The 129452-nt window shown below is 41.4% G+C and overlaps 6 protein-coding genes, 1 long non-coding RNA gene and 1 pseudogene across 13 annotated transcripts; 4 read left to right on the top strand and 4 right to left on the bottom strand.

The window, feature by feature from the left end:
• Positions 1–9688: 9688 nt before the first annotated feature.
• LOC115201161 (cholesterol 25-hydroxylase-like protein) lies at positions 9689–11063 on the bottom strand. Its single transcript, XM_029764511.1, has one exon. It carries the CDS (start codon positions 10974–10976, stop codon positions 10185–10187), a length of 792 nt encoding a protein of 263 aa, XP_029620371.1. The 5' UTR covers positions 10977–11063; the 3' UTR covers positions 9689–10184.
• A 21871-nt stretch (positions 11064–32934) lies between these two features.
• LOC115201160 (cholesterol 25-hydroxylase-like protein) lies at positions 32935–34298 on the bottom strand. Its single transcript, XM_029764510.1, has one exon. It carries the CDS (start codon positions 34216–34218, stop codon positions 33427–33429), a length of 792 nt encoding a protein of 263 aa, XP_029620370.1. The 5' UTR covers positions 34219–34298; the 3' UTR covers positions 32935–33426.
• A 13435-nt stretch (positions 34299–47733) lies between these two features.
• On the top strand, positions 47734–50458 carry LOC115201159 (interferon-induced protein with tetratricopeptide repeats 5). Its single transcript, XM_029764509.1, has 2 exons — positions 47734–48064; positions 48726–50458. Exons 1-2 carry the CDS (start codon positions 47868–47870, stop codon positions 50155–50157), a joined length of 1629 nt encoding a protein of 542 aa, XP_029620369.1. The 5' UTR covers positions 47734–47867; the 3' UTR covers positions 50158–50458.
• Positions 50459–57949: 7491 nt separating this feature from the next.
• Positions 57950–61437, top strand: LOC115200798 (interferon-induced protein with tetratricopeptide repeats 1-like; annotated as a pseudogene).
• A 1570-nt stretch (positions 61438–63007) lies between these two features.
• On the top strand, positions 63008–89530 carry LOC115201158 (uncharacterized). Of its 2 annotated transcripts, none has more exons than XR_003879695.1 (4): positions 63008–63214; positions 85759–85834; positions 86048–86113; positions 88052–89530. It is a non-coding gene; the product is annotated as an uncharacterized LOC115201158 (long non-coding RNA). The 2 variants fall into 2 exon arrangements; XR_003879694.1 differs by lacking the exon at positions 63008–63214 and adding an exon at positions 75915–76152.
• On the bottom strand, positions 67193–94763 carry LOC115201157 (monocarboxylate transporter 12-B). 6 transcript variants are annotated; one of them, XM_029764505.1, is made up of 8 exons: positions 94682–94763; positions 89921–90143; positions 84452–84505; positions 83011–83114; positions 71325–71468; positions 70544–71132; positions 69322–69581; positions 67193–68538 (listed from the first exon to the last, which is right to left on the bottom strand). In XM_029764505.1, the coding sequence occupies exons 2-8, from the start codon at positions 90046–90048 to the stop codon at positions 68294–68296; spliced, it is 1524 nt and encodes a 507-aa protein (XP_029620365.1). In that variant the 5' UTR covers positions 90049–90143; positions 94682–94763; the 3' UTR covers positions 67193–68293. The 6 variants fall into 6 exon arrangements, with proteins under 6 accessions (XP_029620365.1, XP_029620362.1, XP_029620361.1 ...); XM_029764502.1 differs by having other exon boundaries at positions 89921–90158; positions 94682–94762; XM_029764501.1 differs by lacking the exon at positions 94682–94763 and having other exon boundaries at positions 89921–90671.
• A 4704-nt stretch (positions 94764–99467) lies between these two features.
• On the bottom strand, positions 99468–110524 carry LOC115201156 (pantothenate kinase 3). The gene is made up of 7 exons (XM_029764500.1): positions 109830–110524; positions 106668–107020; positions 106090–106349; positions 105401–105577; positions 105161–105284; positions 102815–102940; positions 99468–102395 (listed from the first exon to the last, which is right to left on the bottom strand). Exons 1-7 carry the CDS (start codon positions 110116–110118, stop codon positions 102336–102338), a joined length of 1389 nt encoding a protein of 462 aa, XP_029620360.1. The 5' UTR covers positions 110119–110524; the 3' UTR covers positions 99468–102335.
• Positions 110525–112275: 1751 nt separating this feature from the next.
• On the top strand, positions 112276–116572 carry LOC115201155 (5-hydroxytryptamine receptor 7). Its single transcript, XM_029764499.1, has 3 exons — positions 112276–112455; positions 112604–113052; positions 113551–116572. Exons 1-3 carry the CDS (start codon positions 112402–112404, stop codon positions 114305–114307), a joined length of 1260 nt encoding a protein of 419 aa, XP_029620359.1. The 5' UTR covers positions 112276–112401; the 3' UTR covers positions 114308–116572.
• Positions 116573–129452: the final 12880 nt, after the last annotated feature.

Genomic DNA, 129452 nt, shown 5'->3' with positions numbered 1-129452 from the left:
CGTGTGTGCCTGACAGCCGATGCTGGGAGGAACATACAGAGGACCACACAGCCTACTCATCACGTGAGCGGGTTCACTGAGCCACCTGTCTTACATGTCACCCCCCTTTGACCATCTTCAAGAGACCCATCCTACACTCAGAAAATTAGGGATTCAGCAAGGGTTGTTCTAAGATTCTCAAAGATCTTTGAAGAACCTTAGGGTTCTTGGCACTGAAAATTGCCCCCAAAAGGTTCTTCCAAGAACCCCATAGGAGGTAGGGTTAATCAAGGAACCTCCTTAATTGGTGGGGGTTCATGGAGGAACCTAACTGCCCAACTGAAACATTTTGATTTGAATTTGAAAGGACAGCAGGTGCATGCACTTAACTGAAAAATGTAAAGATCTCCTCCATTTAAGGTAAGGTTTGTCACTTGTACAATCGAAATTGATACTGTTTTATAATGATACCACCTATTTATATATAGGTGGTATATTTGTACAAATTGTTGTGTTGTTTATACACTTTCTCCCTTTTAAAACTCGTTCTAAAACAGAACATGGACACAATTCAATGGATATCAGTCAACAAAGAGGTAAGAATATGTAGGATATAGGAATATGTTGAAGGCCAGCTGTATTGGGTGCTGATGACTGAACTGCTCACTTTTGTGTGTGTGTCTGCAGGTATAAAGATGAGGAGGCATACAAAGGTAAGTCAATTGGTATTGGTATGTTATGCAGATCACGTGTACCATCCTCCCCCCTTACCTCTTCATTTAAAATCCCAGAGGCCTCTACATTATGGATAAGGTATGTGTATGAAAACCATTATCAAAACAGTTTCTTTCATTCCCATTTACCACAAAAACCGAGGTATCGTCGTGTGAATGTTTTGTTAATCTGTATTACTACTATTTTTGGGATTCACAGACTTAACCCTCCCTACACCTCTGATGAATATAACAGGAAACCTGTTCGATCGCCATGCACAGCAAAATCATTCTGGCTATGGATACACAGAACATCAACACATTAACATCAACACGCCAGAGGATACAGAGAACATCAACACATTAACATCAACACGCCAGAGGATACAGAGAACATCAACACATTAACATCAACACCCAGAGGATACAGAGAACATCAACACATTAACATCAACACGCCAGAGGATACAGAGAACATCAACACATTAACATCACCACACCAGAGGATACAGAGAACATCAACACATTAACATCAACACGCCAGAGGATACAGAGAACATCAACACATTAACATCAACACGCCAGAGGATACAGAGAACATCAACACGTTAACATCAACACGCCAGAGGATACAGAGAACATCAACACATTAACATCACCACACCAGAGGATACAGAGAACATCAACACATTAACATCAACACGCCAGAGGATACACAGAACATCAACACATTAACATCAACACGCCAGAGGATACAGAGAACATCAACACATTAACATCAACACGCCAGAGGATATACTGTACCCATTGGACTTGGGGCTCTGCTGAGAGTTTACTTTAGATTTAGATTTTTTTATTCTGCTTTGCCACTAAAATCATAGTAAACAACTAAAATGTTATGTTATTGTTGTTATTGTTGTGTATATTCTTCTTCTTCTTATTAATAATAATAGGGAAGGGAGGTGATTCATAAATGAACCCCAAAAGGTTCTTCAAAAGGTTCTTTGACGATCCATTAAAAAGAGGTTATTTGAAGAACTTACAGGGGTTCCGCCACAGTTTCAATTTGAGGAACCCCTAACGGATACTCCACGAACATTATCTTTTTAGAGTGTAGTCCCAGGAACAAATGCTTAGGCTTTAACTCAGCAGGGTAACACGGTCTTAACACAGGCAGTCACGTTACCCTTTAATGAGTACCCTTGCTGGAGACTTGAAACTAGCACGTCGAACACAAACTAACCCATGTCAAACTAACACGTCTTCAGGTCTCAGGCAAGGTTGCTACATCACGTCAGCATGGATCACCAAACCATGCTCTTTTGGTGAGTAACCTTGCTGGATCTTGAAGACTTGTGTTAGTGTAGCAGATGGGGATCTGTGAAACTCACTCATCAGCCTGAAGTGTCACCCCTTGCATAATTGAAGAAGGCCTTTTTCAATAGTGCCACGGGTTGGAATGCTTCAGGAAAGAGGGTCCATGTGTTTGCGAGGCAGAGGTCCTGTGTTTTTGTCTCGTATGAGCTGAATCAGGGGGAAGCGATACTTGCTATGCATACGGGGAAATGTTGATGAATTTCTTGAACTAATTCTTATAGACTTTAGCTAAGTGGGCTAACACAGTCTTGTGACATGCAGGAGACCCGGTTCGAACCCAGTCAATCACAAGAACAATATTAAATATGCTGTAAACTCCAAGGAATGTTTAATTTAAATACTTCTAGTAAGTTGATCTCAAAGTCAATGAAAAGTCATTATTACTTCAAATGTTTTTGGTACTGACTCAAAACTAAATTAGTCACATCAACTGTATTTTTTAAAGTTAAGATAACAAATTAACATATGCTGTACTGCAGGTTTATTTTTGGGAATTGTTTTGAATATCTGTGTTTTTGTATGTACATTGAGTGATTGATTAATCACTACGTAAAAATAAATAACATACATTTTTCTCTACTAATCCCATCATTTAGCTACATTTTTTGCACCCGTTATGGAAATGGTTGTTCCAGTTGAAATGGCTTAGGTAGTCTCCTCGCAAAGTTCCTAACCCTGGCAGTCATTATGAATGCAGTTTGTGAGTGAATACAAATGTCAACCAATGGATGTCCTAACTCTGGCTTGATTGCAGTAGGAATTATATATCCCTTTGCAAGCCACCATAATGTGATTTGCAGGTAGGGTTGGAAAATTCTGGTTAATGTCCAAGGTTTTCCAGAAATCACAGTTGGAAGATTGAAAATCTGAACATTCTGGGAAAGTTACTGGAATTTTGCAACCCTACTTGCAAGCCTGATGTGGCTTGTAAACCACGAGTTTCAGGCCACTGTATTAGGGTAAAGCTAAGCCTCAAAATAAGGCCTTTTTTAATTAATTTATTTTTATTTCACCTTTATTTAACCAGGTAGGCAAGTTGAGAACAAGTTATCATTTACAACTGCGACCTGGCCAAGATAAAGCAAAGCAGTTCGACACATACAACAACACAGAGTTACACATGGAATAAAACAAACATAGTCAATAATACAGTAGAAAAATACGTCTATATACAATGTGAGCAAATGAGATGAGATAAGGGAGGTAAAGGCAATAAATAGGCCATGGTGGCGAAGTAAATACAATATAGCAAGTAAAACACTGGAATGGTAGATTTGCAGTGGGTGAATGTGCAAAGTAGAAATACTGGGGTGCAAAGGAGCAAAATAAATAAATACAGTAGGGGAAGAGGTAGTTGTTTGGGCTAATTATAGATGGGCTATGTACAGGTGCAGTAATCTGGGAGCTGCTCTGACAGCTGGTGCTTAAAGCTAGAGAGGCAGATAAGTGTTTCTAGTTTCAGAGATTTTTGTAGTTCGTTCCAATCATTGGCAGCAGAGAACTGGAAGGAGAGGCGGCCAAACGAGGAATTGGCTTTGGGGGTGACCAGTGAGATATACGTGCTGGAGCGCTTGCTACGGGTGGGTGCTGCTATGGTGACCAGCGAGCTGAGATAAGGAGGGACTTTACCTATCTGCCTTATCAGATATTAATGTATTGTCATAAAAAGTTGAATTATAAAGATATCATTCACCTAGGAATTAACTTGGTTAAAGCCACAGGACTGCAATATTCATTCGATTCAGTTCCATATCATGAAATATAATTTATATTTGTGAATTTAATGATTCAATGTATGTATGCATTACAAATGCATACATACAATTTCTCTTGGCACTGAAATCGCTCGATAGCTAGCTCATTCCCAGCTCTATCTGTAAGAAAGGGTTTTCACTAGTTAGCTAGCTAGCCGTTCACGTCTGTAGTTGTCTGTTTTCAAACCAGTACAGCTATAGCGCATTATGCACTATAGTCTTATAAGTCAAGTCATTATAGTTCATGATCTATAAAATATAATACAGAATTGTCTAAGTGCTTAGGAGTTACTATGGATGCTTATAGTCAGTGTTATAAGACATTGTAAAGGATGTTATAAAGCGTTATACAAATGTACTTCATAGAAAGTGTTACCGAGTGATCAAGCTTCAGTACTGTCAAGATAAATCATCAATGAAGCAAACTAGTTTCTCTGCTGTTGTTGATCAGATGGATCATAATGCACACATCAACATGCTTCTAAAAACCTTGTCTACCCAACAATTAAATAATCCTAACATTAAGGTTTCACTGTGTTGCATCATGTTATCATGGGAAGGAAGAGGACGAGGAGGGGTGGGTTGCACATAAATGTATGTTTTGCCAGGAGCAAACAATGTGGTGAGAGCTGATGGAGGTCTGACCCACTGACAGTCAGAGAGACTTTACCACTGTTACAACAGAGCTGTGACCTTCTGATGACTCAACCTGTGAAGCAGGATTCCTGTGAGAGCTGAGAACTATGCATTGTGACTATGCAAACAGTAGGTGGTGCTGTTGATTGCTTTCTATTTCCATCCTACTCGTTTGTCTTCTATTCACATTCCAACGTGTAACGAAATTAACTTTCCATTCATCAGTACTGGGCTGTCTCCTTGAACAGTGCAATGTAATATCCTGTAATGCAGTGTCAAACTGGCAGAATCCTTTTGTTCCTTTAACGAGTCTGAGGAGGCCGACGCGAACGACATACTGCTTTCTCGGTAATAGGCCCAGATCCCCGTGATTTGCATGAAGAGGAGGCGGAGAAAAAGGGTCCGGGGGGCGGGCTGCCTTCTGAGAATTCGTAAGGGATCGAATAAACCCCCACTTCCTTCCATTCTGCTAGCAAACGTGACATTTTTGTAAATAACAGCTGGTGCACGATATCTAAGGAAGTCTGGAGCTATTGCTCGCCTGAGGTAGAGTATCTCATGATAAACTGTAGACCACACTACCTACCTAGAGAGTTTTCATCTGTATTTTTCGTAGCTGTTTACATACCACCACAGTCAGAGGCTGGCACTAAGACAGCATTGAATGAGCTGTATTCCACCATAAGCAAACAAGAAAACTGTCTCCCAGAAGTGGCGCTCTTAGTAGCCGAGGACTTGAATGCAGGAAAACTTAAATGCTCAAAGCTCATCAATAAGCTAAGGACCCTGGGACTAAACACCTCCCTCTGCAACTGGATCCTGGACTTCCTGACGGGCCGCCCCCAGGTGGTAAGGGTATGTAACAACACATCCACCTCGCTGATCCTCAACACAGGGGCCCCTCAGGGGTGCATGCTCAGTCCCCTCCTGTACTCCCTGTTCACTCATGACTGCACAGCCAGGCACAACTCCAACACCGTCATTAACTTTGCCAATGACACAACAGTGGTAGGCCTGATCACCAACAACAACGAGACAGCCTATAGGGAGGAGATCAGAGACCTGGCCGTGTGGTACCAGGACAACAACCTCTCACTCAACATGATCAAGACAAAGGAGATGATTGTGGACTACGGGAAAAAGAGGACAGAACACGCCCCCATTCTCATCGACGGGGCTGCGGTGGAGCAGGTTGAGAGCTTCAAGTTCCTTGGTGTCCACCAGCAAACTAACATGGTCCAAGCACACCAAGGCAGTCGTGAAGAGGGCATGACAAAACCTATTCCCCCTCAGGAGACTGAAGAGATTTGGCGTGGGTCCTCAGATCCTCAAAAGATTCTACAGCTGAACCATCGAGAGCATCCTGACAGGTTGCATCACTGCCTGGTATGGCAACTGCAAGGCCTCCAACTGCAAGGAACCTCAGAGGGTAGTGTGAACAGCCCAGTACATAACAGGGGCCAAGCTTCCTGCCATCTAGGACCTCTATACCATGCGGTGTCAGAGGAAGGCCCTAAAAATTGTCAAAGACTTCAGCCACCCTAGTCATAAACTGTTCTCTCTGCTACCGCACTGCAAGCGGTACCGGAGCACCAAGTCTAGGTTCAAGAGGCTTCTAAACAGCTTCTACCCCCAAGCCATAATTCTCCTGAACACCTAATCAAATGGCTACCCAGACTATTTGCATTGTACACCCCCTCTCTTTTACACAGCTGCTACTCTCTGTTGTTATCATCTATGCATTGTCACTTTAATAACTCTACCTACATGTAGATACTACCTCGACTAACCGGTGCCCCCGTACATTGACTCTTTACTGGTACCCCCTGTATATAGTCTCCCTATTGTTATTTTACTGCTGCGTTTTAATTACCTGTTACTTTTACTTCTTATTCTTATCCGTATGTTTTTTTAAACTGCATTGTCGGTTAGGGGCTCGTAAGTAAGGATTTCACTGTAAGGTCTACACCTGCTGTATTCGGCGCATGTGACTAATAACATTTGATTTGAAACAAAAACAGAAAACTCTCATTCCTGATGGTGAGTGGTCGACTGCCTTGGTATTTCGAGTGAATAGCTGGATAATAGACCATGGCTCATATATGACCTACCAAGCCCTGCTCGTGATAAGCATCTGTTCACACTTGTTTTGACTAGTCTTTTGGAGTTAGGTTACAAATTACGATGCTCCCATAGCTGGAAATACTTTCCAAGCTTATCCCACACACAATGGTTTCATTTCACTGTAAGGTTGTATTCTGGTAAGGTCTACACCTGTTGTATTCAGCACATGTGACAAATAAAATGTGATTTCATTTGTAAGACTCATCTCAGCCTGAGTACTCACCATCATAGCAAAACCTAAACACCATCATTCTCACATATTATCCAATAACAATGTTGATCAAATTTGTTTTAGAAAGAGACAGAGGATCTTAGGATACATCGTACTTCTAGTTGTCTGTAAAAGTGAACCACGAATAGCAGACATGAAATAATATAATATTCTCAATCTGTGTGATATTGCTTCAAACAGTGGTTCCCCACTTTGTGTTCCCCTGTGACTCAGTGATTAAACAAAGCCAGTTCTTCTTCTAACATCAAAACAGGCTTGACCACAACCCATGGACCAGTGGCGACCCCCAGTGGGCTGCAAACCACTATCTTGAAAACACTGCTCTAAACGCTATCATAACATTCACAAAGAATCCTACATGTTCACAAAGATATAATCCTGAAAATATCATACAGTGTATTGCATCGGCCAGGAAATGAGTGTCTGATGGCTCTGTTTCGTCTGCAGAATTTTATTGTTCCTTCTCCTGTTCGGGAATTCTCCAATTTCTTCTGGGAAATTCTCAATTGTCAATCTCAGGAAGATGTCCTTTTCCCTTTTTAGATGAGGCTTTGGCGACTTCATATTTAGTTTTGAAGTGTGGATGGGGGCAAGGTTGATTACTGCACTTTTATAAATAGTGGACTTCTGTATTTCCCCTTGCGGGTTGAGGTCAGGAAATGTCTGCATCCTGTCACCAGTGGAGTTTGGCACAACTTTCATCTGATTCCAGTAATATTGGAAAGGGCCTAATTAACATGAATACTATTGTTCATATATAGTAATTAAGAAAGAAAACTGTTTGTTATAAATTCATAAAATGAGTACATGCTAATGTACAGTGAGGAAAAAAAGTATTTGATCCCCTGCTGATTTTGTACGTTTGCCCATTGACAAAGAAATGATCAGTCTATAATTTTAATGGTAGGTTTATTTGAACAGTGAGAGACAGAATAACAACAAAAAAATCCAGAAAAACGCATGTCAAAAATGTTATAAATTGATTTGCATTTTAATGAGGGAAATAAGTATTTGACCCCGTCTCAATCAGAAAGATTTCTGGCTCCCAGGTGTCTTTTATACAGGTAACGAGCTGAGATTAGGAGCACACTCTTAAAGGGAGTGCTCCTAATCTCAGTTTGTTACCTGTATAAAAGACACCTGTCCACAGACGCATTCAATCTATCAGATTCCAAACTCTCCACCATGGCCAAGACCAAAGAGCTCTCCAAGGATGTCAGGGACAAGATTGTAGACCTACACAAGGCTGGAATGGGCTACAAGACCATCGCCAAGCAGCTTGGTGAGAAGGTGACAACAGTTGGTGCGATTATTAGCAAATGGAAGAAACACAAAAGAACTGTCAATCTCCCTCGGCCTGGGGCTCCATGCAAGATCTCACCTCGTGGAGTTGCAATGATCATGAGAACGGTGAGGAATCAGCCCAGAACTACACGGGATGATCTTGTCAATGATCTCAAGGCAGCTGGGACCATAGTCAACAAGAAAAAAATTGGTAACACACTACGCCGTGAAGGACTGAAGTCCTGCAACGCCCGCAAGGTCCCCCTGCTCAAGAAAGCACATATACATGCCCGTCAGAAGATTGCCAATGAACATCTGAATGATTCAGAGGACAACTGGGTGAAAGTGTTGTGGTCAGATGAGACCAAAATGGAGCTCTTTGGCATCAACTCAACTCGCCGTGTTTCGAGGAGGAGGAATGCTGACTATGACCCCAAGAACACCATCCCTACCGTCAAATATGGAGGTGGAAACATTATGCTTTGGGGGTGTTTTTCTGCTAAGGGGACAGGACAGCTTCACCGCATCAAAGGGACAATGGACGGGGCCATGTACCGTCAAATCTTGGGTGAGAACCTCCTTCCCTCAGCCAGGGCATTGAAAATGGGTCGTGGATGGGTATTGCAGCATGACAATGACCCAAAACACATGGCGAAGGCAACAAAGGAGGGGCTCAAGAAGAAGCACATTAAGGTCCTGGAGTGGCCTAGCCAGTCTCCAGACCTTAATCCCATAGACAATCTATGGAGGGAGCTGAAGGTTCGAGTTGCCAAACGTCAGCCTCGAAACCTTAATGACTTGGAGAAGTTTTGCAAAGAGGAGTGGGATAAAATCCCTCCTGAGATGTGTGCAAACCTGCTGGCCAACTACAAGAAACGTCTGACCTCTGTGATTGCCAACAAGGGTTTTGCCACCAAGTACTAAGTCATGTTTTGCAGAGGGGTCAAATACTTGTTTCCCTCATTAAAATGCAAATCAATGTATAACATTTTTTACATGCATTTTTCTGGATTTTTTTGTTGTTATTCTGTCTCTCACTGTTCAAATAAACCTACCATTAAAATTATAGACTGATCATTTCTTTGTCAGTGGGCAAACGTACAAAATCAGCAGGGAATCAAATACTTTTTTCCCTCACTGTATAAACCTTTTGTTCCCGTTCAGGTCACATGGTCCAGAAAAAACTCCTCGATCTTTCAATGAGCACTGACCTCTGATCACAAGGTCACGATTAACAAAATAACACATTTGCGATGCAGCAAGACTTTCTTTTGAAAAATCCTTCCATTTAGACCACATGATTTATGAGTCATCTGCCTCTTAAAAGTGTCTCGAGCCCTAATGGACCACTAGTAGAAACATGCATCAATATAAATCTCTTTGGCGCATGGTGGCACACTCATGGGTTTCAGATTGCTGTGTACAAATTATGTTTATGTATGTATCCATCATATGAAACCATCATGGTTGTTTTGCATGAAGCATTGCTGTATCTGAAAATTGGCATCTCCATAAATCAAAAACATTGTATAAACAAATAGGCTTATGTACAGAAACATTTTGATTAATGAAAGCGAGCCACACAAATATTTAGGTTATAAGTTTTATTGCTCCTTGTTTTGTAACTAACATGCTGGGGGTTATCTCTTGTTAATACTGCATACAGCTTGAAACAGCTGAACATTTTGTTCTGTGATGCTCACCCAGTAGCACTGAGAAGTCAACACAAACATTCACAATAGTTTTCAGTCATTCAATCCCAGTCAAATTCATTCTGACAGTTCTGACTAAACTGGTTAATTTAACCCAGGTTTTAAATTTGACCTGAAAATGTTTGTACATTGTAGAGTCCATTGCATGAATCTTTAATATACAACAGTAATAGAACATCTGCACTCAAGCAACACCAATTATAAATAACACATTTAAATAAAAATACTTTTATTAAACACAGCTTTATCTTTACTATGCTAAATAACATCAGCATATAATACAATATATCACAAAGTGATGCACTCTGCATCCCATCCTTTTAACATAAAAGATATTCAAGATGTCCAATTGCACTTCCTTCTGTGAACAAATTCAGTCTGAATGCTTGTGCAATGTCCCAAAAACCCTGTCCCAGTGTGTGAAGTATGGAGCATAGTTGGACTTGAACTTCAGATGGTGCAGGTCGTGGTGTGGAGCTCCACCGTAGAGCCCAAAGGGCACCAGTCTATGCGTGGACCAGGGCAGGTCATAGCCAGAGTGGTCCTCCACAGAAAGCCAGATATTCAGAACATTGAAGAGCATCTCTGTCAGGGGGTGGCAGCCCAGCAGCAGAGGGTTGACCCCAGCGAAGAAGCCCAGAGACAGGGTCTCATAGGCCCCAGAGTACTCCGTGGTCAGTACGAAGGTGGATGTGTGCTTGTGGTGCACCTTGTGGAATGTCCGGTACAGCCAGGGCACCTTATGGTGCAGCAGATGCCAGATGAAATATTGAAAGTCGAACAGGAGTAGGCAGGCGACCACGTCCCAGATGAGACGCAGCGTTCCGGGGGCCTCGGCTATGAAGCTGGCTGGTCTCCAGAACCAGTGCAGCACAGTGAGAGGGAAGAGGAACACTACATGGTTGTAGAGGGAGAGAGCCAGGCAGCTCCACATCATGGTCCAGGAGACGTGGCTCTTCTGCTGGATCTTAAAGGTCCTGATCCAGGCCAGCCTGGGGGAGAGGAGGTCCAGAACCACGAAGGGCAGGCAGAAGGTGAGGTAGACACTGAGGGAGAAAAGCACAGGGAAGAAAGGTGATCTGAGCCACGCATTATATCCCAGTATGAAGTCCCATAGGCTCTGTAGAAGCATTGTGCTCAGTCTTGTTGTGTGTGAGCTTGACATTCGTGTTTAAACAACCTCCTGCAAAAGCTCTTCCCTTTAATGAGTTCTCTGTGAAAGGTGTCCGCCCACAGATGTCCTTATATAGCCTTACTAAACTTCCTGGGGACTTCTTACAGTGCGTTCAGAAAGTATTCATACCCCTTGACTTATTCCACACTTAGCTCAGTTATCTGATTCAGAGTATGATTGTTCTGTGTGCCTGCATTGAAAATCTCAATACATTCATAACCAGAAATGAGTGCTACTCTAAGCTAAGGTATATCAAAGTTTCCCTGTATTGCATCATGTTATCAAAGGGAAGAGGACAAGGAGGAGGGTTGGGTTGAACATTTTTCTTTTGCCAGTAGCAAACAATGTGGTGAGAGCTGATGGAGGTCTGACCCACTGACAGTCAGAGAGACTTTACCACTGTTACAACCGAGCTGTGACCTTCTGATGACTCAACCTGTGTAGCAGGATTCCTGTGAGAGCTGAGAACTAGGCATAGTGATGATGCAAACAGTAGGTGGTGCTGTTGATTGCTTTCTGTTTCCGTTCTACTCGTTTGCCTTCTATTCACATTCCAATGTGTGATGAAATAAACTTTCCATTCGTCAGTTCTAGGGATGTCTCCCTGAACAGGAAACCTCTCATTCCTGATGTTGAATGGTCGACTGCCTTGGTATTTAGAGTGAATAGCTGGATAATAGACCATTAGTCATTTATGATCTATCAAGCCCTACTCTTGATAAACATCTGTTAACAAAACCATAGTAATTACAACATTTTTGTAAGCACAATGAGGATGTTAATAGCACTTTCTGTAAACTGCATGTTGAAACCAGCTCGGGGTTAGTTAGGATCTAAAATCCATCCTCATCTCCACTTAAAAGTCTATCCATCTATCCTATGAATCACACTTTTAAACATATTTAAGCAGGTTACACAGGAACCCATCATATTAGAGGCATCGTTAATATTCACACACATGACAAGGAGAGAGCGGGAGTGAGTCAAGTGGTGACTCTCCCGTCTGAGTTAAGATAAGGTGAGTTCAGTTCACACTTGCCTTGACTGGTCCATTGGAGTCAGGTTACAATTTGAGATCCTCCCATTATGGAAAATCCAGTGTGTACTTTCCAAGTTTACCCCACGCACATTTCCATATCTCAATTCTGATCCTAGCTGTGGCAGTGCCGACTGGATCTGTGGGTATATTTTGGCTCCATCCTCTATCACACAATCTGCCTTCTACAACCAATGCCCTTAGTGAACCACTTTATATTGATCAAATCAAATCAAATGTTATTTGTCACACGCGCCGAATACAACAAGTGTAGACTTTACCGTGAAATGCTTACTTACAAGCCCTTAAACAACAGTGCAGTTCAAGAAGAAGAAAATATTTACCAAGTAGGCTAAAATAAAAAGTAATAATAAAAGTAACACAATAAGAATAACAATAACGAGGCTATATACAGGGAGCACCGGTACCGAGTCAGTGTGCGGGGGTACAGGTTAGTTGAGGTCATCTGTACATGAAGGTGGGGGCGAAGTGACTATGCATAGGTAACAAACAAACAGCGAGTGCTGATCTATACACAGCAAATTGGCCAGTGTTACCTAGTGTTGATTTTGCAGTGTAACATTTCTAGTGTTGATTCGGGTGTTACATGTACTCTGTAAGTGTAAGATTAACACCTATTGGTGTAAAAAAAACTGTGTTGGTGTTAAACCAAAACCACGCTCATCATTATCATATTTCCTACCATGCCCTATTGCAGGCAGATTTTTAGATACTACAGAAACTGTGTAGAAATGATAATGAATCTACATTTTTTTATAATTTAACTTATGAACTATTTGTCTTCAATCACAGTATATTTTCAATATAGAGTTATTAGCGCCGCTATTTAGCAGATTTGGTTGATTTTGTGGTCTCAAACCAGTGAGCTTAACATTCTTCATCAAGAATATAGGCAAAAATGAATTATTGACAATGAAAAAGGTGGGATTGTTGTTCCCTTGTCCAATAATTGGTACATTTACTATCAATATAGCATTAAAAATTGTTTTCCAGATTGCATTTTGGCAAAAAAAAAAATTATGTTGTGAATATTGGATAACGACTGAGGCAACCTGGTTCAATTCAGGTCTCGAGGTAAAACCTGTTGAGAACCACTAGTTTAGGTAGTCTAATATCTTAGTGTTCCCAACCAGGCAGTCAATCTGAATTCAGGTTGTGGGCGAATAAAAATTCAAAATGTTGATTATATTTCCTCACTCTGGCTGGATTCCAAAAGGATTTACTCATCACTTTGCAAGTGTCACGACTTCCACCGAAGGTGGCTCCTCTCCCTGTTCGGGCGGTGCTCGGCGGTCGTCGTCGCCGGCCTACTAGCTGCCACCGATCCCATTTTCCTTTTTCGTTTAGTACTGTCTGGTTTTACACACCTGTGTCTAGTTGTACTGATTTTGGTGGGTTTATATTTCCCCGCTGCAGGTTAGGTTGTGTGCGGGATTGTTACTGATTGGTACTGTAAAGGGGTGCGTGCCTGCACCACGGGATTTGTTTCATTTTGTGCGGTATGTGTTTTACCGTGGACATTTTTGCTTGATAGTTGACAGAGTCAAGGTTTCTCCTCTGTGTGCACCTAATTCCTTCCTTTGGGTGGATGCTCCATTTTGTGCGGTTTCCCTTTGTGTTTGTGCTGTGCCTTTGGGACCGCCTGTAATAAACATTTGATTTCCTGGAACCCATCTGCTCTCCTGCTCCAGATTCCACACACCCCCCTCTTGCCAGAGCCTTGTTACAGCAAGCCAGCATCATGTGACTTGCAGGCCTGATGTGACCTGAAAACCATGACTTTCAGGCCACTGTATTAAGGTAGAACTATGCCCATAAAATAAGGCTTTATGAAATATGTGTTTTATTGGGTAAAATCATATAATTTGAATGATAACATATTTGTTTAGGACTTCAGGACTGAAAATGCCCTTAGTGAACCACAGGACTGAAAATGGATGAATGCCACAACTATTTCTCTGTCACTAACAAATACAGTCATTGGTGGTACACTGCATTCGAAAGGATTCAGACCCCTTGACTTTTCAACATGTTGTTACGTTACAGCCTTATTATAAAATAGATTTTTTTTAAATCCTCATAAATCTACACACAATACCCAATAATGACAAAGCGAAAACAGGTATTTAGACATTTTTGCAAATACCTTATTTACATAAGTATTCAGACCCTTTGCTATGAGACTCTAAATTGAGCTCAAGTGCATCTGTTTCCATTTATCAACTTGATTGGACTCCACCTGTGGTAAATTCAATTGATTGGACATGATTTGGAAAGGAACACATCTGTCTACACAAGGTCCGACGGTTGACAGTGCATCTCAGAGCAAAAACCAAACCATGATGTCAAAGGAATTGTCCATAGAGCTCTGAGACAGGATTGTGTCAATGCACAGATCTGGGGAAGTGTACCAAAAATTGTCTGCAGCATTGAAGGTCCCTAAGAACACAGTGGCCTCCATCATTCTTAAATGGAAGAATTTTGGAACCACCAAGACTATTTCAATCGGGGGAGAAGGGCCTTGGTCAGGGAGGTGACCAAGAACCTGATGGTCACTCTAACAGAGCTCCAGAGTTAATCTGTGGAGATGGGAGAACCTTCCAGAAGGACAACCATCTCTGCAGCACTCCTCCTCCTCCTCAGGCCTCTATGGTAGAGTGGCCAGACGGAAGCCACAGTAAAAAGGCACATGAGAGTCTGCTTAGAGTTTGCCAAAAGGCACCTTAAGGACACTCAGACCATGAGAAACAAGATTATTTTGTCTGATGAGACCAATATTTAACTCTTTGGCCTGAATGACTAGCATCACATCTGGAGGAAACCTGGCACCATCCCTACAGTGAAGCGTGGTGGTGGCAGCATCATGGTGTGGGGATGTTTTTCAGCGGCAGGGACTGGGAGGCTAGTCAGGATTGAGGAAAAGATGAACAGAGCAAAGTACAGAGATCCTTGATTAAAACATCCTCTAGAGTGCTCAGGACCTCAGACTGGGGCGAAGGTTCATCTTCCAACAGGACAACAACCCTAAGCACACAGCCAAGACATCACAGGAGTGGCTTGGGGGACAAGTATCTGAATGTCCTTGAGTGGCCCAACCAGACCCCGGACTTGAACCTGATCGAAAATCTCTGGAGAGACCTGAAAATAGCTGTGCAGTGACGCTCCCCATCCAACCTTGAAGAGCTTGAGAGGTCCTGCAGAGAAGAATGGGAGAAACTCCCCAAATACAGGTGTCCCAATCTTGTAGCATCATACCCAAGAATACTCAAGGCTGTAATTGCTGCCATAGGTGCTTCAACAAAGTTAAGGGTCTGAATACTTATGTAAATGTGATATTTCAGTTATTATTATGAATGAAATGCTTGTCATTATGGGATATTGTGTGTAGATTGATGAGGGGGAAAATAAGAATTTAATACATTTTAGAATAAGGCTGTAATGTAACAAAATGTGGAAAAAGTCAAGGGGTCTGAATAATCTCTGAATGCACTGTAACTCTACAATTCACTTGAAAGGCAAGACACTCTGGGAAATAGGCAAATAAGGCTTTAGTTTAAACTAAGCAGTGTGTTAATTTAACGTTGAAAAGTGTGAACCCGTATAGACTTTGGACCAGAGTTAAATGTAACACTTTCTGTGTAGATTTAACACTGGAGAATTTAGTTTAAGAGGAGAGATTTATGTACAGTAAAATATCTCTAGCGAAGATTAACCACACACAATGCTCAAACTTTTGTTGTAGAAATAAGAATTCAAAAGGCAAGCCTGTAGCTTTATGCTTCTCATGGGTGTTTTCTCTTTTTCCAAATATCTGCAGGAAGATACAGTGCCTTGCAAAAGCACTCATCTCCCTTGGCGTTTTTCCTATTTTGTTGCGATACAACCTGTAATTTAAATGGATTTTTATTTGGATTTCATGTAATGGACATACACAAAATAGTCCAAATTGGTGAAGTGAAATGAAAAAAATAACTTGTTTCAAAAAATAAATTAAAAATTCTAAACAGAAAACTGGTGCGTGCATATATATTCACCCCCTTTGCTATGAAGCCCCTAAATAAGATCTGGTGCACCAATTACCTTCAAAAGTCACATAATTAGTTAAATAAAGTCCACCTGTATGCAATCTAAGTGTCACATGATCTCAGTATATATACACCTGTTCTGAAGGCCCCAGAGTTTGTAACACCACTAAGCCAGGGGCACCACCAAGCAAGTGGCACCATGAAGACCAAGGAGCTCTCCAAACAGGTCAGGGACAAAGTTGTGGAAACGTACAGATCAGGGTTGGGTTGTAAAAAAATATCCGAAACTTTGAACATCCCAAGGAGCACCATTAAATCCATTATTAAAAAATGAAAAGAATATGGCACCACAACAAACCTGCCAAGAGAGGGACGTCCACCAAAACTCACGGACCAGGCAAGGAGGGCATTAATCAGAGAGGCAACAAAGAGACCAAAGATAACCTTGAAGGAGCCGCAAAGCTCCACAGCGGAGATTGGAATAACTGTCCATAGGATCACATTAAGCTGTACACTCCACAAAGCTGGGCTTTACGGAAGAGTGGCCAGAAAAAAGCCATTGCTTAAAGAAAAAAATAAGCAAACACGTTTGGTGTTCGCCAGAAGGCTTGTGGGAGACTCCCCAAACATATGGAAGAAGGTACTCTGGTCAGATGAGACAAAAATGTTGCTTTTTGTCCATCAAGGAAAATGCAATGTCTGGTGCAAACCCAACACCTCCCATCACCCCGAGAACACCATCCCCACAGTGAAGCATGGTGGTGGCAGCATCATGCTGTGGGGATGTTTTTCATCGGCAGGGACTGGGAAACTGGTCAGAATTGAAGGAATGATGGATGGCGCTAAATACAGGGAAATTCTTGAGGGAAACCCGTTTCAGTCTTCCAGAGATTTGAGCCTGGGACAGAGGTTCACCTTCCAGCAGGACAATGACCCTAAGCATACTGCTAAAGCAATACTCGAGTGGTTTAAGGGGAAGCATTTAAATGTCTTTGAATGGCCTAGTCAAAGCCCAGACTTCAAACCAATTGAGAATCTGTGGTATGACTTAAAGATTGCTGTACACCAGCGGAACCCATCCAACTTGAAGGAGCTGGAGCAGTTTTGCCTTGAAGAATGGGCAAATATCCCAGTGGCTAGATGTGCCAACCTTATAGAGACATACCCTAAGAGACTTGCAGCTGTAATTGCTGCAAAAGGTAGCTCTACAAAGTTTTGACTTGGGGGGGTGAATAGTTATGCACGCTCAAGTTATTTCTTGTTTGTTTCACCCCCCAGTAAAATGTTGCATCTTCAAAGTGGTAGGCATGTTGTGTAAATCAAATGATACAAACTCCCCAAAAATCCATTTTAATTCCAGGTTGTAAGGCAACAAAGTAGGAAAAATGGGGGTGAATGGGGGGTGAATACTTTCGCAAGCCACTGTATGTCATCAAATATCTCAGAACACTTGAACTGGAGCTTATAACTATAAATAAACATCCTTACGCATCATGGTGTTGAAAAATTGAAATTATTTCAAGAAACATTAATACACAAGGTTCATTGAACTTGATTCAAGAGGAATCAATGTTTAGGCCACCACTGAACTTTTGTTTGCTTGTAAAACAATATTTTCTAGGAATGTGTTTAAAACAAGAGAAAGAGGTCATGATTATCAAAGGTTTACTGAGGAGCACTTATTGGTCTCTGGTGACCTCAGAAAGGATAAATAGCACACAGGCAGATTTACTATATATACACTAAAATGTACAGGACATATTTGACAGTGTACAGTAAAAACTGCTGACAGATAATGTTACAGTCTTGGAGTACATCAAGACCAGGCAAATTCAAATCTAAACCAATTCCTTAAACTGTGTGAAATGTGAAATACAAAGAGGTCTTTTCATTGAAGTATGACTCACACCAACCCACACAAGCTATGATGAATCAGAGCAGTAGTCAATCGTAATTCGCACCATTCGCTATCATTCATATCATCTGCCTAGTACTTTCACAACAATACCCTATGTTTTTGCAATGCTTATTACTTACAAAAATATTGTGTGGTAATGCATTTTCATGTAATGCTGTTGTTGTAATACTGAGAAACTCAAAAACCCAAATGACCCAAACCTTTTTCAAACCTTTTCAATTTCAAAGCTTTTCTATTTCAGTAGACACATTGTTTAATTGCATGCTTATATAATACTGTGTTTTTCCTCTACTCAGCATATATTCTTTGTGTTTTTTGTACATGAAGCCTGCCATTAGAAATTACATTATTTTAATGTAAATGATAAAGATAAGTGTTATTGCGCAATGGCAAGGTCGTCATGCAGAATTTCATTTCTGCACAGGGGTGGCGTCAGGGAGATGGATTTGGGCAAGATGATCAGTATTATTTTTTTGAAAGGCTTCAGGGAAAATAAAAAGAGGTTGATTGTAAACATCTTTTTTTTAGGTCAATGGGGCACACAGGAGCATCAGTGTGTGTCTGTGTGCGTGTGTATCTGTGCGCAATTAAACTACTGTATGATCTATATTTTTTTCATCTTTGAAATTGATGTTTTCAATTTTTCTGTTTGGAAGGATCAGTGACAGTATTTGATGTATCAACCAAGATAGAAGACATTACATTTCACCACACTGGAGATTATAAATGACCCTTTCCTCCACTTATTAACTCTCTACTAAAATGTGTGTTTCTGTTTGTAGTTTGACTGCTATTATGGCAGTGTGTTGAATCCAAAAACCTTTGTGGACATAAACTTGGCATTTAGGACTCGATTCAATCTGTAGTGCTGAAGAGCTGCGCTACAGCACTATACATTTAAAGGCAATGTTCCCGCGTTAAGCGGAGACTGCATTCACGGTAAAAGCTGCATACGTTGGCTCAATCGGAAATTACCTTTAAATGTAAACCTTGCTATAAAGCGGATCTTCAGCGCTACGGATTGAATTGAGCCCTCATTTCTGAGCTTTTTTCAGGACACAATGATCTTGTAAGTTCCAGGAGATGTTGCGTAACTATGGATGTCTTGAAGAGGAGCATCAGTTTCATTATTTTAAGCTTTTACAAAACTAAAGCAATGGCAGAAGTCTAGATTACCATCTGTGTCCTATTTTAGTGTTTAACTGAAGATATTATTGCAAGAGATAAAATTCACTTAGGGGAAAATCTAGAATCACTTTTTCTTATTCAAACGTGTGTTGACGTACAAAGTCATGTTTTCTGTCTTATGGTACAAGTGGATGAGTGTTTGTTGGATTGGCCGGAGGTGTCACATAGTATAAATGATTGGAGACAGGCGCAGGAATTCGAAATAGGGGGTTTTAATACTCCACCCAAAAATTCAACATGTCATGAAAGGCACGGGGACGAAGCACAAAACAAACACATATACAAAAACACAGAGTGAGATTAAACCTCTAATAAATACACGGGACGAGACCCGTAATAACAATACACGGGACGAGACCCGCAATAACGAGCACACAATACATGCAGCACGAAAGCTGAAACAACAAAGCACAGGTACTCACAAGACCAACGGACATGGGAACAATAACCGACAAGACAATGGTGAACAGAGGGCACATACATATTGTAACAAGGGTCGTCTAAAGGGGACCACGGCGCAGCGTGTAGAGTGCTCATATTTACTTTATTAATGAAACACTTAACAAAAACAATAAAACGACCACCAACAGTTCCGTCAGGTAACACATACAAAACGGAAAACAACTACCCACAAAATCCCATAGACAAACCCCAACTTAAATATGGTCTCCAATTAGAGACAACACGAACCAGCTGCCTCTAATTGGAGATCATCAAAACTCAACCTAGAACTACAAAACCAGAACAAAACATAGAAACAAAAAACATAGACTGCCCACCCATATCACACCCTGACCTAAATAAACAGAAAAACACAACTCTCCTAGGTCAGAGCGTGACAGTACCCCCCCCCAAAGGTGCGGACTCCCGGTCGCAAACCTGAACCTATTGGTGAGGGTCCGGGTGGGCATCCATACTTGGCGGCGGCTCTGGTTCCGGGCGTAGCCCCCACACCACTCGCTGATCCCCCTGCTTCTGTGTGTCCAGAGGAACCAGACCGTGGGTCATCGCCAGAGGCTCTGAACTGCCACCCGCCGCTGAAGACTCTGAGCTGAAGGCCGCCGCTGAAGGCTCTGGGCTGCAGCCCGCCGCTGAAGGCTCTGGACTGCAGGCCGTCACTGAAGGCTCTGGGCTGCAGGCCGTCTCAGGAGGTTCCGGGCTGCAGGCCTTCTCAGGAGGCTCCGTACTGGGGAGTGTCGCTGGAGGCTCCGGACTGGGGAGCGTCGCTGGAGTCTCTGGACTGGGGAGCGTCGCTGAAGGTTCCGGACTGGGGACCGTCGCTGCAGGCTCCGTGCCATGGATCATCACTACAGGTTCCACCCCATGGATCATCACTGGAGGCTTTGTGCCATGGATCATCACTGGAGGCTCCGGGCCATGGATCATCCCTACAGGCTTCTTGCCATGGATCATCCCTACAGGCTCCGGGCATTGGCTTATCACTGGAGGCTTCGTGCCATGGATCATCCCTACAGGCTCCGGACCATGGATCATCACTGGAGGCTTTGTGCCATGGATCATCACTGGAGGCTCCGGGCCATGGATCATCCCTACAGGCTTCTTGCCATGGATCATCCCTACAGGCTCCGGGCATTGGCTTATCACTGGAGGCTTCGTGCCATGGATCATCCCTACAGGCTCCGGGCCATGGATCATCACTGGAGGCTTCGTGCCATGGATTATCACTACAGGCTCCGGGCCATGGATCATCACTGGAGGCTTCGTGCCATGGATCATCACTGGAGGCTTCGGACCATAGATCATCACTGGAGGCTACCTACGTGGAGCTGGAACCGCTCTCACCGGACTGGGGAGACGCACAGGAGACTGGGTGCGCAGAGCAGGCACAGGGTATACTGGGCCGTGGAGGCGCACTGGAGGTCTGGAGCTTAGGGCTGGCACACCCCGTCCTGGCTGGATGGTTATTTTAGCCCAGCAAGGGCGGAGCGCTGGCACAGGACAAACTGTTTTGTGCTGGTGAACGGGGGGTACCGTGCGTAGAGCTGGCGCAGGATAACCTGGGCCTAAGAGATGCACTGGAGACCAAGAACGCTGAGTCGGCACACTTCTTGGCTGACGGCCAACTCTAGCACGGCAACTGTGAGGAGCCTGCACCGAGCGCACTGGGCTGTGAGTGCGCACTGGCGACACAGTGCGCATCACCGCATAACACGGTGCTTGCTCGGTCACTCGCTCCCCACGGTAAGCACGGGGAGTTGGCTCAGGTCTCAACTGCGACTTCGCCAATCTCCCCGTGTGCCCCCCCAAAAAATGTATGTCGCTGCCTCTTGGGCTTCCGTTGTTGCTTTGCTTGTTCCCTCCAGTATCGCCGTTCCGCTTTCGCTGCCTCTATCTCCTCTTGCGGACGGCAATACTCCCCAGGCCTTGTCCAGGGTCCTGCCCCATCCAGGATTTCCTCCCAGGTCCAGTCATCCTACCCACGCTGCTTGGTCCGTTGGTGGTGGGACCTTCTGTAACAGTTCTCCAAAGAAGTAGACCAAGGTGCAGCGTGGTAAGTGTTCATCTTGATATTTCTTTTTACTCAGAACACTTAAACAAAATAATAAACAATGGTAAACGACCGTCACTTCTTGCAGGCTTACCGAGCAGTACAAAAATAAGATCCCACAACTCAAGGAGGGAAAAAGGGCTGCCTAAGTATGTTTCCCAATCAGAGACAACGTTAGGCAGCTGCCTCTGATTGGACACCATACCTGGCCAAAACATAGAAATATAAACCATAGAATGCCCACCCCACACCCTGACCTAACAAAATAGATAAATAAACCATCTCTCTCAGGTCAGGGCGTGACAGATGTATCCAAATAAATGTGACCCGATTCAGGAAAGTAGGCGTATGTCGCAAGTCACGACTTCACAGGAGAGCTGTTTGAATGTAAAACTTTTTTTTTTAATCAAAATGTGTTTTTTGGGCAGAAATGCCTTCCCGAACATGTGAACTTTCATGTGCCTTAATATCAAACTTGTATGCCATCTGTAAATACGGATAAAAAATGTAAATTACAAGCCTAGTTGGTTTAGCCACGGAAAAAGCCAGCAACCTTCCCGCTAGCCATGATTGGCTGAGATAATGAGTGGGCTGGACATGCCGAGAGATGAGTTTGGATTGGTCTGCCATATAGCACACGTCTGTCTATTGGAGCTGGTCAGTATGTCTAGGTAATCATGTCAAACATTGCTTTTTTAAAAATGTGTCGCGTAGTAAAACTGTATGAACCTAGTTAAAGGGTACTGTTATCTAGCTGGCTCGCTAGCTAACGTTATGTGTATTCTCTTCACTTTCTGGAGGACCCAGTTTTGAAATCACTGGAATTCGAGTATGGTGCTGTAGCTAAGGAGATGGAGAAAACGCCAGTCTGGATTACGTCATCAAACTAAGGGCAGCCACCCATGGCATCAGACAGCAGACGTGTCCAACCATGATGTATACTGGTAAGATAGTCTAGCTAGCTACATTTTCAGATATTACACATTTCTAATTTTGACAGAAAGTGGTTTAATTTCAAGTGTACTGTTAGCTAGCTAATGTTAGCTGGCTGAGTCGCTAGCTAACGTTGTGTATGATCTTATTCTTCATATCTCAGAGACATTTGTTTGACTAGTTATAGCCATAGAAACTGGTTGGTTAGCTACCTGCAGATTCATGCATGGTAGTAACGTCACGAGTTGTGATTACGGTACATTGTTTATCTAGCTAGCTAGCTACCTGTCTTAACAAAAGACTCCACTCTAATTTTGACAAAGTATTTTCATTTCAAGTTAGTGTACTGTTAGCTAGCTAGCTAACGTTAGCTGGCTGGCTCGCTAACTAACGCTACATCATGCTTTGGGATGCATTGTTTACCTAGTTAGCTATCTAGCTACTTTACTTAACAAAATACTCTTGTTTTAGTGTGCCAGAGCGCAGAATAACTGATACATTTTTGAATGCTCAACACCCGTTGAATATGGCCGGTGTCAGTAAATGTCGGCAACAAAGCGTAATTCAGTTGTTGCCAGCAGCACAGTTACATTCACCAATGCTCTGGATAACATGAAAACTGCCTAACCAGCTCTGCTAGGGGGAGTAAAATGGTCAGTGAGGTGTTCTCTCATTATGTGTCTGGAAGTAGCTAGCCAATGTTAGCCAGTTAGCTTGGGTGCTTGACTGTCGTTGTGAGGTCAGAGCTTTCGGACCAACCCTACTTATTGGCCAGAGCCTCCAGTGTGAGCTCTGAATGCAAAACGCTCTGAATTTAGGAACGGACAATCTGACAGCACAGTTGCAGTCACCAACGCTCTGGATAACATAACAGCCTAACGAGCTCTCCAAGGGCGAATAATGTTCAGTGAGCTGTTCTCTCTCTCTATTAGATGTCTGGAAGTAGCTGGCAAGTTAGTACAGAACGCACGGATCAACCCTTAAAGAGATGGGTGGGGCTAAGGGTTAAGAGGTTGTGAACAATGCTGAATGGGTGTAGACAAAGGGCTCTCCAATAGTAGTACCAAAACATTCAAAGACGGTTTTCTCAAAAGTGAGTTTATAAATTGATCAACTTTCAAAGAAGAATTATGTTCCCATTGTTTCTTCAAATGGAATATATGAAATACAATTTTGTAGCTCTGAGTCTCTACTTTTATCCAATGTAAAAAAAACTGAAATTAAAATGTTACTACATAAGACCGAATCCAGGTGGTGAGTCACAAATGTGACTATTAAACAGCTTAAACAAATGCAAAAGCAGCTACTTTGCTGTTATTCTGGCTAAACTTCTTGACGTGACTGTAAGTTAGCCGTAGTTGGCTAGCTAGCAAGCAAGGGATAAGAACGTTGCCAGCCGTATATTTACAACGAACGACTGGGTCGCGTCCATATTTACAGAACAAAAAGACTGAACAACTGTGTCGCGTCTCTAGCAACCCTAGGTTTGTGTCTGGACTATATCTTGTGGATGGATGAAATAGTATGAATAAATTCATCAAAATAAAGTTTAAAAAAAAAATATGTCAATCATTATTTGAATATGTTGGTAACCTGTTGTATAAAAGTGATAATTCCCGAGAAGCCAGTGTCTGAAGGATATATTTGCACGGGTGTTGTTAGGCCCGTTACGAAGTCGAGTACTGCATTGTATAGGCCAGCAAATTTGTGTCTGATGACTGCGGAGTTGTATTGTTCCTTCTTCTGTTTGGGAATCCCCAATTACTTCTGGGAAATTGTCAATTTCAGGAAGTGGTTATTTTCCCTTATTCAAGGTTTTGGCAACTTCATGTTTTTTTTTAGGTTCCAAGGGTGGAAGTGTGGATGGGGGCGAGTCAGGGTTGATTACTGCAGTTTTATAAGTAGTGGGCTTTATTCTGTACTTCCTCTCATGGGGAAATCAGGAAACGTCTGCATCCTGTCACCAGGGTATTTTGGCACAACTTTCATCTAATTCCAGAAACATTGGAAAGGGCCTAATTAACATGGATACTATTGTCCATATCAGTTGCGACCCCTCATTCAGGGCAGGTGGGGCAGAGACGCCTATTTAGCAAAAAAAAATGTTTGGATATTTTACATTTTTTAATTCAATATCTTTGTTTTGCATGTTCATAGATTCATTAATCAATCTTATGCTACCCAAATATAAATAACATTTAAAAAAATGTACTAATCCAATCTGTTACTTGGGCTTGTTGCTCCCGTTACTGAAATGGTTGTTCCAATTTAGATGGTTTCGGTCAGCAATTCTCAACTGGTGTGTCGAGAGGTTTTGAATGGGTCGGGAGTGTCTAAGTAAAAATATATATTTTTTGTTTTTATTTTTTGGATATGATTGTCTTTTATGAAAAATTCTCCAGAAACTGTGTAGAAATTATAATGAATCTATATATTTTTTAAATCATTTTTACAAATAATTTTTAAATATTTTTTTATAATTTTTTTCAATCGCAGCAAATTTTCAATATAGAATTCTTAGAAGTGCTCTTTAGTGGATTTGGTTGATTTCATGGTCTCAAACCAGTGAGCTTAACATTCTTCACCAAGAATATGGGCAAAATTGAATTATTGACAATGAAAAAGGAGGGATTGCTGTTCCCTTGTCATATAGTTGGTACATTTACTATCACTCTTAGTCTTCCCAATCTGGAAGTCATTCTGAATTCAGGTTGCAGCTGAATAAAAATTCAAAATGTTGGATATCCCCACTCTGGCTGGATTCCAAAAGGAATTACACATTACTTTGCAAGCTAGCATAATGTGACTTGCAGGCCTGAAGTAGTCTGAAAAGCATGAGTTTCACTTAAAACTCTAAGTGTAAATTTAACACTGGATAATTTGCTGTGTAGTGAAAGAGGAAAGATTTATGTACAGTAAAATATCTCTAGCGAAGATTAACCACACACAACGCTCAAATTTTTCTTGTAGAATTTAAGAATTCAAAAGGCAAGCCTCTGGCTGTATGGTTCTCAAGGGTGTTTTCTCTTCTTCCAAATGTCTGCAGGAAGAAGTGTCATCAAATATCTCAGAACACTTGAACTTGAGTTTACAATTAAGTGATAATGCCCAAGAAGCCGATGTTTGGAGGATATATTGGCACGGGTGTTAGGCAAACCCTGCCAATATATCCTCCAAACACTGGATCCAAGGGCATTATCACTTTTATACAACAGGTTACCAACATATTCAAATAATGATTGACATATTTTAATTAAAAACATTATTTGATGAATTTTTTTATACTATTTAGTCCTTCCACAAGATATAGTCCAGACACAAATATTGGGCTGCTAGAGACGCGACCAGTCATTCGTTCTAAATGTTCCATTGCCATACTGGCTGGCAACGCTCCTATCCCTTGCTTGCTAGCTAGCAATTTTTTTTGTATATATCCATAAACATTATGCCAGCTGATTTACAATTTCGACTGGCTGAGGAATGCTGCCTGCCTACCTGCTTGTCTGTCTCGTCCCAACACGTTCATTACTATGGGACAGCTGGAGATCGAATTTGAATATGGAAACAATGTTGCAAATGTTGGAGAGACAGACAGCAATGTTTATACAAATCTCCGCTGTTGAAAATGAAATGTTAGTCTAAAATAAATGTGAGATAATGTCTAGATGCTTTTTTTATAGTGAGGCAGGTAGCCTAGTGGTTAGAGGGTTGGGCCAATAACAGAAAGGTTGCTTGATCGAATCCCTGAGCTGACAAGGTAAAAATCTGTCGTTCTGCCCCTGAACAAAGCAGTTAACCCACTGTTCCTTGGCCGTCATTATAAATAAAATGTGTAATTAACTGACTTGCCTGGTTAACTTTAAAATAAATAGTGGAGATTAAGTTTACACAGTTGAAGTCGGAAGTTTACATACCTAGGTTGGAGTCATTAAATCTCGTTTTTCAACCACTCCACTAATTTCTTGTTAACAAACTATAGTTTTGGCAAGTCGGTTAGGACATCTACTTTGTGCAGGACACAAGTAATTTTTCCAACAATTATTTACAGACAGATTATTTGAAACTGTATCACAATTCCAGTGGGTCAGAAGTTTACATACACTAAGTTGACTGTGGCTTTAAACAGCTTGGAAAATTCCAGAAAATTATGTCATGGCTTTAGAAGCTTCTGATAGGCTAATTGACATCATTTGAGTCAATTGGAGGTGTATGTATTTCAAGGCCTACCTTCAAACTCAGTGCCTCTTTGCTTGACATCATTGGAAAATCAAAAGAAATCAGCCAAGGCCTCAGAAATTTTTTTGTAGACCTCCACATGTCTGGTTCATCCTTGGGAGCAATTTCCATCTGTACAAACAATAGTACGCAAGTATAAACACCATGGGACCACGCAGCCGTCATACCGCTCAGGAAGGAGACCATGTTCTGTCTCCTAGAGATGAACGTACTTTGGTGCGAAAAGTGCAAATCAATCCCAGAACAACGGCAAAGGACCTTGTGAAGATGCTGGAGGAAACGGGTACAAAAGTATCTATATCCACAGTAAAATGAGTCCTATATCAACATAACCTGAAAGGCCGCTCAGCAAGGAAGATGCCACTGCTCCAAAACCGCCATAAAAAAGCCCGACTACGGTTTGCAACTGCACATGGGGACAAAGATCGTACTTTTTTGAGAAATGTCCCCTGGTCTGATGAAACAAAAATAGAACTGTTTGGCCATAATGCCCATTGTTATGTTTGGAGGAAAAAGGGGGACGCTTGCAAGCCGAAGAACACCATTCCAACTGTGAGGCACGGGGGTGGCAGCATCATGTTGTGGGGGTGCTTTGTTGCAGGAGGGACTGGTGCACTTCACAAAATAGACAGCATCATGAGGGAGGAAAACTATATGGATATATTGAAGCAACATCTCAAGACATCAGTCAGGAAGTTAAAGCTTGGTTGCAAATGGGTCTTCCAAATGGACAATGACCCCCAAGCATACTTCCAAAGTTGTGGCAAAATGGCTTAAGGACAACAAAGTCAAGGTATTGGAGTGGCCATCACAAAGCCCTGACCTCAATCCCATAGAAAATGTGTGGGCAGAACTGAAAAAGCTTGTGTGAGCAAGGAGGCCTAAAAACCTGACTCAGTTACACCAAACCTGATTCAGCTCTGTCAGGAGGAATGGGCCAAAATTCACCCAACTTATTGTGGGAAGCTTGTGGAAGGCTCCCCGAAATGTTTGAACAAGGTTAAAAAACTTAAAGGCAATGCCACCAAATACTAATTGAGTGTATGTAAACTTCTGACCCACTGGGAATGTGATGAAAGAAATAATAGCTGAAATAAATCATTCTCTCTACTATTATTCTGACATTTCACATTCTTAAAATAAAGTGGTGATCCCAACTGACCAAAGACAAGGAATTTTTACTAGGATTAAATGCCAGGAATTGTGAAAAATTTAGTTTAAATGTATTTGGCTAAGGTGTATGTAAACTTCCGACTGCAACTGTAAGTGACCTGGCTGGGCTGATTAGACAGTGGATTGTGCAGTCAGATGGAACAGAGTAAATAGACATTGTAACGTTGTAGATTTAGCCAGTGATAACTTGTGGAATAGACAAGGGCTGGAATGCGGTTTTAACCAATCAGCTTTATGGATTAGACCCACCTGTTGTTTAACTATAAATAAACATGCTTACACTTCATGGTCTTGAGAAATTGTTGCAAGATACATGAATACATGAGGTTCATTGCTTAAGAATCATTAATGTTTAGGGAGTCAATGAACCTTTGTTTGCATGTACAACAATATTTTCTAGGAATGTGTTTAAAATGAGTGAAATAGGTCACGAGTGGTGCAGCGGTCTAAAGCACTGCATCTCAGTGCTAGAGGTGTCACTACAGACACCCTGGTTCGAATCCAGGCTGTATCACAACCGTTCGTGATTGGGAGTTCCATAGGGCGGTGCACAGTTGGCCCAGCATCATCAGGGTTTGACCGGTGTAGGCCATCATTGTAAATAAGAATTTGTTCTTAACTAAGTTGCCTAGTTAAATAAAGGTTACATTAAAATTAAAAAGATTATTAAAGGTTCCCTGCGGAGCACTTATTGGTCTCTGGTGACCTCAGAAAGGATAAATAGCACACAGGCAGATTTACTATATAGACACTAAAATGTACAGGACATATTTGACAGTGTACAGTAAAAACTGCTGCCAGATAATGTTACAGTCTTGGAGTACATCAAGACCAGGCAAATTCAAATCTAAACCAATTCCTTAAACTGTGTGAAATGTAAAATACAAAGAGGTCTTTTCATTGAAGTATGACTCACACCAACCCACACAAGCTATGATGAATCAGAGCAGTAGTCAATCGTAATTCACACCATTCGCTATCATTCATATCATCTGCCTAGTACTTTCACAACAATGTTGTTGCAATGCTTATTACTTTAAAAAAATATTGTGTGGTAATGCATTTTTATATAATGCTGTTGTAATACTGAGAAACTAAAAAAAACAAATGACCCAAACCTTTTCAAACATTTTCTATTTCTATTCTAGGTTTTGACGCAGTACCCAACACATTATGCACATTCACTAAAAGCTGTTTGAATCTTTATGTAAAACACCTACAGTAATGACTTACAGTAGACACATTGTTTAATTGCATGCTTATATAATACTGTGTTTTTCCTCTACTCAGCATATATTCTCTGTGTTTGTGACCATGAAGCCTGCCATTAGAATATGTAATCATTTTATGTCAACGATAAAGATAAGTGTTATTGCGCAATGGCAAGGTCGTCATGCAGAATTTCATTTCTGCACAGGGGTGGCGTCAGGGAGATGGATTTGGGCAAGATGATCAGTATTATCTTTTTGAAAGGCTTCAGGGAAAATAAAAAGAGGTTGATTGTAAACATCTTTTTTTTTTAGGTCAATGGGCAAAGGAACATTGTGGTCTTACATGAATTTGATACTCTCACTTTTTAATGTTTTTTTTAGATCACTGTCTAAATTTGCATCTTGTGAGTGTGAGCATCAGTGTGTGTTTGTGTGCATGTGTGTGCACGTTGTGTGGGAAATTACACTACTGTAGGTTATATATTTGTCTTTGAAATTGATGTTCTCATTATTTCTGTTTGGAAAGAAAAGTGACAGTATTTGATGTATCAACCAGGTGGAGATTATAAATGACCCTTTCCTCCACTTAATAACTCTAAGACGTGTGCTTATGTTTGTAGTTTGACTGCTATTATTGGCAGCATGTCTAATCCTAAAACCTTTGAAAGGCAACATTCCCGTGTTAGAGGAATCTGCATACGTCGGCTCAATCGGAAATGAGTTAAATGTGACTGGTGCTATAATGCGGATTATCAACGCTACTGATTGAATTGAGCCCTCGTTTCTGAGCTTTTCTCAGGACATGTTCTTCTAAATTCCAGGAAATGTTGCGTAACTATGGATGTCTCGAGGACAAGCATCAGTTTTATTATTTCAAGACTAAACAATACCTAAACAATGACAGAGGTCTAGACTACCATCTGTGTTCCATTTTAGTGTTTGTCTGAAGATATTATCGCAAGAGATAAAATTCACTTTATATGTATTCAGAATTGTTTGGGGTGGCGGGAAAATGTTGGGGAAACTATAGAATCTCTTTTTCTTGTTCAAACATGTGTCTTGATGTAGAAAGTCATGTTTGCTGTCTCGTAGTGGATAAGTGTTTGTGGGATTGGCCACAGGCCACTTGTGTATGGGGAGAGACTGAGTAAGAGAATTGAAAACTGGAAAGCAGTCAACCTCAGACATGTTTGGATCTGTGGTCAATACTAATGCGATTGGGCATTCAGAATATTTCGAACAGTGATTATATTTTGGCTCTTCTAGTCCACTAATACAGATGTAGGATCTTAATTTGAGCTAGTTTGCTACAGCAGGACAATAATCCTGCAGCAACAGAAAATGTGAATTATTATGTGGATTATAATTAATGGTCAATCTTTGTAGGGGAAGATACATTTTACGTTAGGGCAATTAGAAATGTACAACTTTAGAAGCCTTTTTAATCCTTGAATACACTACACGTTTGTATTTCCTGCAGTACAGGAAAATGATTTTCAGCAAAAGAGTGATCAAAATAAGATCCTACATCTGCATGACTCATCTCAGCCTGAGTACTCACCATCATAGCAAAACCTAAACACCATCATTCTCACATATTATCCAATAACAATGTTGATCAAATTTGTTTTAGAAAGAGACAGAGGATCTTAGGATACATCGTACTTCTAGTTGTCTGTAAAAGTGAACCACGAATAGCAGACATGAAATAATATAATATTCTCAATCTGTGTGATATTGCTTCAAACAGTGGTTCCCCACTTTGTGTTCCCCTGTGACTCAGTGATTAAACAAAGCCAGTTCTTCTTCTAACATCAAAACAGGCTTGACCACAACCCATGGACCAGTGGCGACCCCCAGTGGGCTGCAAACCACTATCTTGAAAACCCTGTTCTAAACGCTATCATAACATTCACAAAGAATCCTACATGTTCACAAAGATATAATCCTGAAAATATCATCGGCCAGGAAATGAGTGTCTGATGGCTCTGTTTCGTCTGCAGAATTTTATTGTTCCTTTTCCTGTTCGGGAATTCTCCAATTACTTCTGGGAAATTCTCAATTGTCAATCTCAGGAAGATGTCCTTTACTCTTTTTAGATGAGGCTTTGGCGACTTCATATTTCATTTGGAAGTGTCTGCATCCTGTCACCAGTGGATTTTTGCACAACTTTCACCTGATTACAGTAATATTGGAAAGGGCCTAATAGTGTAGTAGAGTTAAAATGGTTATTCCAGCAAACTTCAAATTATTAGAATAGTACACAATGCAGAACAGAACAATCAGGTTGAGGGTCAGTGGCCAAAGCCCGCGAACAGGAATATTCCAAGTTCAGACAGAAGGGGGGAGTCAGATCGCCAGGAACTTTACTTTTGGTTTCTAATTTTAATTGTTGCGCTACTGGTGATGCCTGTTGATGTTAGGTATGCAGCTACAGTAGCTGAATGATGTTAACATCTTCAGGTTTTGTTTCATTAAATGTATTTTATTTTATCTGGGTGCTTACGTCACCTACTAACACCCTGGTACTACCCATAGCTCCCGCTCTCCTCAGTCTGAGAAAACACTGAGAGAGAAAGGTACGGGTTGCAGATTACTCCTTTGTAGAAGTCCGTAACGTGAAATAAATAAAACGTCCCAAGGTTAATGCTGTAGATATTGTTATAAGGGGATGTTAGACTATCAAAACACGTAACTTTCAGAGTTTTATTGTTGTTATTAATATAGTTACAGAGTGCTAAAAGTGTTGCTAGCTAGCATGCCTTTCTTTCTGTGATGCAGACGGCTAGCTGAACTGCCAACTAGTGATGGTGTTGCATTATGGGGGATGTAGTTTTTGCCCTCTAAGGTGATTTTACTTTGTAACTTGTTTGTGTTGCAGTGGTTTTGTACATGAGTTGTTGTATTTTGGTACTGTCAACACTGAAAGCACCTAGCAATGTATTGGGGATGTGAGATAGGATATGTGTTTTACCTTTCTTCATGCTCCTGTGTAGAACAACTTGTCAGGTGGTGCATTGGAGACTGATGTGTTCCTGTCCTGTCTTTTCACAATACTATTGCAGATCAACATAAAAGCCTGAAAGACAGCCGTGGTGTCGCTCTTCATTTCTTGGTTCTCCTGTGGTGCATAAGAAACCCGCTACACTGTCACCAATGGATTTTTGCACAACTTTCACCTGATTACAGTAACATTGGAAAGGGCCTAATTAACATGAATACTATTGTCCATATATATATTAAGTAAGAAAGAAAACAGTTTGTTAGAAACTCATAAAATGACTACATGCTACTGTAGAAAACTTTTGTTCATGATCAGGTCACAGGGTCCAGAAAAAAACGAATGGATCTTGGAATGAGTATCGACATCTTTTGTTCACAAGGTCATGATTACCAAAATAGAGCATAGCTTCAGTCCCCAGACAAAGGGAATTTGCATCAAGACTTTGGTGAGAAGAATCCATCCACTTAGATCACATGATTTATGAGTCATCTGTGTGCACGGTGGCACACTCATGGGCTTCAAAATGCTACATACAAATTATGTTTATGTATGTATGCTTCATAGAAAACCATCATGGTGGTTCTGCATGCAGCATTGCTGTATCTGAAAACAGCCATCTAAATCAACAACATCGTATAAACAAATAGGCTTGCATACAGAAGAATGTAGATCAATGAAAGCGAGCCACACAAATATTTAGGTTATAAGTTTTATTGCTCCTTGTTTTGTAACTAACATGCTGGGGGTTATCTCTTGTTAATACTGCATACAGCTTGAAACAGCTGAACATTTTGTTCTGTGATGCTCACCCAGTAGCACTGAGAAGTCAACACAAACATTCACAATAGTTTTCAGTCATTCAATCCCAGTCAAATTCATTCTGACAGTTCTGTAAACTAGCATCACAGCTCTAAACTGGTTAATGTAACTGTTTTTTTTATTTGAGTCCATTGCATGAATCTTTAGAGAACTTTCATATACAACAGTCATAGAAAATCTGCAGTCAGGCTATGTCATAATAAATAACACGTTTAATTAAATAAATAACTTAAATATAGCTTTATCTTTACTATGCTAAATAACATCAGCATATAATACAATATATCACAGTGATGCTCTCTGCATCCCATCCTTTTAACATAAAAGATATTCAAGATGTCCAATTGCACTTCCTTCTGTGCACAAATTCAGTCTGAATGCTTGTGCAATGTCCCAAAAATCCTGTCCCAGTGTGTGAAGTACGGAGCATAGTTGGACTTGAACTTCAGATGGTGCAGGTCGTGGTGTGGAGCTCCACCGTAGAGCCCAAAGGGCACCAGTCTATGCGTGGACCAGGGCAGGTCATAGCCAGAGTGGTCCTCCACAGAAAGCCAGATATTCAGAACATTGAAGAGCATCTCTGTCAGGGGGTGGCAGCCCAGCAGCAGAGGGTTGACCCCAGCGAAGAAGCCCAGAGACAGGGTCTCATAGGCCCCAGAGTACTCCGTGGTCAGTACGAAGGTGGATGTGTGCTTGTGGTGCACCTTGTGGAATGTCCGGTACAGCCAGGGCACCTTATGGTGCAGCAGATGCCAGATGAAATATTGAAAGTCGAACAGGAGTAGGCAGGCGACCACGTCCCAGATGAGACGCAGCGTTCCGGGGGCCTCGGCTATGAAGCTGGCTGGTCTCCAGAACCAGTGCAGCACAGTGAGAGGGAAGAGGAACACTACATGGTTGTAGAGGGAGAGAGCCAGGCAGCTCCACATCATGGTCCAGGAGACGTGGCTCTTCTGCTGGATATTAAAGGTCCTGATCCAGGCCAGCCTGGGGGAGAGGAGGTCCAGCACGACGAAGGGCAGGCAAAAGGTGAGGTAGACACTGAGGGAGAAAAGCACAGGGAAGAAAGGTGATCTGAGCCACGCATTATATCCCAGTATGAAGTCCCATAGGCTCTGTAGAAGCATTGTGTTCAGTCTTGTTGTGTCTGAGCTTGACATTCGTGTTTAAACAACCTCCTGCAGAAGCTCTTCCCTTTAATGAGTTCTCTGTGACAGGTATCCGCCCACAGATGTCCTTATATAGCCTTACTAAACTTCCTGGGGACTTCTCACTTACAGTGCGTTCAGAAAGTATTCATACCCCTTGACTTATTCCACACTTAGCTCAGTTATTTGATTCAGAGTATGATTGTTCTGTGTGCCTGCATTGAACATCTCAATAGAATCATTAAATAAATACCTTCATAACCAGAAATGAGTGTTATTCTAAGCTAAGTGATATCAAAGTTTCCCTGTATTGCATCATGTTATCAAAGGGAAGAGGAGGACAAGGAGGAGGGTTGGGTTGAAAATGTTTCTTTTGCCAGGAGCAAACAATGTGGTGAGAGCTGATGGAGGTCTGACCCAATGACAGTCAGAGACTTTACCACTGTTACAACAGAGCTGTGACCTTCTGATGACTCAACCTGTGTAGCAGGATTCCTGTGAGAGCTGAGAACTAGGCATAGTGATGATGCAAACAGTAGGTGGTGCTGTTGATTGCTTTCTGTTTCCGTTCTACTCGTTTGCCTTCTATTCACATTCCAATGTGTGATGAAATAAACTTTCCATTCGTCAGTTCTAGGGATGTCTCCCTGAACAGGAAACCTCTCATTCCTGATGTTGAATGGTCGACTGCCTTGGTATTTAGAGTGAATAGCTGGATAATAGACCATTAGTAATTTATGATCTATCAAGCCCTACTCTTGATAAACATCTGTTAACAAAACCACAGTAATTACAGCATTTTGTAAGCACAATGAGGATGTTAATAGCACTTTCTGTAAACTGGATGTGGCAACTAACTAGGGGTTAGTTGGGATTAAAGTCCATCCTCATCTCCACTTACAATTCTATCCATCTATCCTATGAATCACAAGGAGAGAGTGGGAGTGAGTCAAGTGGTGACTCTCCCTTTCTTAGATAAGGAAAGGTAAGTTCAGTTCCACTTGTCTTGACAGGTTCTTTGGTGTCAGGTACAAATTGAGACCCTTCCATTCCCGGAAAATCCAGGGTGTACTTTCCAAGCTTACCCCACACCCAATGGCTACATTCCGAAATCTCAATTCTGATCATATCTGTGGCAGTGCCGACTAGATCTATGGGTTTACTTTGGCTCCCCCCTCTGTCACACAATCTGCCTTAGTGAACCACTTTACATTGATCATGTTACACAGATGTTGATCTATACACAGCAAATTGGCCAGTGTTAACTAGTGTTGATTTTTCAGTGTAACATTTCTAGTGTTGATTCAGGTGTTACATGAACTCTGTAAATTTGTCCTTTACAGCCAGGGCACCTTGTGGTGCAGCAGATGCCAAATGAAGTATTGAAAGTCGAAGAGCAGGAGACAGGCGACTACGTCAATCTGAGAAATGTGATCTGAGTCACGTATGATATCCCAGAATCAAGTCCCATAGGCTCTGTAGAAGCATTGTGTTCAGTCTTGTTGTGTGTGAGCTTGACATGCGTGTTTAAACAACCTCTTGCAAAACCTCTCCTCTTTTGGGCTCCCGAGTGGCGCAGCGGTCTAAGACACTGCATCTCCGTGCTTGACGTGTCACTGCAGACACCCTGGTTCGATTCCATGCTGTATCACAACTGGCCGTGATTGGGCGTCCCATAGTGTGGAACACAATTGGCCCAGCGTCGTCTGGGTTTGGTTGGTGTAGGCAGTCATTTTAAATAATAATTTGTTCTTAACTGACTTGCCTGGTTAAATAAAATAACAAGAATGATGTGTTCTGTGTGACAAGTATCCACCCCCAGATGTCCTTATAAAGACTTACAGTGTCTTCAGAAACTTATTCCACATTTTGTGTTTCAGCCTGAATTCAAATGGATTAAATGCAGAAAATATGTTTTTTGACCCATCTACACACAATACCCCATAGTAAGAAAGTGAAAACATGTTCCACAGATTTTCAGTGGGATCCAAGTATTTGCTTTGGCTGGGCGACTCAAGGACTTTCACATTGGCTGTATGCTTGGGGTCATTGTCCTGTTGGAATGTACATCTTCGCCCCACTCTCACATAAAGCCCAGATTGGTGAAGTGCTGTAGAGACTTGTCCTTCTGGCAGGTTCTCCCATCTCAGCTTAGGAACTCTTTAATTCTGTCAGAGTGGTCTTCGGGTTCTTGGTCACCTCCCTGATCAAGGTCCTTCTTTCCCTTTCAGGTAGTTGATTAGATATCTTCACTGACGTTCAACTTTTTTTTACTCTTGTGACCGAGATACTAAAACATACTACCAAAATCTTTATGATATTTCAGCATTTTAACTTGCTTCTTTCACCTTTGTTCCAAAAACCAACATAAATGTCAAATATTTAAGTTTCTGATTGTTTCCTATAAGTAATTCCATGCTTGCACTTGGTTGATATTTGGAGGCACTTGCTCAAAGTTGGACATATGTACAGTGAGTCTACCAACAGATTTAGGATCTTAATTTGATCAAACTTGTAGTGTATTTGAGGTCTAAAAGGGCTTCTGAAGTTTGTCATTTCCATTTTGAAAAATCGATCAACTCCTACAAAGATCTCCATTAATTATAATCCACATAACAATTCACATTTCCCATTGGTGCAGGATTATTTTCCTGCTGTAGAAAACAGCCTCAAATTAAGATACTACATCTGTGCCACTTAGTTAACAGGGAACAATAAGAAATGTAAATATTTTGACATTGTTCTCCTTTTAAGATATATTTATTGAAGAAATAAAATCCATTCCATTACAGACATTAGCAAGTTTAGTGAATACACGTAAGGGAGTAGGCTATGGCTCTGGTGACACTGTAGTGCTGATGATAAAATACTCAGAACAAAGTGAAAGAATAGAGTAGCCAAATGTTCTATTTGCGTGTGAAAACCTATTGGGAAACAGGCATATAGCCAACTGGCTGATACATTTCCCTACATTTCACTACCGGTCAGAAGTTTTAGAACACCTACTCATTCAAGGGTAATTCTTTATTTTTACTATTTCCTACATTGTAGAATAATAGTGAAGACATCAAAACAATGAAATAACACATATGGAATCATGTAGTAACCAAAAAAGTGTTAAACAAATCTGCAGCAGAGGTAACTCTGTGTCTTCTATTCCTGTGGCAGTCCTCATGAGAGACAGTTTCATAATAGTGCTTGATGGTTTTTGCGACTGCACTTGAACAAACTTTCAAAGTTCTTGAAAGGTCCCGCATTGACTGACCTTCACGTCTTAAAGAAATTATGGACTGTGGTTTCTCTTTCCTTATTTGAGCTGTTCTTGCCATAATATGGACTTGGTCTTTTACCAAAAAGGGTTGTCTTCTGTATACCCTCATACCTTGTCACAACACAACTGATTGGCTCAAACGCATTAAGGAAATAAATTCCACAAATGAACTTTTAGGAAGGCACACCTGTTAATTGAAATGCATTCCAGGTGACTACCTCATAAAGCTGGTTGAGAGAATGCCAAGATTGTGCAAAGCTGTCATCAAGGCAAAGGATGGCTATTTGAAGAATATCAAATATAAAATATATTTGGATTTGTTTAACACTTTTTTGGTTACTACATGATTCCATATGTGTTATTTCATCATTTTGATGTCTTCACTATTATTCTACAATGTCGAAAATAGTAAAAATTAAAGAAAAAGACTTGAATGAGTAGGTGTTCTAAAACTTTGGACCGGTAGTGTACATATTGTATGTAGGCCTAATGCAACTTCCCTATGAATTCTTCAAAGCCATGAATAAAATAAATATTGCCTCATATTGAAAATTGAAAGTGAGAGATCAGGAATCTGTATCTTTAGCATTGTAATTTCATAAGTAGAATGCTGCTGTGTTGTCTGTTCTATTTTGAGTAGACACTGGCCACGGATGAAACCCAAACATATTTTGCCCCTCTAGCTCCTTGTGCAGAGCGCCATCAAGTGGTTAAAACAAGTAATGATAAAGATGAATACCGATAGTTCGTAAACGCGACCCGGTAAATTGTTGGAGAAATCCATCAATCAATCAAATGTATTTATAAAGCCCTTGTTACATCAGCTGATGTCACAAAGTGCTGTACAGAAACCCAGCCTAAAACCCTAAACAGCAAGCAATGCAGGTGTAGAAGCCGGATGTATGGTATGCTTGAGATACTATTAATAGGAGGGTGCATACACATGATCTAAATTTCGATTCAGTTGTTGATAGTAGGCTACTGTTTTTTATTAACATAAAAAATACTTTGTTACATGATAAATAGCTATTTGGCAGAATAGAAACTCATGGCAATCACGTACCAGTTTCGTTTTCGACTCTGCAAAATAAAAATAATATGCCAGGGAGTGGCAAGTTCAAGTTTCTGTGCCAATTATTTCTATATACACTACATTACTTCCAGGGGGCGCTGTTTTGAAGCCTCCATCTTGGCACTCCACCGATGTAAAAAATATTTAGGCAGCTATAGAAATGCATTTATTGTCTACATTCATTTTTGCCATAAATGTATTATACTAAAGACACTTTAATGCATACTTTGAAATTATATTATGTGAGCTAACATAAAATAAAACACACACATGTTTTATATATATATATAAATGTATATAAATGTATATATATACTGCTCAAAAAAATAAAGGGAACACTTAAACAACACATCCTAGATCTGAATGAAAGAAATAATCTTATTAAATACTTTTTTCTTTACATAGTTGCATGTGCTGACAACAAAATCACACAAAAATAATCAATGGAAATCCAATTTATCAACACATGGAGGTCTGGATTTGGAGTCACACTCAAAATTAAAGTGGAAAACCACACAACAGGCTGATCCAACTTTGATGTAATGTCCTTAAAACAAGTCAAAATGAGGCTCAGTAGTGTGTGTGGCCGCCACGTGCCTGTATGACCTCCCTACAATGCCTGGGCATGCTCCTGATGAAGTGGCGGATGGTCTCCTGAGGGATCTCCTCCCAGACCTGGACTAAAGCATCCGCCAACTCCTGGACAGTCTGTGGTGCAACGTGGCGTTGGTGGATGGAGCGAGACATGATGTCCCAGATGTGCTCAATTGGATTCAGGTCTGGGGAATGGGCGGGCCAGTCCATAGCATCAATGCCTTCCTCTTGCAGGAACTGCTGACACACTCCAGGCACATGAGGTCTAGCATTGTCTTGCATTAGGAGGAACCCAGGGCCAACCGCACCAGCATATGGTCTCACAAGGGGTCTGAGGATCTCATCTCGGTACCAAATGGCAGTCAGGCTACCTCTGGCGAGCACATGGAGGGCTGTGCGGCCCCCAAAAGAAATGCCACCCCACACCATGACTGACCCATCGCCAAACCGGTCATGCTGGAGGATGTTGCAGGCAGCAGAACGTTCTCCACGGCGTCTCCAGACTGTCACGTCTGTCACGTGCTCAGTGTGAACCTGCTTTCATCTGTGAAGAGCACAGGGCGCCAGTGGCGAATTTGGCAATCTTGGTGTTCTCTGGCAAATGCCAAACGTCCTGCACGGTGTTGGCCCACAGATGTCCTTATATAGCCTTACTAAACTTCCTGGGGACTTCTCACTTACAGTGCGTTCAGAAATTATTCATACCCCTTGACTTATTCCACACTTAGCTCAGTTATTTGATTCAGAGTATGATTGTTCTGTGTGCCTGCATTGAAAATCTCAATAGAATCATTAAATAAATACCTTCATAACCAGAAATGAGTGTTATTCTAAGCTAAGGGATATCAAAGTTTCCCTGTATTGCATCATGTTATCAAAGGGAAGAGGAGGACAAGGAGGAGGGTTGGGTTGAAAATGTTTCTTTTGCCAGGAGCAAACAATGTGGTGAGAGCTGATGGAGGTCTGACCCAATGACAGTCAGAGACTTTACCACTGTTACAACAGAGCTGTGACCTTCTGATGACTCAACCTGTGTAGCAGGATTCCTGTGAGAGCTGAGAACTAGGCATAGTGATGATGCAAACAGTAGGTGGTGCTGTTGATTGCTTTCTGTTTCCGTTCTACTCGTTTGCCTTCTATTCACATTCCAATGTGTGATGAAATAAACTTTCCATTCGTCAGTTCTAGGGATGTCTCCCTGAACAGGAAACCTCTCATTCCTGATGTTGAATGGTCGACTGCCTTGGTATTTAGAGTGAATAGCTGGATAATAGACCATTAGTAATTTATGATCTATCAAGCCCTACTCTTGATAAACATCTGTTAACAAAACCACAGTAATTACAGCATTTTGTAAGCACAATGAGGATGTTAATAGCACTTTCTGTAAACTGGATGTGGCAACTAACTAGGGGTTAGTTGGGATTAAAGTCCATCCTCATCTCCACTTACAATTCTATCCATCTATCCTATGAATCACAAGGAGAGAGTGGGAGTGAGTCAAGTGGTGACTCTCCCTTTCTTAGATAAGGAAAGGTAAGTTCAGTTCCACTTGTCTTGACAGGTTCTTTGGTGTCAGGTACAAATTGAGACCCTTCCATTCCCGGAAAATCCAGGGTGTACTTTCCAAGCTTACCCCACACCCAATGGCTACATTCCGAAATCTCAATTCTGATCATATCTGTGGCAGTGCCGACTAGATCTATGGGTTTACTTTGGCTCCCCCCTCTGTCACACAATCTGCCTTAGTGAACCACTTTACATTGATCATGTTACACAGATGTTGATCTATACACAGCAAATTGGCCAGTGTTAACTAGTGTTGATTTTTCAGTGTAACATTTCTAGTGTTGATTCAGGTGTTACATGAACTCTGTAAATTTGTCCTTTACAGCCAGGGCACCTTGTGGTGCAGCAGATGCCAAATGAAGTATTGAAAGTCGAAGAGCAGGAGACAGGCGACTACGTCAATCTGAGAAATGTGATCTGAGTCACGTATGATATCCCAGAATCAAGTCCCATAGGCTCTGTAGAAGCATTGTGTTCAGTCTTGTTGTGTGTGAGCTTGACATGCGTGTTTAAACAACCTCTTGCAAAACCTCTCCTCTTTTGGGCTCCCGAGTGGCGCAGCGGTCTAAGACACTGCATCTCCGTGCTTGACGTGTCACTGCAGACACCCTGGTTCGATTCCATGCTGTATCACAACTGGCCGTGATTGGGCGTCCCATAGTGTGGAACACAATTGGCCCAGCGTCGTCTGGGTTTGGTTGGTGTAGGCAGTCATTTTAAATAATAATTTGTTCTTAACTGACTTGCCTGGTTAAATAAAATAACAAGAATGATGTGTTCTGTGTGACAAGTATCCACCCCCAGATGTCCTTATAAAGACTTACAGTGTCTTCAGAAACTTATTCCACATTTTGTGTTTCAGCCTGAATTCAAATGGATTAAATGCAGAAAATATGTTTTTTGACCCATCTACACACAATACCCCATAGTAAGAAAGTGAAAACATGTTCCACAGATTTTCAGTGGGATCCAAGTATTTGCTTTGGCTGGGCGACTCAAGGACTTTCACATTGGCTGTATGCTTGGGGTCATTGTCCTGTTGGAATGTACATCTTCGCCCCACTCTCACATAAAGCCCAGATTGGTGAAGTGCTGTAGAGACTTGTCCTTCTGGCAGGTTCTCCCATCTCAGCTTAGGAACTCTTTAATTCTGTCAGAGTGGTCTTCGGGTTCTTGGTCACCTCCCTGATCAAGGTCCTTCTTTCCCTTTCAGGTAGTTGATTAGATATCTTCACTGACGTTCAACTTTTTTTTACTCTTGTGACCGAGATACTAAAACATACTACCAAAATCTTTATGATATTTCAGCATTTTAACTTGCTTCTTTCACCTTTGTTCCAAAAACCAACATAAATGTCAAATATTTAAGTTTCTGATTGTTTCCTATAAGTAATTCCATGCTTGCACTTGGTTGATATTTGGAGGCACTTGCTCAAAGTTGGACATATGTACAGTGAGTCTACCAACAGATTTAGGATCTTAATTTGATCAAACTTGTAGTGTATTTGAGGTCTAAAAGGGCTTCTGAAGTTTGTCATTTCCATTTTGAAAAATCGATCAACTCCTACAAAGATCTCCATTAATTATAATCCACATAACAATTCACATTTCCCATTGGTGCAGGATTATTTTTCTGCTGTAGAAAACAGCCTCAAATTAAGATACTACATCTGTGCCACTTAGTTAACAGGGAACAATAAGAAATGTAAATATTTTGACATTGTTCTCCTTTTAAGATATATTTATTGAAGAAATAAAATCCATTCCATTACAGACATTAGCAAGTTTAGTGAATACACGTAAGGGAGTAGGCTATGGCTCTGGTGACACTGTAGTGCTGATGATAAAATACTCAGAACAAAGTGAAAGAATAGAGTAGCCAAATGTTCTATTTGCGTGTGAAAACCTATTGGGAAACAGGCATATAGCCAACTGGCTGATACATTTCCCTACATTTCACTACCGGTCAGAAGTTTTAGAACACCTACTCATTCAAGGGTAATTCTTTATTTTTACTATTTCCTACATTGTAGAATAATAGTGAAGACATCAAAACAATGAAATAACACATATGGAATCATGTAGTAACCAAAAAAGTGTTAAACAAATCTGCAGCAGAGGTAACTCTGTGTCTTCTATTCCTGTGGCAGTCCTCATGAGAGACAGTTTCATAATAGTGCTTGATGGTTTTTGCGACTGCACTTGAACAAACTTTCAAAGTTCTTGAAAGGTCCCGCATTGACTGACCTTCACGTCTTAAAGAAATTATGGACTGTGGTTTCTCTTTCCTTATTTGAGCTGTTCTTGCCATAATATGGACTTGGTCTTTTACCAAAAAGGGTTGTCTTCTGTATACCCTCATACCTTGTCACAACACAACTGATTGGCTCAAACGCATTAAGGAAATAAATTCCACAAATGAACTTTTAGGAAGGCACACCTGTTAATTGAAATGCATTCCAGGTGACTACCTCATAAAGCTGGTTGAGAGAATGCCAAGATTGTGCAAAGCTGTCATCAAGGCAAAGGATGGCTATTTGAAGAATATCAAATATAAAATATATTTGGATTTGTTTAACACTTTTTTGGTTACTACATGATTCCATATGTGTTATTTCATCATTTTGATGTCTTCACTATTATTCTACAATGTCGAAAATAGTAAAAATGAAAGAAAAAGACTTGAATGAGTAGGTGTTCTAAAACTTTGGACCGGTAGTGTACATATTGTATGTAGGCCTAATGCAACTTCCCTATGAATTCTTCAAAGCCATGAATAAAATAAATATTGCCTCATATTGAAAATTGAAAGTGAGAGATCAGGAATCTGTATCTTTAGCATTGTAATTTCATAAGTAGAATGCTGCTGTGTTGTCTGTTCTATTTTGAGTAGACACTGGCCACGGATGAAACCCAAACATATTTTGCCCCTCTAGCTCCTTGTGCAGAGCGCCATCAAGTGGTTAAAACAAGTAATGATAAAGATGAATACCGATAGTTCGTAAACGCGACCCGGTAAATTGTTGGAGAAATCCATCAATCAATCAAATGTATTTATAAAGCCCTTGTTACATCAGCTGATGTCACAAAGTGCTGTACAGAAACCCAGCCTAAAACCCTAAACAGCAAGCAATGCAGGTGTAGAAGCCGGATGTATGGTATGCTTGAGATACTATTAATAGGAGGGTGCATACACATGATCTAAATTTCGATTCAGTTGTTGATAGTAGGCTACTGTTTTTTATTAACATAAAAAATACTTTGTTACATGATAAATAGCTATTTGGCAGAATAGAAACTCATGGCAATCACGTACCAGTTTCGTTTTCGACTCTGCAAAATAAAAATAATATGCCAGGGAGTGGCAAGTTCAAGTTTCTGTGCCAATTATTTCTATATACACTACATTACTTCCAGGGGGCGCTGTTTTGAAGCCTCCATCTTGGCACTCCACCGATGTAAAAAATATTTAGGCAGCTATAGAAATGCATTTATTGTCTACATTCATTTTTGCCATAAATGTATTATACTAAAGACACTTTAATGCATACTTTGAAATTATATTATGTGAGCTAAAATAAAATAAAACACACACATGTTTTATATATATATATAAATGTATATAAATGTATATATATACTGCTCAAAAAAATAAAGGGAACACTTAAACAACACATCCTAGATCTGAATGAAAGAAATAATCTTATTAAATACTTTTTTCTTTACATAGTTGCATGTGCTGACAACAAAATCACACAAAAATAATCAATGGAAATCCAATTTATCAACACATGGAGGTCTGGATTTGGAGTCACACTCAAAATTAAAGTGGAAAACCACACAACAGGCTGATCCAACTTTGATGTAATGTCCTTAAAACAAGTCAAAATGAGGCTCAGTAGTGTGTGTGGCCGCCACGTGCCTGTATGACCTCCCTACAATGCCTGGGCATGCTCCTGATGAAGTGGCGGATGGTCTCCTGAGGGATCTCCTCCCAGACCTGGACTAAAGCATCCGCCAACTCCTGGACAGTCTGTGGTGCAACGTGGCGTTGGTGGATGGAGCGAGACATGATGTCCCAGATGTGCTCAATTGGATTCAGGTCTGGGGAACGGGCGGGCCAGTCCATAGCATCAATGCCTTCCTCTTGCAGGAACTGCTGACACACTCCAGGCACATGAGGTCTAGCATTGTCTTGCATTAGGAGGAACCCAGGGCCAACCGCACCAGCATATGGTCTCACAAGGGGTCTGAGGATCTCATCTCGGTACCAAATGGCAGTCAGGCTACCTCTGGCGAGCACATGGAGGGCTGTGCGGCCCCCAAAAGAAATGCCACCCCACACCATGACTGACCCATCGCCAAACCGGTCATGCTGGAGGATGTTGCAGGCAGCAGAACGTTCTCCACGGCGTCTCCAGACTGTCACGTCTGTCACGTGCTCAGTGTGAACCTGCTTTCATCTGTGAAGAGCACAGGGCGCCAGTGGCGAATTTGCCAATCTTGGTGTTCTCTGGCAAATGCCAAACGTCCTGCACGGTGTTGGGCTGTAAGCACAACCCCCACCTGTGGACGTCGGGCCCTCATACCACCCTCATGGAGTCTGTTTCTGACCGTTTGAGCAGACACATGCACATTTGTGGCCTGCTGGAGGTCATTTTGCAGGGCTCTGGCAGTGCTTCTCCTGCTCCTTCTTGCACAAAGGCGGAAGTAGCGGTCCTGCTGCTGGGTTGTTGCCCTCCTACGGCCTCCTCCACGTCTCCTGATGTACTGGCCTGTCTCCTGGTAGCGCCTCCATGCTCTGGACACTACGCTGACAGACACAGCAAACCTTCTTGCCACAGATCGCATTGATGTGCCATCCTGGATGAGCTGCACTACCTGAGCCACTTGTGTGGGTTGTAGACTCCGTCTCATGCTACCACTAGAGTGAAAGCACCGCCAGCATTCAAAAGTTACCAAAACATCAGCCAGGAAGCATAGGAACTGAGAAGTGGTCTGTGGTCCCCACCTGCAGAACCACTCCTTTATTGGGGGTGTCCTGCTAATTGCCTATAATTTCCACCTGTTGTCTATTCCATTTGCACAACAGCATGTGAAATTTATTGTCAATCAGTGTTGCTTCCTAAGTGGACAGTTTGATTTCACAGAAGTGTGATTGACTTGGGAGTTACATTGTTGTTTAAGTGTTCCCTTTATTTTTTGAGCAGTGTATATAGATATATATAAACATTTTCCTTAAAGTACTTTTTTTTAGATAACTAATGTACCGTTACCATTACAACAATAAAAATACTTAAATACATGTAATTTTGTCCTTGAAACATTGAATTGAAATACTGTAAAATTCCATTCATTCCTATGGAGGACTGCTCCTACTGGGGAGTGCCAATATGGCCAACCGGTGGCTTCAAAGCCTCTCAATGGTCAATACATAGAAAAATCACAATCCAGGGTTTATATACATTATTGGTTTGCAGTAGTCTCAGATTTTTATTACCTCAATACTGTGGTCATATATCTTATCTGCCATCGAAAAAAAAACGAGGTAAGAATTTTACACCAATTGTAAAATAATTGAATTACATGCACATAATCTATCTCTCTGAACTACTTTATCACAATAACAAACAATGCTGTTGTGTTGAAGATGAGGATGATTATGACTGTTAACAACGATAACAATGTTGGGCTAGTAATAATATAATAACTTATAATAATTGGTATTTTTTCTTTTTCCTCACAGAGGTCAAAGCAGATATGGAAGTCAAGCTGAAAGCACTTGAACGTCACTTTACATGGGGAATAAAAAAGGCTGACATCAAGGATAAAAGCGAAGGTGGAGGTCTGCATCCTTCACTTCTCCAGAGCCGTGGATCTGAAGCCCTCCAACGACCACACCAGGGTGGACCTGGCTGAGGCCTATGGGAACAACTACCAGCTGGAAGAGAAGATGAAGATATTAGAGGACAAGTCCCTCAGTGACTCAGACAAGCAGCTCTGCTATACCGGCTTTGGTATAGCAAGAAGAGAGACAGGGATGGCGCTGTGACATAGTTCAAAAATGCTACCAGATTGGGATTGAGAGTTGGGAAAGGAGGCAGGCTGGGAAGAGGCACTTCTCAGCGGATCACAGAGGTGGCAGGCTAACAAGAAGAGAGTTGGCGAGCCCTCTGAGATTTTGTCGTTCCTCAAACAGGAGAGGTAGTCTGAGGACACAGACGTCCTGACAGATTCTTTCAGCAAAGGAATGAAACACGTAGCTATAACACAATGCATGGCTTACATTGAAACACTGCTCAAATCAAACTTTGTCACATGCACCTAACACAACAAGTATAGACTTTACCGTGAATTGCTTACTTACAAGCCCCTAACCAACAGTGCAGTTCACATTTTAGTCATTTAGCAGACGATAAGAACGACTTACAGTAGTGAATGCATACATTACGTACATTTTTTTCCGTACTGGTCACCTGTGGGAATCGAACCCACAACCCTGGCGTTGCAAACACCATGCTCTACCAACTGAGCCACACGGGACTACGCTGCATGCTGCATGCATTTTCATGTTTTTAATGGTGAAGTTCAAGTTGGGAGTATGCATCTCTGGCTGTACGCTTCTTTTTATTTAATTTAAAAGTTGCAAAGAACATTTCAGTTCAAATGTATTACTTTTGGAAAACATATGTTTCTATGTATTAAGATGTGTCATGTAGTGTCACAAAGCTCCGTTTTTTTTGTGCAATTGTACCATATGGATGATGATACATCTTGCAATAAAAAAAAATACTTGTAAGTGTTATTATAATTTCCAAATGTGGTTATTCATCATGTAAATAAGCATTGATCAAAAACAACGAGTGATTGTAGAGTCGCTAGTGTTGAAAAAACGATTTCAATATATACTCGCTGGAAAATAATATTTCTACAATCATCTCCTCTACCCCTTATATGACCTTCTCCTTTCCCCCTTTATATAGTACACAGCGCCAGTACATGGTCAATCATTGCATCACAGGAATTCTCTTCATGCAGGTTTGAATAAGTTGTTGATGGCACTGCTTTTCTATTCACGGTTTGAAAACTTTTCTCACGTGATGATCGCAGGTCAGTAGACTATATACCAACATCTTTGTTAGGTTACAGTGCAAAATGTTAATCAATTACCTATTGTCACTTGTCAGAATCGAAACTTTGGCAAAGCAGCTACGCATCAGTTTCGGTTTCCTGTCTTTTGCGAATTGCAGAAGGCCTATATATTGCCAGGGAGTGAGTTGTTTCAGCTGTGTAAGCTACGTCCGCGTACTTGTGCATTACAAAAAACAACTCGCTGTATTCAACAAGATGAGGTAAGAATTTAACTACGCAAATTAGACAGGATCTCTTGGTGCGATATAAATATATATTAAATTTTTATTGTATTTCATCAATGAATTGAAGGCACACTTTGGCATCACCTCTGATATTTCTCTTTGAAATCAGGATTTATTTAGCGTATACTACCATTAGTGTAATTTCGTATTGCTAATAACACCTATAATTCGATTTGACATGACACAGTAATAATCCATGTGGTGTGCCGCTTCAGTTCAATTTACATTTTATTTATCCAGTGACAATTATTGCTGGAAATGTAAGGTGACAGTTGACAGGTGGACTACACATGAAAAAGGATTAATATAATTACCACAACATATATGAAGAAAAACATTAAGAAGAAAATAGGTCATACTGTATACTCACACACAGCAACTTCGATAGTCCTAGTGCGATATTAATGTTTGGGCAGTAGAGGGAGGTAGGCATTCGTGTAAGTGTGTGAAAGGATAGAATAGGCAGATAGTGTAGGTCAGGTCTCAGGGGAGAGGGTGTTGATTAACCTGACGACCTTGGGTACAGTTGTGATTATGTGACCCTCAGCTTTATGGTGCGACACCTTGGGAGGCAGAAGTGACAACAACAGTTAAAATGCTGGGTGTTAATAATGGTATTGTTGCCTTTTTCTCACAGCGCCTCGGTCAAAGCAGATATGGAAGTCAAGCTGAAAGCACTTGAGTGTCACTTCACATGGGGCATAAGGAAGGCTGACATTAAGGAACTGGACAGCATCCCTGAAAAACTCCTGGATCGAATCATGAAGTTCTGCCCTTCAAAATACCATGTCACATATTTCAACTTACTAGCGTTCCTGAGCCACCTAGTGGAAAATAATGTTAGTGCTCTTGAGTATCTCCACAAGGCTGAGAGTGCACTGAAGGACAGACAGTATGAGACAGAGTTACTGGTGACCTACGCTAACTTTGCATGGGTTCACTATCACTTAAGGAACATGGATGAGGTGGATGCCTACCTTGGGAAGCTGGAAAACATCAATAAGGGTATTCCAAGGGCCTCAAAGATTCAAGGCAGCTTACCTTCCGTACATGGTGAGAAAGGTTGGAGCCTTATCAGGCTTGGGGCATTCTTTTATAAGAGGGTAAAAGAGAGCTTTCAGAAAGCTCTAGAGGGGGAGCCAAACAATGCTTCTTTCAATGTGGGCTATGCCATAGTCCTGTACAGGTTGGAGGGCATGGTTAGGGATAACAAAGTGAGGTCAGAGGAAAGTGAAGCTACCACTCAGCTAAGGAAAGCCTTGTCATTGGAGCCTGATAACTCGGAGGTTATGGTCCTCCTAGCCCTGAAGCTTCAGAACAAAAATAAACAAGAGTCCATGAAACTCATCACAGAAGCCCTCAGACTGTCTCCTGATGTGCCTCACGTCATGCGTTACGTGGCAAAGTTTTTCAGATACGAGGGCTCCGTCAATGAGTCCCTACACATTTTGGGGAAAGCTCTGGAGCTGTCTCCAAACTCCCACTTCCTCCATCACCAAATTGGCCTGTGTCACAAACAACAGCTCAGTCAGATGTTCGAGCAGAAGAGGAAAGGGGGACGAGTCAGTGGGGGCCAGATCAAAGCAAAGGTGGAGGACTGCATCCGTCACTTCTCCAGAGCCGTGGATCTGAAGCCCTCCAACATCCACGCCAGGGTGAACCTGGCTGAGGCCTATGGGAACAACTACCAGCTGGAAGAGGCGATGAAGATATTCATGAACCTGTTGAAAGATGAATCCCTCAATGACTCTGACAAGCAGCACTGCTACACCAGCTTCGGCTTGTTTCTGTTCCACAAGAAGAAAGATGAGGGCAGGGCTGTGACACAATTCAAAAAGGCCTACCAGATTCATATTGAGAGTTGGGACAGGAAGGAGGCTGGGAAGAAGCTTAAGCAGATAGCAGAGAGGTGCCAGGCTAACAAGAGGAGAGTTGGCGAGGCCTCTGAGATTTTGGCATTCCTCGCCACTGAAGAGAAACAGGCTGAAGAGCCGAGGAGAGTCAATGTGCACTCTCCAGACACAGATGACCTCACAGATGCCCTAGGCAAAGGAATGAAACTCAAATGATATATTTTATTGTAACACAATGCATGGCTTACATAAGAATACTGCTACATGCATTTTAATGGTTTTAATCATGGAGTAACATTTACTTGAAGTTGCATGTATGCTTCTTAAGTTTGATTTTGTGTAAAGAAATTGCAAAGAAAATTTGAGTAAGATTCTATTACTTTTGTGAGATTTTTTGTTGTTGATGTCTTTGGATGTGTCCCCTATCGCGTAGATGATTAGATATTTTCATTGACTGTTAAACTGTTGCTTAAACTGACATTAACATTCTGAAGAGGTAATAAAACACAGTACCAAAGTCTTGATTATCTTTTGTTCTTGTTAAATTGCTCTGTTTTTTTAAACTTAGTTCCTAAAGCCAACATTGCTTAATAAAGGGGAACCACGTCAGATATATACATTTCCTGTTGTTCCCTCTAAGAATCTCCATGCTTGCACTTTGATTGGAGTTTGGAGGGACTCACTCGAAGTTTGAGAGACAGTGAGTCTACCTACCACTTACATAACAGGGAACAATAAGAAATGTACTTATTTTTATGTTGTTTAAGATAAATTCCATAACAAAATTAAAAGTAATTCCATTTCAGATATTTAAGGTCCAATGCAGCTGTTTTTTTCTCTCAATATCAAATAATTTCTAGGTAACATTTAAGTACCTTACTGTGATTGTTTTCAATTAAAATGGTCAAAAATAAACAAAAATTGCTTCATAGCAAAGAGCAATTTCTCAAGAAAGAATTTTGCTAGGACTGTCTGGGAGTGGTTTGAGTGGGGAGGGGAAAAGTGAAAATGATCTGTTATTGGCAGAGAGGTTTGGAACTCTTTCTTATTGGTCTATTAACTAATTTACCGCATGGTGATGTCACAATGGAAGGCCAAAACTCCCACCAAATGTCAGGCAGTCTTTCCAAACGGCTCTTACACTAATTTTCACAATTTCATAGTACTATTCCAACCTCATAGTGTGGAAATATATATAAATCACAGGAAAATCATGTTTCTACTGCACTGGGCATTTAACAACTGTAGTGAGTAGGCTTCATATAAGGGGTTAGGCTATGGCTCTGGTGACAGTAAAATTGCAAACTGTTGTGCTGCCATTCAGGTTGCACAATAGTTAGGAAGAGATTTTCAATGTACTGATTCAATGGTTTATGAACTGATACACAAAACAGCACCGGATTCAATTTAGATTTGTATGGCCTCCCGAGTGGCGCAGGGGTCTAAGGCACTGCATCGCAGTGCTTGAGGTGTCACTACAGACCCGGGTTTGATCCCAGATTGTGTCACAACCGGCCACGACCAGGAGTCCCATAGGGCAGCGCACAATTGGCACAGTGTTGTCCGGGTTACAGGAGGGTTTGGCCAAGGGTGCTTTACTTGGCTCATTGTGCTCTAGTGACTCCTTGTGGTGGGCTGGGTGCCTGCAGGCTGACTTCAGTCATCAGTTGAACAGTGTTTTTGGCACAGCTGGCTTCTGGGTTAAGTGGGTGGGTGTCAAGAAGCATGGTTTGGTGGGTAATGTTTCGGAGGACGCATGGCTTGACCTTTGCCTCTCCTGAGCCTGTTGCAGTGATGAGACAATATTGAAAAAGGGGGTAAAATATAAATAAACAATTTTTTATATACAATTCTTGCTCCCAATAGAATGATATATATACAGTGGGGGAAAAAAGTATTTGATCCCCTGCTGATTTTGTACGTTTGCCCACTTACAAAGAAATGATTAGTCTATAATTTTAATAGTAGGTTTATTTGAACAGTGAGAAACAGAATAACAACAAAAAATCCAGAAAAACGCATGTCAAAAATGTTATAAAATGATTTACATTTTAATGAGGGAAATAAGTATTTGACCCCTCTGCAAAACATGACTTAGTACTTGGTGGCAAAACCCTTGTTGGCAATCACAGAGGTCAGATGTTTCTTGTAGTTGGCCACCAGCTTTGCACACATCTCAGGAGGGATTTTATCCCACTCCTCTTTGCAGATCTTCTCCAAGTCATTAAGGTTTCGAGGCTGACGTTTGGCAACTCGAACCTTCAGCTCCCTCCACAGATTTTCTATGGGATTAAGGTCTGGAGACTGGCTAGGCCACTCCAGGACCTTAATGTGCTTCTTCTTGAGCCACTCCTTTGTTGCCTAGCTGTGTGTTTTGGGTCATTGTCATGCTGGAATACCCATCCACGACCCATTTTCAATGCCCTGGCTGAGGGAAGGAGGTTCTCACCCAAGATTTGACGGTACATGGCCCCGTCCATTGTCCCTTTGATGCAGTGAAGTTGTCCTGTCCCCTTAGCAGAAAAACACCCCCAAAGCATAATGTTTCCACCTCCATGTTTGACGGTGGGGATGGGGTTCTTGGAATCATAGGCAGCATTCCTCCTCCTCCAAACACGGCGAGTTGAGTTGATGTCAAAGCGGTCCATTTTGGTCTCATCTGACCACAACACTTTCACCAGTTATCCTCTGAGTCATTCAGATGTTCATTGGCAAACTTCAGACGGGCATGTATATGTATTCTTGAGCAGGGGGACCTTGCGGGCGCTGCAGGATTTCAGTCCTTCACGGCGTAGTGTGTTACCAATTGTTTTCTTGGTGACTATGGTCCCAGCTGCCTTGAGATCATTGACAAGACCCTCCTGTGTAGTTCTGGGCTGATTCCTCACCGTTCTTATGATCATTGCAACTCCACGAGGTGAGATCTTGCATGGAGCCCCAGGCCGAGGGATATTGACAGTTCTTTTGTGTTTCTTCCATTTGCGAATAATCACACCAAATGTTGTCACCTTCTCACCAAGCTGCTTGGCGATGGTCTTGTAGCCCATTCCAGCCTTGTGTAGGTCTACAATCTTGTCCCTGACATCCTTGGAGAGCTCTTTGGTCTTGGCCATGGTGGAGAGTTTGGAATCTGATTGATTGATTGCTTCTGTGGACAGGTGTCTTTTATACAGGTAACAAGCTAACAGCTCGTTACCTGTATAAAAGATACCTGGGAGCCAGAAATCTTTCTGATTGAGAGGGGGTCAAATACTTATTTCCCTCATTAAAATGCAAATCAATTTATAACATTTCTGGCATGCGTTTTTCTGGATATTTTTGTTGTTATTTTGTCTCTCACTGTTCAAATAAATTTACCATTAAAATGATAGACTGATCCTTTCTTTGTCAGTGGGCAAACGTACAAAATCAGCAGGGGATCAAATACTTTTTTCCCCCACTGTATGTCTAAACGAAAGGTTAACTAACACATTTGTACGTAATGGAATGGTGTTTTATGTACGCTATAATTCTAATGAAGTAGCCTCATAGGCCTATGGTATTATCTTTTCAGTGTAGGTTACAGATTGCGCGGAGAAGGATTGCGCGTCCTGCTGGACCCAAGCGCTGCCCCTAAACCCTGTCATGGATCTTACCACAGAGCAAGGTGGCAAAGGTTTGGATAAAGCCCCGTCTGAGACAGTAATTTTACGTTCCACTATTATAATCTAACAGCCAACAGGTCTAGCTACTAGCCTCTATAAAGTGAACAAGCCGTAGCCTAAGCGGTATAACTCTGACAAATAGCCTGTAGAACGGAGAAGATACCCATGTTTTTGGGATAACCTATGCATCCTTCATTCCTCCTATCCTTGAAGACCGATAGATGGATAGTGAAATGAGATATTACGTTAGGCTACCAACCAAGTCATGTCAGATTAGTGATTGTTTCTTTATAGCCTATTTAGCCTATCAACACTATCTAATAGGGCTATATTTAGATCAATAATATTTCAAGAAAGGGTGAATGCAACCATGAATATATTTAAATAGCGCCTCAGATTAGCTGGTTTGCGCATGCAGGAGTGGTCCTCTCCTCCCACAGACACTTGCGTAAAACCCCTGTTTCATTGTTCATTCCTCCCGCAGACATTGGATAGTCCTATAATTTAACTCTCCCACTGTAATGTACGATACATTTACAGATTAGGGTACTCAATCTAGTGGGCGCTATAGGTTTATAATGTGCTGAAAAATAGCGGTGTTGTAGCGAATTTGGAGAACAGTTTGACATGGGACATACACACGCATAGCCCCGGTCTCCAGAATCCCAAGATAATTCGTTTTATTGGGTGTGCTCACTTAGCCTACTAGCCTAGTTGTTAGAAGGATAGTTACCATAAGGAGGAAACACCACCGTTAGTAAAGGACCATGGATAAAGTCGTTTAATAGTTCTCATTATGCACAGATTGTTTTGCAAGGTGTTCGCCTAGGCTACGCAGCAGAACGTTGTATAGCGAATTCGAAGGGCAGAGTGACGGACTCAAACCCAGTTCACTTCGCATTCAGTGACAGTGCCAAAAAAAGTGTTTTGTTTGCGCTCATAATGCAACATAGCCGTTAGAAGAGTTCATGCCTATAGTCTGAAATTACCAGGGGGAAACGTGTGTGTGTATGTATGTGCGTGCGTGCGTCTGCAAGTCATTCGATCATTAGATTGATAAACGTGAGTGCGCAGTGACGCCTGTTTGAACGAGTGTATTAGATCATTAGATCGATGGCCATTTGTTTGTTTTGCCCCTACTTTTTAGCGCCCACAAACACACTGCATACACACACAACCCACCCATCTCTACCTACTTATAATTTATAATAACTATACTTATAATAATATCGTTATGTGCTAAAGAGACACTCCATTTAGTATGATATGTTGTGTTTGGTATGGTTTCAACTGTAGAAAACAGGCAATACACAAAATGGATAAATCGGAATACCAACATTACATAAACGGTGTTAGTGACAATTTACATCAGCCTCGTAAACTATGGAACATTTTAAAGGACATTGGCTCAAAAACTCCCCATAAAGTAAAATCCTGTAGTATTGGCATGGATATTGATGATGTTTTATGCTATGACCAGGCAAAGTTTGCAAATTATTATTATTATTGTTTTACCACTATAGGCTCATCTCTGGTTATGGACCTGCTCTGGAAGCTATGGCCAGTCTTTCATTAAGAACTTTTACCATAGCAAAGGTATCAGAAATGTTTGTTTGAGCTCTGCATGGTAACAAAAGACAAAGTTTCCAACCTATTATGCTTAATGAGCACAAACAAAGCAACTGGGCTGGATAACCTTCCTGCAAGATTCATAGTGCTTAGTGCTTGTGTCACTGCTAAAATGCTAATCCACATTGTAAACCTTTCTAAAATTAGTCAGCTAGCTAACGTTAGCATTAGCCACCTAGCTACCTACCTAATGTTAGCCACAACAAATTGGAATTCGTAACATTATTGTACATTTAGAAAATTCTGAACATTTTGTATGATTTGAACATTTGGAACATATCATACGAATTGTAATTCATAACATATCGTATGAAATGGATGATTGGCATCCATAAATTAATACATGCCATACAAAACGTAACATATCATAATAAATGTAATGTCTCGGATTTACTAAATAATAATACAAAATGCGCTGAGACCAGGTTGAACTGACATGAACCTTGTGAACAGATAATAAAACACCCAACCAAAATCTTGATGATCTTTGAGCTTGTTAACTTGTTTCTTTCTACTTTGTTTGGGGGGGGGACTCCCTCGGAGTTTGACAGTGAGTTTCCCTTCCACTTAGTCGAAAATGAACAATAAGAAACAAAAATAAAGTTTCTTAAAAGTTGTTCACTTTTAAAAGATATATTCCTTGAAGAAATAAAACAGTCTTCATTACAGGTATTAACAAGTGTAGTGAGTTGACTACATATGAGGGGATAGGTCATGTCTCTGGTGACAGTGAAATTGTAGTGCTGACTATCAGCTTTTGAAGACGGATATTATCATGGCTGACATCATTCAATGAAAATATTCAGAAAAAGTGAAGGCATAGAGCAGCCTAATTTAAGAATTGCATGTGAAAAAACGGATGGGATATGCATGTAGCCAACTGGCTGAAAATTGTCACATTTGCTCCTGCTACGCCCTCTTTTGTTCATCCGGTGTCTCCTTGACCTGCAGCCACTTACCCAGTACACTCTCTCTCTCCCTCTCCCTTTGTGTGTGATTGTGTGGTTGGAGACTGGTGTGCTGGAGTCAGAGCGGATCCCCACCAGCTGCAACCCGTTCCATAATCAAGACCTGTACAAATGCTCAGTTCTACCACTTCCACTCTGCCAGATCGTATTCACCGTTCAGTCAGTCATGCGTCTAGCTATTTGTTATCATTTAAGATTCTGTATCCTGTTGTGCCTGTTTCCCTGCCTTACGCGGTTTATCCTCTCACTGCAGTTTTGCTGCTCTGACTCTGGTTCCTGTCTCCTGTTCCACATCTCACCACCGTGCTACCCTGTTCTGGATTCAGCTCACCATCACTCCCTTGGATTCCCCTCTGGACCCATTTACTCTGTCCCAACCCAGCTCACTCCAACCTCAGCCTCCGCATCTGGTTTCCTACAACTCATCCGAGCTTCCCCGGATCTGCACTCCATCTCTCCCTGTTACAATAAATATCTTGGTTCATTCATCCCTGTTTCCTGGTCTGAGTCTGCTCTTGGGTTCCCCTGTGCTGTTCTGCCTAACAGGTATTGTATGTACGATGCAACTTCCCTGGGAATTCTTCAAAGCCATTAATAAATTAAAGCTTGCATCAGAATTAAAGTCAGTGAGAGATCACAAATCTCTTGTCTTAAAGAGGCAATCAGCAGTTGGAACAAGGAAAAAAGCCTGTTTGATGGCGCTGTGACAAACAAAGATATCAATCTGTGTGGGAGTTTGGAGGAACCCTTAATTATATTTTCTAAATGGAACAGCTAGTAAGCCTATAGGTATTTACTTTGAAAACAGTTGAAAGCATGTCCTCAGTAAACAAGTCTTTGAGGACCAGATTGTGCAAAACCCTATTCCAGTTATAATGTATATCTCTGGGGATGCGCGTGTTACTCGTCACTCTATGTGAGGTAATTGTTCACTGGCTGAGAAGAAACAACATTAATGCCATGAACGTGGTTGTGGTAACTAGGAAACGCTTAACTTTCGACTTGCTAACTGGGGGTAGTTCTACACATGCCTGGTTCAACCAATTAGCAAGTCGGACATTTCTGAATTTCATAGTTTCGACTAGCATGTGAACGTGGCATTAGGCTACTATAAGCAACTGGGAAAAATGGTTTTGAATTGGTCGTCCAACTCAGAATTCCAAGTCGGCAATTCTGGCATCTTTCTGGAGCTGCGACTTTTCAACCTGAGAATCACTGACGTCATGATTTGACATCTTTTTTCTAGAGTTCCCAGTTGTCTTGAATGCACCATAATTGTTGTACTAATGCCACGTTCAAAACAACTGAGAACTTGGAAAAATACAAGGTCAAATTATCACTTCAGTGATCTTCATGTCGAAAAGTTTGAGTTGGATGACCGTTCAAATCTTTTTTTTTCTTTTCTTTTTTTTCTTCTCCCATTTGGAGCTAATTTATTTTCCAGAGATCCCAGCTGTTTTGAATGCACTGAAGTCAGAGGTTTCTGAGTTCCCAGTTGGTTTGAACGCTGCATATCTTCCAAAGTGAAGATGCTCGCAGACAATTTTTTTTTAAATTAACTTGAGTCGCTATGCAGTCGATACTTTAAAAATGTACATTCTTAAACCCTTACCATGTGCCTTTGTTTAAAACGTTAATAAAAAACAACCACTGATTTTCCTCATTGCTGCATGTGCCAATTAAATTTCAACAAGGAAACAGTCAGTGGTTGTAGACCTATTTTGATTAACATTTTATTGAAAGGTATAGATTTCAGCAAATAAAGGCATGCAACAACAGAGGATAAACATACGTACAAGGTAAAGGGTTTAATAATTTACATTTTGAAGTATAGACTGCTGTCACGTCCTGACCATAGTAAGTTGTTATTTTCTATGGTAGAGTAGGTCTGGGCGTGACAGGGGTGTTTGTCTGTTTTTGTATTTCTATGTTTAGTTTCTAGTTTTGTATTTCTAGGTTCGTTTTTGTTTGGCATGACCTCCAATTAGAGGCAGCCGGTTGTTGTTGTCTCTAATTGGAGGCCATATTTAAGTTGATGTTTGTCCTACTGGTGTTTTGTGGGTGATTATTTTGTGAGTAGTGTATGCCTGCTCTGCGTCACAGCTTTCTTGTTTTTGTATTTCAAGTTTATGGTTTATTGCATTAGTTTCACGACTGAATAAAAGATGTGGAACTACGATCACGCTGCGTATTGGTCCGATCCTTCCAAAAGCTCTGACAGAATCACCCACCAACCAAGGACCAAGCAGCGTGGTATGGAGCAGCGGGAGTCGTGGACGTGGGAGGAAATCCTGGATGGCAAAGGACCCTGGAGGCAGGCTGGGGAGTATCGCCGTCCGAAGGAGGAGATCGAGGCAGCAAGAGTGGAACGGCAATACTATGAGGCGCGATATCCACCAAGAGGCAAGGACGAGAGTCAGCACCAAAAAATGTTTTGGGGGGTGCACGAGGGCAGATTGGCTAAGGCGATTTTAAGACCTGAGCCAACTCCCCGTGCTTACCGTGGGGAGCGAGTGACCGAGAAATCACCTTGTTATGCGGTGGTGCGCACTGTGTCGCCAGTGCACACTCACAGCCCGGTGCGCTCGGTGCAAGCTCCTCACCGTTGCCGTGCTAGAGTTGGCCGCCAGCCAGGTAGAAGTGCGCCGGTTCAGCGTATCTGGTCTCCAGTGCGTCTCTTCGGTCCAGGTTATCCTGCGCCTGCTCTACGCACGGTACCCCCCTTTCACCAGCATAGCCTAGTTAGTCCTGTGCCGGCGTTCCGCCCTTGCTTGGCGCAAATCACCATTCAGGCAGGACGGGGTGTGCCAGCTCTAAGCTCCAGACCTCCGGTGCGCCTCCGGAGCCCAGTACGTCCTGTGCCTCCTCCTCGCACTCGCCCTGAGGTGCGTGTTACTAGTCTGGCGCCTCCTATGCCAGCTCCACGCATCAGGCCTTCAGTGCGCCTGCCCAGTCCGGGGTGTCCTGTTCCTGCTCCCCGCACTAGCCCTGAGGTGCGTGTTACTAGTCTGTGCCTCCTATGCCAGTCCCACGCATCAGGCCTCCAGTGCACCTGCCCAGTCCGGGGTGTCCTGTTCCTGCTCCTCGCACTAGCCCTGAGGTGCGTGTTACTAGTCTGGCGCCTCCTATGCCAGTCCCACGCATCAGGCCTTCAGTGCGCCTGCCCAGTCTGGGGTGTCTTGTTCCTGCTCCCCGCACTCGCCCTGAGGTGCGTGTTACTATTCCAGCGACGCTCCTCAGCCCGGAGCCTCTAGCGACTCTCCTCAGCCTGGAGCCTCCAGCGACGCTCCTCAGCCCGGAGCCTCCAGCGACGCTCCTTAGCCCAGAGCCTTCAACGGCGGTCTGCAGCCCAGAGTCTTCAGCGGCGGCCTTTAGCCCAGAGTCTTCAGCGGCGGTTGGCGGTCCGAAGCCTCCGACGATGATCCATGGTCTGGTTCCTCCGGACATACAGAAGCGGGGGGATCAGCGGGCGGTGAGGGTACTATGCCCAGAACCAGAGCCGCCGCCATAGACATTAGTCACCCACCCTACCCTCCCTTTGTGTTGTGTCTTTTTTTGGGGGGGGGTTTGTTGTTTAGGGTTTTTGTTTTTGTTTTGTAGGTGCGGTCGGAGTCTGCACATTTGGGGGCGGGGTACTGTCACGTCCTGACCATAGTAAGTTGTTATTGTCTATGGTAGAGTAGGTCAGGGCATGACAGGGGGTGTTTGTCCATTTTTGTATTTCTATGTTTAGTTTCTAGTTTTGTATTTCTAGGTTCGTTTTTGTTTGGCATGACCTCCAATTAGAGTCAGCCGGTTGTCGTTGTCTCTAATTGGAGGCCATATTTAAGTTGATGTTTGTCCCACTGGTGTTTTGTGGGTGATTATTTTCTGAGTAGTGTTTGCCTGCTCTGCGTCACGGCTTTCTTGTTTTTGTATTTCAAGTTTATGGTTTATTGCATTAGTTTCACGACTGAATAAAAGATGTGGAACTACGATCACACAGCGTATTGGTCCGATCCTTCCGAAAGCCCTGACAACTGCATAGCGAGCAACTCAGAGGAGTCAGAGGTTCATTTAAAAAAAACTCTAAGGAAAGTGGCTGGGGTTGCAGGTTCATTCAGCTTTCTTGCCAACATCAAATACCTGGAGGGTTACCCAGAGGAGGCCGTGGCTAATTTGTTAAAGGCTGAGGAGCTCACAAGAGAGCAGTATGGAGAGAACTGTGAGAAACATCTGTGTCACCTATGGAGACCTCACCTGGTTATATTACCATGTGGGTGATTACATCAAGTGCCAGAGCTACTTAGAGAACTGAAGATCAAGGAGAAGTTTCCAACTGGTTCCACATCTATCTTGTACCCTGAGGTCTATCGGGGAGAAAGGCTGGACCTACCTCAAGTTCTCCTATGACAAAGCTGTAGTGTGCTTCAAGAAAGCTCTGGAACTGGAGCCTGAGGAGAGTGAGTAAAATGCAGGCTATGCAGAACAAGAGCTCTCTAATTTTGACTCGCCAGCTATCAAACAGCTGAGACGCGCCATAAATATCAACCCAGAAGTCGCAGTCCTGATGGTCCTACTGGGCCTGAAACCGGCTGTCTATAAAATATTTGGGGAGACAGAGGAGCTAGTGGAGAAAGCTCTGGAGATGTCCCAAGACTGCATGCATGTGACACGATATGTAGGGAAGTTTCTCCGACCAACAGGAGCACGTTGGCAAGTCCATTGATCTGTTGAATAGAGCACTAAAGCGTACAAGCTAGTCTGCCATAATACATCATCAATTGGCTTTCTGCTACAAGAGGAAAAATATTGTACTATGCTAGAATGGAAGCTTCCATGGAAAGGGTGCTGAGATCTAGCAGCTACTCCGTAAGTGCATTTATCATCTGAAGATATCTACTTTACAGAAGTCCTCCTTCACCTATGCCATGGCTAAGCTGGCACTGCACTACGGAGAGGATAAAGACTCCGCCAAGGCAGAGGAACTGTTCAAAAAAGTCTTAGACAAGACTGACATTCTGCAAGTGGTCAACCTGTGCTACGGCCAGTTCCACCAGTATCACAACAAATGTGAACCTCTGGCCATCAAGCACTACAAAGAAGGTTTGGAGCTGCAGAAGGACACTGCTGAAGAGAAGAGATGTATCCAGAAACGGAAGATGATCGCAGAGAAGCGTTTCTCCGAAGACCCCACAGATGAAAAGGCCTGTGGAATTCTGGGGGTTGTGTATAAAATAACAGGGGGAGAAACAGCAGGCCATAGAGTGGTATGATATGGCTGTGGTGTATGATATGGAGAATGACAAATACCTCTCTGTGCACTGTGAACTTCGTCTCTCACTGCAGTAATAATATACCAGAGTAAAACATTCATTTACAAAGTGATCTAGTAATAAATCCTGCAAGGGTGCATGCATCAACTTTATTAGACATAGTTTAGATTCTCCCTGAGTGGAGAATGATGTGTTTTATAATAGCTTTAAAAAATATATTTTAGACAATGTATTTATTGAAAAGGAAAAGGCGCAACACTTGCACACCATAACAAAATATTTGTTTTATTAAGCAAGGTTCAAAAATAAAAGTGTAGTTGCTAAAATATACTTAAGTATCAAAAGTGAAAGTATAAATAATTAAAAATTCCTTATATTAACAATTGTCTTGTTTTTTAACATTTACGGATAGCCAGGGTCACAATCCAGAACTCAGACATAATTTACAAACAAAGCATTTGTGTTTAGTGAGTCCGCCGGATCAGAGGCAGTAGGGGTGACCAGGGACGTTCTCTTGATAAGTGTGCAAATTGGACCATTTTCTGTCCTGCTAAACATTCAAAATGTAACAAGTACTTTTGGGTGTCAGGGAAAATGTACTGAGTATAAAGTACATCATTTTATTTAGGAAAGTAGTGAAGAAAAAGTAAAAGTAGTCAAAAATATAAATAGTAAAGTACAGATACCCCCAAAAAACGACTAAGGACAACTTTAAAGTATTTTTTACTGTAGTACTTTACACCACTGACAATTGGGGAGAAAACTCTTCAGCTGGAGGTGCTAATGAGAGAGTATGTGGTAGACTTCACATGTTGGTCCTCAGGGTGAGGGGTACTGTGGACTATGTCTCCACCTAGTGGTAAAATACAGAAATGGAACCAGTAAAACAATTGGGAAGACAGTATATTTCAACCTGCAGGATTTATAATTGATGTAAAACCATTACAATAGAATACATGTTGAATGTTAGGTATTTGAAAAAAAACAAGGCTAAGCAAACTAAGGGTATCAAAGGGCCCCTTCTCTTTGTTAGGCCAGTGACAACCAAAGGCCGAATCGTTAATATTTTAGCATTTACCATTTTTTTATTTTAGTCATATAGCAGACGCTTTTATCCAGAACGACTTACAGTTAGTGCATCCATCCTAAGATAGCAAAGTGGGACAACCACATATCACAGGCATAGAAAGTACATTTTTACTCAATGTAGCTATCAGTAGAGTCAGAGCTAGAAGGGTGCAAGTTAAAGTGCTGGTTAAGTGTTTTTTGTTGTTGTTGGGGGGGGATTATTTAAAATACTGTTTGAAGAGGTAGGGTTTCACATGTTTTCAGAAGATTGGCGGGACTCTGCTGTCCTATCATCAGGGGGAAGCTAGTTCCACCTTTTGGGGTGCCTGGACATAGAAGATCTGGACTGGGCTGAGCGGGAGCTGCCTACGGGAGGGCCATGAGATCTGAGGTGGCAGAACGGAGTGCTCGGGTTGGGGTGTAGGGTTTGAACATAGCCTGAAGCTAGGGAGGGGCAGTTCCTCTTGCTGTTCTGTACCATGGTGTTGTAGTGGATGGGAGCTTCAACTGGAAGCCAGTGGAGTGTGAAGAGGAGCAGGGTCACATGAGAGAACTTGGGAAGGTTGAAAAAAAGGCGGGCTGATGCATTCTGTATAAGTTGCAGGAGTTTGATGGCACAAGCAGGGAGCCCAGCCAAAAGCGAGATGCAGTAGACCTGACTGGAGATGACAAGTGCCTGGATTAGGACCTGCGCCGCTTCCTGTGTGAGGTAGGGTTGTACTCTACATAAACTACCAGTCAAAAGTTTTAGAACACCTACTCATTCAAGGGTTTTTCTTTATTTGAACTTTTTTCTACATTGTAGAATAATAGTGAAGACATCAACTATGAAATAACACATATGGAATCATGTAGTAAGCAAAATATATATTTTATATTTGAGATTCTTGAAACAGCCACCCTTTGCCTTGATGACAGCTTTGCACACTCTTGGCGTTCTCTCAACCAGCTTCACCTGGAATGCTTTTTCAACAGTCTTGAAGGAGTTACCACATATGCTGAGCACTTGTTGGCTGCTTTTCCTTCACTCTGCGGTCCGACTCATCCCAAACCATCTCAATTTGGTTGAGGACGAGGGATTGTGGAAGCCAGGTCATCTGATGTAGCACTCCATCACTCTCCTTCTTGGTAAAATAGCCCTTACACAACCTGGAGGTAACCTATGCCGCTCTGACATTGCTCATCCATATATTTATATATTCTTATTCCATTCCTTACTTACATTTGTGTGTGTTAGGTATTTGTTGTGGAATTGTTAGATATTACATGTTAGATATTGCTGCACTGTCAGAACTAGAAGCACGAGCATTTCGCTACACTCACACTAACATCTGCTAACCATGTGTATGTGACCAATACAATTTGATTTGATTTGAGTTGTTGGGTCATTGTCCTGTTGGGTTATTGTCCTTTTCTCTGTATACATCAATGATGTCGGTCTTGCTGCGGGTGATTCCCTGATCCACCTCTGCGCAGACGACACCATTCTGTATACATCTGGCCCTTCTTTGGACACCGTGTTAACAAGCCTCCAAACGAGCTTCAATGCCATACAACACTCCTTCCGTGGCCTCCAACTGCTCTTAAATGCTAGTCAGACTAAATGTATGCTCTTCAACCGTTCGCTGCCCGTACCAACCCGCCTGACTAGCATCACTACTCTGGACGGTTCTGACTTAGAATATGTGGACAACTACAAATACCTAGGTGTCTGGTTAGACTGTAAACTCTCCTTCCAGACTCATATTAATCATCTCCAATCCCAAATTAAATCTAGAATCAGCTTCCTATTTTGCAACAAAGCCTCCTTCACTCACGCCACCAAACATACCCTCGTAAAACTGACTATCCTACCGATCCTCGACTTCGACGATGTCGTTTACAAAATAGCCTCCAACACTCTACTCAGCAAACTGGATGCAGTCTATCACAGAGCCATCCGTTTTGTCACCAAAGCCCCATATACCACCCACCACTGCGACCTGTATGCTCTCGTCGGCTAGTCCTCGCTACATATTCATCGCCAGACCCACTGGCTCCAGGTCATCTATAAGTCTTTGCTAGGTAAAGCTCCGCCTTATCTCAGCTCACTGGTCACGATAACAACACCCACCTGTAGCACGCGCTGCAGCAGGTATATCTCACTGGTCATCTCCAAAGCCAACACCTCCTTTGGCCAGTTCTCTGCTGCCACTGACTGGAACAAATTGCAAAAATAGCTTATATTTCCCTCACTAACTTTAAACATCAGCTATCTGAGCAGCTAACCAATCACTGCAGCTGTACATAGCCCATCTGTAAATAGCCCACCCAATCTACCTACATCATCCCCATATTGTTTTTATTTACTTTTCTGCTCTTTTGCACACCAGTATTTCTACTTGCACATCATCATCTGTACATCTATCACTCCAGTGTTAATTTGCTAAATTGTAATTACTTCGCTACTATGGCCTATTTATTGCCTTACCTCCTCATGCCATTTGCACACATTGTATTTTCATTCGTCTATTGTGTTATTGACTGTACGCTTGTTTATCCCATGTGTAACTCTGTTGTTTGTGTCGCACTGCTTTGCTTTATCTTGGCCAGGTCGCAGTTGTAAATGAGAACTTGTTCTCAACTGGCCTACCTGGTTAAATAAAAGTGAAATAAAAAAATGTGTTATTTCATAGTTTTGATGGCTTCACTATTATTCTACAATGTAGAAAATAGTAAACATAAAGAAAAAACCTTGAATGAGAAGGTGTTCTAAAACTTTTGACTGGTAGTGTGTTGTCGAGCATGAACCTGCAGGAGCGGGTCACTGCTTTGATGTTTGCAGAGAATGATAGGGTGTTGTCCACGGTCATGCCAAGATTCTTTGCACTCTGGGAGGGCGACAATGTGGAGTTGTTAACCGTGATGGATAGGTCTTTGCGCGGGCAGGCCTTGCCCGGGAGGAAGAGCAGTTCTATTTTGTTGAGGGTGAGCTTGATGTGGTGGGCCGACATCCAAGTTGAGATATCTGCCAGGCATGCAGAGATGCGTGTCGCCACCTGGGTGTCAGAAGGTGGGGGAGGAGAAAAGTTGTGAAATCTGCATAACAATGATAGGAGAGGCCATGTGAGGATATGACCTTGCTGAAATAAAACAAAGCATGTTTAATGGTGAGCGAGCCTTTTCAATTCTGATATTTTTGGGGGATTTCACCTTGTCTCACATTAGTTGAGCAGATGTATTTATGAAGATATCGCCGTTATGATGGTTATGAAAACTTTATGTTTGTGTCATCTGAAGATATAGTTGTGAAATTGAAATATATTGTATTCTTTATGTGCTTTTATTTACAATACACAAATGGCTATATTTCCACTACTGTATGATTTAAAAAATAAGAATTTTATTTAAAGAAAAATCAACATAAATTCTTAGGTTTCTTCTGGACATTGTAACAGTTCTCAGAGTAAACATTTTAAATTGTGATATATTCCATTTAGCAGAAGCTTCTATCCAAAGTGACTGAGTCATGGGTGGATACATATTACGTATGGGTGGTCATTGGAATTAAACATACTACCCTGGTGTTACAGGCTAACTCCATTAAACCCTCTGTGGAAAAGGTTCTACGTGGAACTGAAAAGGGTTCTAGCTGGAACCCAAAATTGTTATTCAAAAGGTTCTCTTATGGGGACAGCAAAGAACTCTTTTAGGTTCTACACTGAACAAAAAGAATAAACGCAACATGCAACAATTTCAAAGATTTTACTGAGTTACAGTTCATATAAGGAAATCAGTCAATTGAAATAAATTCATTAGGCTCTAATCTATGGATGTACCATGACTGGGAATACATATATGCATCTGATACCTTAACAAAAAGTGAGCATGGATCAGAAAACCAGTCATTATCCTGTGTGACCACCATTTCCGTCAAGCAGTACGACACATCCCCTTCGCATGGACTTGATCAGGCTGTTAATTGTGGCCTTTTGGAATGTTGTCCCACTCTTCTTCATTGGCTGTGCGAAGTTGGTGATATTTATTTATTTTAATTTATTTAACCTTTATTTAACTATTGTTGGTAACTGGAACACGCTGTCATACACGTCGATCCAGAGGATCCCAAACATGCTCAATGTGTGACATTTCTGTTCAGTATACAGGCCATGGAAGAACTGGGGACATTTTCAGCTTACAGAAATTGTGCACAGATCCTTGCGACATGGGGCTGTGCATTATCATGCTGAAACATGAGGTGATGGGGGAGGATGAATGGCTTGACAATGGGCCTCAGGATCCTAAGTCGGTTACGATGCTGAACTGCAGCCAGGTCAAGATCCTGGTAAGGACAACGACCACAGAGATGAGCTTCCCTGAGACGGTTTCTGACAGTTTGTGCAGAAATTCTTCGGTTGTGCAAACTCACAGATTCATCAGCTGTCCGGGTGGCTGGTGTCAGACGATCTCGCATGTGAAGAAGCTATATGTGGAGGTCCTGGGCTGGCGTGGTTACACGTGGTCTGCGGTTGTAAGGCTGGTTGGATGTACTGCCAAATTCTCTAAAACGACATTGGAGGTGGCTTATGGTAGTGAAATGAAAATTTTATTCTCTAGCAACAGCTCTGGTGGACATTCCTGCAGTCAGTATGCCAATTGCACACTCCCTCAAAACTTGAGACATCTGTGGCATTGTGACAAAACTGCACATTTTATAGTGGACTTTTATTGTCTGCAACACAAGGTGCACCTATGTAAGGATCACACTGTTCAGTCAGCCTCTTGAGGGGTTGGATTAAATGCGGAAGACACTTTTCAGTTGAATACATTCAGTTGTACAACTGACTAGGTATCCCCCTTTCCCTTTCCTGATATGCCTCACCTGTCAAATTGATGGATTATGTTGGCAAAGGAGAAATGCTTACTAACAGGGATGCAAATTTGAGAGGAATAAGCTTTTTTTGTGTGTATGGAACATGAGACCAACACTTTACATGTTGTGTTTATATGTTTTTTTCAGTATAGATAACACCTTTTTTCTAAGTGGATCCAATGTGTCATAGTCATATTGCTGAGATGGCCTATAGCTTTTACGTTAAGCTCAGAAAGGTCAGACAAGGGTTGTTCTAATATAGAACAAGTTAATTGTCCTCCTAGCCCTCTGGTGTAACTACAAAGTAACAAGTGGCAATGTAATAATACATTTTGTATATCTTTACAAAACTATACATTTGGTGTACACATATAAAGCAAATCATCCTGTCTTTTAATGTCATCAATTATTGTATAGGAAATTGGTACGAAAATGCATATACCTTTATAAATGAATAATGACGAATTCATTATTAACTTCTACGTTCCCGTCTGAAGGAAGTTTCCATTATCATTCATTTCAATACATCATAGTCGTTCACAAAGGAGTGAAAGACTATGACTGCCCTCCCATGTCAATATAAAGTATTTACGAAACAACTGGAAGACTGTTGTCTTCAGAAATAATCTATTACAAACACCCTGTCTGAATCTTCAGATATTGAAATTGATCAACTTCTTCCGTTACATTTGGATTGACAGACATGGAAACCCTGAAAGAGAAAGGCACATAAAATGAGCAATAATATCACAGCTTTGATAGAAAGATCATCAGGGAAATTCCATAATTCAGCTGAAGCTGTTCTGGTTCCGGCAGAATTCTTTCTGAACTATCACGCTAGATTATGTGTACCAATTGACCATCGTTTCTCATAATCTTCAATATACTTTGGTATTCCAACAAAACAAATGCAAAACTACGCAAAAGCGTCCAATGTTAAGAATTTGCTGTGTTGATTGAAGGGTTCACATCTTTACTTGAGGCTATGTAGAAGTCTGATCGGCTGCCTTGGCAAGGATCCTGTTTGGGGTCTGTGTCTTTATTGTTTTTTCTGTGCTTTTGGGTCCTGCGACAGTGGCGTATCCCAGTCACTGTGCTGATGACCAGGGAGCTGGAGATGAGGGCAAAGCCACTGAGGAAGAAGGTGGCCGTGTAGGTGCCTGTGGTGTCAACTAGCCAGCCTGAGGAGGAAGGAGATATGAACATTCACTTAGGCTTTAACTTGATGGATGGAAGACTTGCTGACTATAATGTATGTGTTAATAAATACAAAATAAATCATTTTTAAAATCAGTAAAAGTACACTGGTGGGTAGTTTAACAAGCTATTGGTGCACTTAATGCAACATTTTTGCATCCATAAAATCTTTTTTTTTTAAGTAATGTGAACAGCTAACATCCATGGTGTACTCTTCGGGACGGTTTCCCAGAATGGTTTCGTCTGTTCCCGGGAAACCAGCCCTTCATGACAAAATATTTCTTTAATAACTCAACAACTACTATCATTTCCGAATCAGGACTGAATAAGCGGGTCACTTAAGAATGACATAAGGTATACTATAAGTGAGATTGTTTGCTGTTGCCTTATCTCAAAGAGACCAGCAGGCTTGCTCTACCTGATGAGAGGGAGTATATGAGAGGTCTAGAAAGAAGCCCACTGGGCACACAATGGTTGAATCAACTTTGTGTCCACGTGGAATAGATGTTGAATTGACATCTGTGCCCAGTGGGAGGTAAATGTCTGCTCATTGTTTGCTGCTCGCAAATGTGGTATTTGGCAAAGCTTTTAGTGAAGCAATAACAATGGCCAAAACATGGCTTTTTTTACCACTAAAAGCTTTCATAAAGACCACCTTTGCGATCAGCAAACAACACGTGGACATTTCCTCCCATATCTTTTGTTCACCTCCTGTGCTATGATCGGTTAGTACTTAATCCCTTTCCTTTCAACACAAGGACACTCACCTCCTATTGGAGGGCTGAGCAGGTAAGGAATGGCATGTAGGAAGTACACAATCCCCAGAGCGGAGGAGAGGTTAGTTGTCCCCACAATGTCTGAGGTCACCACAGGTATGAGGGCCACGTAGGCGCCATCGAAGTACCCATAAAGCACAGAGAAAGGCACCAGCAGGGCGAACGTCCGCAGGAGAGGGATAAAGAGGCAACAAAGTCCCTCCATGCCCACTGCTATCATGTAGCACACATTACGATACTTCTTCAGGCACCTGGGGGGGAGAAGAATAGGGCATACAATCAGTCTAAAAACACATCCTACTAGGCACAATGGTTGAATCAACGTTGTTTCCACGTCATTTCAATGAAATTGCATTGAACCAACGTGCACTAGACGTTGACTTGACATCTGTGCCCAGTGGGATATTTCCCATATTGACCATCTGGATGATCTGCGGCTCAACTGTTCATGTCCTTACAGAAAAACCGCATGATTTCAGGTGGAAAATCACGTTATCACATGTTGCTTTACATGTTGTCACGTTATTACATTAACTTCACATAAGATCAGATGTGATCACATGAAAACGTGTGTGTTTGGAACAATTCACGTGATCATGTGAAATTCATGTGGGTTTTCCTTTCCTTTGACTTCTAAGACGAAACCAGCTGTTTTTCACCATCAAGATAAAATTGGGTAACAGCTCCATTTCTTAGAGCAGGGCTCTCCAACCCTGTTCCTGGAGAGCTACCTTCCTGTAGGTTTTCAATCCAACCCCAGTTGTAACTAACCTGAATCAGCTTCAATCAGCTAATTATTAGAATCAGGTGCACTAGATCAGCGCCGGAGTGAAAACCGACAGGATGGTACATTAGCTTTCCAGGAACAGGGTTGGAGATCCCTGCTTAAAGGTGAGACTACAAAAACTAGGTGACAGTTCAGTAAAAAGTGACAAAAACCAAGTGAAAACTGAATAAGAAAAGGCTGGATCCATTTTTATGTTAAAGCATAGCTTCTGATTTCATACAAACTCCAAGTGGAATGTTGCAGAGGAAGACCTACAGAAAGACACAACTCAACAAATACAGGTATGTTTTGGACCTGTCTTCCAGTCCAAATAAAGGAATGCCGGCCTATCAAAGAGCAAGGCGGGACAGAGGCACTCTTCATGGAATTAAAATACCTTTGTTGTGGTGGCATGTTCAATGGAACAAAATCTTAACTCAGGCCTACCTCCTGTCTACGAGCCAGCCGAAGGTGATGTTCCCCACGATGTCTATGACCCCCAGGATAGACATGAGGAAGGCGGCCTGGTGGTGGCTTACGCCCACATCCAGTGCGTAGGGCACAAGGTAGACGAACGGCAGGCTGCAGCCGCTGGCTAGGAACAAGAAGCTCACCGCCAGCATCAGGAAGTCAGGCATCAGCAGGAAGCGGTACTCCTGCATAGACTTGAAGCAGCGGCTGCCTTTGCTGTTGTTAATCGCCAGAGGTTCCTCTAACGTGCTCACCACCTGAGCTTTGACCCTATATCCACAGTCGGTATCCAATGGGACCGGACCATGGGCCTCCTCTTCTTCTTTCAGAGTGATAGGGCGCAGTAAGGCCCCACAGACACACAGATTGGAGACAACGCCCCCCAGGATGAGTAGGGCCCCGCGCCAGGAGTAGTGCTCTATGAGCAGCTGGACCACAGGGGCCAGGATGAAGGTCCCGATGCCACTGCCTGACATGGCGATCCCGTACGCCAGCGCTTTCCTCTCACAGAAATATGACCCCACCATGGCAATGGCAGGGGTGTAACAGAGGGAAAATCCAATACCTGAAAATCAAAAGAGGAAAAGGTTGTTGTTGGTATGCCATGATCCATACTAGGGCATGTTTTTGGTACAGTATGTCTACCCAGTATCCCTGAATTATATGACGTGTGAATTATAGGGGTTCCTAATGATACTGCAGTTGCCCTTTTAGGTGCCTGTCTGAGTGGGTCAGGAGGATGTCAGGGAGGACCCACCTGTGAGGACCCCCAGGGTGAGGTACAGGTACTCCAGGCTGGTAGCGAAAGAGCTGAGGACCAGGCCGATGGAGGACAGGAAGCCCCCAAGGATCACAGCGATGCGGCACGAGAGACGGTTCCCAATGAAGCTGCCTAGAGGAGCTTTCAATCACAACATAGTACACATGTTAGTATGGGACTCAATTCCTCATTTTATGATTGGATCCCCTCGCCGCCAAATACGCTTTGGTTGCACCCGGTCTCCAGAGGCAGCAACCCGTTCACAGTAAAGGGAAAAAGAGCTGAGCATGGCTTGTAAGGATAACGGAGAAATGCAATATTTTTTCTCTCTTTCCCTTTTCATCGGTCTGCATGTATTGTTTTAGTCTGCATTAACAGTTCAGCAGCACGCACTACCCCGCTCTCTCTTTCTCTTTGTGGTGTTTGCTGAGGCGAGGTAGCGACATGTTTTGAAAGTTTAAAACGAGTAAAAGTTCATTAACATTTTATACATGTATTCCTATGTTGTGTAACTAGTGAACTATTTATTGGTGATGAGATAACATTGTATAAAAAGAGTGTTATACCGAGTGATACTGATGCATGCAATGTTAGGTTGGCTATTTTTGCTAGGCTAACGTTAGCTAGCTGCCTAAGCTTGCACCAAAAGCACAGTATGTGGATCTTTTCCTTTTGAATTGCAGTTTTAGATGAGCAGCACTTAGTGAGTCAGTGTTCACCCTACAGAAAAAGTAGCTATTGCCCGTAATGGAGGTGCCAACATCAAAGAGGAGAAAAGTACAGAGCATAAGATATTTTGGGGGAGTGCAGAATACTGTAAATGAAATTATATTTGTCAAAATCAAATCAAATTATATTCGTCACATGCTTCATAAACAACAGGTTTGGACTAATAATGAAATGCTTACATAGGGGCAATTTTCCCTCTAAACTGAACTGCGCCATGGACTGCCACACAAATGAAATATCAGTCCGTGCAGAGAATCACGAGACTGAATTTCACTTAACTTTCTAGAGTATTCCCCTTTAGTTAACACTATAAACATTTCACTCTACTGTGGGAATTGTGCTCAAATCAACGCAATATTAGACACTTTCAATGTAACAAACCAAAACAAAATGAACTATGCAAAACTAACTGTGCAAGAGATTTTCTTGTAGGCAGAGCGCATTGGAGTAGGATTCTATAGCATTGACATGCCACGATTCAGGCCTGTACTCTGTGATTTGTGCCATTCCTTTGAACTGGACAGCATGAGCAGTCATGAGTACATGCGCTAGTTTTGAGATCAAAGTGAGAACTGCATGAAGCAGTGGTGTAAAGTACTTAAGTAAACATACTTGAAAGTAACTCTTAAGTAGTTTTTTGGGGTATATGTACTTTACTAACTTTTACTTTTACTCCACTACATTCCTTAAGAAAATAATGTACTTTCTACTCCATACATTTTCCCTGACACCCAAAAGTACTCGTTACATTTGGAATGCTTAGCAGGACAGGAAAATTGTCTAATTCACGCACTTAAAGACAAAATCCCTGGTCATCCCTACTGCATCTGATCTGGCGGAATGACTAAACACAAATACTTTCTTTGTAAATTATGTCTTTAGTGTTGGAGTGTGCCCCTGGCAATCCATAACTTTAAAAAACAAGAAAATCGTGCCGTCTGGTTTGCTTAATATAAGGAATTTGAAATTATTTATACTTTTGATAGTTAAGTATATTTTAGCAATTACATTTACTTTTGATACTTAAGTATATTTAAAACCAAATACTTTTAGACTATTACTCAAGTAGTATTTTACTGGGTGACTTTCACTTTAACTTGAGTCATTTTCTATTACGGTATCTTTACTTTTACTCAAGTATGACAATTGGGTACTTTTGTCACCCCTGGGATGTAGCCACCTGTGCACATTTGTTCATATTCTTTGCTAGTTAGTTATTAGCCCAGTTTTAGCTAATTTCTAGTCAACAATGGGGGAGTCGTTGCTTCCTACAAGAGCACAAAATGTGTGCATTTCTAGCCATCTTTGAAAAGCAAGTCAGATAAGAGCTTTTTTTATGTCTTAAAGGGGCATTGTTGTATTTTGAGACAGTCTTGAATAAGCTAAGTAGCCAATAGGCAGAGGGTAGCATAATTTGTCTGATTCTCTGTATTAGTGGTATGGGAATAATAATGTTGTTTTTTTTATAAAGTGGTTTCTTGCATCAAACAACACATCCTTTTCAGTCACCTTGTCTGAAGCACAAGCGGGTAAACAGGTTAATGTCAAACCCTACATGTTTTTTTCAAAAGTCTCATGGAATGTAGGCCTACATTGAACACCACGCATTTGCTGCTACTGTAGACTGAATGATAGAACAGCTATTTCCATGTTAAAATGTTATGGGATGCATTTTTCTCATTGTTGTTTATGTTAGGGCACTCTGCTAGGGCTACATTATGATCAAGTAGTCTACTTGGCCACTGCTAAAACCGTAACTTAAAGCGGGTACAGCCTCAGTGTTTACAGTAAACGCGTGCCGGAAATTGCACAGAAATTTCACAATGTTAAAGTTTGTGCTTCAAAGACCTGAAATTTGTGCTTAATTTTTTTTGAGGGAATATTACTTGCGTGCCCTTCCCAAAAATGCATAGAGAAAGAAAATAGAGAAATAATAGAAAAGTAAAACACGGAATAATAGAAGTAATAATAGATAGATACACAATGAGTGACAATAACTTGGCTATAGACAAGGGGTACCAGTACCGAGTCAAAGTGCAGGGTTACGAGGTAATTGAGGTGGATGTGTACATATAACTAGGAACAAAGTGGCAGATAGTGAACAGTAGCAGCATATGTGATGAGTCAAAAAAGTTAGTGCAAAAACTGGTCACTGCAGATAGTCCGGTCAGCTATTTGGTTAAATGTTAACTATCTATTTAGCAGTCTTATGGCTTGGGGGTAAAAGCTGTCTAGGGTCCTGTTGGTTCCAGACTTGGGTGGCTGGAATGTTTGACAATTTGTAGGGCCTTCCTCTGACACCGCCTGGTATAGAGGTCTTGGATGGCAGAGAGCTCAGACCCAGTGAAGTACTGGGCCGTATGCATTACCCTCTATAGCACCTTGCGACCGGATGCCGTGCAGTTTCCCCACCACTCGGTAATGCAGCCAGTCAAGATGCTCTCAATGGTGCAGCATAGGGTGTGTGTGTCTGTCACCAGATCTCAACCCAATGTGTGTGTGCGCATGTCTTAGTCACCAGATCTTAACCCACACACACACGTATGGGAGATTCTGGAGCGGCGCCTGAGACAGCGTTTTCCACCACCATTAACAAAATGGTATATCACCGAAGCTTATTCCAGACACTTGTATAATCTATGCCAAGGTGCACTGAAGCTATTCTGGCAGCTTGTGGTGGCCCAATAGCTTTATGTTGGTGTTTCCTTAATTTTGTCAGTTACCTGTAGCTAGCTAGCTAATTACACTGTACAATTCATAATAGACTGGTACTATGTAGTCAGCTAGCTAGCTACAGTGCATTCGGAAATCATCATTCATCAATCATTCAGACCCCATGACTTTTTCCACATTTTGTTACGTTACAGCCTTATTCTACAATTTATCATCAATGTACACACAATACCCCATAATGACAAAGGAAAAACTGTTTTTTTTACATTTCTGCAAACATTGAGCTCAGATTGTTTCCATTGATCATCCTTTAAGATGTTTCTACAACTTGATTGGAGTCCACCTGTGGTAAATTCAATTGATTGGACATGATTTGGAAGGGACATACCTGTTTATATAAGGTCCCACAGTTGACAGTGCATGTCAGAGCAAAAACCAAGCCATGAGGTCAAAGGAATTGTCTTGTAAAGCTCTGAGAGGCAAAGATCTGGGGAAGGGTACCAAAACATTTCTGCAGCATTGAAGGTCCCAAGAACACAGTGGCCTCCATCATTCTTAAATGGAAGAAGTTTGAAACCACTAAGACTCTTCCTAGAGCTGGCCGCCTGGCCAAACTGAGCAATCGGGGGAGAAGGGCCTTGGTCAGGGAGGTGACCAATGGTCACTGACAGAGTTCTAGAGTTCCTCTGTGGAGATGGGAGAACCTTACAACAAGGACAACCATCTCTGCAGCACTCCGCCAATCAGGCCTTTATGGTAGATTGGTCAGATGGAAGCCACTCCTCAGTAAAAGGCACATGACAGCATATTTGGAGTTTTCCAAAAGGCACCTTAAGACACCTGTCTATATAAGGTCATATGATTATGGCAGGGGTCAAAGACAGGCAGTAGAGAGAGTGACAGAGAGAGAGCATCGACCATGTTGAGGCAGGGAGAAGACAAACGGGTCATCATCAACTCCCCGTCTTTGCCGACTGTAGCCCAAGTGCTATAACAAATGTTGTTGCCTACATTCTGATTTCATTTGGTTGTCATGGCAGGGGTCAGAGACAGGCAGTACTGTGACGGCCCTGAATTTGTCTGAACCGTCTCAGTGCTTCTCCTTCCAATAGGTGCGGTTCCCCTTTTAATTCCCTATTAAATAGCCAGCATCAGCTAAGCAAAAGTGGGGTTGTGATGGTGGTGCAAACGTGGATGTGTTCAACCCTCAGTTCCCAAAGCTTTTTTACTCTGTTTGTTTTGTTGTATTTAAAAGAGTGCTTTGTAGCCTTGTCTCAAGTTTAACCACCAGGATCGGATGCACTCATTTCTTCCTTCGGATTACACATCTCAGTTATTCTCCGCTGTTTCTTCATGGCCTTTCTCTGCTGGAGATCTGTTGGCTGATTGGATTGTCTGACAGACTACAACTTACTTGCATACGGTATTTAATTTGTTTGAGTGTGATTTATACCGTGTTGATTTATGTGGTCAGTTGTAGTTGAAGACTTCTGAGATGTGATACTCTTTATGGTTGTGTAGTAAAAGAGTTTGATATTGTGAATGTATGATTGAGACTGGGTTTACGCTACACTTTATGAGTGGACAAACATTGAGTGACTAAGGTCACTTGGGTTCACTGAACTCCTTTACCGGGCTGGACTTTTTATGCCTGAGGTAAGGTACTTTTCTTGAGGAACCAGAGATCATGGTTTGTTATATTATTATGTGTGTGATCATTTATTTTGGTAATACAACCAACGCAAAAGAACACAGTTGTTTTGAAGTTATTTCCAATGTTTTAAGAGTTTATGAAAAGTGTATGTCCACACTGACTTTTACATGAGTCCTTTGTATTGGTGTAGACTTGACGGACCGGATGGGACTCATTCCCTCTCAAACTAAAAGGAGAAATCTCTATTTTCTTTGGTAGGCACAACCTACCTGGCACCCTACAAACAATAACCTCAAGTCAAAACCGTTACAGTAGAGAGGGAAAGAGAGCACTGCCCATGTTGATGTAGGGAGAGGACAAACAGGTCATCAGGTGAGAATTTGAGTTACAAGGCACTATCAGTCCCCCGGACCCCCTTAGAAGGGGTGTTGACACCGAAACATGTTGACCGTGACCCCCACCAATATGCAACATAAAAAGTTACGCCCTTCGGATTGTGTACTGCACTAGAGCAGTACATAGTGTCTTGTTTTTATCCAAGCAAATGTCTGGCAAACTGCTGCCAAAAGACCGGTGTATGAATGATTTGTAGCCCAGGGGGAATATGGGCAAACCAGATCTTTACTTTTCACACACCCTGACACAATAAAACACATGCAGATACAGGAAAAAAGGGTGGAACACTAATTCAACATAATATTAAGCTCCGATAAGATACACTACATGAACAAAAATATTTGGACACCTGCCTGTTGAACATCTCATTCCAAAATCATGAGCATTAGGATGGAGTTGGTCCCCCATTTGATGCTATAACAGCCTCCACTGTTCTGGGAAGGCTTTCCACTAAATGTTGGAACATTGCTGCGGGGACTTGGGCTATTAGGCCTGGCTAATAGCCTTTATCTCAAAGGTGTTCAATGGAGTTGAGGTCAGGGCTCTGCGCAGGCCAATCAAGTTCTTCCACACCGATCTCAACAAACCATTTGTGTATAGACCTCACAAAGTGAGGTCTATACACAAATGCTGAAACACATGCTGAAACAGGAAAGGGCCTTCCCCAAACTGTTGCCACAAAATAGGAAGCACAGACTCATCTAGAATGTCATTGTATGCTGTGGTGTTAAGATTTCCCTTCACTGGAACTAAGGCACCTAGCCCTAACCATAAAAAAGAGCCTCATTCCTCCTCCACCAAACTTTACAGTTGGCATTATGCATTGGGGCAGGTAGCGATCTCCTGGCATGTGCCAAACCCAGATTCGTCTGTCGGACTACCTGATGGTGAAGCGTGATTCATCACTCCAGAGAACACGTTTCCACTGCTCCGGAGTCCAATTGCGGCAAGCTTTACACCACTCAAGCCGATGCTTGGATTTGCGCATGGTGATCTTAGGCTTGTGTGCGGCTGCTTGGCCATGGAAACCCATTTCATGAAGCTCCCTCCAAACAGTTCTTGTGCTGTCGTTGTTCCAGAGGCAGTTTGGAACTCGGTAGTGAGTGTCGCAATTGAGGAAACACGATTTTCAGCACTCGGAGGACCTGTTCAGTGAGCGTGTGTGGCCTACCACTTCGCGGCTGAGCAGCTGTTGCTCTTAGACGTTTTGACTTCACAATAACAACACTTACAGTTGACCGGAGAAGTTCTAGCAGGGCAGAAATTTGATGAATTGACTTGTTGGTATGGTGGCATCCTATGACGGTGCCACATTGAAAGTCACTGAGCTCTTCAGTAAGGCCATTCTACTGCCAATGTTTGTCTACGGAGATTGCATGGCTGTGTGCTCAATTTTATACAGCTGTCAGCAATAGGTGTGGCTGAAATAGCCAAATCCACTAATTTGAAGGGGGGAGTCCACATACCTTTTCTATATATGTAACTCACCAACTGGATTTGGTCTTATGTAGCAAAATTTGATTTACATTTTCTTGGGGGGGATAAAGTAGAGACTCAGTGCTACAAAATGGTATATCATACACTGCATTTGAGGAAACAATGGGAACGTAATACTGCTTTGAAAGTTGATCAACTTGTAAACTCACTTTTGAGAAAACCGTCTTTCAATGTTTTGGTACTTCTATAGGAGAGCCCTTATTTGTCTACACCCATTCAGCATTGTTCACAGTCACACCCTCTTAAGCCTTAGCCAAGCGTTCTGTACTAACTTGCCAGCTAATTCCAGACAGCTAAGAGAGAGAGCGAGAGAACAGCTAACTGAACATTATTCGCCCTAGCAGAGCTCGTTAGGATGTTATCCAGAGCATTGGTGACTGCAACTGTGCTGTCAGATTGTCTGTTCATAAATTCAGAGTGTTTCGCGTTCAGAGCGCTCTGGCCAAAAAGTAGGGTTGATCCAAAAGCTCTGGCCTCACGACAGTCAGAGCTAGCTAACAGTACACTTTAACTTGACATTAGGTTTATGCAGTTTAACTACGCAATAAAAAATAAATTAAATTAAAAGCCATGTTCGACACGATTACCTAAACATACTGACCAGCTCCAATAGACAGACGCATGCTATATGGCAGACCAATACAAACTCATCTCTTGGCATGTCCGGCCCACTCATTATCTCAGCCAATCATGGCTAGCGGGAAGGTTTCAGACTTTTTCTGTAGCTAAACCAACTAGACTCGTAATTTAACAATTGTATTCATATTTACAGATGGCATAACAGTTTGATAGTAAGGCACATGAAAGTTCACATGTTCAAGAAGGCATTTCTGCCAAAAAACGCATTTTGATTAAAAAATACTTTTTACATTCAAACGGTTCTACTGTGAAGTCGTGACTTGCGACATACGCCTAGTTTCCTGAATCGGGTCACATATAGTGTACCTCACTGCCAGTTTCAACATGTATAAATAGATGCAAGTACATTTTTCTCTTTTGCCACTTTTTTTGTCACTTTGGACCATTGATACTGTGAGTAAATACAAGACAAAGAGTTGCAAAATGTGAACCTAGAAGAGAGGTTTGTGATCCGCAGAAGTCCTCTGTGACCCGTGCTGACTGGCCTTGGCATACACCTGCCTGAACATGTTACCTAAGTCAGCCTTGAGTCTGCTATGAGTCAGTTTAAGGGTCTATTTTTACATGCTTTTTCAAACCAGTCTCTATCATGGTGTCAAATTTCACTGGGAGCAAGCGAAATAAACAAACTCCCTCTATGTTGGGTCATAGTGTTGTGACACTGTTTTGGTATTTCAAGATGTTCTCTGTGTGTTGCTGACTTTGTTCTCTCAAGAGCTAAATCAACAGGAAAAGAAGCAAACTCCTCTCTCTGGTGTCTGCTTTAGTCAGACATGGGGTTCTCAGTACTTCATTCTGCACTAATGTGTACCTACTAATAAAATACAATCCTATGATTCAACCCAAAATGTTTTTTAAGAGCAATCAACATGTCCAAAAGATCTATAGAAGATCCAAAGAAGATCCACGCACTTAAAAAACACTAAAACAGAACTTCTGTTCTATGTAAGGGGGTCAAACAGGGAACATCCCAATCTAAGAGAAGCAGCAAAAACTGACCAATGGGTGTGCTGAGTTGCAAGGACACATTGCCAGTCAGCAGCCTGTGACTTTATCAACTTAAGCACACTGTAACTTCGCTGTGTGATTGTAAAAAGCACATTTACATGACATTGTCTTCATCATGTGTCCTAATTGGAAGCAAAATGATGTACCAAATATCAAACTGGCTTAACAGCTTATATTTTTTCTTTATTTAACTAGGCAAGTCAGTTAAGAACAAGTTCTTATTTTCAATGACGGCCTAGGAACAGCGGGTTAACTGCCTGTTCAGGGGTAGAACGACAGATTTGTACCTTGTCAGCTCAGGGACTTGAACTTACAACCTTTTGGTTACTAGTCCAACGCTCTAACCACTAGGCTACCTGCCGCCCCAATGAACCAAATCCATTTCATGACTACCCTGGTCATTGAGCAACCTGTCTAGACCACACATTCCAAGCCAGTGCCAGGCCGAGTGTGATGCCAGATCACTGTTGCTGAAGCAACACTTGACTGATGGCCATTTGTATTTGTATGTATTATGTATCCCCACTAGCTGCTGCCAAGGTATAAGCTACTCTTCCTGGGGTCTGGCAAAATTAAGGCAGATATACAATTTTAAAAACATTACAATACATTCATAAAATATTTCACAACACACTAAGTGTATGCCCTCAGGCTCCTACTCCACTACCACATATCTACAACACAAAATCCATGTGTATGTATGTTATTGTGTGTGCATGGGTATGCATGGGTGTCAGAGCTGTGTGCTAGTCGTTTAAACAGACAGCTCGGTGCTTTCAACATGTCAATACCTCTCACAAATACAAGTAGTGATGAAGTCAATCTATCCTCCACTTTGAGCCAGGAGAGACATGCATATTATTGATGTTAGCTCTCTGTGTACATCAAAGGGCCAGCCGTGCTGCCCTGTTCTGAGACAATTGCAATTTTCCCAAGTCCCTCTTTGTGGCACCTGACCACCTGACTGAACAGTAGTCTAGCTGCAACAAAACTAGAGCTTGTAGGACCTGCCTTGTTGATAGTGCTGTTAAGAAGGTAGAGCAGCACTTTATTATGGACAGACTTCTCCCTATCTTAGCTACTGTTGTATCAATATGTTTTGATATGTTACTCCAAGCCGTTTAGATATGTTTGATATGTTACTCCAAGCAGTTTAGTCACCTCAATTTTCTACATTTCCACATTATTTATTACAAGATTTAGTTGAGGTTTAGGGTTTAGTAAATGATTTGTCCCAAATACAATGCTTTTAGTTTTTGAAATATTTAGGACTAACGTATTCCTTGCCACCCATTCTGAAACTAACTGCAGCTCTTTGTTAAGTGTTGCAGTCATTTCAGTCGCTGTAGTACCTGACATGTATAGTGTTGCATCATCCACATACATAGACAAACTGGCTTTACTCAAAGCAAGTGGCATGTCATAAGTAAAGATTGAAAAAACGTAAGGGGCCTAGAAGGCTGCCCTGGGGAATTCCTGATTCTACCTGGATTGTGTTGGAGAGGCTACCATTTAAGAACACCCTCTGTGTTCTGTTAAACAGGTAACTAACTCTTCATCCGCAATATATCAGGGGATGTAAAGCCACAACATCTACGTTTTTCCAGCAGCATATCATGATCAATAATGTCAAAAGCTGCACTGAAGTCTAACAAAACAGCCCCCACAATCTTTTTATCATCAATTTCTCTCACCCAATCATTAGTCATTTGTATAGTGCTGTGCTTGTTTAATGTCCGTCCCTATAAGCTTGATACAAGTCTGTTGTCAATTTGTTTACTGTAAAATAACATTGTATCTGGTCAAACACCATTTTTTCCAAAACTTTACTAAGGGTTGGTAACAGACTGATTGGTCGGCTATTTGAGCCAGTAAAGGGAGCTTTACTATTCTTAAGTAGCGGAATGAATTTTGCTTCCCTCCAGGCCTGAGGGCGCACACTTTTTAGTAGGCTTAAATTGAAAATATGGCAAATAGGAGTGGTAATTTCGTCCGCTATTATCTTCTGTAATTTTCCATCCAAGTTGTCAGACCCCAGTGGCTTGTCATTGTTGATAGACAACAATATTTTCACCTCTTCCACACACTTTACGGAATTCAAAATTACAGTGCTTGTCTTTCATAATTTGGTCAGATATACTTGGATGTGTAGTGTCAGCATTTGTTGCTGGCATGTGATGCCTAAGTTTGCTAATCTTGCCAATGAAAAAAATCCTTCAAGTAGTTGGCAATATCAGTCAGTTTTGTGATGAATGAGCCATCTGATTCAATGAATGATGTTGGTTGCTTTTTTCCCCCAAATGTAATTGAAGGTGCTCCAAAGATTTTTACTATAATTTCTTTGTTTCACAGTGTAGTTTTTTCTTATTTTTATTCAGTTTAGTCACATGATTTCTCAATTTGAGGTACGTTTGCCAATCGGTTGTGCAGCCAGACTAATTTACCATTACTTTTGCGTCATACCTCTCAACCATATAATTTCAAAATTTCTCATCAATCCACTGTGTTTTAACAGTTTTAACAGTCATTTTCTTGATGGGTGCATGCTTATTAGTAACTGGGGTAAGCAATTTCATAAATGTGTCAAGTGCAGCATGTGTTTGCTCCTCATTACACACCACTGACAAATATTCTTTACATTAACAACACAGGACTCACTACAAAACTTATTGTATGACCTCTTATACACTATATTAGGCCCAGCACTTTGGTTTTCCTAGATATGGCTACTATATTGTGATCACTACATCCGATGGATCTGGATACTGCTTTCAAACACATTTCTGTAGCATTAGTAAAAATGTGATCAATACATATTGATGATTTCATCCCTGTGCTATCTGTACCAGGTTGCAGGCACTGGTTACAGTTTGACGTTTTTTCTTGAGTGGGCAGCTTGATGAATATTTAAATCACCCAGAAAATATACCCTGTTGATATCACATACATTATCAAGCATTTCACACGTTATCCAGATACTGACTGTTAGCAGTAGATGGTATATAGCAGCTTCCCACAAGAATGGACTTTAGGTGTGGCAGATGAACCTGTAGCCATATTACTTCAGTATTTAACATGATGACTTACCACACAGCATAGTGGTGCAGTCCACCAGACTGTGGATCCAGGCTGTCCCTGAATAGTCCCCACCAAAGTGCATCTGAAACTCCACAAAAAAAATTGAGATGCATCTGGAACAGAAGAAAAAGATCAAGATGAAGAGAAATCATGACAAATAAGGATTATCTTGCATATTTCAAAATGTCTCAGAACTTAAACATGTATGTTTCCTAGTGGTGTATCTGTACATGGTCTGACAAGCACATACACACCAACACACCATTCTGGTGTATACAGCACATGTTCTCAGAACACACTGAGGTTTCTTCGATTATGTAATTACTCTTTTCCAGCTAGACATGGTGATGACCTGAGCGGTCGGAGGGAGCGATGCAACTGTAATGAATTGTGTAATCACGAAGCTGAGGGGAGAGCTGTAAAAAGCCTGGGACGTGTGGGAAGAACGCCTGCTTGGGGGGTAATGAACCACAAGCTCCTACGTCCGAGTCTGCAGAGAGGCTGCACCTGTACAAACAGAGGAATAGCACCAGTCAGGCGATAAGGCCCAGATCACTCAGTGTGAACGTGACGACCATCTGATCCTCATGTCCTCCCCAGCACTGGCCAGAGAACGCACATGTGGGGACCTACATAGGGCGGCCCTCCGTCAGCCTGCTGTTTCCTTACACACACACAAACGTGTATACACACGCTGTCCGCTACAGCTGGTTTAGGGGTTTAAACTCACTCACTAGACCTCAAAGGACCTTGGGATCACTTATGCATATCAAGAAAGTAGAGGATCGGACTGCCTAGACTTATTACCTTTGGTTACTCTCAAACCCGTGGAAAATTTCACCCATTCCTTTCAATTCTGACCTAATATTGCAATGTGCAATTGGCTAAAGGTTCAAGGTGACAATCTGGGCAGGCATTATCAGTTTACAACCATCAGTGACCAGGTTGCTGTTTGAAAATGATTGAATAATGTTGAGAGGGACATTCTAACATGCTCTTCCTTGTTTAAATGTTTTCCAATTCTAATCTACACAAAGGATTGCCCGATGGAAATGTGAGACTATAACCTCCTTCTTTATCACTCACCCAACAGGTCTTCATCTGACTGAACACATTTTTTTTCAGTAACGCAATTCACTAAACCCCCTTCACCTGGGTAACAAAGCATGAAATGTGAAACCTTGAAAAACAGCATTTTACAGGAGACCTACAAAAATGTATTTGTTCCAGCAAACAGTTCGCCAGAGTTTTTTTTCTGGCAAGCAATTCTCTCAAGATTCTATTTGAATCTGTGGCAAACCTGTGGCAACAATATTCATTGCCATTAGTGACAAACCGTTTACCAGAAGCCGTTTCTGGTGAACACATGAGTTCCAAGACCAGTAACCCTTGGTGACCAGTCAGGGGGAGAAGGAAAATCATTTGGAAAGCCATCTACCTAGCTACCTACCGAAATTGTCCAGTGAGCAGGGGTTGGAACCGGTTCAGGGAACAGAACCGAAAACTGAAAAATAAGGAACATTTTTAGAGGAACAGAACCAGAACCGAGAACTAAAGTGATCAATATTGTTCCAGAACAGAACCGTTATTTTAAAAGCATGGGAATCGGTTAATAATGTTATTTTATGGGCATTTTTTTCAGTCCCACAAAAAACGCAACAAAGTGCCCGTGCAAACTTGTTCCAGTGTCTGCCTGCCTGCCTGCCTGCCAGCTGAAAATCTTTTTCAGTGTGTGTGTGGTGTACTTGCCCCTCCCCCTCCTTCCAAAGCATACATAGTCTACTGTAGCTACTGACGTTACAGGGGTGATTCAGAAATTAGGGAGAGCAATGTTTAATGAGAGAATAATTGATTAACTTTTTCAATGCTAGTTAAGGATACTATAGTTGTCATGTTTCACATTGGATTTATTATCTACAAAAAGCTAAGATGTGTTTTTATTTTAATTCTGGTGGCGCTCTGAACACGCAAGCTTGTTAGCTAGCTAAGCTTGTTAGCTTAGCTTATGATCAATTAGCCTTTTAAAATGACAAACTTGGATTAGCTAACACAACGTGCCATTAGAACACAGGCGTGATGGTTGCTGATAATGGGCCTCTGTACGCCTATGTAGATATTCCATCCAAAATCTGCTGTTTCCAGCTACAGTAGTCATTTGCAACGTTAACAATGTCTACACTTTCTAATCAATTTGATGTTATTTTAATGGACAAAAAATTTGCTTTTCTTTGAAAAACAAGGACATTTCTAAGTGACCACAAACTTTTGAACGGTAGTGAATATTGATTTCAGGGTTTAAAAAAGAAACAAGAACAATATAAACCGTAACTTTTTGGGGGTTCGAGCTGGTTCAGAACTTTATTTTGCTAGTCGGAACAAAACAATTGGGAAATAATGTTGGTTCCAACCCCTGCCGTTGAGTGTCTAACTTATTCATTAAACATCATAAGAAACTTTAAAATTGTGTTAGCTAATTGATGCTTAGTTAGCAATGTCATGTTTTATCGGATAGAGTGAAACACATTTTGGCTAGTGCTTAACGTTAGCTATCATATTTTTGCACAATTAATGTGATAGCTAGCTAGCTAACTAATGATTTGCCTAAACACTTATATTTTTAGGTGAATAACTTGCTGTCTTAGTACCAATATGCATGTCAATATGCTAGTGTCACCGTTCAGTAGCATGTTAGCTAGAACAGCTAAGGTAGCAACAATATGAGTTAACTTGACATCAAAGCAAAACTTTACTTTTCAGATGGATACCGTTCCCCTACCCGTGGTGTTGGTTGAGGCTGCATTGGGAGGAGGATGCATCAACAACCTGGAAAGATGTTAGTGGTGCACTCCCTCATAACACTTGTTTTTGAGTGATAAATGAATGTATCGTCTTCAAGCTTGAAAAGGAAGCTATGTAAATGCATGTATTATTCTGATAAATGTAGCCTTCATACATTCATTCTTTGTAACAATTAGATCTCTCATTGCTTTAAACTAGTAGCTAACTCATCTTAATCATGTGTTGTTAATTCTCTCTTTCTTTCTAGAAGCAATAGGCTACAATGCAAGAAGACAGATTAAGGCCTTCAATCAGACTGAGGACAGAGAAATATGTGCGTACCTGGTCAAGGTTTCTTGCATGCATGGCTTTGTTAACAATAATTAATTTTGGAAAATAATATGAATTCCCATACTAGGCATAAATACATTTTATGTTGCATTTCTTCCACCCAAGCCTTGTACACCTGAGTCAGGAAGAAGAGACAACTAGTATTTTACATTTAGCAGATGCTCTTATCCAGAGCAATTTACAGTAATGAGTGAATATATTTTCATACTGGTCCCCCGTGGAAATCAAACCCACATCCCTGGCAATGCAAGAGACATGCTCTAGCAACTGAGCCACACAGGACAACTAAACTTAGCAAAAAAAGAAACGTCCTCTCACTGTCAACTGTGTTTATTTTCAGCAAACTTAACATGTGTAAATATTTTTATGAACATAACAAGATTCAACAACTGAGACATAAACTGAACAAGTTCCACAGACATGTGACTAACAGAAATTGAATAATGTGTCCCTGAACAAAGAGGGGGTCAAAAGTAACAGTCAGTATCTGGTGTGGCCACCAACTGCATAAGTACTGCAGTGCATCTCCTCCTCATGGACTGCACCAGATTTGCCAGTTCTTGCTGTGAGATGTTACCCCACTCTTCCACCAAGGCACCTGCAAGTTCCCGGACATTTCTGGGGGGAATGGCCCTAGCCCTCACCCTCCGATCCAACAGGTCTCAGACATGCTCAGTGGGATTGAGATCCGGGCTCTTCGCTGGCCATGGCAGAGGTTGCCTGCAATGACAACAAGCTCAGTCCGATGATGCTGTGACACACCGCCCCAGACCATGACGGACCCTCCACCTCGAAATCGATCCCGCTCCAGAGTACAGGCCTCGGTGTAACGCTCATTCCTTCGACGATAAACGGAAATCCGACCATCACCCCTGGTGAGACAAAACCGCGACTCGTCAGTGAAGAGCACTTTCTGCCAGTCCTGTCAGGTCCAGCGACGGTGGGTTTGTGCCCATAGGCAACGTTGTTGCCGGTGATGTCTGGTGAGGACCTGCCTTACAACAGGCCTACAAGTCCTCTGTCCAGCCTCTCTCAGCCTATTGCAGACAATCTGAGCACTGATGGAGGGATTGTGCGTTCCTGGTGTAACTTGGGCAGTTGTTGTTGCCATCCTGTACCTGTCCCGCAGGTGTGATGTTCGGATGTACCGATCCTGTGCAGGTGTTGTTACACGTGGTCTGCCACTGTGAGAACGATCAGCTGTCCGTCCTGTCTCCCTGTAGCGCTGTCTTAGGCATCTCACAGTACGGACATTGCAATTTATTGCCCTGGCCACATCTGCAGTCCTCATGCCTCCTTGCAGTATGCCTAAGGCACGTTCACGCAGATGAGCAGGTGCATGTTCATTAATTGTTTATGGTTCATTAAACAAGCATGGGAAACAGTGTTTAAACCCTTTACAATGAAGATCTGTGAAGTTTTGGGGATTTTTACGAATTATCTTTGAAAGACAGGGTCCTGAAAAAGGGACATTTCTTTTTTTGCTGAGTTTAGTAGATAACTGGCTCTTAATGATCAAGTCCCCAGTCTAGATTGAAGATCATAATTAGTTGATTAGTTTGAATCACTTGTGCTAATGCTTGGCTGGAGAAAAATATTGTATACTGTGGCTCTCTAGGAACAGTTCGCCACACATTTAAAGGTAGCTACAGTAAGCCTAAGCCTCAGTTTACACTAGCTACCTCATTTGTTTATATAGCATTTATACAAGACAGAAATATTGCTTCCTTGCTGAAAAATATGTAGATTGTATGTTTCAGTGAAAAGCATAGCAACATCAAGGTAACATTGTAACAGCTGACGCTGTTTTTCCAAAGTCAAATCCGCCCATAAGCAGCTGAGTCTACCATTAAAAATGTTGTCAGTAATTGTTTTCAGTATCCTAATGTTGTTTTTGTTTGGTGTTTTCTGATTGTTTCAGTGCCTGCATTCAAGAAGCTTTGGACGAAGGACTTCCACAGGGCCGCTATCTCCAAAGTTCACTCAAAAAGGCAATAGTTCTGAACTGGGTTTGATTCAGTTTTTGTTATCTAAATGTTTTTTATTTTTTATTATCTTTTAAAATTCCATTGGTTAAAAGCTATTGCTCAGTCATCACTTGGCTCATGTAAATTCTGTAGTTACTCCATTTAACATCCTAAGGTCAACATCCCCAATGTGTTCACATTTCTCTCATGTAAATGTTATTTGGGAAATATTCAGTCTTTACTTTTTTCTTCATTAGCATGCTGATGATTTCAAGTTGTATTGATTTATTTTGATCTGTTTAGACATCGAATACATGTTGTTTAGAATATTTAGTAAGTTTAGTTCAGTTTTCTCTGTGAGAAGCAAGTTCATTTAAAGTTATATGTGATTTGGTTTACGTAGATACAACATTTCAATGTTAATACAAAATTCAAAAGGCACTCGCACATCTGAGCTATCTTTGTTGCAGGTGCATGCCAACACTTGAATAAGATGAGAAAAAAGAAGAAACCTGCACACTGCTCTTGCTAGTATCACTGCTCTTTAATAAGCTTTACGTATCGGCCTCAAGGCCTTTGTCTGATCTTTTGTGAGTGTTTATAATTTGCACCCTTATGTAGACATTGCTCCCCCCCACATCTGTTCAATGCATCGAATGGGGATGGAGTCGAGGAAAATACCATAAAGGTCTTAATGATGAAATGCCCATGCATGTTATGTTGTAAATGTGAACATGAATTAATGCCACTACTTCAGACTACTCTGACGTTTTCTCTTGCACTGTACCAAATGATTTATGAAAACTTACATGATAGGTCGATGTCCTCATTGTGGTTTTACAGACTTGTTTAATGTGTTTTATGTACACGCTTTATGAGAATACTTATGAAATGCACATTGTTATATTTGGTAACACCTCCTTATTTTCCCTTGACTCCAACCCCATTCGATGCATTGAAAGAATGTGGGTGGAGCAATGTTGTTAATACACAAAGTAACCAAAAACCTGATTTCATTTGCATACATAATGCTTCCCAGAATTGTTTGCCAGAAGTTCACAAGTCGCCGCAACAGTTTGCCACAAAACTCATTTGCGTGTGAAAATATTGTCAAAGATTTGTCACAACTATTTGCCAGAACTAAGCCTGTTTTTTTCCGGGTAAGGGTAGATGTTAAAACACAACCATCCTCAGTCAGAGTGTATTGCGCTTCAATGTAGTTCTATACTGAAGGCCTGCTCCTGACCTGCAGGTTGTTTACCAGGCACCCATTGTAACCTGAACTGGTAAGTGTGATGGCAGAAACACAAGATACCACTTGCCACTTTAGTAAACCGGAGTCTTCTTCTCAAGTTATACTCAGTCCAAGTTGCACTATATATAGAGTTGACTTTGACCTGTACTACATATATTATAAACATTTCATCATACCATAACAGTGTTATAGTTTGAAAATTATTTTCAGATGTATTTAAAAGGACATACAATTTTTCTGTGTAAGATGATAATAAGTATTGGAGAATAAGTATTTTTGAATACCTTTCAACTCACACACTTTATTAAGTACATAGCCCACCATTATAGAATGGGTGGATAACCTGCATCAAGTTTGGTTAGAATTATTGTTGAGTTTTGTTTGAAATCATAATTTGTCCCACAAACTTAACTGTACTCAAACATGTAATGAAATTGCTAATAGACTGATTTGTTAGGATGCCCACATATACTGTAACATAAACACACATGCTTATCACTCCACAGTTCCCAGAGTTGGGTCAGGTCCCAGGGGATCTGCAGTGACTCTCTCCAGCTGCCAGACTTACCTAGTGACGGCACGTGTGCAAACAGTGACCATGAAGCAGCCGGCCACGATCACCCAGCCCCAGCCCCCATCAGGAGGGGGGACCGCTGGTCTCTTCTTCCCCTGAGCCATAGCCGCAGCATGAACCATGCTCAGATCCTTGTTCTGTTCACTCGGTTTTCTCCTGTTCTCAGCCAAGATGCCCCAGGTACACCTCGCAGACAGACAGCCTCACACAGTCACACCTAGAATGGGTTGCACTGATTGTTGAAGAGGCTGTTCAGTTCACTTCAGTTACACTGTTGTAGAACACAGGGAGAAGCAAAGATACTAGCTAAGACTATAAATAAGTAAAAAGGAGGCTCGGAATCATTGACAGGCATCAACTGAGATGCAGTATCCATAAACAAAAAACCTCAGACATCTTCTCTGGGTCAAAAACATGTCCAGCCCATTCAGCATTTGTTGAAGAGCTAGCCTACAAACAAGGCTAGTCACTGCTGATGCGCATGTTGAAATACTTCACTCCCCGGCCCAAGCAGCACAGTGAGGCGACAGGGTAATGACGTAGGAGTCCATGAGAGGAGGTGTTTACTGGCAGGGTGTCAGGGCTAACTCGGGGTGGTACAATATTAACTTCAGACACTAGCAGCCGTCTGCTGGCATGACTTCGGACCCTGTTGAAAAGCTGTGACATGTGCTACCCTAAAACACTTTCCATCTCTGCAGCTTTGGTTCCTCAGATGTCCATTGGCCAGTTGATTTGGCCAACTTTCATTTCCCTTACATGTACTCCAACGTGCAGCAAAAAAGGTTTTGATTGACGAATGCCAGTTAATGTCAGTACTTAAATCAGTAATCTTAATCAGTAATCCAGTGTAATTTAAATCAGCAATCCAAACGCACTAGCTCTATGATATCTTTATATGGAAACTAAATAAAGAGTTAACATTTTTAAATAAGAATGTGGAGGATATACAGTGCCTTCAGAAAGTATTCATACCCCTTGACTTATTCCACATGTTGTTGTGTTACAGCCTGAATTCAAAATTGATTAAATATGTTTTTCTCTCAGCAATCTACTACACACAATACCACATAATGATAAAGTGAAAACATATTTTTTGGAAATCTTTTCAAATGCATTTAAAATTAAATACAGAAATATCAAATTTACATAAGCATTCACGCCCCTGAGTCAATACTTTGTAGAAGCACTTTTGGCAGTGATTAAAACTGTAATTCTTTCTGGGTAAGTCTCTAAGAGCTTTCCGCACATGGATTGTGCAACATTTGCCCATTATTGTATTAAAAATTCTTAAAGCTCTGTCAAATTGGTTGTTGATCATTGCTAGACAACCATTTTCAAGTCTTGCCATAGATTTGCCATTGATTTAAATCGAAACTGCAACTCAGCCACTGAGGAACATTCACTGTCTTCTTGGTAAGCAACTCCAGTGTAGGTTTGGCCTTGTGTTTTAGGTTATTGTCCTGCTGAAAGGTGAATTAATCTCCCTGTGTCTGGTGGAAAGCAGACTGAACCAGATTTTCCGGATTTTGCCTGTTCTTAGCTCCATTCCATTTATTTAGTTTCCTGAAAAACTTACCAGTCCTTAACAATTGTGACCCGTTTGGCAGAAATGCCTTCTTGAACATGTGAACTTTCACGTGCCTTTATAACAAACTTGTATGCCATCTGTAAATATGAATAAAATTGTAAAATTATGAGCCTAGTTAGTTTAGCCACAGAAAACTGCCATACTAAGCAAAAAGGCAGTAACTGCTTTTTTGGTCGAAAATGAGTTAATGTCATTTTTGCTACATTAAATACATGCTTAATCATGTGGACAAGTATCCTGCCTCTATTGTATTGTGTTTTGGAGAAAATGGGGGTCATGTTAGCAGTAACTGCATAAAGTTACTGTGAAACCAAGGTAAATAAAATACATTTTTCTCAGTTCCACGCTATAAGCAACTACTGCCTTTTTGCTTGGTAGGGCAGAAAAAGTGAGCAACCTTTCCTCTAGCCACGATTGGCTGAGATAATGAGTGGGCTGGATATGCCGAGAGATAAGTTTGGATTGGTTTGCCATATAGCATGCTTCTGTCTATTTGAGCTGGTCAGTATGTCTAGTTAAACCTGTCTAACGCTGCTTTAAAAAAATGTATTGCATTGTAAAACTGCTTAAGTGTTGCTCTCCACTTTCCGGAGGACCGAGTTTTGAAATCTGTGGAATTCGAGTATGATAGCTAAGGAGATGGAGAACACACCTGTCTCCGGATTACATCTTCAAATTAAGGGCAGCCATGGCATCCGACAGGAGACGCGTCCATCCATGATGTATACGGGTAAGATAGTCTATCTAGCTACATTTTCAGATATTACATGTTTCTAATTTTGACAGAAAGTGGTTTCATTTCAAGTTAAAATGCACTGTTAGCTAGCTAACATTAGCTGGCTGGCTCACTAGCTAATGGTACGTTTATGATATTATTATTCGTATCTCAGAGCCATTTGTTTGGCTAGTTATAGCCTAATGTTAGCTAGCTAACATTGTACCTGGTTGGTTAGCTACCTGCAGATTCATGCAGGGTAGTAATGCCATGAGCTGGGATTATGGTTCATTGTTTAGCTAGCTAACTAGCTACATGTCTTAACAAAAGACTCAACTATTCAAGTAACAATTTTGGGTGCATTCGATTTCAGTGCACTCTGGTCTGTGTGTGCCAGAGCGCAGAATTATGGATGAATTTACGAACGCTCAACACACGCTGAATATGACCGGTGTCAGTAAACGTCGGCAAAAAAGCATAATTAAATTGTTGCCAGCAGCACAGTTACAGTCACCAACACTCTGGATAACAAGAAAACAGCCTAACCAGCTCTGCAAGGATGAGTAAAATGCTCAGAGTTTGGGAGTGGGCTAAAGCTTAAGAGGGTGTGAACAATGCTGAATGGCTGTAGACAAAGAAGAGTTCTCCGGTAGGTATCAAAACATTCAAAGGTCATTTTCTCAAAAGTGGGGTTACAAGTTTATCAACTTTCAAAGCATAATTACTTTCCCATTGTTCCTCAAATGCAGTGTATGATATACCATTTTGTAGCTCTGTGTCTCTGCTTTTAACCAATGTAAAAAAACACTATTTCAAATTTTGCTACATAAGACCAAATCAAGGCGGTTGGTCACAATTACAAGCATTTTTTGCAGTATTACTTTAGTGCCTTGTTGAAAACAGAATACATGTTTTGGAATATTCTTATTCTGTGCAGGCTTCCTTCTTTTCACTCTGTGTTGATCCATCCTCAGTCACCATTGGCCTTATGGTGAAATTCCTGAGTGGTTTCCTTCCTCTCAGGCAACTGACTTAGGAAGGACACATGTATCTTTGTAGTGACTGGGTGTAAGTGTAATTAATAACTTTACCATGTTCAAAGGGATATTCAATGTCATTTTTTTTTACCCATCTACCAATCGGTGCCCTTCTTCGCGCGGCATTGGAAAACCTCCCTTGTCTTTGTGGTAGAATCTGTGTTTAAATTCACTGCTCAACTGAGGGACCTTACAGATAATTGTATGTGTGGGGGACAGATATAAGGTAGTCATTAAAAAATTATGTTAAACACTACTATTGCACACAGAGTGAGTCCATGCAACTTATGTGACTTGTTAAGTACAGTTTTACTCCTAAACTTATTTAGGCTTCCCATAACAAAGGGGTAGAGTACTCAGCTTTTCATTTTTTATGAATTTGTAAAAATGTGAACAAACATAATTCCACTTTGACATTATGGAATATTGTATGTAGGTCAGTGAAAAAATCTCGATTTAATACATTTTAAGGCTGTAAAACAATTGTCTACATTTCTAGTTGGTTAAAACCTGTCTGACTCCATTGCTTGAGCTGCTGAGCCCATGGCAACCACATGCCTGGTACAACATGGCCAGAGCTACATTATTGCACAGCAGGGAGAATAATCTACTGAATATCCTTTTGAGTTCATTGAATGCAAACTATTACTACATAGTCCAATCTAGGTAAATTGTCCATCTAAATGTTGCTGATAAAAATAATAATAGATCATTTCATGGCATGTTTGTTTATCATTGTTTTGTTAACCTTAGAACTTAGACATTTGCCACAGTCGGCAAAGTATTGATTCTGAAGTTTAGGAGATTCAATATTGCACTTAAAATTCATCAAGTAAAAACATGGGATCATGCGATAATGTTTGAGCCTCATATAATTGAGGCTGCAGAAAACAAGACAACGCAAGCAATATATAGTATGTGTCGAATTGACACATCACAGAAAGCAGATATTGTGTGGTGGGTTCACGCGGCTGAACTATCGACAATGTGGACTGGGTCTGTAATGAAATATATCAACCATGTTCACCATATTTCCTCCTCAGGAAATGGCAAGTTCTCAAAAACGTGCAGCTGTAGTAAAATGTGTAAAACTTTTTCACACCTTCTTTTCTCTTTGTGTTATCTTAGCGTGAAATCATTTCCAGTTTATATCAAACAAAACATGTGAATCAGTAAGTGACGGAATAAACAACTTCGGCGACTTTGTAACTTTCTGTTCTACTAATAAATACCTTTCGTTCTCATCAGCATCGGTCAAAGCGCCAACAGAACATCAGAGGCTGCTGGCTTCGTAGGCTACACTTTTTTTTTAAACAATCAATTGGAAATAATACACAGAGCACAAACATTTGAAAATATTTCCAATAAACATTTTCCCCACAGTTTCTAAGATGGAGCAATAAGGTTCTTACCTTTCCAGACACACATATCAGCTGTTGTTGAATTGCATAGCTCAGTCAAGTCATTTACAGCCAACCTTGTCTCATAGCATTTCGTATTATTCGGTACGAAAATCCGAGACACTCCATTTGGTATGATATGTTACGTTTCGTATGGTATGTTTTAATTTCTAGATGTCCATCAGCCTGATGTCATCAGCCATCAGTATGATATGTTACAAATTACAATTCGTATGATTTGTTACACATTTCCTAAACGTACAATATGTTACGAATTGGAAAAATGTACAAAATGTTACCAATTTTCAAATCGTACAATATTTTGTGAATTTGCAAAACTAATGATATGTTACGAATTCCAATTTGTTGTGGCTAACAGTGGCTAGTAGGCTGGGTTGGTAATGCTAACGTTAGCTAGCTGGCTAACGTTAGCTAGGCTAGGGGTTAGGGTTAATGTTAGGAGTTAGGTTAAAGTGTTAGGGGAAGGGTTAGCTAAAAGGGTTAGGGGAAGTGTTAGCTAACATGCTAAGTAGTTGCAAAGTAGCTGAAAAGTTGCTACTTATTTCAAATGCTGAAGTTGGCTGTGATGAGATTCAAACACGCAACCTTTTGGTTGCTAGACGTCCACATTATACACCCGACCAACCACCCTCCATTCGTTTTTGCCCTAAGTAACCTTTTGTCCTATGTAACCATACTAAACACGCTGGCCTCCCGAGTGGTACAGCGGTCTAAGGCACTGCGGTGCTCGAGGCGTCACTACAGATCTGGGTTTGATCCCGGGCAGTTTTGCAGCCGCCCATGACCGGGAGACCCATGAGGCGATGCACAATTGGCCGAGCGTCGTCCGGGTTAGGGCAGGATTTTGCCGGCTGGTATGTGCTTGTCCCATCGCTCTCTGGTGACTCCTGTGGCAGGCCGGGTGCATGCACACTGACACGGTCGCCAGTTGTACTGTGTTTCCTCCGACACATTAGTGCGGAAGGCTTCCGGGTTAATAGAACAATGTGTCAAGAAGCAGTGCGGCTTGGCGGGGTCGTGTTTCAGAGGATGCGTGGTTCTTGACCTTCACCTCTCCCGAGTCCGTGCAAGAGTTGCAGCGATGGGACAAAACTGTAACTACCAATTGGGCACATTCTTCTCTTCTTCTCTACCCTGCAACTCTTCCCTGGGTCCTTGGTGTACAAAATATGTGTTTGCTGTCATACCTGGTAAAATCATGGTTAATAAACAACTGCAAGGGGGCCTCATGAAATTATATTTTGTATTTTACTGAATTCTGTTTTCTCTTTTTTATTTTTCCTTGTTTGAGATTTGTTTCAGTTTTTAACTCTCAATATTACAATTATTCATAGAGAAACAAAGAAAATGGATGTTCTACGTCCATGTCAAGGCTTAAATTACATCAGAAGACCATTTTGGAAAAATAAACTGACAAATGTAGATTTGAGTGTAATTCCCCTTTAATTGGGCATCTACCAAGAGAGGAATGTGTTGATCTAGCTATGTTTCTGCTGATAGGCCTACTGCTGCAGCATATGGCAGAGTTTGCAAACAATCACCACCCAATTGATACAAATAATCATTATACTGTTCCCTTGGTTAAACCTACTTTGCAGTTAACATTTTATTGAGAATGTTTTTGGGGAAAGTCTTTCTGTCTACCCACAAAGACGGTTATCATTTGCATCGCTAACTGGCTACATATGGAGTGATAGACAAACGCGCACACCAAACAGACAGACAGGAGCAATATTGCTTCAAATTAATTGGCTTTTTAAATGAATTCAAAATCAAAAGCAAGGATGTCTTGATTGCATAGGTCTTCACACCTAAGAGTTAATTTGTGATTAAAGCTGTAAATCATTTTGTCAAAATTGCTCAAGCTCAGTCAACTTGGTTGGGAATCATTGATTGGGGATGGACAGCCCGTGTCTCTGATTTTCAAGCAGATTTAAGTCAGCACTGAGACCTTCAACACTTCTTGGAAAGCCATTCTAGTGTGCCGGCTGAAAAATAAAACTCTAACCCAGGGTTAGGTTTTCAGAAGACTGAAGCAGATATTCCTCTATGTTTTTACCTGGACTTTGCTCCTTTCATATTTCTTTTGATCCTGACAAACTCCCCAGTCCCTGTCAGTGACAAGCATACCATAACAAGATGCTGCCACCATAGATATCCCATTAAATAAAGTGTTCTAATTCCTAATTCTATGGCTGCCACCACAATGTTTAAAAATACAGAGGGTTTCACTCTAAATGGATTTGACCCATACCTGACATTTTTCATTTAGGCAAAAAAAAATTTTTATTTACAATGTTGTCTTTTAGTATTGGATGATTTGCAATATATATATATATATATATATATATATATATATATATATATATATATATATATATATATATATATATTTATTTATTTTTTTTAAACACAGGCTTCCTTCTTTTCACTTTGTCATACAGGCCACTAATGTTGAGTGAATGCAATGTTGTTGATCCATGCAGTTCTCTCAGCTCCGCCAATAAATTATGTCAGCTTTAAAATCATCTTAAACCTCATAGTGATATCCCTAAGCAGTTTCAATTCTCTCCCGCAGTTAGGATGGCCAGATATTTGCAGTGTCTGGGTGATATGATACACCATCCATAGATTAATTACCATACTTGACCATACTGAGGGACATTCAGTGTCTTGGAATTATTTCTTAACCTCCCCTGATCTATCCCTGCCTAAAAATGTATCCCAGACATTGTCATGAATATCATTGGTGGCTCAGGTTAAATCATTTTCAGAAATTCACTATACAACTGAGGGACCTTACACAGACAGGGGAGTTGATCTGGAATCATAAGCATACATTTTAGTTTTTTACTAATTTCAGAACATGAAAAAAAAACACTGAAAATGTGGAGAATGTTGGGAGGAAATCCCAATGTATACCCTTTTTAGATTGAAATTTAAGGCCGCAAAATGTGAAATCTGTGCAAGAGTGTGTAGACTTTAACTAGGCACTGAGTGTACAAAATATTGAGTACACCCTGAATAACTCACCACAGGTTAATGAGAAGGGTGTGCTTGAAAGGATGCACATAACTCTGCAATGTTGGGTTGTATTGGAGTCTGAGTCTTAAATCATGTTCCACACACAGTCTGTGCCTGTATTTAGTTTTCATGCTAGTGAGGGCCGATAATCCACTCTCACATAGGTACTTGGTTGCAAAGGGCATCAGTGTCTTAACAGCACGATTTGCCAAGGCAGGATACTCTGAGCGCAGCCCTCTCCAGAAATCTGGCAGTGGCTTCTGAGTAAATTCTATTTTCACAGAACCGCTTGTTGTAATTTTGATGAGGCTCTCTTGTTCAGATATCGGTAAGTGGACTGGAGACAGGGTATGAAAGGGATAACAAATCCAGTTGTTTGTGTTGTCCGTTTCAGGAAAGTACCTGCGTAATTGCGCACCCAGCCCACTCAGGTGCTTTGCTATATCACATTTGACATTGTCTGTAAGCTTGAGTTCATTTGCACACAAAAAATCATACAATGATGGAAAGACCTGTGTGTTGTCCTTGTTAATGCAGACAGAGAAGAGCTCCAACTTCTTAATCATAGCCTCAATTTTGTCCCGCACATTGAATATAGTTGCGGAAAGTCCCTGTAATCCTTGATTCAGATCATTCAGGCGAGAAAAAACATCACCCAGATAGGCCAGTCGTGTGAGAAATTCGTCATCATGCCAGCGGTCAGCCAAGTGAAAATGATGGTCAGTAAAGAAAACTTTAAGTTCGTCTCTCCATTCAAAAAAAACTTGTCAATACTTTGCCCCTTGATAACCAGCCCACTTCTGTATGTTGTAAAAGCACTACATGGTCGCTGCCCATATCACTGCATAACGCCGAAAATACACGAGAGTTCAGGGGCCTTGCTTTATCAAAGTTAACAATTTTCACTGTAGTGTCCAAAACGTCATTCAAGCTGTCAGGCATTCCCTTGGCAGCAAGAGCCTCTCGGTGGATGCTGCAGTGTACCCAAGTGGTGTCGGGAGCAACTGCTTGCACGAGCGTTACCATTCCACTATCCCTCCCTGTCATGGCTTTTGCGTCACCAGTACAGATACCAACACATCTTGACCACCAAAGTCCATTTGATGTCACAAAGCTGTCCAGTACTTTAAAAATATCCTCTCCTGGTGTCCTGGTTTCCAGTGGTTTGCAGAAGAGGATGTCTTCTAATACTCGTGGAAGCAGAACAACTTGTGTCGTGGTGCAGGTGTAGTACTGCTGTAGGTAGTAGCAGTACTACCAGTAGAGCTGGTATGTGTCTCTATGGACGCGGGCCTTACTTTTTATCCGTTTATCTATTTTCGAGCAAACGGAATGAGCAGCAGCTACGTTTGCCTACTTACGGACCGTTAGTGTAATTCCCACGAGAGAGTAACGGTTAATGTGATTGGATGTTAATTATTTGACTAGGCTACCTGTATTTGACATTGTGTTGTTATTTCGCTGAACAGGAGATAGATTAATTCGATTTTTGGCAGTGAAACGAGGCTACTCAGGTGAGAAAAAAACATCACCCAAATGTATAGCCAGTTGAAAAATCTAAATGGACTGTTTGAAAATGTGAATCATATTTTTATTGTGAGTACCCCCAGTTTGGGAATAGTCGGTCTATGTCACGGAAAGAGCAGGTGTTCTTAATGTTTTGTAACAAGTCTTCACTAGGCAAGTCTTATAGACACACACAACAGGACAAGGCAGTACATCAGAAAGTGAATGCAACAAACTCAACATATCATCAGGTTAGAGAACAGTTTTAATGACCACAAGCAAAACTGAATCTATAGCAAGACCCAGCTCTGTAATCCAGTTCAATCAGGTTCAGAGTTACATATATTATTCGCCATGACATGTATGCAGTAATTCAATTCATAAAGCACATTTGAAAATCTGTCCTAACGTATAGCTGAAAACTCCACCAGGTTAAATTGGGATAAAAAAAACGTATGATGTTAGGGAAGTCAGTTTGGGGATGAGTCCAAGATGGCATCCTATTCCTTATATAGTGCACTACTATTGATCAAAACCATGGTAGGTGGGGAAGATGTATTTTTTTTTGGGGGGGGGGGGTTGGGGTTGCCTGTTTTGCACGTTATTTTGACATTAATACATGTCACATATCAGTTTCCAAACAATGCAAAAAATATATATATCATTGAGTTATTAAAGCCGCATACAAACAGCCAGCTCCAAAATGCAGGTGTTTCAGCCTAGCTCAGTGCTTTCTGTGGTGGTTGGGCAGGCCAGCAGAAAATAGGAGCATTGCACCGTGATTGGCTCAGTGTTCTGTCACTCATGGGGACACTACGTTACTAGCCTTTAGCAAGGGTAGACATCAAGAATGTGAGCCCTTTGGGTGCTGCCATAGAGTTACATTAGAAGTGCCCTTCCAAGAAGGCTCAACGTCAATGACCACAGATAAAATGACGTCAAATCACGTTATATGTACAGTAGCTTTGATTGGACTGATCATGTCAACATCTTACTTTCAAAATCTTAGCTAGCAGTCATCATCATAAATCAACTGGCAAATCCTTTTTAATCCTTGTCACATGAAGAGAAATAATGAAGATGAACTAAAGATAAAATGTATCGGTACTTAGACATAAACATTACACATCAACTTGGAAATCGCAAATTCAACAGTGAGTTGTTTGGAAGGAATCGGTGACAGTGGCTAACCGCAAGCATTGCAACTGGGAAGTGAGACTGGGAAGATACGTTTTGAACAGTCATCCAACTCGGAATTGTAAATCTTTTTCTTTGATGACAAAATTTGCCAACATACGACCGCCGCACAGAACAAGGTGAGTCCAAAAATGTCTTAAATGCTGCTGCATAAATGACGTAATATGCCAGGGAGATATGGTCAGACATATCAGCTATGTTTTTTTAAAAAGGCAGTAAACCAGGCTGAATGAACTGTTTCGCTGCCAGACAAGGCTCCGCTGATACCCAGGTATAGCGGTGGAAAGGATTCAATCCATGGTGCTGAAAAGAAAGCTCTGTTGTTGGGACAGCTTTATGTAGGCCCTAACAGTTTGTGGGCACCGCTTGTCGCCGTTATAGTGCAATTCATGTATTGTTTAGTGTTGTGTTGTGTAGTGTAGTGCCTTTGCTGGCACGCATCTAAAAAAAAATGCGGGGGAGGGGGGTTCCCTCTGAAGTACGCAGGAAGGCAGAAGGATATGCAGCTCACAGCGGTTCACAGGCCAGCTATGCAGTTTCACTTGAAACCAAAATGCCATCATGAAATGTCATGAAATTTAACCAAGAGATCCAGTAGGAGAGTCAAATCTCCTTTCGACTAGAGTACTCAACACAGTACATCCAAAACAAATATGAAATGACTATCATAAAGCACATGCTGATTATTACAGATAGGAAGGCAGGCATAAATGGTCCCCATCTTTGATGACAATGAAAACAACTGTAGTAAGTAAATATTTTTAAAGTCTCTTCACATAGAGGTTTCTCATGACTCACAATGGACACTTTGCGTAGCACTGCTTAGTGAGTCAGTGATTTGGCTTTGCTGAGGAACATGTACTTAATAATAATAATTAGGTGGGTGCTTATATTTGTCCTATTTCACACACGTACATGTGTGTATTAATACGCATGTGTGAATTGAAAATCTGTTTTTCTGCATATCCCAACTCCCCTGGAAAGTGGAGTCACAGACAGGGTCTATTTTGTGAGGTTTCTACGGATAATTTAGTACTGAAGGCTTGGTTCCAAAGTTAACTGTTTCAGTAAAACAGCAATGGAATTATAAGGCATGGGACAGGAAAGAATATACATAATACTGGATTCAAATGAATACAGAGGTAGGATTTTGAGCACTGGTCATTCTACTGCCACTGATAAAAATAGATCCATTATGTAAAATGTTGTAAGGTATTGCAGCGTATTATTACGCAAAATCAACCCGCAACATTATCAGTCAAATTTAGCTATTGCTTAATGGTCCATATTCCACAGATGACGGGTTGACAGAATGGGTTGATAAGAGTAACTACTTACGATTCACATATTCGGTAGGGTAATATATCTGATTATATCTCAAATCATATCACAGAACATTGGGATCGGACGATTGATTAGAAAAAAGTGCAAAAGCTAGTTGTAAGCTAATGCTAAAGGTTAAAGATCAATGTATCTACTTACATCTTGTAAGTACTTCATACAATTTAAATTAAACAAATATGGGACCAATAAGATTTTTTTTTTGGGGGGGGGGGGGGTCTCAGATCACAAAAAAAGTAAACAAAAGCAAAAACACATGAAGGATCAGGGATCAGTAGCATTTGGCTTAATCACACATTCAATATACAGTTAAGGGTTTTTATAAACAATAAGTACCCAGCTTTTCTTTTCAGTGGCAAATAAAACACCAACCTCATCTCCTCCAGCCTGCATTCATAATATTAAAAATCAATTTTCTAAAACATCAGCAGACGAGGAGGTGGATAATTAGTAGAACCTCTTAAAACAGTTAAATTATTCAAATGTATTTTCCCCATTTCATCCGGTCAGTAGCTTTTCCGAAACCGTAGAGTAGCAGTGTCTTGTGGTGAGAGTTAGGGTTTCGTCTGTCTCTGTCTCAAAGGTCATCTGTTATCCTCAATAGTTCCAGGAAGGCACCGACGGCCCCGAAATAACCCTGAAAAAAACAAGGGCTCGGGTTAGTTCATTATCTGTTTAGGTATTTGACCAGGTTATCATCAGCAACCTTGATATTCATGCTGAGCCCCTATTGTAACCTATCCAAATATATGCAGATGATCTGTTGTTTACCATTTTTATTGTACAATTAGACTAAAACAACAAGTGTGCTGAACATCCCTCAAATAACACAGAACGTGGGCGGCAGGTAGCCTAGTGGTTAGAGCGTTGGGCAAGTAACTGAAAGGTTGCTGGATCGAATCCCTGAGCTGATAAGGTACACATCTGTCGTTCTGCCCCTGAACAAGGCAGTTAACCCACTGTTCCCCGGTAGGCCATCATTGTAAATAAGAATTTGTTCTTAACTGACTTGCCTAGTTAAATAAAAATAACACATATATATTGCAAACTACTTACCTCATGCTCTAAGAAGAGAGCTTTTAATTGTCCTTTGGACCAAAAGTCCATGGCGTACGCAAGCAGCTTCGTTGACACAGTATTGATTCTCAGGAAATTCCCAACAAACACCACTCTTTCAATTTTCTGAAAGACAACATTGAACCATTGGTAAGCCAGACATTTTTAGAGCTTGCAAGAATGACTGTTTCATAAAGCGAGACAGAATTGGTTATTTCCAAAGTAAGACGTAAAAAAAAAAAAAAAAAGATTTGTTTAATGACCTTAGGCCAGCTCTCTCAGACTTTTAGCCATAGATAAGGGACGTCAAATTCATTCCATGGAGGGTTTAGTGTCTGCTGGTTTTATTTTTTTCCTTTCGAATAAGACCTAGGCAACCAGGCTTAACATTCACATTTTTAAATGTAACCTTTATTTAACTAGGCAAGTCAGTTAAGAACAAATTCTTATTTACAATGACGGCCTACCCCGGCCAAACCCAGCCGACGCTGGGCCAATTGTGCGCCGCCTTATGGGACTCCCAATCACGGCCGGATGTGATACAGCCTGGATTCAAACCAGGGACTGTAGTGGCGCCTCTTGCACTGAGATAAAGTGCCTTAGACCACTGCGCCACTCAGGAGCCCAAGGTGAGGGGTGTTCCTTACCAATCAGTGACCTTAATTCGGCCCTCCATGGAATGAGTTTGACACCTGGATTAGATGGATGTCTTGCTGCCATCTAGGGGAGAGAACCTGACATTTACAGCAGTGGGAGGAGCTGTCTCATGCTTCAGTGACTCAGCAGCAAGGGAGAAAAAGATTGAGCAATAGCCAAGAATGAACAGCTCAACTCCCGTGAATGACATAGTTGCGGGGCTAACAGAGTTACAGGCCCGCTCATTCTAAGTAAAACTCGGCGCAGTAAAAAAGCGGTGCACTTTGCAGGCTCGTTTTAAGACTTCCCCCAATTCATACACTGTACTCTATATGCATAGGTAGCTAGAAAGCTGAATCAAATGAACATTTGTGTACCTCGTGCTCAAAACATTACAATGGGGTTACTCAAGGGGCAGATCATTTGCCCACTTGATATTTGTGCCAGAAAGCTTCCTGTTGTTGTTCTATGTGCTTTGATAGCCCTGTACAATGCTGCTTGATCTCCATGCCACAAGGCAACACTGTAAAGAAGCTGAAAGCACACAGAGTCCATTCCCATCATCCATCATACTGGCTGCTGACTCCACTTCACACCTTTGTTTTATGGTGAAAGAAAATCACTTTGAGAAAGTTGACACTTGTGTTACAGTCACACCACAGTATGGCATATTCTCACTGTTAGAATCAGTGTTCATTTTGGCAGCTATTTTAGATATAGTTTTAGTCTTAAAATACATTTTAGTCATTTCATCCTTTGTTAGTTTTAGTTATTATCAGTCGACTAAAACTCGACTATTAAATAATGACTATTTAGGCTACCTCTAACTTCCATCATGTGCACATTCAGATAGGCTTTTCCAACTAGGCCTACTATCCCCATGTATACCTTAGCTGGCTACATTGATATTGTGGCAGTTTGTAAAAAATAACAGCCATAATTAACCATGTAGGCTATAAGCCTTGGCTACAGGTTAAACAATTTAGAGCTCTGATTTTCTCCCCATCATAATCGTCAAGGGGGGTAAATAACAGTGGTTTCCTTGAAAAGAGGAGAACTTAAAAATACTAGAAGTATTACTTTACTCGTAATATCCAACAAATAGCATGTTTTTCCCATAGGGAACCAGCTACCGCAACTCGCATCTGCAGACCGCGGCGCGAGAATAACAGCGCACAAGGGTAAATAGAGCTTCTGATGTGATCAAAGCGAAAATAGCCTACATGAAAGTACAAGAGAGAGTAAACATTATTGTTTCTAGTTGAGGTTAGTTACAAGTCAAGTGTCCTGGCTTCTCATCAGTTCAAAAGACTGACGACTGATTGAAGTGATCACCTGGGAGCTGTGAGGGACAGCCGGGCCGATCAGCTCAGACCGTGCAACTGAAAGATGTTAATTCTGCCAATGAGAGGATTGCATGAAATACTCCGCATGCATGTACGCTTCATGTCAAATTAAACGTTAATTCGTTTCATGTGGAATTCTCAGCTTGTCACATTTCTGTAGACTAAAATGAAAAGTAATTAGTAATAGTTATTTAATAGGTTTTTCAGCATCTCGTTTCGTTATTGTCACAGTTTTAGTCAGGAAAAAATAGGTTGTCGGCAAGTATTTTTTTGTCAGAGTTATTGTTGACGAAATTAACACGGGTTAGAATTACTCATTGAAGTAAGACTTCCACTGAAACAAGTAAATACATCTACTTTGTACCTCATTCACCGCACACATACGAGCAATAGAACCAATGTTGTTGGTGATGGTGACGAGAGTGGCTCTGGCTAGGTCCTCCTTACTGATGCTGACACGCTTCTCCTTGCTCATCATATGACCAAAACTGCAATGAATTATTCACTGGGTTAGTTTCCATAATACTCCTGTTTTCAAAGCATACTGTTACTGGAAGTCTTGAGGTTGCAACATGTATCATGTATCAGCTAACTTTGACCTCACCTAGATGCAACTGCAGACCCCTGGAGGCCGAAGCGTTCATAGTCTCCTCCGTAGATGTCCTTCACCAGTTTGTCCACGTTGCTGCTGTCCCCCTTCGCTGCCATTTCCAGGGCCTCCTCGAAAGTCTCGCAGCCAGTCAGCAAGCAGCACAGGCCTAGGAAAGTACCACCTCCTAAACTGTGGGGGACAGGCAATTATGTGACCTACTACTCTATGGGTTGTACCACTGTTTAGCTTGCAGGAAACAACCCACTGGGCACAGACATCATGTCAATGTCTAGTTTTGGTTTACATTTGATTGAGTTGTCAACTAACGTAAATTCAAGAAAAAATATCACCATGTCATTGGATTTAGGTTATAAATTTGGTGAAAATAAAATACAAAATTCCCTTACGTTGATTGCTTTTTCTTTTATCACATTACATTTTTTTGTTTGTTGAGATTACATGGAAACACCAGTTTTTGCCCAGTGGGAAAGTTGTATTTGACTAAAAAGTTATTAACTAGTTACCACGGTAACTATTATCTAGACTCAAAACAAGAATACTTTGAATACAGATGAATGCGAGCAATGACAGAACTGTGTTACCAATGTCAGATCAAATAAATACAGCTATCATGACGTTGAGTGACACAGGATTACATCTGTTTGCCTACACTAAAACAGCAACAGATTACATTTGTTTACCTGGTGCCTGTGACCCGTTTGTAGTTGTCCTTCGAATAGACTGCCAGGATGCTGACCCCTGAGCCAATGTTTACCAACAACATGGGGAAGGGGTTGTCAAGGCAACACGCTCTCTTGACACAGTTCTCACTCTCGGGATCAGAGGGGTTCTCGAAAAAGTAGCACTTTGGATGGCCATTGAACCCCACTGAGTCCACATAGAGAAGACCATGGATAAGACAGTCCAGTTCATCTAGCTTCTGTAGCTCTAGGTTGGCGATCTGGGAGATGGAAAGCAGAAGATCTATAAGACTATAGGACAGAAAGAGAAACTGGAGTGGTTTTGATATGCAATGGTAACTCCTCCAAGAGCATGAACTGTCTATAACACACCTCAACCAGGCAAGCCTGAACCATCAACACCTACCCCCATCTAATCACATGAGAAACCATGTTGCCTGTAATGATCATGCCACAATATATTTAACTGACTAACGACATGTAATAACATGCGATAGGACATGAATTCACACCGCCTGTCACTTTCAGTCATTCTCCCTGGCTGACAACACCCAATCGTTCTAGCAACCACCACGCACCGTCCTAAAGTCGTCCTCAAACTTGTACGCCCCTCCGCCGGTGGCACAGAGTGTGGTGTGCAGGCTGGAGAAGTTCTTGTCTCTGCCCATCTGGATGAAGCCCAGCATATCTTGGGTGGGGAAGCGGATGAAGTGCAGGTTGCCCTTCCGGCCGCACATGGTCAGGTTTTTCAGCTCTAGGTGGACATCGCGGATGCCTGTGTCGCCGTAGGCCACATTGCAGGTCAGGTAGTGGCGGATGCTCTTCAGGCTCTCCACCTCCTCCTGCTCCTCCTCTGCCGTGATGTCCTTAGGCTCAAAGTAAACCAGCTTCACCAGGGTGCCGCCGATGTCCATCCCAAACCAGGGGAAGGCTGGAACAGAAAACAAAAGGTGTTTTGAGAGATAAGTTAGTAGATTCAGGAAAAGCTTGGTCACCGTTGCCTGTAGAAAAACACTGTTTAGCTCTTTTGGAATTGTGCAAAATCCTCTATGGAGAAATGCATACACAAGCACTCAAAACAGAGGGCTCTAGTATTCTGTCTATGTCACAACTAAGCTATTGCTCCATATAAGTCCACCAATGAACTGTGCTAACTGAAATTTACTCAAACCTGTTGCATTTTCTAACTTGATTTCACTGAAGACGAAAGCATGATGGCACATTATGCACACATCATGTCTTCATATTAGTAGATCATTGTGACATGTTTCTCTCTTTTTTTTGGAGAGGAAGGTGGCCGAGAGGAAGAGGGTCGTCTTAAATGCACAGCAGTGTGTTTGTTCTGCAACAAAAGATGAGGGCTTTGTTGCCATGGAAACACCAGCATGGAGAGAAGATTGCCTGGATATCCTGCCTAACTCTCAATTAACTCTTGAGTGTACAGTACAATGAATATGTAGTCAATACATCGGCAGGCAAACTGGTTCAATAGCACTTCATTTGACAGAGGGGTGTATAGTCCCTTACGGCTCATTCCACCAGCCAGCCTGGTTACATTCAACTATGTGTGAAGCTACAGAAAAGCAGTAACCAAAAGACACACTTGAGGTGCTTAAAATAGTCAAATTTGAGATGTAATTGTTGATTTGGTTCTGGCTTGCAATGATACCCAGATTACAACACCATTACACCTCTGGTTTGGTTGATCCAACATATCAGAGGTGTACTGGTGATGTAATCTGGGTTGGACAATCCATTTCTAATAGAGGAACTTGACATAACATGAATATATTGATCTCAGCAAATGTGTGAGTGTCTACTCTGGAATCTTCACTGACTTAATCACCTGCTTTCAATATCTTCAGTCAGTTGTGCTACAGACAGATCCTGCATTGCAATGGTTTCACTGTAATTTTACAGAGGACTGAATGCTTGAATTTCTGCCACTCATTCTCAAGTAATGGCTGAGCTATATTGCTTTTACTATAATTTCACAGTGGCCACATGCATGTGCAACAAAGGACCAAAGCTCAAGTCAATGGAAATGACTTAATGGCATACATTTTCATCGTTGAGTCTGATTGGCAAAGCCTAGTTCTATTTGGGCTCCCGAGTGGCGCAGCGGTCTAAGGCACTGTATCTCAGTGCTAGAGGCGTCACTACAGACACCCTGGTTTGATTCCAGGCTGTATCACAACCGGCCGTGATTGGGAGTCCCATAGGGCGGAGCACAATTGGCCCAGTGTTGGCCGGGTTTGGCCGGTGTAGGTCGTCATTGTAAATAAGAATTTGTTCTTAACCGACTTGCCTAGTTAAATAAAGTTTCAATAAATAAAAAAAACAAAAATTGGGATTCAGTTTGTTGCATTCACGTGGGAACTACCAATAAGAGACATCAGCAAAGCATATGATGCTTATTCAATTGATCATACAGGAAGGTAAAAATGTTGTTATTTGTCTTCATGCCAAGTGCATTTTAGCAACTTGCAGCAATTGTCCACAATCCCTTCTCTTCAATTATATAATAGAAGTGGTATTTTGGGATTCCAGACTTCTTTCCGCAGTTCCCAGAGGAATGCAGACAAGCCAGCAGTGTTGAAGCAACCTCTTGGACAAATGGCTGGGTTGCATGCATTGAAGACTTACTACACCAGCCAAATAGTTCCTGGCGCCAAAGTGTAAAATTTGTACAATTTTTGTTTGTTTATTGTAAATAAACAAATAAATGAAAGTAAGCAAATAAGTATATTTCATCCATTTAAAATAGAGTAAAAACTCGTACCTGTTTTTTTTAACAACAAACTTAATTGTGATCCTCAGGTCAAGTTGCTTACGGTCAAATTCACTTCATACCAAGTAGTATCACTCAATCCTAATGAATTGTGTCATGATGTCATCACAGCAATAAGTCACACTACATTTCCCTGACATAGTGACACATTTGTTTTACAGTGTTGTATTGGAGACAAAGAAAGATCTGTGCTATACATGGGGCTGACTGCTCTGTCAGTTTCTCAAGCCAACTTCCTTAGGCAAATGCTGACGGCTGATTGGTCGAAATGATTTGGCTCTCATATCAGCAGCGATTTCAGCACACCTCCTGACTTTGGAACGACCAATGAAAAATGGCTCGACGGACAACATCAAAGATCTCACAATAACAAAGGGGAGGAGAGAAAGAGAGGCTACAGCTCTATTACCAGGAGGGTTACATTCGTGTAAAATACCAATCATTATTGCATCGTATGATTAAAACATGTATAAATAATACAGAATATGGTGCTTGATTCTCATTGCTTGCTAAATGGTGCATTTCTCATAGACATAAATAGCTTATGGAATGTAGTTTGAGGATACAGGAAAACAAATCATTTCCCCACATAGGCGTCCAGGCCCATTATTCATTACAGAAGCGGTATCAATAAGAGAATTGGGCGGATAGGCTTCCTTATTTACATTATTGGAACAGCCTCGCAACGCCATAAAGCGATATTCTATCCTGCAGCATAATGTCTTAACTGGTTCATTGTGTCATACAAATAGACTAGATATGGCACCGTAGAAAATCTAGGCGACTGTCACTTTGGACACCCAGAGCTATGTGCAATCAATAAAGACCGAATGTGTAGTTTCTATGTCGTATCATTTTCATAATGCACACAAGTAGCCGATTTTAGACAGCCGACATGATTGACACGTCTGAAACAGTGTGGAAACAATTCATATTGTGTCCTACTTACGCGGTCGGTTCTTTTTGCCAGAATCCATCCTTCTCCTGAGTCTGCACCGCTTTGGAGGCGACCCATTATTATGGGCATCCTCCTGAAGATGGTGGACATTTTCAATTCCATTATGGCTACAACCACCAGCACTACTACTACACCCTCCACTACCACTGCTACTGGTTCCGTTTGAACCTAAAACATTGCAGCTCCCGTTGTCAGTTTGTGTAGGCTTGAATCCATTTGTCAAACCATTCTCTTGACAAGCGCCTGTTCTTTTCTGATCCGATGCTTTGCCATTATCCATTTTTTTTTTTTTTTGCGCAGGGAAAGCACTAGCGGGCAGTCTCAGAAAGGCGAAATCAGTCCGCTTTCCTCGGCGATGTTTCTTCAAAAGAATGTCAGGCTATTTGGTAAAGATCTATTACGACCATAAAAAAATAATGATGTTTGGTCGATGAGGATAATGGGACAACAACTGCTAGGACGTTTGACTGAGGTCACTGTCTTTATACAATCTGTGGGTCACTGTCGGTCATCTTGCTTCATCATGCTCCTCTTGCGGCAGCTTCAGAATTGAAACAGCCAGCAGCCTACGTCATTGTATATAGGCTGTTTCTTACAACCCCCAATTTCCCCTGGGTATTAGTATTACGTTGCTTTATCATGCTCCTCTTGCGGCAGCTTCCGAGTTAAAACAGCCGGAAGCCTATGTTATTGTACAGGCTGTTTCATCAGCCAGGTCTCAGAGCATTTTGTATTATTCTGTACGTAAATCCGAGACACTACTTTCGTATGATATGTTACATTTGGTATAGTTACATCATTTTACGGGGGATCGGTGGCCATATAACACCAACGGCTAGCAACCCAAAGGTTGAGAGTTCAAATCTCATCATGGGCAACTTTAGCATTTTAGCTAATTAGCAACTTTTCAACTATTACTAATTTTTAGCTACTCTGCAAACTAATTTGCATGTCAACTAAACCTTCCCTGAACCCTAACCTTAACCTTTTTAGCTAACCCTTCACCTAACCCTAACCCTTTTAGCTAACCCTAACCTTACCCTTTAACCAACTCTTAACCTTATCCCGGACCCCTAGCCTAGCTAACGTTAGCCACCTAGCTAGTTTTTGTAACATGTCATATGTTTAGCAAATTTTTAAAATATACGTTTTGCAAATTCGTAATCCATTGTAGGTTTCACAAATTCGTAAGATATTGTACGTTTTGCAAATTCATCACATATAAAACGAATTGTAATTTGTAACATATCATTGATGGACATCCACAAATTAGTACATATCATGCGAAACGTAGCATATCATACTAAATGGTGTCAGATTTATGTACAGAATAATACGAAATCCTCTGAGACCAGGTTGGTTAATTACATTTCAAAACGACTCTTATTGCTGTCTCCCTTGCCCAAATCAGTTACTGTTATATTGTTACACATGGTCTCTGACATTGCTCATTCTGATCTTTCTTAATTTCAACTTTTTTTTTGGGGGGGGAGAGATTATGTGTGTATTGTTTTTTATTATTATTATTGCTAGGTATTAGGCCTACTGCCCTGTTGGAGCTAGAAACGCAAGCATTTCGCTGCACCTGCGATAACATCTGCAAATCTGTGTACTCAACCAATAAAATTTGATTTGATGAACTGACTAGACTAAATTAACAGTGTATTACTGTGTAATTATACTTGTAGTGTAGCCTATCAAGAATTGGGTTAATTATGTTACATTGTTACACTCTAGGTCTACTTAAGAACAATGTAAAAAGCCTCATTACAATTATAGGCTGTGTTGTATCCTACCTACAAGTAGGCCTAATAAGAACCCAGTACTGCTAGAACAAAAGGTGTGTCCAGTATATTTTTCAAAAACTGAAATAGAAAAAAATAGCTATCCTACATTTGATTAGGACTACATTTATAGATTTAGCCTACCCAAATTGCCCCTTGGCATTAAAATAGATTAATCCTAAATAGGCTATAATATGACCTATATAAATCTATGTGAAAAAAATGTGATATTGTTACGTATACCTAGAATAGAGCCACAGGATGGCGCCAAAGGATGTGTTTCAAAGTGTATCAATCGCCCCCCATCTCCCCTCCCCCACCCCAGCTTCTGTACTCTCTCTCTCTCTCTCTCTCTCTCTCTCTCTCTCTCTCTCTCTCTCTCTCTCTCTCTCTCTCTCTCTCTCTCTCTCTCTCACTCACTCACTCACTCACTCACTCACACACACACTTAAATCTAAATGTGTTGCTCCGTAAAAAAAAAGTACAAATAGAGCATGAAGTTCTGTGATAGGCCTATGAATATACTTTATTTTGATTGAATAATGTCCAACCAGACTAGGCTACATCTACACGGGTTCTTCTGACGTCATCCCGGTATATTCCCTTTCGCCAATAAAACATTTTCTCAGTGAGTTCTTTGCTGCCGTAGCCACTCGGGTGATGGTGACCAATGAATCGCATTACATTGACAATGTATTACAAACCAAGCTTGTTAACCGGAATCTGTTTATCCCATTAATCTGCTCTATCCCATTAACCTGCTGATTTGGCGCCGGTGGATGGATAACTGGCCTACCGGGACTGGTAATTTGGAAGTTGTGGAAAAGACAAAGGTATCAATTTAGTTGGGAGGAAATTAACATTGTGATTTGATGGATACCCAATGCATTATTAATAACGGATTAATAGGCATTACATTAATGGTTCCAATGAAATAGTATTCATCTTATGAGATCATATTTGACCAAATACCTGATGAAGGAATTTGCCAGGACCAGTATGACTACAGCGGGGATGGATCTGCGTCTGCTGAGAGCGCCCCAAACAACCATCGCAATTTTGCCAACTCTGAGCTTCACGGAAAATGACACCAGCTGCGGGGAGCAGATTCTTAGCCACAGGAATGTGGAGAAGGTGCTTATCGGAGGAGTTCTCACTGTGCTCACTTTGTTCACTATTTGCGGGAACTTACTTGTGGTGATATCCGTGTGCTTTGTGAAGAAGCTGAAACAGCCCTCCAATTATCTAATTGTCTCTCTGGCCGTGGCAGACCTGTCCATAGCGGTGGCGGTGATGCCCTTTGTCAGCATCACGGACCTCATCGGGGGGCAGTGGATCTTCGGACAGGTGTTCTGCAACGTTTTCATTGCCATGGACGTGATGTGTTGCACTGCTTCGATCATGACCCTGTGTGTAATAAGCATAGACAGGTGAGTCAAGATGCCATCCCTAATGATAAACCAACAAATCTTTCAATTATTGCAAATGTTTTTATTTTTTTCCCAAAACCATTATCTATGCAGGTTAGTCTAATTTATAAAAAATATGTCAACAGCAATTAACACCAAAGTACTTGCTTACATTTTTTTATTCTACCATAGATGAATAATTAAGAATGGATTATCATAAGTATACCCAACTCTATACCAGCGGTGGCCAACCCTCCTCCTCAAGAGTCAGTGGGGTGTGCAGGGTTTTACTCTAAGCCTGCTTTAACACACCTGCTTCTAATGAGCTGCTCATCGGGATCTTGATTAGCAGAATCAGGCGTGTTAAAGCAGGGCTGTAGCAAAAACCTGCAAAGCAGCTCTCCAGGAATACAGTTGGACACCTCTTGATCTATACTATCCCGTGTGTGCTTTATTTCAGTCACATTACTTTCATCAGAGACTTCACAATATTTTAAACTAATCTCTTTGCTGTCACAGGTATCTAGGCATAACTAAACCCTTGACCTACCCTGTGCGACAGAGTGGGAAATGCATGGCCAAAATAGTTCTCTCTGTGTGGCTGCTGTCTGCTTCCATCACCCTGCCCCCGTTGTTCGGCTGGGCCCAGAACGTCAACGATGACAAGGTGTGTCTGATCACCCAAGATGTGGGCTACACCATCTACTCCACCGCCGTTGCATTCTACATCCCCATGTCGGTGATGTTGATGATGTACTACCGCATCTACCGAGCAGCCAAGGTGAGCGCCGCCAAGCACACCATCCAAGGCTTCCCCAAGGCGGAGGACGAGCGTAACAGTGTTGACTGCGTGACAGCGGCCCTGAAACTCCAGAAGGAGGTTGAGGAGTGTGCCAGTTTCTCTCGTCTGCTGAAGAACGACAGGAAAAACATCTCCATCTTCAAGCGGGAGCAGAAGGCGGCCGCCACGTTGGGGATCGTTGTGGGGGCCTTCTCTGTCTGCTGGCTGCCCTTCTTCCTGATGTCCACGGCCAGGCCCTTCATCTGTGGGGTAGAGTGTAGCTGCGTTCCCCTCTGGGTGGAGAGGTTCCTGCTCTGGCTGGGCTATGCCAACTCCCTCATCAACCCATTCATCTATGCCTTCTTCAACAGGGACCTGAGGACCACCTACCGTAACATCTTGCTCTGCAGGTACAGGAACATTAACCGCAAACTCTCCGCCGCCAGCATGCACGAGGCCATCAAACTGGCTGAGAGACCAGATCTGGAGATCTAGAACAGTGTTTCTTAAACTTCTCGAACACTTTGTTACACAAGGACCGGCAAACTATGGTTTAGATCAGGGTGTCAAACATACGACTGCGGCCTGTGGGTGGTTTGAGTAAAAAAACAACTTCAAATGTAGTGATAATGGACCTACATTTTTACAGTCTCTTCACTCTGTCCATCTTGTTAACAATCATCAAAACGAAAGCCTAACAGTCAGGGAGCATCAAAATTACAAAAATGAGGCGCAAAATGAGTTTGACACCCCTGGTTTAAATGAAAAGTTGGGCTTGACATATGACTAAATTGGAGCAGATAACCATCTGTGGTCCACAGACCAGGGGTTGAAAAACACTACTCTAGACTGAGGAATCCTATTCAGTTCATGAGTAGAGAAGGCTATATGCATGTGTATAGAATAACTGACATTATTGTTCATACCTGGCACACACAAGAACATTAGATCCACATCTTGTCAGGTTATACACAGTACATTTTGCAGTGTTCATTTCACTTAAAGAGTTCATTTTAACACTACGTCAGATAACATATAGTCCCACTCTACAGAGTGTAAAAAGTACTCTGATTGTAGTGTTACATTTTGAGTGTTAATGTAACAATTCATATTATAAAATATTAACATTGCATTATACGTGCCACTGTTACAGTAAGTGATTTTGGGTGTTGTTTTAACAATATTTGGTGTAAAGCCTAATTTGCATATTTCACATGGTGCCTTTTATTTTCGATTGAATTGTAGCGTTACCACCCTGTATTTGTTAGTGACAGACATGGTTGTTGAATTCTTTCCTTTTAAAGACCTGTTATAATTAAAAATATAACTTTATGACAATACATTTCATATATCATAAGGCTTTAATTTGATGGCCTAGTTTTATGCTAACAAATCCTGGTTTACAAATTACAGGCCACATCAGGCCTGCAAGTCCCATTGTGCTGACTGGCAAAGTGATGTGTAATTCCTTTTTTAATCCAGCCAGTTAGGATATCCAACAGTTGGAATTTCTATTTACCCTCAACCTGCATTCAGAATGACTACCAGAGTTAGCAACCTGGTCTCAGAGCATTTCTTATTATTCTGTATGTAAATCTGAGACACTCCATTTAGTATGATATGTTACATTTGATATGGTTACATAAGACAGATGGTTACTTAATGCAAAAACAAAAGGACGGTGGTTGGTCGGGGGGTGGTTGGTTGGGCGTATAACACGGGATGAGTGGGTGTAAAACATGAACATCAGGCAACCTAAACAACTTTGCAACAACTTAGCATGTTAGCTAACCCTTCAGCTAACCCTAACACTAACACTAACTTTAACCCTTTAACCTAACTCCTAAACCTTAACCCTAACCCCTAGCCTAGTTAACGTTAGCAAGCTAGCTAATGTTAGCCACCTAGCTAGAATTCGTAAAATATTATACATTTTTCGAATTTGTAACATCTGGTAAATTTTTCAAATTCACAACATAAAATATGAAATGGGTGATGGACATTGACAAATGAATACATAACATATGAAACGCAACCTATCATATCAAATGTGTGCCTCAGATACAGAATAATACAAAAGAGTAAAATCCAATCAAATTTCATTGGTCACATACACATGTTTAGCAAATGTTATTGCAGGTGTAGCAAAATGCTTGTGTTTAGTCTTAGACCAGGTTGGGGTTAGGCACTCTAAAAAAGGAGACTTTCTAAACCATATAGACCGGAACAACCATTTCACTAATGGGTGCAATAAATCAAACTAATTGACTGGATTAGTTAAGAAACATGTATGTTATTTATCTTTGTATCGCATAAGATTAATCAATCAATCAACGTACATGCAAAAACACAGATATTAAAACAATCAACGACAAAAAACTACATGCATAGCATGCTGGGAAATATGATAATGATGGTTGTGGTTTTGATGGGACTGTTTTACTCTCCACAGTGTAAAACAATAACTCTGGTTATTAACACCAACACTGGGGTTCTTTTACACCAATGAGTGTTCATTTCACTCTAACAGAGGGAATTTAAAGGTGCATTATGCAGAAATTGCTCCACCTTTTCCTGATTGCTAAAAATACTGTGTTTGAAGCTGATGTACAAAACCGAAAGTAAAAAACTAAACTTAAGGATGGGAAGCATAAAAATGTTTGGTCGTGTCGCCCAACAAGTTACATGTTCCAGCTTTAACTCTGAAACTATTGTGTGCTATAGCTTGGAAAATAAATAAATAAATATGACTCTGGATGACAACATAATGATGTTTGTTTCCAACATTAGGGCTGTTATCCGAAAACAGTTAAATACGGTTTGTGTTTTGTTTCCTTGCCAAGATTCTTTCGAGTATTGTGATACTAGTATCGTCCCGGCCCTAACTGAAACGCACATAACATTTGTAGATAACATAGCACACTATTGTATTTGATTACAGGGCAAATAATAGTCTACGACTGTGACAGGACAAAATGATGCTGTCATGTTATTTTGTTTTATATATCTCTGTGTATTTGGTACTTGAAATTGAAAATCATTCTCAGTGCATAACGTTTGTGTGAGTAATGTACTTGGTTAAAAAATAAATACAAAATAATGTCAAATTTTACAACATCCGACACAGATGTTGAGTCATGGTTCTAGTTGTGTATTGAGTAACAGGGAAACTATTAATTTTATGGTGTGTTCAAGGAACAACCTACGAAACCATGTGAAATTGTAATTATTATTTATAGAATGTTGACCCATATCAGAAAGTCATGCAACACAATCATGATAGTAACCTACTTATATCTGAATAGTATGACAGTTGTTGATATGGACATTTTGGTTAAATTTACCATGTACGTTTGTTCATTTGTTCATTTATATCAACTTTTTTCAACTTGTGTGATATCAAGAAGGAACACGTTGCACAGTATGCACTGATGTGTTGATTAACATTTTTGGTAGCATTTTTAAAAAAAAATTTGCCTCACAGTTTTGCGTTGAAATGGTTTATATTTTACATCAATACACTAGGTCAATACATCATGTCACAATTCTACATTTTGGTCATTTGACAGTGACGTGCTTGTTTCATGCCAAAGCCTAGTCAAACAACGTATCTAAATGTTGAACAACCAAAAGGAACACAATGTGCTAGAAGAGACCAGAGGATCATCGATCTCTCCTCCCACAGGTGATCAGCATGTTCCTCTTGGCCCTCCACACAACCATCTGATAGGACTGCTGATCACAAGCTTTAATGTGGAAACGTGATGGGCAGAGCTGTATTCACCAGAGGAGATTAGTATAACTATTAGAACCAAGGCATTCATTGTCTTGCTGGGAGAAAGGCAGGGGAGGACGCAGACTAGAGTCAGACTAAGCAGGTAGCTCTCATTCCATTCGTCAGGCACAACAACAGATGGCAGCCAGTAAATCAACAAGCGGTGGTTGTGCTGACTGTAACAGTAAGACGTGGGCACTTCCCCTCAAAACAGCCTCAATTCGTCGGGGAATGGACTACAGTACAAGGTGTCGAAAGCGTTCCACAGGGATGCTGCGCCCATGTTGACTCCAATGCTTCCCACAGTTGTGTCAAGTTGGCTGGATGTCCTTTGGGTAGTGGACCATTCTTGATACACACGGGAAACTGTTGAGCGTGAAAAACCCAGCAGCGTTGCAATTCTTGACACACTCTTACCGGTGCGCTTGGCACCTACTAAATACCAGACCCCGTTCAAAGGCACTTAAACCTTTTGTCTTGCCCATTCACCCTCTGAATGACGCACACACACAATCCATGTCTCAATTGTCTCAAGGTTTTAAAAAATCCTTCTTTAACCTGTCTCCTCCCCTTCATCTACACTGAATGAAGTGAAATGAAGTGGGTGACATCCATAAATGATCATAGCTTTCACCTGGTGAGGTATCTTTGTTTCTGACCACTGGATGTATGATGAGTCTCAGATTGAGGGGGAATGAATTCAGGGGACTCAGCTGCCGCATGGATCACTGCTTCCAAAGCAATTGGCTTGGCTGGTTCTTTAAAGTGGTATTTGTTTTGAGGTGTGAATCATAGACCAGTGAGGGACAGCTTAATTTACCGAATTTTTATTATCCTGTGGCACACCCTATAGATCATCAATAATATAAAGCAAATCTGCTGTATGGGAGAATTTTAGATGCCTCCATTCTCCTGTGCTAGGATGTGAACAGAGCTACCATTGACGCACATATGACCTTCAAACAACAATGGCATCATGATGAGACAGTGGAACTGAAAGACGATATTACCGCAACTTGAAAACCGCATGGGAGAACATTTAAGACCATTTGCCTTTCCAAAGGAAAGACAGAGAGGAGCACGCGGTGAGATTGCATGAGGACAAACAATAATACAGCAATAGAGGTTGAATGATAATGAAATCAAATGTGATTTGATTTGATTTGATGATCGAGCTGGAGCCACTACAATGAGTCTGTCTCTGACAATAAGCGGGCTTTGTGCTCTCTCCGGCCTTTTATTGCTAAAGCAGACATCATGGACTGTGCCCTCTGTGTAAATGAAATGTGTCTTTGGCTACAGTGACAGTAGCATCACTGAGACAGTGAGGATAATGGAACCAAGGTGTGAAAAATGACCTTGAGTTTATTGTTCATCTTGTTCCTAGATGCACTTGCACCACAAATCTCTTTGAATAATCCTAGAAAATTGATTGATTCATCCTCTTAAATGATCCAATGGTTTTTCCTTTTCAATGACCCCAATGCTAAGTTGACCAGTACTACAGAGAGAAAGAAAGCCACAGAATTGAGTTAAGGATAGAGGTTGTTTTCTCTTGTGCCTCTTGAGGGGTAATGCTCAGTGATAGTGGGTGGGAATGCTGGATGGACATTGCATTCTTGAGAAATTGCCATACCGGGTGGGTCCTTTTTCAAACTTCTGTTAATAATTCTCAATCATTAACACTTTTAAAGAGCCCAAAACGTTGAATTCCGGTTGGTCCACAGTCCACACTGAATTCCAGCACAGATATGCACATTCAAGGTATAACTGCAGTATGACAAATGGCATTCCATGAAATAGCATGCCACATTAAATCCTCTCTGTGGGAAAAATAACAAGATATTGCTCGTTACTACTAACCAGGTTTCCATCCATTTTTTTAGTGCGAGTAAAGTACATGTCGGATAAAAAGTAATAACAGGCCTGAAGGAAACAGAAGATTTGGCGGTAAACTTTCCCAAAGTCGACAAAACAAAACACGCCAGACAGGGTGGGATCTTTTTGTGTCTGTAAATAAATTATGTGAGAAATGTCAGTGGAAACGCTTTTGTGCTCAAATATTTATATAATAATCATATCGAAGTAAACTTGGAGTCTTGTGATGACATGTTGTGTTGTCGTCCCATTACGACTCGTCGGGAAAGCGTTCGGTTTATTAGGCTACAGATGAAATTCTGCACACCGCCTGGTATGGCAACTGCTCGACATCCGACAGTAAGACGCTACAGAGGGTAGAGCGTACAGCCCAATACATCACTGGGGTCAAGCTTCCTGCCACCCAGGACCTACAGTACCAGTCATAAGTTTGGACACACTGTCACATGGAATGACGCTGGAGAGACGAAGCAGGTACAGGGAGTAAAATATTTAATAAATAACGGACATGGAATGAGACAGGAACAGCATCATCAAACAGGTAACACAAACAAAAGACAATCAATGCAGCAGCAGGTTCAGAGCAAGGGAACTGAAAAATATAAGAGAAGGAATAAACAGATGATGAGGGATTCCAGGTGAGTCCAATATCGCTGATGCGCATGATGAGGGAAGGCAGGTGTGCGTAATAGATGATAGGAGTGAGTGACGCAGGGCAGCCTGGCACCCTCAAGCTCCAGGGGGTGGGGGAGAGCGGGAGCAGATGTGACACACACCTACTCATTGAAGGGTTTTTCTTTATTTTTACTATTTTCTACATTGAAGAATAATAATGAAGACATCAAAACTATGAAATAACACATATGGAATAATGTAGTAACAAAACAAGTGTTTAACAAATATTTTATATTTGAGATTCTTCAAAGTAGCCAACCTTTGCCAATGACAGCTTTGCACACTCTTGGCATTCTCACAACCAGCTTTACCTGGATTGCTTTTCCAACAGTCTTGAAGGAGTTCCCACATATGCTGAGCAATTGTTGGCTGCTTTTCCTTCACTCTGCAGTCCAACTCATCCCAAACATCTCAATTGGGTTGAGGTCTGGTGATTGTGGAGGCCAGGTCATCTGATGCAGCACTCCATCACTCTCCTTGGTCAAATAGCCCTTACACAGCCTGGAGGTGTGTTGGGTCATTGTCCTGTTGAAAAACAAATAAAAGTCCCACTAAGCGCAAACCAGATGGGATGGCGTATTCCTGCAGAATGCTGTGGTAGCCATGCTGGTTAAGTGGGCCTTGAATTTTAAATAAATCACTGACAGTGTCACCAGCAAAGCACCCCCACACCATCACACCTCCTCCTCTATGCTTCATGGTGGGAACCACACATGCGGAGATTATCCGTTCACCTACTCTGCGACTCACAAAGACACGGGGGTTGGAACCAAAAATCTCAAATTTGGACTCATCAGACCAAAGGACAGATTTCCACCTGTCTAATGTCTATTGCTCGTGTTTGTTGGCCCAAGCAATTTCTGAGGCTCGTAACTCTTATGAACTTATCCTCTGCAGCAGAGGTAACTCTGGCTCTTCCTTTCCTGATGCGGTACTCATGAGAGCCAGTTTCATAATTTTTGCGACTGCACTTGAAGAAACTTTTAAAATTCTTGATATTTTCCAGATTGACTGACCTTCATGTCTTAAAGTAATGATGGACTGTCATTTCTCTTTGCTTATTTGAGCTGTTCTTGCCGTAATATGTGTCACGTCCTGACCAGCAGAGGGCGTAATTGTGTTAGTTTTGGTCAGGATGTGGCAGGGGGTTTGTGTGTTAAGTGTTGTGTTGGTGATTGGACTCCCAATTGAAGGCAGGTGTGTTGAGTTGCCTTTGATTGGGAGTCCTATATAGGAGTGTGTGTTTTTCTTTGGGGTTGTGGGTAGTTGTTTTTGCACTGCGTGTTGTGTGCCTGCAAAACTGTTCCTGTCTTCTTGAGTATTGTTTTCCCTGTGGATGCTTTACTTGTGTTTATTAAAAAGAATATGAGTATCCACATTCCCGCTGCGCCTTGGTCCATTTCTGAAGACAGCTGTTACAATATGGACTTAGTATTTTACCAAATATGGCTATCTTCTGTATACCTCCCTACCTTGTCACAACACAACTGATTGGCTAAAACGCATTAAGAAGGAAATAAATTCCACAAATTAACAAGGCACACCTAATAATTTAAATGTATTCCAGGTGACTACCTCATGAAGCTGGTTGAGAGAATGCCAAGAGTGTGCAAAGCTGTCAAGGCAAAGGGTGGCTACTTAGCAGGATCTCAAATATAAAATATATTTTCATTTGTTTAGCACTTTCTTGCTTACTACATGATTCCATATGTGTTATTTCATAGTTTTGATGTCTTCACTATTATTCTACAATGTAGAAAATAGTAAAAATGAAGAAAAACCCTTGAATGAGTAGGTGTGTCCAAACTTTTGACTGGTACTGTATATACTAGGAGGTGTCAGAGGAAGACCCAAAAAATTGTCGAAGACTCCAGTCACCCAAGTCATAGACTGTTCTCTCTGCTACCGCACGGCAAGCGGTACCGGAGCGTCAAGTCTAGGTCCAAAAGGCTCCTTAACAGCTTCTACCACCAAGCCATAAGACTGCGGAACAATTAATCAAATGGCCACCCGGACTATTTACATGGACCCCCCCCCACTTTTGTTTTTTACCCCTACATACATGTACATTTTACCTTGACTAACCTGTACCCCCACACATTGACTCTGTACCCCCTGTATATAGCCTCATTATTGTTATGTAATCTTATTATGTTACTTTTTATTACATTTTTTACCTTAGTTTATTTAGCAAATATTTTTTAACTCAAATTCTTGAACTGCATTGTTGGTTAAGGGCTTGTAAGTAAGCATTTCACAGTAAGGTCTACACTTGTTGCATTCGGCGCATTTGACAAATAACATTTGATTTGAAGTTATGATGAACTTCACAGAGTGGTGGTGAAAGTGCAGGGTGATGAGCCTGATGCTCCTTTCCAATAAATATGGAGGGTCTTATTCTGCTGACATGATCATCAATGATTGGCTGCTGTTTGACAAATAAAAATATTATTGCTCTTTTGTTCACTATAATCTCATATAGGCTATACCTGCGCTGTATCTGTGAGCTGTTGGCTAGAGCGCATGTGCCAATACAAGAGTGGGCATACTCGCTATATAACAATTTATGGGGGGAGAAAACCATCTTTAGAGTTAAAAATGTGATGAAAACCCATTTAACTTGTTTTTTTTGGTACATTAACCGCAAATTTGTTTTTTTATGGTCACTACATCATCATGCACAGCCTTTTATCCACAAGTAAATTTGATGGAAACACATCTCTGGTAGGAAAATGCGCATATTGTTTTTAGGTGGATTTTTGAATATTCGCATCCTTGCTGGAATATCCTTTTTAATTTACCTTTCCACTTAATAGGGCAGAGATGGAATGTCCACCGGGGCAGGCAGCATCACAAAATCCTCTTCTAGGGTAGACTTTTATGCTCTAATTTCTCAGTCTAATAAACATCCTAATAAATCAGACCTTATTATAATTAGACTTAAAAAAAGAAGAAGAAGTAGAGGGGAAGTTGGAGCTTAATTGAAGTAAAAATCCTGCAGACACGTGGTGCATGGTGCTCCCGTGGGCCATGTCTTGAAGCAGTGTCTACTCCCCTCCACCCATGGTGAGGTAAACATGGGCAGGGCTGTGGTGCTCAGAGACAAAGGAGTCACAGGTCCAATAAATCATACAGTCCAGTGGAATATTCCCCCATGCATTTAGAGAAGCAGACTTGTGTATTAATAGACCACCACTAGCGGAGTTCTGACACAAATTGGACATGAAGCTCGCTGAAGATTCTCATTAGGTGGAGAATGAAGAAGGTGACACTGGGTGTTGGGATCGTCAGATTGAGGGTGTACATGCAATCCGTCATCGGCATCATTACCATTGGATGAGTGTGGGTGGGACAGGCTGGTAGCAGCAGCTTCTGTGAACTGTGTACAACATGTAGGGCTTATGCATTGCCATTGAGATATTTAATTGACCATTACTCAAATGGATAGAAATCTCTGTAAATGATATAACATAGCTGAAACCTCCTAGGCCTCCCTGTGTCTGTCCATCTGTCCAGTGTCTCACTGCCACCCAGACCTCTGTCCTTTGCCCTGCGGACTCTGGGGGACATTGAGAAGAAGTGTGACAATGTGATTAATTCCAAATGACAAAAGTCAAGGATAAACAGCTGACAGCAAAATTCTGAAAGGAAAGGATTCAGAAAATCCGTAATTCATCCGTATTGAATTCATCACACTTGGAGATGAGATGAAATTAAATCTATACATTTTCATCGCTGTCACAGGCGTGGAAATGAGTAGACCAAGGCGCAGCGTGTATAGTGCTCATATTTAAACTTTTAATGAAGACACTTGAACCAAAACAATAAAACGACCGACAACAGTTCCGTAAGGTACACTGACAAAACGGAAAACAACTACCCACAAAACCCAAAGGAAAAACAGGCTGCCTAAGTATGGCTTCCAATCAGAGACAACGATAGACACCTGCCTCTGATTGGAAACCATACCCGGCCAAAACATAGAAAACAAAACATAGAAATAGAAATCTAGAAAAAGCCCACATATAAACAGAAGATCCAAAACCACCCAAAACAACCACCTGTCACGCCCTGACCACTCTACTATGGAAAATGACCTCTTCCAAGGTTCAGGACGTGACAATCGCTTTTTTCTTGTAGGTGGAAATAGGATTCATTGGATGACTTATTTTAATACACAAGGGACTGATAGACTAGATTGAATAGTTCAGATTTGTGATGAGTCAAATAAGACAAGTTATTTCACCCTATTTAGAGACAGAGAAAGAACAATGACATGTACTGTTCCAACATAATAATTTCCTCATGGCAATAGCACTTCATGCAAATTCAATGTGAAATGCTGATCAATGGTGGATAGTCAGGCACTAATCCATTTTAGATGGCATGATCAAATTAAATTATAGGTCCTTCAGTGTATTTCAAGGTCCTGCTATGCATGTTGGATAGCAGAGATCACAGTTCTAATTGTCCCATTATGTCTTCACGCCTGCCCAGCAGATGCCTGGTTGGAAGTACACGGAACAAAAATATAAACGCAACATACAATAATTTCAAATATTTTTACTGAGTTACAGTTCATATAAGGATATCAGTTAATTTAAATAAATTCATTAGGCCCTAATCTATGGATTTGACATGGCTGGGAATACACATATGCATTTGTTGATCACAGATACCGTACACGTCAATCCAGAGCATCCCAAACATGCTCAATGAGTGATACGTCTGGTGAGTATGCAAGCCATGGAAGAACTGGGTTTTCAGGAATTGTGTACAGATCCTTGCGACATGGGGCTGTGCATTATCATGCTGAAACATGAGGTGATGGCAGCGGATGAATGGCATGACAATGGGCCTCATGATCTCGTCACAGTATCTCTGTGCATTCAAATTGCCATTGATAAAATGCAAGTGTTCATTGTCCGTAGCTTATGCCTGCCCATACCATAACCCCACCGCCACCATGGGGTACTGTTCACAGCATTGACATCAGCAAACCACTCGCCTACACGATGCCAGACACACTGTCTGCCTTCTGCCTGGTACAGTTGAAACCGGGATTCATCTGGTAAGTGCACACTTCTCCAGCATGCCAATGGCCATCGAAGGTGAGCATTTGCCCACTAAAGTATGTTACAACGCCGAACTGCAGTCAGGTCAAGACCCTGGTGAGGATGGAAACAGGAAACGCCCTACCAGTGTGGTAGGGAAACGCCCTACCAGTGTGGTAGGGCGTCTGCGCATATATGAGCTTCCCTGAGAGGCTTTCTGACAGTTTGTGCAGAAATTCTTCGGTTGTGCAAACCCACAGTTTCATCAGCTGTCCAGGTAGCTGGTCTCAGACCATTCCGCAGGTGAAAAAGCCAAATGTGGAGGTCCTAGGCTGGCGTGGTTACATGTGGTCTGCGGTTGGAGGCAGTTTATGGAAGGGAGAAAATAACATTCAATTCTCTGGCGACAGCTCTGGTGAACATTCCTGCAGTCAGCCATCAAAACTTCAGACATGTGTGTGACAAAACTGCACATTTTGGAGTGGTCTTTTATTTTTCCCAGCACAATGGGGAAAATCAGTTTTTCCAGTTTTTGATATGCCACACCTATCAGGTGGATGGATGGATTATCTTGGCTCACAAACAGGGATGTAAACAAATGTGTGCAAAAAAATTGCGAGAAATAATATTTTTGTGCGTATGGAACATTTCTAGGATCTTTTATTTCAGCTCATGAAACATGGGACCAACACTTTACATGTTGCGTTTATATTTTTTCAGTGTATATTACCACACTCTTATTTCATTGAGGTCTCTGGACAGCCCCATCAACTGAGACACCGCAGGCCACCAAGCTCAAATATAGATCTTTAAAGACGAGCTTTACTATCTTATATTTCTCATATCATTACCAATAAGATTTTATTTTACCACGTTGACATTGCCGATAAAAGGTACATATCAAATCTGTACAGTAAATTAAAACAATGTCATGGAAAGTAGTACGTCTTCATCACTAGCGTGTCATTCTAATGAGGCCATAGCAAACTGGGCCGATCATAGGAGGACCTCCACACAGCACACACCGGCCAGTTCTCACACACACCCTGTGGAATCCTAATCAGTACATCAAGGCTGCTGCAGACCCCAGACCAGACAGCATGACAAGGTTGTTACAGACTCCGCCCCTCCCCTCCCCTCCCCCAAGGCCCCACCAGTGTCCAATTCCACCTTAACAAGTTCAGATGATGATCATATAACCACTGCAACAAACGTGTCAACAAAAACATTAATCAGCGTGGTAGGGCGTCTGTGCTGCACTGCCTGCAGTGTCTTGTTTGAATATCAGGCGACCTAGTTTAGACAAAAAATGTACTGGGCATGTTGCTAGTGTCCTATGAACAATTAACATTGCCCGCACTTCTATCGACTTTTAAAAAGTATCTCCCGCTTTGCTGCTTGGCTGAATTCAGTGTTAATTTGGCTAGTTCTGAATCTATAAAAACAAATGGGCAGAACGTAAATAAACACTTGCTACGTTCCCAAGCAAGAAAACCAAATAATGTTGCTCAAACAGAAGGGAGAACAAACAAAGAATCACTGAACAACAACCAAAACAAAACTGATGGGGTTTTATGAGGGGTTCTGAAAGACACTCATGAGGGTGTCTACTGAAAGTTGCATAGCAACAACAATTTGGACCTAAAAGACACCCACCATGAGCGCCCACAAAAGGATTGTTTGCCACTCTTAAATAGCACCTAGGCCAGCCCAGCTGAAATACCTTCCCACCAATGAGATAACAACCAGCAAAGGTGTAGCACATACTGACTAATGAGGTGACGCCAATCGGTGCGCCTGCCCTACGTGCTAACGAGCTATACGTGCTAAGGTCCAACCTCAAAACATAAATGGAAAAACCAAAGCCTGTAACACCTTAAGACAACAAATATATCCTATATACAAGTTTGCTCACAACCAACAGAAAACAACTTCCATTTCACAACATGATCAACAAAAATGCGTTACTACTTATAATGCGTCGCCTCCAATAAAACGTGTCTGTCAACAATTAAAGACACAACACACAAATTTTAAATGTAAAACTATGAAATAACACATGGAATCATGTAGTAACCAAAAAAGTGCAAAATAATACTAAATTGATTTTAGCCACCCTTTGCCTTGATGACAGCTTTGCACACTTTTGGCATTCTCTCAACCAGCTTCACCTGGAATGCTTTTCCAACAGTCTTGAAGGAGTTCACACATATGCTGAGCACTTGTTGGCTGCTTTTCCTTCACTCTGCGGCCCAACTCATCCCAAACCATCTCAATTGTGTTGAGGTCGGGTGATTGTGGAGGCCAGGTCATCTGATGCAGCACTCCATCACTCTCCTTGGTCAAATAGCCCTTACACAGCCTGTAGGTGTGTTGGGTCATTGTCCTGTTGAAAAACAAATGATATTCCCAATAAGCTCAAGCCAGATGGGATGGCATATCACTGCAGAATGCTGTGAAAGCCATGCTGGTTAAATGTGCCTTGAATTCCAAATAAATCACAGACAGTGTCACCAGCAAAGCACTACCACACAATCACACCTCCTCCATGCTTCATGATGGGAACCACACATGCGGAGATCATCCGTTCACCTACTCTGCGACTCACAAAGATACAGCGGTTGGAACAAAAAATCTCACATTTGGACTCATCAAACCAAAGGACAGATTTCCACCAGTCTAATGTCCATTGCTCGTGTTTCTTGGCCCAAGCAAGTCTCTTCTTCACATTGGTGTCCTTTAGTTGTGGTTTCTTTGCAGCAACTCGACCATGAAGGCCTGATTCACGCAGTCTCCTCTGAACAATGGATGTTGAGATGTGTCTGTTAGTGAACTCTGTGAAGCATTTATTTGGGCTGCAATTTCTGAGGCTGGTAACTCTAATGAACTTATCCTCTGCAGCAGAGGTAACTCTGGATCTTCCTTTCCTGTGGCGGTCCTCATGAGAGCCAGTTTCATCATAACCCTTGATGGTTTTTGCGACTGTACAAAGTTCTTGATATTTTCCGGATTGACTGACCATCATGTCTTAAAGTAGATGGACTGTCGTTTCTCTTTGCTTATTTGAGCTGTTCTTGCCATAATATGGACTTGGTCTTTTACCAAACAGGGCTATCTTCTGTATACCACCCCTACCTTGTCACAACACAACTGATTGGCTCAAACTCATTAAGAAGGAAAGACATTCCATCAATTAACTTTTAACAAGGCACACCTGTTAATTAAAATGCATTCCAGGTGACTATTTAATGAAGCTGGTTGAGAGAATGCCAAGAGTGTGCAAAGTTGTCATCAAGGCGATGGGTGGCTACTTTGAAGAATCAAAAATCAAAAATATATTTTGATTTGTTTAGCACTTTTTTGGTTACTATATAATTCGATGTGTTATTTCATAGTTTTGATGTCTTCATTATTATTCTACAATGTAAAAAATTGTGAAAAAAATGAAAAACCCTTGAATGAGTAGGTGTGTCCAAACTTTTGACTGGTACTGTATATATATTTTTATAAAGCTGCCGAATACAGTATGCTTATGTAACTCTTATCGCTTTAAACGAATGCAACCAAAACAATACATCTCCAAAATGGCAAACCATGCGGTCATAATACATTTAGAGCCAGGACAACACACAGAGGCCAAATTCTTTGAAAAGTACCCCACACGGTGCTCAACGTTGTTATCGTCTTTTTGTAGGAGCACAGTCCCTATTCCGACGTCGCTGGCATCGGTATACAAAGCAAATGGACGAACAAAATCCAGAGCAGCTAACACCAATGCAAAGACCAAAAAGATCTTTGTCTTCTCAAAAGCCTCCTGACAGGTCTCCAATGGAAAACGACTTTCACACTGGTCAAATCTGTAAGTGGAGTAACAACCTGGGCAAAGTTCTTACAAAAAGCAGAGTAGTAACTAGCCATTCCCAAGAATCGGTGCAGTTCCTGGCGAGATGCTGGCACTGGAAGGCTATTGATGGCCTCCCAATTTGCCAGGACTGGTCGAACTTCCCCTTGCCCCACCACCTTTCCGAGATATTTGACTGTGGCTCAGGCAATTTCGCTCTTAGACAGGTTAACTGTCAGGTTGGCAGCTGCGAAACGCCCAAACAGACTCCAAATATCCTGAAGGTGTTGGGACCAGGTCATGCTAAGTACGACCACATCTAAATATGCCTCAGTATTTTCTAGTCCACTTAACACAATGTACATGAGCCTTTGAAACATTGCCCTGCCATTTCGTAACCCGAACGGAAGACGAAGG

The sequence above is a fragment of the Salmo trutta genome, chromosome 10, assembly GCF_901001165.1.
Source record: "Salmo trutta chromosome 10, fSalTru1.1, whole genome shotgun sequence".
NCBI lineage: Eukaryota > Metazoa > Chordata > Actinopteri > Salmoniformes > Salmonidae > Salmo > Salmo trutta.
This window is presented reverse-complemented; position numbering and strand designations above follow the sequence as displayed.

Excerpts from the sequence above, each read along its gene's own strand:
- LOC115201157 (XM_029764505.1), bottom strand. The coding sequence starts at position 90,048 with ATGGTTCATGCTGCGGCTATGGCTCAGGGGAAGAAGAGACCAGCGGTC. Across the intron at positions 84,506-89,920 it reads TGCACACGTGCCGTCACTAG|TTTTCGGTTCTGTTCCCTGA; the intron begins GTAAGTCTGGCA and ends CTTATTTTTCAG. Across the intron at positions 68,539-69,321 it reads GCTCAGCCCTCCAATAGGAG|GCTGGCTAGTTGACACCACA; the intron begins GTGAGTGTCCTT and ends CTTCCTCCTCAG.
- LOC115201155 (XM_029764499.1), top strand. The coding sequence starts at position 112,402 with ATGGATAACTGGCCTACCGGGACTGGTAATTTGGAAGTTGTGGAAAAG. Across the intron at positions 112,456-112,603 it reads AAGTTGTGGAAAAGACAAAG|GAATTTGCCAGGACCAGTAT; the intron begins GTATCAATTTAG and ends TACCTGATGAAG. Across the intron at positions 113,053-113,550 it reads TGTGTAATAAGCATAGACAG|GTATCTAGGCATAACTAAAC; the intron begins GTGAGTCAAGAT and ends TTGCTGTCACAG.
- LOC115201156 (XM_029764500.1), bottom strand. The coding sequence starts at position 110,118 with ATGGATAATGGCAAAGCATCGGATCAGAAAAGAACAGGCGCTTGTCAA. Across the intron at positions 105,578-106,089 it reads AAACGGGTCACAGGCACCAG|TTTAGGAGGTGGTACTTTCC; the intron begins GTAAACAAATGT and ends TGTCCCCCACAG. Across the intron at positions 102,941-105,160 it reads GTATGTGTGCGGTGAATGAG|AAAATTGAAAGAGTGGTGTT; the intron begins GTACAAAGTAGA and ends GTTGTCTTTCAG.
- LOC115201161 (XM_029764511.1), bottom strand. The coding sequence starts at position 10,976 with ATGTCAAGCTCACACACAACAAGACTGAGCACAATGCTTCTACAGAGC.
- LOC115201159 (XM_029764509.1), top strand. The coding sequence starts at position 47,868 with ATGTTAATCAATTACCTATTGTCACTTGTCAGAATCGAAACTTTGGCA. Across the intron at positions 48,065-48,725 it reads GCTGTATTCAACAAGATGAG|CGCCTCGGTCAAAGCAGATA; the intron begins GTAAGAATTTAA and ends TTTTTCTCACAG.
- LOC115201160 (XM_029764510.1), bottom strand. The coding sequence starts at position 34,218 with ATGTCAAGCTCAGACACAACAAGACTGAACACAATGCTTCTACAGAGC.